Genomic DNA, 122,135 nt, shown 5'->3' with positions numbered 1-122,135 from the left:
CCTCTCCAATGCGTCCACATCCTTTCTATAGTGGGGGCCCAGAACTGGACACAATACTCCAGATGTGGCCTCACCACAGCCAAATAAAGGAATAATCACATCTCTGGATCTTCTGGCAATGCTCCTCTTAATGCACCCTAATATGCCATTTGCCTTCTTGGCTACAAGGGCGCCCTGTTGACTCATATCCAGCTTCTCATCCACTGCAACCCCCAGGGCCTTTTCTGCAGAACTGCTACTTAGCCATTTGATCCCCAGCCTGTAACAATGCTTGGGGTTCTTCTGTCCCAAGTGCAGGACTCTACACTTGTCCTTGTTGAACCTCATCAGATTTCTTTTGGCCCAATCCTCTAATCTGTCCAGGTCACTCTGGACCCTATCCTTGACCTCCAGCGTATCTATCTCTCCCCCTAGCTTAGTGTCATCCACAAACTTGCTGATGGTGCAACCCATCCCCTCATCCAGGTCATTAATAAAGATGTTGAACAAAATCGGCCCTAGAACAGATCCTTGGGGCACTTCACTAGAAATCGACCGCCAACCTGACATCGAGCTGTTGATCGCTACCTGTTGGGCCCGACAGTCTAGCCAGCTTTCTATCCATCTCACAGTCCATTTATCCAATCCATATTTCCTTAACTTGCTGGCAAGAATGTTGTGGAAGACTGTATCAAAAGCTTTGCTAAAGTCAAGGTATATCACATCCACGGACTTCCCCATGTCCACTGAGCCAGTTACCTCAGCATAGAAGCTAATCAGATTGCTCAGGCACGACTTGCCCTTTGTGAATCCATGTTGACTGTTCCTGATCACTTTCCCCTCTTCCAAGTGCTTCAAAATGGATTCCTTGAGGATCTCTTCCATGATTTTTCTGGGGACTGAGGTAAAGCTGAGTGGTTTGTAGTTCCCTGGATTGTCCTTCTTCCCTTTTTTTTTTTTTTTTTTTTTTAAAAGGTGGGCACTACATTTGCCTTTTTCCAGTCATCCGGGATCTCTCCCGATCTCCACGTGTTTTCAAAGATAGTGGCCGAACATTCTGCAATGACATTTGCTAACTCCCTCAGAACACTCGGATGCATTAAAGCCAGACCCATGGATTTGTGTATGTTTAGCTTTTCTAAATAGTTTTTAACCTGTTCTTTCTCCACCGAGGGCTGTCCACCTCCTTCCCATATTGCTTTGCCTAGCGCATTAGTCTGGAGCTGACCTTGTCCGTGAAGACCGGGGCATTGAGTACAGTAATTCCTCATTTAACGCTATAGATGTTTCAGAAAATGATCGTGTTAAGTGAAAACGTGTTATGCGGTGTCAATTTTAGGGTGGCACCTGCTGGCTGCAGAGCACAGACAAGGGTAGTGCTTACTGGTTTTCTATTCACCGCCTCTGAAAGGGAGCACAAAAGACACTCGTTTCCTGGTTTGTATATAACCGTTCTACTGAAGGGAGGAGCACTTTATACCACTGAGTACATTTTCTACTTGGAATGTGAATGCTTAACTGGTTATGGATAATCAGTGGGCTGGAGCAGCCCTCCACCTACCCCCATTTAATTGGTTAACCGATTACACATAATGTTTAACTGATTAACTGGGATTTTACATCCTAATTCCGAGAGAATCTTCATTGCAAGTACCTTTTCCCTCTTAATTGGCGAAGCATCACCATTTATGCAGCCTTTCTTTCCACATCTCACTAGCTCGGGCAGTGACACAGGGCTCTTTGTGTTCACCTGGTTCTTGTGCAACACACTCTTGTGCAATCCCCTATCCCCTCTGCCCCACTCATTCTTAAGGGTGTGCCAGAGCAAGAGTTTGTAGAAGCTGTAAGAAGAGGAGTTTTGTGCACTCACTTGATAAGTTTGAACAACAATCCCTATTGAAATCTCAATATTCTCCTGCCTTTTGCTTGTGGCATCACCAGAAAGTGTAAAAAATAAAACAAAAAATAAATATCTTTGAGACTATATTAAATTGAAATAGCCGATCTAGACTTTACTAACAACGATAAAGTTAGCATTTCAGATAGCTATTAAAAAGTGTGAAGTGATTTCTATAAATCTCAGAGCTGGTTTTTTTTAAGACAGCATGTCAAAGCTGTTCCCAAAATGCATGTGTCATCATTTGATTGCTTTATTTCCAAATGAGGGCTCTGTCAGAATGTAAGTCTCATAGTAATAAATGTTCTGATCCTACAGCTAAGGAGGAAATTGATTTGTACCTTAACTTACGAAGTCATTTCAACACATTCGCCTTTGGAACTGAAAGGCAAACCTCACTGTAGAGTAACACCCCAATAAATTGTAGGTAATAACGAGGACAGCGTGAAAAGAATTAGAAAATATGAATAACTCTGTCCTGCCAGTATTTTAACATTAGCTTTGTTATAAAACGGTTGTTTCTGTAGTATGGCAAAAATCACACCCTTGTACAGCCACAAGATGGCATATGTGCTACCATCCCATAAAAATGTATCAGCCTGAGATTGGGCTGTTGGCATTATTCATAGAGTGGAGGAGCTATGACGTTTACACATCATCCCTAATAAGTGCAAATAAACACAACTATCATAGCTACTTTTCTGTGGCCCTTTCTAACTCTCCAGCAATCGAAACGGAGCCCTGACGTGGAGCTGGTAAGTGCCCTGGAGCTAATGCACCGGCTGCATAGCACTGCTTGCCCTGGTACAACACACTAAGGAAGCCATAGGCAGATTTTGCTTAGCTCTGGTTGGTAACTGCCCTTGAGTTTCATAGAACTGGAAGAGACCTCAGGAGTCATCAAGTCCAGCCCCCTGCCCAAACCAGGACCAATCCCAACTAAATCAACCCAGCCAGGGCTTTGTCAAGCCAGGACTTCAAAACCTCTAGGGATGGAGATTCCTCCCCCTCCCTAGGGAACCCATCCCAGCGCTTCCCCACCCGCCGAGGCTGCATGTAGACTGGCAAGTTGTCTACGCTGGCTGTTTGAATTTCCACAAGAACACTGACTTCCTACTGTCTGAAATCAGTGCTTCTTGCGGAAATGCTGTGCTGCTCCCGTTCGGGCAAAAGCCCTTTTCCGGAAATGCTTTTGCGCAAAAGGGCCAGTGTAGACAGCTGAAAACTGTTTTGCGCAAAAAAGCCCCGATGGCAAAAATGGCGATTGGGGCTTTCTTGCACAAAACCGCGTCTAGATTGGCACGGACGCTTTTCCACAAAAAGTGCTTTTGTGGAAAAGTGTCCGTGCTAATCTAGATGCTTTTTTCAGCAAATGCTTTTAACAGAAAATCATGCCAGTCTAGATGTAGCCCTAGGGAAATAGTTTTTCCTAATATCTAACCTAGACCTCTCCCACTGTAACCTGACCCCATTGCTCCTCGTTCTGTCATCTGCCACCACTGAGAACAGCCTCTCTCCATCCTCTTTGGAACCTCCCTTCAGGCAGTTGAAGGCTGCTCTCAAATCCCCCCTCACTCTTCTCTTCTGCAGACTAAACAAACCCAAATCCCTCAGTCTCTCCTCGTAGGTCATGTGCTCCAGCCCCCTCATCATTTTGGTCACCTTCACTGGACCCTCTCCAATGCGTCCACATCCTTTCTGCCGGGGGGGGGGGGGGGAAGGGCAGAACTGGACACAATACTCCAGATGTGGCCTCACCAGAGCCGAATAAAGGGGACTAATCACTTCTCTAGATCTGCTGGCAATGCTCCTCCTAATGCCCCCTAATATGCCATTAGCCTTCTTGGCTACAAGGGCCCCCTGTTGACTCCTATCCAGCTTCTCATCCACTGCAATCCCCAGGGCCTTTTCTGCAGAACTGCTGCTCAGCCAGTTGGTCCCCAGCCTGTGACAATGCTTGAGATTTCCTGGGTATTCTAAGTTTGTCATGAAAAGTGCCAGAGCCTCCCAGGGGAGCTAGACTTCCAAGCGAACGAGCCAAGCAGCCGTGCAATTCACAAGACGTGCTCCTAGGCTGTGCTACTCTAGGAACATGACACTCTGGGCTCCCTGGGGTTTCTCCACCACTTTCTATCACCTGGGGGTGGCTGAATGCCCAGGCTCTACCTGAGAACTAGCCGCAAGTGCCGAGGTGACGCCCGCATCTGCGGCTCCAGCAGCTAAGGCCTCGGTGCCACCTTGCCATGCCACCTCCGTGCTATCCCCCCGGCATTGGAGCAGGGCGCTGGGGAGCCAGGGCTGTGGTCAGCAGCCCACCTTGGCAACCCTTGGAGGAGTTTCTTGGGGCTGTGTTGTGACTGAGCAGAATGGGCTTGCCAGACCCCTCCCCTCCCGTCTGCCCAAACAACAGTGGGATGGGGCGGTTGGTCACTCCAGCCTGGCCTCTGCGTCCACCCCCATTCTGCACTCCCTGATGCCCCAACGTGAAACGACGTCAGGGCCTTGCCCGCACGTCCCCTCCAAATCACCTGTGCACACGTATCCGTAGCTTTTGGACCTTACGTTGGCTTTTAGTTTAAAGCCCTTTGGATTTCCTGGTTTCCAGCCCCCAGAATTCAGTGGGTCTTGTTTTCTTATTTTCATATTGAAGTTGAGCTGGTCAAATGAATCATTTAGAAGTGCTGGGGGAGGGGGGCCGTTAACCCTGTTTCCGTCCATGTGCATCGTTTTGAAGCAGATTCCGATGTTTGTGAAGGGGCATGTTCTCGGTAAGAATTCCCGAATAGTGACTGGACTCCTGTTGGCTGACCGGCTGGTGACGAATTGTTCTCTTCCACCATGTGCTCTAGGTGGTACGTGTGCTTTGTCCTAATCAGAGAATGACAAGTAAAGGCAAAGCAAATAACACACCGTCTGGTACTAACTTTTGGATAAACTTTGATTTGTGAATGTTTTTTTAAAGAACATTTAGCAAAATAACCCTAGCGATTCTAGCCAGGAAAACCTTTAGAAGGTTTTGTAATGTTTACCCAGTTCTAATTAGTAACAAGAAGATGGAAATTGCATTTTAAAGTGGCCGGGCCCAGCATAAAATAAAATTAAATGGCTGCTGCACGTTGCTGGCATTTGCTGTTGTGTACCTATAAGGGTTTAAGGAACATTTGCCGCCCCTTGCGGGAGCCCCTGACGTATAGGCACACCCCGAAGAGAGAGTAGCAAGTTCAGCCTTGCAGGAGAGGCCACCCCACTACCAGCTTCTAGCAGAACCAACAAGAATGGATCCTCCAGCAGCTAGAAGGGCTGGACAGCGCTAGAAGCCATTTCTGGGTGAGGCTCTGGTGAGGGAGGAAGGATTTTTTTTTTTTTTTTTTTTTTTTGACAGGAAAGGCCTGGCCAGAGGCCCAACGGTGCCTGCAGCATCTCAGTCGGACCACCCAAGGCCTGTCCTGTGCTAAGGCACGGAAAGCCCAGAGGGTCTCTAGAGATGAATGCTAGTAGAAAACGAAGGCAGCTCATGCCATGCGCCACTCCCCTGTCTCAGTAACAGGCCTTGGGAGTGAGTTGTCCAAAATCCCTTCTTCAGAAAGGCTCAGATGGAAACGCACGTGATATTTCTGACACACGCGCAGGCCCCGGCCGGGCCAGGGGCTGGCCCCAGGCATTCCTGGCAGGGTGTGAGAGGGCGGCTGTTTGGCACAGTGGGCAAAGGAAACCCAGAGTGTCCAGCTTGTACCTTTCCTGTCCAAAAACATCCAGGCCACTCAGCAGGTCTCAGGCAATGAGCAGCCAAGGTCTAGGGCAGGCTAAAGAGCCGCCCTGGAGAGGCTAGAGGATGCTCAAGGGGCCCATCACCCCCACTTCTGGGTGGTGCTTGTTCCTCTCTGGTCACGGCAGGGGCTGCCGCTCAGCGTCTGAGTCCCGCAACGTGGCGGAAATCATGGATCAGAGCAAGGGTTGGAACCCTGTAGCTGGTGTTCAGAGTGGGTTCGACAATAACCCCAGCTCCCTGGCGCCTGCCATCCAAGCAGCCAAGGACAATCTGGCAATAGGCTGGCCCAGGAAGATCTACTGACCCAGCCCAGAGAGCCCACACATCACACAAGCCACCAGGGCCAACAGTAGGAGCCACAACGCTGTCTGAGATCCCACGGGCAAGGGACAGCCACCCCCTGGGCTCTACAAGCTGGTCTGAGAAAGAAAAACAGGAGAGAGGTTCCCAGGTCCGAAGGGAGGGCTACCCAGAGGTCTGACCAAAACCTCATTTCAGGGGAGTGACTCTAGTCTCTGCTCCAGCCGACAGTGGTTACCAGGCACACCCTGCTCAGTGAAACTCAGGGGAAATCAACGTAGGAGTTTGTGGATTCGGGTAGTTTCCACACTCGAGTCATGGAATTCCTACTGGAGCCATCATCCTCGTCAGGGCTGTTCCCCACTCTGGCACTTTGAATGCAGAAGATGGGGGCCCACAGGAGACCTTAAAATGACCTTGTCTCTCCAGGCTCTGCTGACAGAAACTCCTCTGAGTCACAGATTCCTGGCTCTGGGGAGAGGCTGCCACCGAGCGAATTAAATAAAACCCTGAAAACCAGGAAGAAACACTCGAGTGTCTTCCACTGGGTACCCCAAGCTCTTCTGCCACAAGAGAGTTTGAAAAAGAGAAACAAAAACACAAAAAAGAAAGTGTCTTTCTCATAGCTGCCCTCCCAGGCTAGGCAGGCGCCCACACAGGCCTCCTGTTGCCTTCAGGACACTAGAATCAAATCAGCACCTTACAACAGGCCATTAAAAGGTACACTGGCTAAAGCAGACTTGGTTGCCAGGTGTTACAGAGCAGCTGAGGAATGAGTAGATTAAACCAGAGAAACATTCTCTCTCTGGACACAGCCAGCTTTGTGCAAAACCCTGTAGTGTAGCTGTAGCCACAGAGAAGTTTAACCAAACAGCCAATAAAGCAAAATACCCTGATCGCGACTAAATCTACATTTCCCCTCTACTCATGATCCGGACTGATCCGTGTCTCAAGCCCCAATCCATTCCCGTGCCAGTATTTCTTGTAGGCATGGTAATTCCGGTTATTTCATCTTGTTCCTCCAGCCACTAACTTAGAACTCACACAGAGGCTCTGTCTACGCTGGCGGGTTCTTGTGCCAGAAATATGCAAATGAGGCTAAGCGTGGAATAAGCCGAGCCTCATTTGCATACCTAATGAGCCGCCACTTTGCGGAAGAGGCTCTTGCGCCAGAAGGAGCTGTCTACACTGCCCCTTCTTGCACAAGAAACCCCCCCTTGCGCGATGCCGTTCTTCCTAAAAGTAATCAGCGTAGCGGCATTGCGCAAGGGGGGTTTTCTTGCGCAAGAAGGGGGCAGTGTAGACAGCTCCTTCTGGCACAAGAGCCTCTTCCGCAAAAATGGCGGCTCATTAGGTATGCAAATGAGGCTCGGCGATATTCCACACTTAGCCTCGTTTGCATATTTCTGGCACAAGAACCCGCCAGTGTAGACATAGCCAAAGAGAGCTGGCAACGTCTAATTTGCAATTTAAATTTCAGCCCTGTATCCCATTGGTTCTTCTGGGTCCCTGCCAACGCCCTTAGCTACCTGAGTGGACCCCTTTAGTCACCGAGTGCTGGCCAGCCTCCTCCTGTGCATCACAGTCCTCCACTGTGATGACCCTGAGCGTGTTTCCTGCATCCACGGGGATGTCCAGTCCGGTCCCACAGCTCAGGTGCTGCTGAGTAGGCGAGGGCCCAGATCGGTTGTGTGAAAAAGTGCTTATTCTAGAATATAACAACTGGCAGCATTTTCCATGTCTCCTGCCTCTTGGCTCGGGCACTCTGTCTGGCCCTGAGTGCAGATCTGACCACCTGAGCGCCACCTTTCCAATTGCAAATTGTGGCCTTTTGGGTAGGGCCCTTGACCAGGAAAAGCCAGAAGAAACACCGGGAGGCCAGGAAGGTTGGTTACGTTGCAGAACACCCGCCATCCCAGTCCCCACACCCGCTGGCCTGGGAGACCCTCCACTCAGCCTGGACTGACCCTGCTGGCTGTCTCCTATGATCTGGTGCATGGGCAGAAGGGAAGGAGGCACCCCGGGAAAGCTGTATGCCCAGGCGGTGGCAATCAAAGATGCAGGCCTGGCGGACAGCGGAGGTGCTCCCCCAGCTCTCGGTCCCGGGAGGAGCGGAGAGGGAAGTCCTACGAGAGGTGGCCCATGCTGGGACACACTCCCCACCGCCTGGGATTGCCGTGTAGCCGTCAGCCCACCCGCCCATCCTTGCTCTCTCGGAGGTCTGGGAAGGGCCAGAAGTCCTGCTCCTGCAGTGGACTGATGTGCGCCCCGCACAGACGGGAACCGGAGGGACAGGCTGGCTGAGAAAATGCTCTGTGAGCCCAGCAAAGGGGTCGGAAGAGCCCAAGCCAGCCTGGGATTGTGGGCTGCCACTGCTCCTCGGCACGCACAGCGCGCTTGGGTCAAAGGCCATGGAGTCCTCTGGGGCGTGGGGCTGGTGGATTCTGAGATTCTATCTGGGAATGAGCCCAGGGCAGGTATCGCAAGGAAATTCAGACTGGTGGCCGCACACGGTCCATGTGGCCTCCCCCTACAGTTGCTGGGGGCAGGCTGGGCTCACAGTAGCCCCCTAGAAATGTAAGCTTGGCATGCAAGAAATGAGACCTGTTGTGAGGCTTTGGGGGAACAGCTCCGGGCCAGCTAGAGGCCTTTATAAAGTCCTGATCCCCAGGCGTGGGCGTTGCTTGGGTTAGCAAATGATACTGTTGCTTCAGATCTTCCTTTGTAACCCTGAGTGCACCTTTGAAAGCCCTGGCGTCAGCCCTAGCAGAGTCCGGGAGCCAGAGAAAGCCTTTGATAAGATAAGGAACAGTTTGTGTCATTGGCCAGTGCTCTGTGGCCTGATTTTTGCTACTTTTTGTTGTGCAAATTGATGCATTAGAATTCGGCTGGAGACATTTTGTGCTTTCCCCCTTCACAGGCAAAATATTTGTGGTGATGCAATAGAAGGGTTCTTGCCAAAAATCACTAGACCTTTGGCTTTGGCTCCTGCAATCTAAACATTCAATTTCCAAGGAATATCCCTCGAATAAGAGTTATGGACTAACACTAACCTGACTGCATTCTTGTCCATGATAGCCATGTGCCGGTCCCACCCCACGCCGTGAGTCATCATCTGCTGACCAGTATTCTCACTTCCATATGATTTAGATGGAAATACAAGAGTCCTGCTGACCATGCAGGCCAGTGGTCGGTCTAACTGAGAATCGTTTTTCTTCCAGATAGCGGAGAGTGTTTGCCTGAACACCTGAGGAATGAGGGTTTATACCGTGTCTTTAAAAAATAATCTTCCTGAATGAACCATCCGTGTTGCTATTATTCATAGCAGTTTCTTTTGTTTTGTATTCGTCTAAGCTTTGGGCTCAGTCCTAGTGTGTGACGATGAGTCCGCACATTCATCAGACACTGTGCAAAATAAAAATGCAGAGATGGAACCTCTCTAGCCCGGCATCCTTGGGACCTGACCAGGGCCAGAACCAGAGAACATGCCGGCCCACGAGAGGTCAACGTTGCCTGGCAGCCTGCCCGACGTTGCCACTGCTTCCGGGGCTCAGACAAGAGGGTTAGGGGTCAATCGGAGCTAAATCACAGCACTGAGAGCCAGGACTGGGGGCTGGAAACAAACTTCATGGGACGGTGGGAAACGTGGCCACCCCCAGAGGCCATCTGGCTAATTAAAATCCTGCCAGACCACGGGCCAGAGAGGTTCAACATGTACTGCATTCGCTTTGTGTTGTGGTGTCTGCTGATCCTTGATTGCGGAATTCCAACCCCAAAGGAGGGGTGTGTCCGTTTGTAACACTGGTGCTTGTACCTCCTGTACAACACGCCCTGTGGGGCTGGCTCCGGCAAGCAGCTGCTTGTCCCTTTGGTGGCTTCCGTTTGCCCCCAGGTGCAGTGAAAGCTGTTTAAAGTTCTGGCTCATTAGATTTGTTACAGTTTGTACCGGCATTGAGGGCCACGTGGGGCCGGGGCGTGCTGGCAGAGGAGAGGTGGGATTTGCCCCACAGAGTGCGGCATCCGAAGTTCCTGGCAGAGCTGGCGGGTAGCAGTACGGGGCAGCGAGCACAGAATCGTCTCGCTTGTTCGGGGGTTGACGGACGGGCCCTGGGCCCCGTGTGCCGTTTTGGCCACCGAAGAAAAGCCGTAAAAATAAATGCCTGGAATTCAGGTGTTTGACGTCATTTGGAGCTAAAATTCTTCCATTTCAGAGTGGTGAGGGTTTGTTTTCAGCTGGGCCCATCTCCGAGCTGGCGGAGGGGGGGGGGGGTTGAAAAGAACTTGGGGTCGGTTGGGCACTCTGCCCTTTTTATACCCTCGAGGGGCAGGTGGAACCAGGGGAAGAGCCCATCCCAAAGAGCCCCCTTGCCAATGGGGAGAAACCTTCCTCTGCCTGTCCACAGGCTCACGCAAGTTTCCGGAACAAAAAAACAGGATTATGTAGCACTTTAAAGACTAACAAGATGGTTTATTAGATGATGAGCTTTCGTGGGCCAGACCCACTTCCTCAGATCAAATAATGGAAGAAAATAGTCACAACCATATATACCAAAGGATACAATTAAAAAAATGAACACATATGAAAAGGACAAATCAAATTTCAGAACAGAAGGGCGATGGGGGGGGGGAGAGAGATAAATGTCTGTGAGCTAATGATATTAGAGGTGATAATTGGGGAAGCTATCTTTGTAATGCATAAGATAATTAATGTCTTTGTTTAAACCTAAGTGTAAAGTGTCGAATTTAAGCATGAATGACAGGTCAGAGGATTCTCTTTCAAGTCTGGTGTGAAAAGGTCTTTGAAGCAGGATGCAGGTAATCAAGTCATTGAGACAATGTCCTTTCTGGTTGAAATGGCAAGCAACTGTTTTTTCTTTGTGATCCTGTCTAATGTCTGTTTTGTGGGCATTGATCCTTTGGCGAAGTGTCTGAGACGTTTGTCCAATGTACATAGCAGACGGACACTTTCGGAACATGATAGCATAGATTATATTTCCGGAGAGTTCCTGGGCCATCCTTTGTATCACCCCGTGTCTCGGCACCACTGCAGAGGGGGAGGGGGACTTTCCACTGTAAAATACCTTGAACCCTGTGTGTGAGCTTCTGTCACGTACATCTAAGGAAAACGCGTTTATCTTGATTGCTGCCTTGGCCCTAGGACTGACTTGTGTTTTCTGACAGGATTCCTGGAAGCGAGCACCGAGCAGCCAAGTTTCAGGAGCCTTGAAAAACCCTTCCCGGGGTTTACTCCTCTTCCGCTGCTTCATGTGTGAGTTGTGTGGGAGTAGAGACGGCAGCTGCTGGATAGCTGTGGCTATCTCCTCACAGCCGCATCTTAAATCCCCGGGGTCAGGCCTAGCCCAATGCGGCAGGTTGTGACACAGACACCGCCGGCGGCTGGGCATTGTAGGGTTCCATCCTGAGGAATGCCCTGGGTGTGGGTCGGTGTGTGCCCTCCACCCCCCACCCCCGCGAGCTTGGGGGGAAACCAGACAGACGGATTTTGGAAGGGAAGGCGCCGGCGTGTTATGGTTCTGTAACGACCCCTTCCCACCAGAGTATAAACAACAACCAGACACACATCCCTTGCACTCCTAGGCCACGACTGCACTGGCCCCCGTCAGCGCTGTCACTTCCAGGCTCAGGGGTGTGAAAAAACACTCCCCCGAAAGCAACACGTTCAAGTGCCAGTGGGAACCGGGCTACCATGCGAGGAGCCGCGCCCCCGCCCGGTTAGCGACTCCCCTTATTCATACTGAAATATGTTGAGGTAGGGCGCACCCCAAACCGCCTTTCCGGGACCAGAGTGGAGGAGCCAGACACACTGATGGCCCATTCAAGGGAATCCCCTCTCCCCAGGCCATCCCAAAACACTTCTCAGAGAGGGCGTCTACAGTGGAGAATGTTTGACCGCTGGGAGGCTGCTGAACTTGTGAAGAGGGGAAGTGACATCATCACTCCCCCTGTAGGGTAAACTGAGGCAGTCCATGGTATCTTGCTGAGAACTGACAACTCAAACCTGAAAGTATTAGGCCAGCTTGGGAAGTAAAACAGTTCAACAGTTACTGTGACCCTGGTTCCCCTGGCAACCACATTCAAAACTGGCCTCACTTCGATAAGGCCGGTACCAAACAACCGCGCGGGATTGTTTTTCGTTATCTGCTTTGTTCCTAGAAAATAAGCTTAGATCCCAAAGATCACGCCAAGGCAATACCACCCCCGCAGTAGACGCATTAGATTTCCAGCCAACAAAATGACCATCAACATGTCTTTGTTTATGTTGGCTTATTTAGCTTGTTAGGAATAATTATTTGTATTAGTGATAACATGTTTAATCGGCAATGGGCGGAGATGCTGTGTAACTGTTGTAGACCATTGGCTTATGTTCATATCTCACTTCCACTGCTAGACCTATCAGATTACTTCTTCTCCGTCCTTCTGCTACCTATATAATCTAATGTATGTGTTGGTTCAGTCAGTGCTCACCGGGTTAACCCCTGATGGGTACTCCACCAGCTGTGTGAACCAATAAATCCTCTGCTTGTTTTCACCTGCACCCAGTGTGTCCAAGAATTATTCCCAACACCCCCTACAGCTCAACCCCTGGAAACGAGTCAGGAGCACAACCACCTCCTCATTTCAAAGCGGGTCCCAGGCTGAAGGGTGTGCTCCCCCCTGCCTGTTGAAGATCCATGACCTGTTGCTGCCACCGACATGGGTCAGGCACATCTTGATTCCCGCCCGGCGTGGTTTGCCAATTTCCCTCTGTTTCTGAAGTCCCCAGCTTTGGTCTCTACACCTGCTACTCAGAACCCCTGAGAACCTGGCTTCCTGCTGGGAAGCAGTTTAATATTTTACCTCCAGCCGCGTGTTTTGATTGAGGTGCTTGCGAAATCTCCGCTCCGGTTACAAAGTGCAGCGTGTGGCCCCCCCCCCACATTGAGGGAGGGGCAGAGTGGGCAATGAATTTACACCGGTCAGGGCTCTGACCGGCTGGGGATTAGAACATAAGATTGGGGGAGCCCCCCATCAATGGTTCATGAGTCTCTGGGAGCTATTCCGTGGCTCACGTGGGCGTGTCACCCTCCCTGTGGGTGTTTGTGTGAGTTCAGTAACTGCCAGAGGTTCGTGGCGTGACTCGATGTCAGTGAGAGGTCGCCCAGGTGGGGGCACAAGCGGGTGCCGCGGTTGCACAGACCAAATCAACCTCGCAGGACCCCATCCCAGTCACCCAAACCAGCTGGGGGCTCTAAAAATCCCGCCAGCCATGGGCAGCTCGTTACCGCGCTGGCCAATGACAAGTTGTGTGTTCTGTGGTCAGACGCCTGTGGACGGGTGTCCCCGGCGTGAGGCCCTGGCCGGGTGCTCAGAGCTGCTCAGAGCTGTCGCTGCGAGATCTCCCACCCACCACACACCAACAGTCACGCAAAGGTGCTGCTGTCCACGCCCACGGCTCCGATAGTCCCTGGGGTCACTGTTGGCCTGTCAGGGATGTCGGCAGAGAGGGCTGTGGGTGGGTACCCCCAGAGCTGGGTAATTGGGCCTGTGGCGCTCTCCGCCGGGGAGGGGGCGATGGGTTCCCTGTTCCCGCTGCCGTTCATGGGAGCGGCAGTTCAGGGAACTCGCGGGCTGAGGCCAGCGGCCTGACCCTCATCCTGAGGTAGGCACGGGAGAGGAGAGGCGCATTCGAAAGGGGGGAGGCAGAGGGCATCCGGAACGAAGCTGCCAAAGGCCTCGGCCAGCCCAGGTCTCTTTGTTTGCGAGGGGCAGAGGGCAGGTCTGCTGCCTGGCTTAGGGGCAAGGGGATCGGGGAGCAGGGTGTGGGCAAACAGCGGCCAGCGCCAGGCACGGGCTTGGCCAAGCTATCACCTTGTACTCCGGCTCCGGGGGTTTTTGTGTGTGGGGAGGGCCGGTGCGGGGAATGTTGGATTTTTATTCTGGCTTGACGTGTAAAGAAGGGCTCGAAGTGACCACGCAGAAAGTGGGAGGTGCCGGCCCCGTTGCTCAGAACGACAAGTGCTTCCTCTTCCCCGGGATCAAATTACGTACAAATAACGAATTGTCTCGGCCAATAAACCAACGCAGGAGAGCAGCCTCTCCCCCCTCCCCCCGCTGCCCTGCTGGGTCAACCTTGGGCCAGTGGCTCAGCACGTCCTGCCCCAGTGGTGCAACGCCTCGCACGGGACTGGTGCAGACTTTGTCCCCCCGGGCACGGCGGAGCCCTCCCCAAAGCAAACAAGCCGGGTTCGGAGAGCAGGGGCCCACAGCCAACACCTGGCTGCCTACCCCGCACCCGTGGGGGCTTCAGAAACGAGTCAGGCCACGTGCAGTGGCTCGTTCCGTCCGGGACACGCCCGTTAGCTGGGTCGGGAGATTTCACAAGGCCCCTTCCCCCAGCTCAGGTGCAGGAGGCCGGGGGAGAGTGAAGGCTGCTTCACTGCCCGGAGGGGGCAGCCCCCGGAGCTCAGAGAAGGCTGATCCTGCTCCCCGCTTGCTCAAGCCAAAGGAGAGAGTCTCGAGCAGGCTCAGGGCTCTTTGAGGGGGAGCAGGGTCTGTGCCCAGCAGCCCTTCCTGGCCGTGCAGCAGAAGAGGACCTGAGCGCCTGGCTCCCCGATGGAGTCAAAGCCCACCCTTCCCTTCCGCTGCTCGCTGCGCCTTCCCCCTCGCGCTCCTTCTCACGGCACCAACGGCTCCGGGCCTGCTCTAGGCCAGGGGATTGTTGCCTTGATTTTACCCTTCTGCGCCAAGGGAGGCGCCCCCAGGGGCTGGCTGCGGGACCCAGGGTTGCCGTTCTGGGGAGGGACAGTTTGTGCTGCTGTCGCGGGCGGTTTGGGAGCCTCTGTGGGAGCCGCAGGCAGCCCCAGGCCGAACGCGGTCGCAGGCCTCTCTGTCTATCACCCCACCATCCCCACTGGAACCTGCTGCTTCGCCGGCTGAACACTCCGGAGCCCTGGGGGGAGCTGGGCAGAACCCCCCTGGGCGAGGGCGGGGCAGGCACGTGGCTAGAGCGCTCAGCCCACCCGTGGCCATACGCCTGGCCCAGCTTTGTCGCCCAGCAGCCACGGCACAGCCCGAGTCGGCCATGTTCACGCTGCGTGTCGGGAGCCCCTGAGGTGGGGGGAGGGCGATTTTCTGGTGCTGTCCTGGCGAGCGAGTAGAACGGCCACTGTCCCGTGCACGAGGGCTTTGCCTAGAACAGGACAGCGGTACAGAGCCCCGGGATTTACCCACAAGCTAACTAAGCAACAGCTCAGGACTTCTCATCATGAGGGGCTTCTAAATACAACCCCTCCCCCCAATCTGTAATTGCGTCCTCGTCTAGGCACCGGTGGATGCGCCAATCTAAAACGTCTTCGTTTCTACTTGCGGTGTCCTTCCTGTTAGACTCACGCACAGCTGGGGGGACGCGGTGGGGCCTCTTCACTTGACATCGCTCAGGGCCTCAGCACGTCTTACTCCAGCCCTGCTCTCCAGCTCCAGCGGCCTCCCGTTAACTCCCACAGGAAAGGCTGAATAGCCACGGGGCGCCAGCTGGTCCTGCAGAGCGAAGGGGACCGGCCTGTTCCCCTTGTCCCTCAGAGACCGCTCTGTCCTGGCACTGACACGTGCAACAGCGTCCCCGCACCGATAGTCTGGTGGCAGAGTCACCCCCCCGCTTGGCGCAAACATTTACAAACCCTTCGTTCCTCCAGGCTGTGCCTGGCCTGCACTGAAACGCCCCAGCTGTGTCACTCAAAGGTGTGACAGCCCCACACCCGTCCGTGTGGGGTAGTTACGCTGACCTCCGTCCATGGGCAGTCAGTGACGCTGGGCTCAGGGAGGCAAGCCCCTGGCCCCGCCCCCGGCCCCGCCCCTTCCGCTAATGTGCTAATTTAGGAAGGCAAAGAAGGGGCTTTTGTTACGATTCCTCCCCCTTCCCACTTCCTCTTAGTTCAGTGTCCCTTCCTGGCTCGAGCAATTGCCATGCCCTGAAGGATGCAACGTGTGACTCATCGCTGGAGAGGACGTTCCCACCAAGAATTGCTGATCCTCGTATTCCAGCCCTGTCCAAAGAGCTCCAGTCGGGCGACTCGTGGCAGGGGACTGGACTCGATGACTCTTGAGGTCCCTTCCAGTCCTAGTGCTCTAGGATTCTATGTCAAATGCCACCATCCCACTGGGCTTCATTTCTCAGCTCCCATCAAGGGTGCCCAGCTGGACTCTTTCCCGGCGGCTGGGAGGGGTTTCAGACATACCCTTCCCCTGCAGGGACGAGGCAGAATTGAGGCTTTAGCCCTGGCTGTGGCCTGGAGGCGTACACATCAGGTGCAGATCTAGTGTCCGAAACCCCTTTTGGCAGTGAGGACTGTGCCAGAGTCAGGCCAGTGGGCTACAGGGGGAAAATACATTAGCTCCAGATTAAACAGGTCCCTGTTCCCAAGGTAAACTAGGAGGCTGCCTCGACACTGGCATGATTTTGCACAAATACTTTTAACGGAAGAGTTTTTCCGTTAAAAGTATTTGTGCAAGAGAGAGTCTACACTGGCATGTGCCTTTGCGCAAAAGCATCCGTGCCAGTGTAGACGCTCTCTTGCGCAAGAAAGCGCCGATGGCCATTTTAGCCATTGGGCTTTCTTGCGCAAGAAATTGATGTTACCTGTCTACACTGGCTTCTTGCGCAGGAGAGCTTATCCCTGAGCGGGAGCGTCAGAGTATTTGCGCAAGAACCACTGATTTTGTACATTACAACGTCAGTGTTCTTGCGCAAATACTCGCGGCCAGTGTGGACAGGCAGCAAGATTTTGCGCAAAATCTTGCCAATGTAGACACAGCCGGAAGGTCAGCAGGACCCTGCTCGAATCAATCAGGGGCATTAGGCCGCTGGAAGCAGCTGGAGCCAATGAGGGAAGGTTTCCAGAAGCAAGTGAGTCATCTTAGTCAGAACATCAGGGGCCAATTAAGAAGCAGTTGAGAGTGGTTAAAAAGGCTCCTCTTCTGCTAGCTCAATGTTCATGAGGCACTGAAGCGAAAAGGGCTGAAGGGGCCTGGAGGAACAAGCGCAAGCAGGTACCCGGAGGAAGACCCTGTGGAAAGGTTGGTGCTGGGGAAGGGGCTCAGGGGGGTGTAGCTGTCCCATGGCTGTTACCAGCATCATTACAGGCAGCTGCTAGCACAGGGTCCCTGGGCTGGAACCTGGAGTAGAAGGCGGACCCGGGTTTCCACCAATTCCCCATTTCAGGACAAGGAAGAGACTGACTTTGGTCCAAGGGTTTGCCCTCCCCTGTATCCCAGGGAGGGGCCCGGGGCCCCAGGCTGGCGGGTGCTGAGACGAGCTCACCAGCCGGCGAGCAGCGTGCAGCCTGCTCGGGGGTGAGGAGGTGCCGGTGACACGCCCTGCCCTGCTGCCAACCATGCCCTGCCAGTGGCCTGTGTGCTCGGAGCTCAGACCCCCTGTGGCTCCAGGCACCTGCCCTGCCCCCCAGGGCCCTTGAACAGGCTCTCGGTGAGGCAGCTGCCCCCTTGGCCAAAGGCAGAGAATGATGCAATCCCCCGTAGGCAGCAGGAGTCCTGTCGTGGCGGCCAAGGACAGTCCCTCTGCCCACATAGGCAGGCTGAGGACTCTCCGGCCTTCATCCGGCGCAGCGGATGGCCCAGGGGCTGAATGGGCAGCCGGTAAAGCCAAGGGCCCTGGGGGTGGGGAGTTCTTCCCTTCAGGGCAGGGTGGCTGGGCTGGGTGGTGCTGGAGAGGTGAGCGCCGGGGCTCGGCGGCTCGGGGCCAGGGTGCGGGGCTCGGCGGCTCGGGGCCAGGGTGCGGGGCTCGGCGGCTCGGGGCCAGGGTGCGGGGCTCGGCGGCTCGGGGCCAGGGTCCAGGGCTCGGCGGCTCGGGGCCAGGATCCGGGGCTCGGGGCCAGGGTCCGGGGCTCGGCGGCTCGGGGCCAGGGTCCGGGGCTCAGCAGCTCGGGGCCAGGGTGCGGGGCTCGGCGGCTCGGGGCCAGGGTGCGGGGCTCGGCGGCTCGGGGCCAGGGTCCGGGGCTCGGCGGCTCGGGGCCAGGGTCCGGGGCTCGGCGGCTCGGGGCCAGGGTCCGGGGCTCGGCGGCTCGGGGCCAGGGTCAGGGGCTCGGCGGCTCGGGGCCAGGGTCCGGGGCTCAGGGCCAGGGTCCGGGGCTCAGCAGCTCGGGGCCAGGGTCCGGGGCCAGGGTCCGGGGCTCGGCGGCTCGGGGCCAGGGTCCGGGGCTCAGCAGCTCGGGGCCAGGGTCCGGGGCCAGGGTCCGGGGCTCGGCGGCTCGGGGCCAGGGTCCGGGGCTCGGCGGCTCGGGGCCAGGGTGCGGGGCTCGGCGGCTCGGGGCCAGGGTCCGGGGCTCGGCGGCTCGGGGCCAGGGTCCGGGGCTCAGGGCCAGGGTCCGGGGCTCAGCAGCTCGGGGCCAGGGTCCGGGGCCAGGGTCCGGGGCTCGGCGGCTCGGGGCCAGGGTCCGGGGCTCGGCGGCTCGGGGCCAGGGTCCGGGGCCAGGGTCCGGGGCTCGGCGGCTCGGGGCCAGGGTCCGGGGCCAGGGTCCGGGGCTCGGCGGCTCGGGGCCAGGGTCCGGGGCCAGGGTCCGGGGCCAGGGTCCGGGGCTCGGCGGCTCGGGGCCAGGGTCCGGGGCCAGGGTCCGGGGCTCGGTGGCTCGGGGCCAGGGTCCGGGGCTCGGCGGCTCGGGGCTCGGGGTCCGGGGCTCAGCGATCCTGCTTGCACAGAGGCTGCTCGATTCCTGCCTGGTCTGTAACAAGGATGCTGGTTCCTGTGGGCCGCTGGCAGGGCACCGGGGCCAATTAGCCGGAGTGTGGCGAGCGATGTCTCCCTACACGTTCGGGACGTACCGGTTCTGCTGCAAGCCCAGCCACCCCAGCCTGGCGGCTGCCCCGGGCGCTGGCTCCAGCTCTGTGCTGCAGCGGAGGGAAATGCGGGAGCTGAGCACTGGGGATGGGACAGGAAGGCCGGATGCGGTTCCTCACTCGGCAAAACTTCCCCGGACTCTGGCAGAGGCGCCGGGGGGGGGCGTTTGAAGCATTAGTCCGGGAAAGCCCGAGGGGGTTTGAGGTCAAGTCTCCCGCAAATCCGGGGAACTTTCCAGGCTGCTCTGCGCTTCCCTCCCGGCTCCTAGCGCGGGACCTGCCGGGAGCGGGGGGCTGCGGAGCACGCGCCGTCCCAGTCGAAGTGTGGCTGTTTGGCAGGCGGGGGGACGCTGCGGCTTGGCCGCCCCCTCTGGTCCCGGAGCGGGGAGACCGGCGGATGCTGACCCAGAGCGGGGCAGTTTGGTTTGGCCGCCTGGGGCGCTCCAGGGTGGGCGGGCGGCGGCGGCTGCTGCCCACGGGGCACACGAGACGGCCCGGGCCTGGGTCTTGCTGGGACCCCAGGCCGAGGCCGGAGGCGCTCTAGGGAGCAGCGCCCGGGTGGCTGCAGGACGCGATGCAGCGGGCGGGGGGGACGCTGCTCAGACGTGCCCGGCGGGGGCAGCTTCCCGTGGCCTGGCCCCAGCGAGCCGGGGGGCGGGCCGGGGCTTGGCGGGTCTCGGGAGGGCGGCCCGGCCCGGCCCTGCCGAGAGGAGGAAGCAGGAGGCGCTGGGCAGCGAGGGGGGAGCAGCCGCGGGGCAGGCCCGAGCGGAGGGGTTGGGACGGGAAGGTGAACGAGGAGGAGCGCGGCTGTCGGGGGCTGGCTGCGGCCGGAGCGAGGTGCCGCTCTCGCCCCGCCCGGCGCACAGCGAAGCGCTCTGCGGGTCGCCCCGCGCCAGGTGAGCGGCTCGGCGCCTGGACAGCGCGGCCGGGGCTGCCCGGGGGCCGCCGCTCGGGGATGGGGGCGCGTGTCCGTCTCCCCGGCCCCGCCCTGACTCGCCCTGGCCCCCGCGCACCCGGGGCTGCCGGTTCCCCGCGCGACACGAGCGGTGCCGGCGTCTCCAGAGCCCCGTGTGCGCGGCGACTGCGCCCCGCCACGGGGCCTTTCCGCGCCAGCGCCCCCGCAGCCGGGCCGCCCCACTCGGCAGGTGCTGGGAGCCAAAGGAGCTTTCAGAAAGAGACTTCTTCCTCCTAGAAAGAGGGTTGTGAATGTCGGGAAACCCCCCTGCTCTTTGATTTCCTTTCTAAAGAAGTGATCGCAGTGTGGACGGAACTCGGGTTTTGTCAGAATGGCCATTTTTCTGACACAACTCTGTAGTGTAGACATAGGTGTGGGTAGAGAGAGGGGGGGGGGGGGAGAGCTCTTATTGACCTACCTTCTGCTGGGGAGGGAGACCAGCTTTCGAGCTGCACAGTGCTGGGTAAGCTTGAAGCCTGGTCTCTCGCCAACAGAAGTTGGTCCCACAAAAGATATTCCCAGGCCCACCTTGTGTCCCCACTACGCTGAGACGCACCTGGCTACAGGCAGCTAGGACCCAAACTGACCAAATGCTCACCAGGCTGTCCTGGTGCTCGCAAGGCAGGTGAAATCTGCTTCGCTGGGGTAGCTGGCTCTGCGCCTTAACTATTATTCCGCCTGGTTTATTTTGCAGGTTTCTCCGGTGCAAATATTTTCCCAGCGCGCTCCAACTTCCCCGTGGGAAGCGTTGAGGTTTTCCCCACAAATGGACGCCCGGGGGATTTGGGCTGTCCTCCTAGCCCTAGCATGGCTCGGCAAACGTTCCTCCGCACACCAGACATCAGGTAAAACAAGGAGCATTTGTGATTACACGGGGCAGAGGTGGGCGTTCGAGAGAGGCTGGTCTCAGTGGTGACAGAACGAGGAGCAATGGGCTCAAGTTGCATTGGGGGAGGTCTAGGTTGGAGATGAGGGAAAGTTTTCCCTCAGGAGGGTGGGGAAGCGCTGGGCTGGGTTCCCTAGGGAGGGGTGGAATCTCCATCCCTAGAGGTGTTTAAGTCCCGGCTTGACCAAGCCCTGGCTGGGTTGGCTGAGTTGGGATTGGTTCTGCTTTGGGCAGGGGGCTGGACTTGATGACTCCTGAGGTCTCTGCCAACCCTGGGATTCTATTGTCTAACGCTCGCTTCAGATTAAACAATGGGCAGAACTTACCACAGTATCTACAGAGCACAGCAAGGGTCCGCGAGGGCCAGTCCGTCTCCCCACTGTCAAGAGACCGGATTTGCTGTGTCTACATTATGATGACAATTATCAGAGAGGTGGCCTGTTGCTCCGAGCCACACCGTAATCGCAGCCGTCTGGCTCCCTGCTGAGCCTGGGCCATCCACACCGGGCTGCTCACAGACCTTGCGCTGAGCTGGGAAAAAATGGGGCCCGACAGCATTTATGGGGTTTTGGGGCCTTGGCTACAATAAGCCAGTCCTCTGCGAGCCGTTCTCCGGCAGACTCCCCCAGGGAGCACTTGGACTCTGATTTAGGAAGTCGTCTTCCATTAAAAGAGGCAGCTGCAGGCAGCTTTCCTAAGGCCGCGTGGAAATGGGAAGCATATGTGAATTTTGGCTGAGAGCAGGGAAGGCACAGAAGCCTGGGACCCGCAGGAAAGCGATCTTTAAACACTGCACTGAACCCCGTCTGTCGGCCCAGGCAACGGTGAATAATCGCTGTCATGTGACCGCATCGGCACAAACCCCAATTCTCCAAATTGTAATCCCGGGTCTCCAAACAGTGCGTAGAGGGAAAAAGAAAACCCCTTAGATGATGCGAAATCGACTCGGGACTGATCGAGGAAAGATAAGTGGCAATGAAACATACAAAGCCAAAGAACTGGGAACGGCCTTTTTAAAAAATACGCAATGTGTCTGCAAGGCACTCTGCCGTGTTCCGGTACGGCAGCGACTGTCATGTAGCACGTGCTGGACATTTGTAAGTTGGCGTGAAAACAAGCCTAGAAGTGCTTCTGTGTGATGGACAGTGCCCAAAATAAGAGATGATTTTGGTTTGCATCCTAGGCTGCCCCGGGGGGTACGGTCCTACATCCCCGTGCTCCACAGAAATCTAACAGGCTGAATTGAATATTTAAGGAGAGATGGGCTTCTTGTCTGTGACTTTGGGTAGCTACTGCATGTTCTCTTAAAAGGGGAAAAACCACTGTAAGAACGGCCAGACTGGGTCAGACCAACGGTCCATCTAGTCGGCCGACAGTGGCCAGTGCCAAGTGCCCCAGAGGGAGGGAACACAACAGGGAATCATCACGTGATCCTGCTCTTGTCGCCCATTTCCAGCCTCTGACAAACGGAGGCTAGGGACACCTTCCCTACACAGCTTAGCCATTGATGGACCTAACCTCCATGAATTTATCTAGCTCTCTTTGAAGCCTGTTAAAGTCCTGCTCTTCACCACATCCTCTGGCAAGGAGTTCCACAGGTTGACTCTGTGCTGGTGACCCCTAGTTCTTATATTGTGGGAATAAATAAATATTTTTCCTTATTCACTTTCTCCGCACCTGTCATGGTTTTATAGACCTCTGTCACATCTCCTCTTAGTCTCCTCTTTTCTAAGGTGAAAAGTCCCAGACTTTTCCATCTCTCTTCATATGGTCCCTGTTCCAAACCCCTTCTCACTCGTGTTGCCTTTCTCTGAACCGTTTGCAATGCCAATAGATCTCTTTTGAGATGAGGCGCCCACACCTACACACAGTATTCAAGCTGTGGGTGCACCATGGATTCAGAGGCAGCTGACTTGTGATGGTTCTGCTAGCTCTGTCCTTTGAAATTGCAAGCGCTGACTGCAACGGAAAAGCGGAGCTGTGATGTTGCACAACAAAGTTCGGAAGCCAAAGCAGGCAGGGGAGTGGGGTTCCTGCACGTCCAAAGTGGCTTTCCCGGCTGTGTTGGCGTGTGCAGGGAGGGAGTCGGGGGCGGGCGCGTGAGACGTCGCCTTTTCCCCGGGAGCAGCGTTAGGAACCTAGAGCCTGGCCAAGGTCCAGCTGTCCCGGGCAGCCTCACCATTCCAGTGGCTCCGACATTCCTGCTCACCTGTTCTGCACTGACCGTCCTTAGACACTTGGACCCGCGCCTGGGAAATTCCTGCTTCTCCGGCCGGCAGCTGCGGTTTTATAGTGGGGTCGTGACCTCGGAGCAAAGCATTTTGAGACTCTGTGGCTACAAGGCGACGTCTCCAAGCACGATGCCGGTTTGCGCTTTTTCTGTCTCTAAAGCCGCTTGCTTTACCCAACGGCTTTTTCTCTTTCAGTCGAGCGTCCCCGCAATCTTCAGATAATCGACCCTGGGCTCCTAGGCTATCTCCATCTCGAATGGCTGCCGCCGCCTTCCCTGCCCACGCTGGACCAGTGCACAGTCAAGTACAAGTTAAAGTACCGCAGCACGGGGGACGCAGACTGGCAGGTAAGGCAAAGTGCCGGGCGCGACGGAGCGCGTTGCTCCTGCTTCGATCCCTCTGCTGCTGCCGCTTCTGGGAGTGTTCATGACACCGAGCTGGGGAAACAGTTAAAGCCGCTTCCTTTGACACGGTCAAACGTTAGACCGACAAGATGAATGGTGCAGCCAAGCGGGTCTGGGAACAGGCTGGGAAATATGCGAACCGCTCAATAACGGCAGCCATGGCGCGGATTCAGGGCCTGCAGCCACCGTCACTTTCACTTCGCATTCAGTCCCACGACACTCGAGCGTTTCTTTCGCCCAGGGTGGTGGGTTTTGGTTGCCACTGACACCGGGCTGGGGAACCTTTTTTGGGTCGGGGGCCGCTGCCCCCCAGCACAGTCAGTCGGGGGCTGCACAACACGCCACCCCTCCCTGACGTGGCCCCTGACTGAGGAGGAGAAAGAGCCCCCCCCCCCCACGTTTTCCTTGCACAGGACGCAGGCGAGTCGATTTTGTGCGCTCCAGTCCCATGGGGAGGCAGCAGAGGCTGGAGTGCCAGGCTGGGCACTCAGCGCCGTAGGGCCATTTCCAACACCCCCCGAGGACAAGGGGCATCTCCCCAGTGCCCTCGGGGCTCACAGAACAGCCACGAGGGGAGAGCCAGAACGCGGACTCGCAGAGGGCAGCCAAATGCATGGGGACCAGCCTGGCTCACCCTGGGCGTGGACAGTGGCGTCTACACTGGGCACACTGTCATGCTGCCTTGAGCTGGTAGGCCACAGACTTGGCTGGCTGACGCGTCACAGGAGAAGAGGGAAGGGCGCTTTTAACCACTCCCCCAGGAGAGCAGGAATTAAATGGGTCGGGAAAGGGAAAATATGCGGTTCCTCGTGTCTGGGTTTCTCTGCTTTGGTTGGAGGAAGTCAAAACTTCCGTGCTGTAGGGACATCGGAGGGTGCTCGTTTTTCTACCGTTATTTTAGCAGCTGCTCAAAAAAAAAGTATCAAAATAGGAATCGTTGTTGATAAAGGCCAGCATTCCTTCCATTAGCATGGGCGATGGGGAAGAAATAACGAGACAGCCTAGGCAATCAGAAGCCGGCTCAGATGAGGCAGCAAAAATATTTTGTAAAACGCAGCCCAGGAAGACAAACAGCAGCAACACATGAAATACTCAGCGTCCTGCCAAAAGTTTTGATCTGGGCAAGGCTTGTTAACTAAATTACTGTCCCGGGAGCCCAGCGCGCACATGAGCTGAAAGACGGAATCCCAGAACCAGAGGGCTTCTAAAAAGGCCATAAGTGTCCGAGCACCTCGCAGAAGCGAAATTAGCTGGAGATGCTTGTTGGAAACACATGGTTCTTTTGTTATTCACAAGCCGTGAGTGTGCATGTCCATTACAGGGGGGAAGGTGAGTCAGGAATCTGGCGATGTTCTCTCTTCCCTTTTTTCTGTGAATAAATCCCCCTCCTTTCATTTGAATCCTTCTCTATTTCACCTCCCTGTTTAAGCCCTGGCTTGCTTTTTTTTTTTTTTTTTTTTTAACCAAGTTGAGAGCTGGTTTGATGGATTTTCATGTTCAGCAAATATTGTAAAAGCATCAAAACCTGTAAAAGTGCAAGATCGGATGGGAACTAAATCCTAGCTTCCTCGCATGGTCAAGCATTAACTAGCTCTATCTTCCTGACCTAGGCTCTGTCTACACTTCTAAGTCAGCAGCGTGTTAACACGGCAGGGTGGTCCCAGACCCAGCCCTGGGGGAGAGATCTCCCAGCGCTCTAAGTAAACCACTTCCATGAGGGGAGTAGCTCATAGTGCTGGGATCCTGTTTACACTAGCGCTTTGCAGCTTAGAAAAGAGGAGGCTAATGGGGGGATATGCTAGAGGTCTATAAAACCATGACTGGTGTGGAGAAAGCAAATAAGGAAAAGGTATTGACTGGTTTCCATAACATAAGAACTAGGGGTCACCAAATTAAACTAATAGGTAGCAGGTTTTTTTAAAAAAAAGGAAGTACTACTTCACCCAGTGCACGATCAACCTGTGGAACTCCTTGCCACAGGATGTTGTGAAGACTAGCACTTAAACTGAGTTCAAAAATGAATTAGCTAGGTTCATGGAGGTTAGGCCCATCAACGGTTATTAGCGAGGTTGGTAGGAATGGTGTCCCGGGACTCTGTTTGTCTGGAAATGGGTGACGGGATTACCTGATGTGTTCCCTCCCTCTGGGGCATCTGTCAGTGGCCGCTGTCGGCGACAGGACACTGGGCTGGATGCGTCTCTGGTCTGACCCAGTGTGGCCGTTCTTGTGCTGTAACTCGCTGTGCCGTGTGTGTTTCGGAGCCGCACAGGCAGGACAGGGCAATGCAGACGAGCGCAGAGGGAGGTTGGTTGCACTCTGCCACATGAAGATTGAGAGAGAAGGGAAGGGGGGTGGGTGATTCATCTCCTTTCTGCTGGGTGGTGCGAGGTCCATCAGGCCGCACAAGCGCTAGCCATAGCATCTCCGTTCCACTCTGCGCCCCGCCCTGGCAAACGGCCCCCGTGGCCGTGAGACCCTTACAAAGGGGGCAACGGGCCCTGGGGGCTTGAGGGCAGACGCCTTCCTTCTGGGCAGGTGGGTCCGCCCTTGTCGACTCCCCTGCAGTAGCTGGTGCTGGCTACTGTGAGACAGGACACGTGGGCTAGGCCGTGGGGTGACTGGCGGGGTTTCGTTAGGGTGCCTTGGAGGAAAGCCACAGCCTCAGAGCAGGGGTGGGCAATCCTTTCTGAACGGGGGGGGCACTTCATGAATTTCAGGAGTGATTGTGGGCCACCCCAGAAGGGGCGGGGCCTTAGGGGCGGGGCCAGGAGACTGCTCCCCTGCCCACAGACCCTGATTGGCCGGGGGAGCGGGAGAAGCGGGTGAAATCTTTACCCTCCCGCTCCCACCCTGCCGCCCACCCCTGGCAAGGGGGAGGAGACTTCACGTACTTGCCCCGCCCCCAGATCTTGATTGGCCTGGGGGGGAGAGGGGCTGCGGGTTGGATCAAAGGGCTTGGCGGGCCTGATCCGGCCCACAGAGGCTGACTTGCCCCCCTCTGGCTACCTCTGCCTTGGAGGGAGGTGCAGAAATCTGAACTGGTGGGTGCTGGGTAAGTGCTGGGTTGTGCAAATTCGGTAGAAATGGGAAAGATCTGGTGTGTGTGTGTGTGTGTGTGTGTGTGTGTGTGTGTGTGTGTGTGTGTGTGTGTGTGTGTGTGTGTGTGTGTGTGTGTGTGTGTGTGTGTGTGTGTGTGTGTGTGTGTGTGTGTGTGTGTGTGTGACTTTGTACAGTGCAGAGAACAAGCAAACTGCTGCCGGTCTGAGGCCCAGCAGCTTTGTGCGATGTCGTGTCTCCTCCCAGGTTGTTTTTACGAAGCGATTGAAATTCGGGGGCAGCTTCGACCTCGGCAGGGGCGCGGAAGCCCGGGTGCAGACGCTGCTGTCGGGCCGCTGTGTGAATGGCTCCGAGGTGCAGAGCGACTGGACTCACGCCACCTTCCCGGCGGCAGCCCACGGTGAGGAGCCGGCTGCTGTTCCACGCGCCCCCTTCCCCGCCGCCGACTTCCCTGGCAAACTGGGGAGCCCGGCCGGCGCCGCGCCCATGACACTGCTGTCCCCATGCGGCTCCATCGCCAGAGGCGCAGCCGAGCCTGGCGGGGGCTAGATGCAGAACCCGTTCCATGGTTTAGCTGAGCAAACTGTGACTGGCTATGGAAGGGTTGTGGACTTAGGGCGGGGGGGGGAGAACCGAAGGTCTGGGGGCGGCTCCCAGCTGGCCTGGAGCCGGCCCCTGAGGCTAAGGGCTCCCCCTCCGCCGTCACACCATGGGGCTGGAGCACACAGCGTCTACTAGCTTGGCCCCCCCCCCGCCCCGGCTCTGGTGTGGGAGGGGCATGTGGGGGAGGGTCTTGGCCCCCCAGGATCTCGTGTGTTACGGCCCCGATCCTGCTCCCCGCGGGCCTGGGTCAGTTGGCACCGGCCACCCGCCGGTGTTGTCGCAGTGTAGACACGTCCCTGACCGTCCGGCCCCCCGTGCCTGTGCCCTGCTAGCAACCCCTGGCTCCACCTCCCTGCCCACACGCGGGCCTGTCCACACCCTGCCGCCGGAGAGCCCTGCCTGGCAGCGTGTCCGGCAGGGTGACCAGCGGCGCTACCTTCCCCTCCGCCTCTCGAGCCCCTTTGCAACCGGCTGCAGGCGGGAGAGGTCTGGGACGCGCACCCAGCCGGGCCCTGCTGCCTCCTGCACCGAAATCCGCCCAAAGGCAGCAAGGGGCCGCGGTCTCTGCTGAGCAGTGCGCCAGGGCGGCTGCCCACCCTCACGCTGCCGCGAGCTCCGGGGAGATGGGGCTGGGCTGCCCAGGCTCGCCGCAAGGGAGCGTTTGGGGAGCCAGGCCGCCCCGCGGGCACTCGCCCTGGTGTTCCCGTGGTTGCATGTTTCCCTCGGTCGGGACGGCCCGGGGAAGGGCGGGGCTGTCCCTCGGCTCCGCCCACTAACCCGCTCGCCTTTCCTTTTCCGTGACCAGGGGACCCGGAGTCACAGATCCGCGACTTCCACTGTGTCTATCACAACTGGGAGCAGCTCACGTGCACGTGGCGGCCGGGCCGGCTGGCTCCCCCCGGGGCTCGCTACCAGCTGTACTATTGGTACGTAGCAGCGCGCCGGGCGGCAGGCCCTCGGGACACACAGTGCGCTAGAATCCCAGCCACCCGCGAGACGGGGAGCAAAGCTGGGCGGGAGGGGTCTGCAAACAGCCTCCGTCTCACAAATCCAGCAGAGACGCGCCCGAGCCGAAGGCGAGATTGAAGCGCCCCAAACGCCGGAGCTGGAGCCGCAGTTTGCAGCTTGGTGCCTGCTCTCTAAACTTGCCTGCCCCAGGGTCTGACTATCCCCGAGCGGTCAGTGTCTGGGGCTGGATTCTGCAGCTCGAGCCCGTCTCTACAGCCGCATTGCTGCCCTGCCGCGAGCGCAGGATAGCCCCATGGGGACACGTTCCTCCTGCCGCTGCCCCGCACCCGCCTGGCGAGAGCCTGGAGAGGCCCAGCTGCCATGCTCGTGGTGCCTGAGGCTGAGTTCTGGGGAGGAGGGGGAAGGGTCTGGCCATGTCTCCACACCCTGCAGAGCCCGGTCCTCAACGTCAGGGAGGGCGTCCTCCGCGGAGAGCACAGCACGCACGGCCCGAGGCTCCCCGTGTGGGTTTCGAACTACCGCGGCCCGGAGAGCACTTCCTGGTTTGAATCAGCTGGCGATCAGAATAGCATGCGGGCGAGATTATGCTAATGAAGCGTGGGATATTTAAATCCCCGCTTCATTAGCAATTTTGGTCGCCTACATTTGCATCCCTAGTTCGAACTAGGGTGCAAGTGTAGACGTACCCTAACAGAGTTTAAAAAAGAGCTAGATAATTTCCTGGAGGTTAGGTCCATAAAAGGCTATTAGCCAGGGGATAAAATGGTGTCCCTGGCCTCTGTCTGTCAGAGGCTGGAGAGGGATGGCAGGAGACAAATCGCTTGATCATTGTCTTCGGTCCACCCCCTCTGGGGCACCTGGTGCTGGCCACTGTCGGCAGACAGGATACTGGGCTAGATGGACCTTTGGTCTGACCCCGTCTGGCCGTTCTTATGCCCCACTTCCCCGGGCTCTGAGCATGTGAGAGCGAAGGGGATTCCTCCATTAGCCCTGCTGGTGGAGGGGGACTTTGTAACCCTGGGATGAATCCCCGCGGGTGATGCCGGTTCACTAGTGTCTCTCCTGCGTGGCGTGGCCGGAAGGAAAGGGCATCCGGTCCTCTGCAGCTTAGGGTTAGTGGAGAGACAGGATTGTCCAGGTTTTCCAGGAGCCTGGCCTCCGGGCACGGGCGCTTGGCCATCTTCCTGCTCCACGCGGCCTTGTCGCGAGAGAACGTTCCGGCTGTGCGGCTCCACCGCAGCCTCCGTGTTCTCGCACGACGCCAAATGGCGCCACAGCCGCACCCCAAAGGACGCCCGTCCGCTGCCTGGTCGGGTAACCTGGACATGCCTCTTTCCTAGAATGCCGCAGGCTTAGTCACACGGCACTGCCTGAGTCAGGTCGCCTTTGTCAACATGTTTTGCATCCGGCTTGTCCTGCGACGTCATACAGGAGCAGATCAAAATACGAGATTTTTCTTCTGCCTCCTTGCCTGACTCATGAGCTAGCTGCAATTGTTCATCGGACCCCTTCTCCAACAGGAAATGAAACAATTTCTTTCTCTGTTCCAAATGACTGTTCACTCTCCCCAGCCAGGGAACACAGAGGGCTGTGTCTAGTTCGGGGGGCGGGGGGGCGGGGGGGGGATTGTATGATCATTACTATTGATTCACTCTGAGTAACGATGGAAGAGGGCTTCTTAGTGTACGGTGGGATCGACCTCTCACGTACTTCACTGACTCATTGGCTTGTGACTCTGCCTCAGTGACCTGCCAGACCTTTCTGCAGAATGGGCAGCTGAGCAAATGTGTCCCAAGCCCCCGATTGCAGTGCGGCGTGTCACAGCATGTCCCTCCCTGCTCATTGTCAGGGTGTCTAAACTCCCTGGTGCAGGTAGCTTGTTGGCACTGACTCCTCTTAGCTTGGCTATAGACATCCAGTCTCCTGTCTAGGTTTCTAGGTCCTGTGGTCAGGGTCTGAAACGGGTCTTGGGCTGGAGCCTCCACCAAGCATCCTTGCTCCCTGGCAGTCAGCCTCAAGTGAGTTGGGCTGCTCCCTTTTATAGTGAGGCAGCTGTTGACACATGCCCAACACGGACTAAGGGACACGGACTAATGCCCATAATGTGAGGTTAACCCAATCTCGCCTAGCCTGGAGTATGCACAAACCATCATGGTCCCTCTGAATAGCTAGCCCTTGCACAGTGTTCTGTCAACCCATCTGAGCTTTCTAAAACAATTGTGGCTTCTTTGGCCATTTTCCGATAAAAATCCAAGATCGGTTTTTATAACCAGGAACAATTAATTTGACAGTTGTTTTTGTCTAATTTCTTGTTTTTAATATAAATTGAAGTACAGTGTATATTTCTTTGCATCAGCTGTTTATTGGAAGCTGTTGACTGACTTTTTAGATATATATTTATGAGCAATATTTGAAAACTATAAGGGACTTTGGCGCTTTTGTCCTATTTTTTCAATAACTTTTGTAGCTGTATAAATCTGTATAAACGACTACAGTTTGAGTAACAGAAATACTGAAATTGAATGCAGTAAAATTAAAAACTGGGACTAAGGGAAGATTTAAATATAGTCTAAAAATATACTTGCAAATTCATCTGGAGTATACTTAGATTGTAGGAAATTGTGAAGTGTGGTAATATTCCAGGATTATGTCAAGAAAGATCAAAATTTATTAGAAGTAAAGTGGCCACACAATCTTAATGGACAAACCCAAAGCTCTTTTAATTAAGTGGGGTTGTACTGGGTGATTGTATAGAGAAATGTTGCTGTGTTTCTGGAACTGTTGATTTGGTAGGTGACACACTTTGCTCAGTTAAGAGACCGGTGGTCCTGGAGTTGTGCTGCAGAGCACTTGTACATGACAAGTGCTGTTTTTCAGATGAAACAAAAAATGTCTAGACCGAACTTTGCATTCATATAAGTTTTTCACCTGTATCTCCCCTCATAGTAGCCTCCTTAATGTCACCCAGATTCTGTATTGTTATTTGTGGCTTTTCAATAGACTGCATAATTATTATACCAGTCAGGTTTTAATTCTGATTATTTGCAGCCATCTGATGATGACACAATCAGCCTTCACTCTCAGGTATCAGAATCGACAAGGGAACAGACAATAAGGAACGACAATCATTTAATAGGAAGTAAATTTGACTCCCCTAAAGGTAATTTTTAAATACACAGGAATGCGCTATTGTTTGGGGTGCAGATAATTTCTATTAAGCCCTGTACAAGATTAAATAATGGTGTATTAGAATTGTACATTTACACTTTAAGCAACATTGTAATAAAATTATAAATAGAACACTAATATGCAACAAGAAAAAAACCCATCTCTTGAAAATCTTTTCCAGATATAGCAAGAGCTCCCTGCATTAGTTATATTTGACTGTGTTACAAATACCTTTTATTTATTTTTCAAATTTAATCATCCGTAGACCAGGAGGTGTATGATTACATTGACCCTAATGCAGAAGATGCAGCCATTCCTGAGCAAGATGTACAAATGGGACCATTTGTCTACTACCTTAAGGTAAGGTAACTTAAATGGAAAAAATTAGATGGCCGGTCTTGGTTATTAATGTCTAAACTCTTATTTTTTTCCATTCTATATAAGGAACGAGGAAAACACCCTGAGAAATCACAGAAAATAGAAAGGAATGATGAGTGGGGAGAGGAAAAAAGGTAGGCCTTCTAGACATCTCTTTAGAATTCAATATTTCCAAGACATAGCTCTGCAATAGTGGGTACAAGCATCTCTGGTTGGGCAGAAGATCAGTGTGTAAGAAGGGTTTTTTTAAACTGCTGTCAACTAACATGATCATTTGCTTAAAAAAAACAAGGCCCCAAGAATGCATTCATTTCCAGAACCGACTGAAAACAAAAAAATTAGCCGAATTAATCTTTCAGGCTTCAAAAAGAGAAGCTGTTGGCAGAGGAAGATGATGAACTGAAAGAGGTGACTGACTTGAGAAAAATAGCAGCTCAGCTACTGCAGCAAGAACAGAAAAACAGGTAATACAAAATCCAAATAAGTTAAACAAGTTGTGTGCCATATTTAATTTATATTTACACTGAAGGTGTCTAGTTAAAACTCATTGCTATGTTAGAGCTTTGAGGCTAGACTTGTGCAATTAGACATGAAACAGTCAAGCACATTCATGCAGACTTTTTAGGTGTATGTCTTGCATGGTTTTCATACAGCTGCTAGATGACAGAGAAGCAACAGTGTCCAAGTATACCATCTATATTGTGATAGCAATTAATTTTTTCATTGTTCATTGGGAGAAAAGAGGAAAACCATTTGATGTTAACATTTTGTTTCATAATGTTGAGTTAGTCATTGGGTACTAAACACCTGATCACATAGTCAATGGAAATTAGTAATGTCATTATTGTTATTGTGCTAAAATGCTCTATGCTTAGATTATACATGAGTATTCAGCACTATGTGCTGCTTCTGTGTGGTTGGTTATTTTTGTAGAATATGAAGTTTTCCGTGAATGCAGAATACCAGATTTTAGAGCCATGGTGTCCAACCAGTTCTGAAGCAGTAGCCACTTTAGAAAACTAGCCACACTCAACTGGCCAAAAAGCCACATATGGAGCATAAACGCCTCCATTTGGACCACAACACATAACATTTTGTTAAAGTATAAGGAAAGAGGACTCTTGTTCAAGCACGAAACTTTTACATGATAAAACACATAAACAAGTTGAATATCTGTAGTCTGTCCTGGCCATTTACTTAGCTGTTAACGGTTTCCATTGGGCATTGCAGAGGAAGGGGCTCTTGAGAGAGGATTCGGAGTGGGACAGGAGAGTGGCTTTATGGACCGCTTTGTGCAAGGTATTCTACTTATAGGTGTAGCAAGGCAGAAAATGAAATGGTGCCCATGGAAATGGAAAAACAGGTGACAGAGGCTAGCTACCGTATAGTGATAAGGGGGAAGAGAGTAATATGAGAAGATACAAGGGAGGATAAGTGGGGAAGGGCTGAGTTAACAATAAGGATCAGAAGCTGGGATTTGATGTTAGGGAGAATGGAATGTAATCAGCGCAATCCTGAATGGAAGGGCTCTCAGAGGATTACATGGGAGAGTCATGGCATGTTGGCAGATGGGTTTCTGGGGGTAGTATTCAGTGATGGTGAAGAAGTCACGTATTATAAAGAGCATGGCACAACTAAGAGGAGTGAAAGTCTATGTTGTCGGGGAGTCTTTAAGGTCGTGGGATTTCCCACAAATTTGCTCAGCTGTGTAGGAACAAACCCGAACGAAGCAAGAGTGTGTACAGTGATGTAGCAAGATTATACATTGCATAATTGGATGAATACCGTTTAATTAGTGTCTTAAATTTCAGCATAGCTGGGGATGCTACACATCTGTTTTTCATAAAGCATTGTGAAGGATATCAGTGCTGATATTGCAGCTGCGTATTGTCAAGCTTTAGAAACTCACCAGTTTTTTTTAATCCCCATTGAGTAATTATTACATCACAACTAATGAATTACTGTTAGCTGAGTTTAATATTAATTGTGTGAAAAGATATGACTGTTTCTAGAGCTTAAATTACTTGTAATTCTAATTTAATGTATTTAGGAATGTGGATGTCCACAGGGAAGGGAAATACAATTAAGGGGGATAAGTAGGAAAGTAACGTTTAGTCCTGGTTAGCTGGCATCAGGCAAAAAAATACTCATAGAAGAAAATATTTTGAAGCCTTTCTGAACGATAAAATATTATCAGTATTTAAAAATTATAGTAAATGTTTAAAAAACATTGTCATATTAGGTTTTTAATGGTGATCATTATATTGGAAAAACTTTTCCTGTGAAGATCGGACTTCTAACCTAGTGCTGTTTAAATTACTTTTGCTGTTACTATTCTGTATTTAATAATTTAGTTCAGAACTCTAAATTCTGCTTTGGTTGGCATTGCAATGGTTATACTTGCATGAACCTGTTGATTTGCTAAGCTTTCCTTCTGTATCTGTGGCACTTGCTTTTAGTATTTCTGTCTATTTTTAAAAATGTGGAGACGAACTCAGCATTGATTTAAACTCTATGCAATCAGCACAATACAGCAAGATGCAAGTCAGCCCTGATTTTTGGCTCATAATTTTTTGTGAATCTATAATTCCTTGTAGTGACAGCAGTAAGAATTGGAATTTGAGATTAACAGTTGAAATATTTCTGGTTTTGAATCTGCAAATTTGTAAATGTTTGTATTAAGCCATTCTGACCTGAACACATGGACTGCTCTAAAATTTGTGCATCCTAATAATTTCTTATTAACTGTAACTCTGATCACTTAGCATGTTTTCTTTTTAATCCTGTGAAATCTATCCTCTCTTTCCTTTCCGCTTGCTATACTAATTACTTCCCTGTCCTCTCCCATCAACTTCTCCTGCTTCCTTCTTCCATCTCTGGGTTTGGTGTACATGAAATGTGAATGCAGACGGAGACCATTAAGCTATAGAACTTCATTCAGTGAAAAACTCTTCCAGAGGACGAGGGCTGCAGGACGTGCATCCAGGTATCTAATGTTTGTGGAGCTTAAAAATCTAAAGATCACATGCTATACAGAATCCTAGAACACTAGAACTGGAAGGGTCCTTGAGAGGTCATCGAGTCCAGTCCCCTGCCCTTACATGATCAATTCTTGGCTTATGCAAAATAGAACAAAATAATTGAGTGAATTAGTGTAGAATATTTAATGGCCAAAAATTGATCAGACTAAATTATTATGAAAATGTAGAAGTGTGTTTCAGAACACTAGGTAGCTTAACATTAGCTATTCAGAGGTAACTTCCAATTATAAGCTTTTTTTCAGTTTCTACCACTAACTTCACCAAACTTAAGCAGCCAAGCTGAAATTTTAAATATTATGTCTTGCCTTAAATTAAATTTTAGGCAAAGTTCAAGATGGAGGGAGTGGTAAACAGTAAAAGCCGTGCTGGGTACAAGAACTTCAGTATTGGAATATGAAAGGCAGAGACATATATGAATTTGGGATACTGCCTTGAAAAGAAAGGAATCTTTCTGGCTATTGATTGTAGAGTCCATATGAATCCAATACACCACTTACTGCACACACCAAAGTCTTGTACACCTGGCATATTCTTCAGAGACTCCTTTCCCTGAACAGTTCTTGAGTATTTTAATTTAAGGGGACTTTGAGGCAAAAAAATCTTTTAACATCCAGTTAAGGTGTCATGACACAATTTTTCATTTGGCTCAGAAAACACTTGAGAATAAAATAGTGTATTGAGGAAACACAACCATTAGAGAACCTACAGAGGCCAAGTGAAAGTTCCATGTTTAAAAACAAAGCTCGCCATTAAACTTTGGAAAGTAAGCCGAGGTAAGGTCAGCTTTCTGTCATTCCTTCTAATCTGAAGTTGGGAGATGATGCTGTAATTGTCATGTCTGTCAATGGGAGACTAAAAATCTGAGTGATTTCCATCTGCCATGCAAAAACCAGAGCTTCATGATGGTGGTCAGATGGAGATTGCATACACTAGTTTGTACAGCAATATTCATGTAATTGTCAAGACAATGGGATCTTACTAAACAGAAAAAAATAGTGGTACTCATGCCATCTGTTTTACAAAGAAATTCTGATGTATTCTTCTAGTGATAAATAAGGCCAGATTCCCTTCAGCTACTGATTGTTGTGTGTTACAAAGAGTCAGGCTTCAGTATGAAGAGATGTGATCTGTATAGAAATAGTGGAATGTGCCCTGCTAGCATCATTCTGAGAATAACTTGAGTTAAGAATTTGTGAGTGAGTTGAAACCTTCATTTTGCATTCCCTGCAATTTGTTGGCTTTAAAAAAAAATAAAATGGAACCTTAGTGTTGGAGTTATAAGGCTTCCTACTATTTGGTGATTTGTTTGGTTTTTGAGGAAAGTATAAAGTTCTCGGGGGAGGGGGGATGGAGATACTGAGAAATGTTGTGAATGAATTGATGACTTTTTCCAGTTCAGAGCATTTTACCTTGAACTAGGGATAAAAGCGACTAATTGACTACCCGATAAGCATATGCTTATCAAGTAGTTGAGTAGTGACTCAACTAGACACTTCCCTTCCACCCTCCTGTTGCCTCTCTCAGGGAGGCAGCAAGCGGGGAGAGCAGAAGCCAGTTCTGGGGCGGAGCCAGCTTAAAAGCTGGTTTCCCCCAGCACCGTCTCCGCCAGGGTGGGGGGGAAGAGGCGTGCATAGCAGGGGGACCGGGCGCGAGTGGCTCTTAATACATTTAAAAGGCAGAACCGCAGCGGGGTTGGCTCTCAGGGCCAGGCACTAACCCTGCCGTGGCTCTGCAGTTTGCCCCCTTTTAGACTAATTGAGTAGTTGATGGAAATTCCATCGACTTCTCGATTAGCTGGTTAAACGCAATTTAACATCTCTATCATGAACTGTTGGGTTTGAAAACTTAGTAAATCTAGATTAAGTAACTTCCATGCAGTTTTATATACAGGTTGTACACCATATTTTCCCAGTGAACCTGCAAAAATCTGTTTGGCTCTATCATTCAGTCTCTCAGAAAATTCAAAAGGCCCTGACTAGTCAAACAACTGACCACAAGACTGATAAATAATTAATTTGATATTATGTACCACTGAATTTAAGAGTTTGTTTCTGAGTAAACTATTCCAAACTATTTTCAGTATTGGGGGTGGGAAGAGATCTGAATTTATTTTTGCCAAGTATATTATTTAAAATATATTTAAACATCCATATAAAAGTCGTGATTTTTAATGATTGAATGTATCAATGACTGGTATAATTAATAGCAATAAATGGCAATATGGCATATAATTAATGACAATATGCACACATCTTTAGAATGGTCTCAAATGGCTTATTTCTAAAACTGCATGTAATAGGGTATGTCTACACTGTGGTAGTATTTTTGGATACTTGCAGTATCCCAAAATAGCTATTCTGCGTCTTTGAAATTTAACAGGCTCACTATTCCGACATCCCTGTAAACCTTGTTTCATGAGGATTAAGGGACATTTTGGAATAGTGTTTTATTTGGAAATTAACTTGAAATAAACTATGCAATTTGCGTAGCTGAAATTGTGTAGTTTATTTTGGGCTAAGAGTGCAGTATAATTGCACCCATAGTTTAAAATGTTTGACTGGCTTGTTTACATAAAATCATTTTATTTACAGTGATAATTTCAGTTGTGGCATCAAAGGTTTTTTTTTTAATATTTAATTTTATTCCAAGGGTCTTATTTTGCTATCAGTATCCTCTAAATTGCCCTCTGACTTCAATGGGAATATTTCCTGAAAACTCATGATCCTAAAATGGTTTAATTACTTAGCACAAAATTTTCAATCTTCTGTAAGTATTTGTTCTGGAGAATTGAAGTTGTTTTTTCCTATCTCAGAATGCCCCAAAATATCCAGTCTTTGCTGACTGAATCTTGAGAATGTGAACTGGAGAAAGTGTATTTTCCAATTAGAGGTCAGTCTGCATGACTTTGAGGTAAATGAGATTGGTAAAGTAACAACACTATACAAAACTTACCCTGCCATTAAAAGGTAGTTATAATACCAGGAAGCTGAGCCTCTGTGATAAGGTTGAATGGAAACCTGTGATACAAGTCAGCAGTTAAAATAAATTCACGGCTACTAAAGCCGTTTGTAAGAGAGCGGTTCATCTGTGACTTAAAATGTGGGTGGCCATTTTGCTTTTCTAACTTTACTTTTTCTCTTCTAGTACATAGCTGTTTTAAGATTATTATAACTGCTGTTGTCACTATTATTATTGAGCTCCATGTTTGTGTCATTTCAGGCTACACTTTTTCTCAGTCCTGCTCACCATGAAGTCAATAGACTATTACAGTGCAATATTTTCTGTTCTAAGAATTCAAAAATCCTAAATCAAATCCCAAAATACACTGGGGCTTGCTTGAAAATCGTTCAGTTATTGGTTTGCCTCCCTTGTTTTTAATCCTCTAATGGCAGGGGTGGGAGGAAGGGAAGTTGTGCCATCTCCTTCCACTCTGTGACTCTGGTGCTGTTTAATAATCCACCCCCCAATACGCACACAGCATAGGCCACCGGCTGCTTTGTGGGGGGCTCCACTTGCCCTTTCCAGGGCTCATGAGAGTAATTGCCATTTTATTCATCACCATTTTGCTCCCTATCATTTTTCTGATACCCTTCCAATTCTCTGCAGTCTCCTGCTCAAAACCCCAGTACCAGACTCCTGTTTATTTTACATTTCTCCTGATCTCTCTGCCGGGCCTCACTAGCCTTGCACATTCTTCCTGAGTGCTCCCAGTCTTCATTCCCATTCATTTTCTCTTCCCCACATCCCACTGGCTCCTGTCTTTGCTCTTTTGGTGAATGACTGCTCCTCTAAGCCAAAGGCAGTGGCTCTAAACCCAGTTAGAACAGTTGGGTAGTAGCCTCTCTCATAAAAAATGAGGAAAGACACCTTGCTTTTCCTGAGATCACGCAGCATTGTGCTTAGGGTTGGTTTTGTTCGGAAAAGAAATACCTGCTATTGTGGGATTTGAGAGCATAGAAGTTGCTGTTGACTTCAGTGGATATGGGACTGGGCTCTGGTTTCTTTGTATGAGCACATTCAGATTCTATGTAAAATACCACTTAAATGTTCAGAGTATTGCTTTGTAGGAAGAGTTTAAGGGAAAAGGTGTTTAAGGGAAAAGAGGTTGCTAATAAGAGAGCTGTGAGATAAATGTGTGTTTTCTTTGTAGGCTTCTTAATCATTCAACCTCAGTAAGCACAAGAAACAGGCCAAAACAGACTGTGGAATCTGAAAAAAGGTATTAAGAAATGTACTGGGTTTTTTTAATAATACTGAAATCATGTCTTTGGTGATGAACATGTTATACAGGAGAGTAGGGATGTTAACATATAGTCCTTTAAACTATATGCCCTGAGCTTATCAGTTAACCCAAATGACTGCATGCACGTGCACCCACACACACCCTTGCTGCCTCTGGACCTAACCCTCTTCCCCCACTGCCTCCCACAGAGTACAGGCAGTCCCTGGGTTACGTACAAGATAGGGACTATAGGTTTGTTCTTAAGTTGAATTTGTATGTAAGTCGGAACTGGCTCCAGATTCAGCTGCTGCCACTGAAACTGACCAGGGGCTGACAACAGGAAGCTGGAGGCAGAGTTGCTCTGCCTCCAGCTTTCTGGAATCAGCCTGATCAGTTTCAACAGCTGCTGAATCTGGAGCCTGGGACAGAACAGCTGGGGCGCTGCCCGGTAGGTTTCCACAGGACCAACCAGGCAGCACCCCAGCTGCTCCACCCGAGGCGTCCCGCAACAAAAGCCTGGTCTGCTGGGGGGGGGGGGGGGATGCCGCCTGGGCGGCTTTGCTCCTGTCCCCCTGGTCTGCTGGGGGGGGCAATCAAAGCCGCTGGACCCCCCCAGCAGACCAGGGGGACAGGAGCAAAGCCGCCCAGGCTGCGGGGGTCCCGCTGCCTGGGCGGCTTTGCTCGGGTGTCCCTGGTCTGCTGTGGGGGTCCAGCGGCTTTGCTGGACCCCCCCAGCAGACCAGGGAGACCGGGAGAAGCTTTTCTTGCCCCAGAGGACATGGGCGGCGACCCGCCGCCCATGAGCTCCGGGGCGAGAAAAGCCTCGTTCGTAAGTGCGGATCCGACATAAGTCGGATCCGCGTAAGTCGGGGACTGCCTGTAGCAGGGGGACAGGGCGGGGCAGTGGGAGCTGGCTTAAAAGTTGACTGCCCCACGAGCACTGTCTTTGCAGAATTGGGGAGGGTTGGCAGGATGCCAGAACAGTCTTTGTCTGCTAGGAGCTTGGGCCCCCCGTAGACTGGAGCTGCCACTGCCCCACGCTGCTGCCTCTGTATTGGAGCAGCAGGCAGGAGCCGGTCTGTATGGGGAGCCGATTTTTAAACTGGCAACCCTCGCAGGCAGGCTCCCGCCTTCCACCCCGTGCTGCTGTGTCTGATACAGAAACTGCCTGTGCGCCTGGTCCTACTACATTTAAATTGCAGAGGCACAGCAGGGACAAAAATGTTCCTCTGCCCTATTGTGCTGAGCCACATGTGAAGACTAACCATATGGGCAAAAAGCAAAACTGACTATATAACAGGGCTGTTGCAGAAGGTAAAAGCTCTGGAAACCATAGATAATTTTCAGTTGTAGTAATCTTAATTCTTAATATTCAGTTTTTAAAAAGTATACACGCTTAAACTGAAAGTGCCCGTTCTAAATGGCATTAGAACAGACTTTATTTTTACTGTTACATTTGAATAACATATGTTTCTCATTCTTACAAGAAGTAATTCAGTTCCACAATTCACAAGTAATATTTTATAGATTAATGTTATCAGTTATAGTATGTACTGGAAACAAACTTGGAAACTAATAAGCTTAGTATGGTAAAACTATGAAGGAGTTGAAATGGATTTGAAATCTCAAATTTAATTACATTTTAATCAAATGCTCACAAAGTTACTTTTGATAGCATTGGTTATAAAATTGTTATGCAGCACACATCAAAACAGTGTTGATAGCCATGTGTATTTTAACACTGCATTCCAACTGCTAAAAATCGCCTTAAAACAACAACAAAAATTTGATACTTGTATAATATATTTGGCAGTCTTGTTGTTAAAGTGTGTAATAAGTAGTAATTTAGCTAATTAAAATCCAAAAAACTATTTGAATGTGGGTTTGTTTGTTTTTGTTTTTAAGCGTCTCAACAGATGAAACAAATTCTCCAGTATCTCCTTACAGCTGGCAGGTAAATATGTGCATGTAAAATTGTATAGTCTTTATTAGCCCTTGATAGTCATTTCATCCACAAATGAGCTACTGGTACAGCATAATTTGCACAGTGCTTGTGTGCCCAAATGTATTTGTTTACATGTACCAATAAACAAGTATTCATAATTGTGGTTGCAAATGTAAAGGTAATCTAAAAACATCCCTCTTAATGCAGACTTCATTTTGCATCACATTTTTAATACAGGTGGGTTTTTTTTCCAAACATTGCTTATTAATTTCAAGATCTTTGTACTGGTTTTAAGGCATTGTAGGTCTTCATTTCATCCTGCTTTATTCTTATATCGTTTCTTTGTCTTGTGTGTATCAGATTTTTCTGTTTTCTTAAGTTTTAAATATCTTGCTTTTTATGCTGAGGTAGGAAACACCAAAAGTCATGTGAAATATTTGTGATCAAACTCTGAATCTTTGGTTGTAGATTTCTATTAATTTTTTCTTCATTTTATGGTGCATCTAGGTGCAATACAAAGATTGATTTATATGCATTGTCCTTGTAGGTAAATATTTCCGTTTGCAGCAGCATCTTTCATCTGTAGTGGATATGAGAATATTTGATTTATTTAAATTCATTGATTTTACAACTAAGCCTCTTCTTGTCTCCTTCAAATCATCTTAATTTACATGTTATAAAGATGGATATTTCTATAGTGTCATCTATTTTCATACATTCCATTCTATGTAGGAGTCATAAGAAAATACTTAAAAAAAAAAATATCAATGGATAACTGAGTTGATGTGTGAAATTATTCACACCTCAATTTGTATACACAGTAGCTCACTGTGTGCTCAAATAGGGTAATCATACATGAATGGCTGGTCACAAATCTACCTTTCCATTTGCATGCCTGTTAGTGGTAAGTATATACTGTATAGTTTTGGCACATGCCTAATCTGTGAAAATGAGGCTCAATGTGGATAATCAAGAAAGCTGTGATTATTTTTTTTAATTAACAATTTTAGGTCATCATTAAATTTACTCTCCCCATATACAGTATAACTTACTTAGAATCTTAACTGCTAAAGACAGCACTTAATTCCACCAGTCTCTGGTACAGGTAAATGTAAGTGTTGTAAAACTAAAGTGTAACAGAGGCAAATAGGGCCCAAGATAAATAGTATTTCTATTTAAATCAATTTTGCTGTTCAGATTTGCCCCATAATGTAATTTCAGTATCCTCATAATCCGATGTTCTTTCTTAATGTTTAAATACGTGCTGTCTAAAACATTGTTGAACTTTGCAGCCCCTAGAAAATCAAAAGGAACTGACAGATGAGCAGCACTGGCCAGAAACGCAGCCTGTTATCTGGCAGAATGAAGAGAGGAGGAGGAGCAAACAAGTTAGAAAGGAATATTTCAAGGTATTGTTACACATTTTCTCATTTGTTGCCACTTTTCCATCTTTGAAGAACTAATGTTTCTAGTTACGACTTGAGCTCTTTTACTGTATCCTAAAGGAAGACAACATATTTAGCTTAATTATCAGCAGATGATAATTTGATAAAAAGTGATAATGTATCTTCTGGTTTACACTCTGCTGTAATTTGCAGATGTATGTATATCGTCTAACCAAATACATATTAACAAACAGTATTTTAAAGTACAGGCGACCCCCGCACTTATGGCCTATTTGGTTGCTGGAGAGCCATTGTAAAGTCGAACCCATTTTTCCCATAGACGCAATGATAAAAATGGGGGTTCCATTCCCGAAACTCTATTTCATGCTCTAAAAATGCCAACATTGACTATGGAAATGGAGGAAAAGTAAATAAAACTTTTCTAAAAGTGCACCAAAAGACTGAAAATAAAGTTTCAGAAAGATTGGATGGCTAACAGTTTGCAACTATCTTGAATTATACTTAGCCATCCAATCTTTCTCCTAAATTGGTAGCTGAAAACTTTATTTTCAGTCTTTTGGTGCGCTTTTAGAAACGTTTTAAAAACGTTTTTTTAATTATATTTTTGGTCTTTGGGAGGGGTTGCTGGGGGGGGGAGGGAGACAGGAGACTGAGCTGGCGGGGTGGGGCAGGACCCATGGGGAGTTGTAATTAGGCCTTGTGAGGGGGAGGGAGAGCCGCGGGGGTGGGGTGTTGGGATGCGGGTTGGTGAGGGCCACGAGCTGCATGGGTGCCAGGAGCCATGGGGTGGTGTCAGGACACGGCCTGGCAACTTGCTGGGGGGGGAAACTAGGGGGAGCCACAAGCTGCAGGGGCTCCAGGAGCTACTCGGTAACCTGCGGGGGAGCCGGGGGAGAGGGGGATGAAGCCTGCTGAGGGGGGGTGGCCTGGCGAAGGGGGCTGGGAAGCTGACCTGGCAGGGTGTGGCCTGCCAGGAGGACTGTGAGCCGCACGGTACAGAGGCAGGCAGGCCCACATGTAGGAGGTGGCGGGAGCGGCCTGCCTCATCACCAGCCTGCCAGTGTGGGGCGGGGGAGGGGCAGATGTCCTGTCACAGAGTCAGGTGGGGCTGCCTGCAGAAGCTGGGCAGCTTGCTGAGAGCCAGAGCGTGCGGGGGCCGCCTGCCTTGTCAAAGTAGCCAGGCGGCAGAGCACACCTGCTGCAGGAGCCAGAGCTGGCAGGACAGCCGGTGTATGCGCAGCAGGGGCAAGTCTAAGTTCCTATTACAGACGGACAAGAAGACTGTCTTAAAAATAGGTCGTAAATGCGGGGGGGCGTAAGTCAGGGGTCACCTGTATTGTGGTGTAGGCACGATCATTTCAAGTATTATGAGCTATATTTCCCTCTTGCAAAATACACAGGTTTTCTTGGGTAACTAAATAAAGGGGCTTGATGGCCTAGCTTCTCTTTTAACTTGCACCTGAGCTGTGTTCTCCATTTCAGTATGTTTAGGTTAATACATATGCTTCCAGGGCAATTTGACAGTACAGGAAATCTAGGAACACTACGCTGAGTGATGAAATGCTGCTTACTCTTACAGCAAATGTAAACTTAAAACTGTGTTCCGAAGGCAAAGAATAAAACCTAACACAGAATCCTCCCAAACATCCATCATTTCTTTTCATCTTACCCTCCGTCTCAGGCTTAAAACCACAAAAAATATGCAAAACTGTTTTAAAACAAATGTTTGTGCAATTTGTTGCTTTTTGCACAGTCTAAGAAAGGTATACAGGACATCTCAAATTGCCGTGTCCTGGAACTGTATGCTAATAACACGCTTAGGCTACATCTGCACTGCTCTGTTTTGCGCAATAAATATGCAAATGAGGCAAAGTGTGGAATATTTCCGTGTCTCATTTGCATAATTAATGAGTGGCTACTTTTTGCGCAAGAGGCTTTTGCACAAAAAGGAGCTGTCTACGCTGCTCCTTTTTGCGCAAAACCCCCCTCTTGCGCAAGAGCCGTTCTTCCACATTTATTTTCAGGAAGAACATGGTTGACTTAGTAACTGTCCTTTACTGCATTAACTGAGGGTGAGAGAGAGAGAGGAAATACTCTGAAATTAATTCAGTTTGTTTGCAATGTGTAGTAATGGTCACAAGATGTCAGTGTCTGCATGATGCAAAATAGGCATGAGATTGCAAGAAACAGAGCAGCTGTCATTTTTTTTTTACTTCTATAGATAATTGTGGTTTGTGACAAGCTTCAGCTTGTCTTATATTTATAGAATGGCCAGTTTTAACAATGTTACAGAAGACCTAAATAAACTGAGTCCAATAACACATTTCTTTGAATGCAGGTCCCTCTGTTTGTTCAACTGTGAATACATATGTGCTCCATCCTCCTCAGAATGGGGACTTACTGCACGTAGTGTCCATTCGTCCACATCTGCTCCCCTGTTCTTGTGCTGCCGCCGAGAATATGGGGGCGAGGGTGTGACGTAGCGTTGGTTCCTTGCTGGTTGCTATGCTGGGCAGTGGGCTGTGGGTGACCTCCACTGGCTGCTGGCTGTAGCATGGCCCAGCAGGGCAGGGGATGAGTCGTCATTCAAGGGGGCTCCGAACCTGTCGGACCAGTTATCTCCCAGGGAGCGGAACAATGGGAAGAAGGGGAGTGGAGCCCTGGCTGGGGGAAGGGAGGGACAGGGCTGGAAGTTAGTTGTTGGTTTCTGTCTGGTATCATGGAGGAGGCAGCTTAAGCTACAGGCTGAGATTTAGGGGCCCAGTCTCCCCCATCTCAAGGGGGGCTGAGGCATCCTAGGCCTGGCCTGTGACCAGATGACATCTGTGCTGTGCTGTATCCTGGAGAAGCAATAGACTCCCTCTATTCTACTGGCTGGTGGAGTCTGTTCGTGCCACTACGGGAGTGCAGGAGGCGGGGGACCCCAACGCGCCTTCACAGGGGGGCTGACTGACTGCTTCTCCAGTTCTTTCTTACCACTGCATGGCCTGAGTCAGACTCTTCCATTGTTCAGAGCTGATGCTTTTTTTTTTTTCATGTTGTTTATTGTTGTTCAGTGTTTACTAGTTAGTGTTGGATTCCACAGCAGGGAGATCCTTTCCAATTTCCAGACGTGGGTCTTAGATTACCTTTAGGATACCCGGTTTAAAAATCCCTGTCTTCTCTGCTCATTCCCTTTTGGCCTGCAACAATAACCATTACTGCTTCTACTGCCTTGGAGAAATTCGTATCTCCATTAAATGTAGTAGTTGCTGTGCTTTTCTGTGAGAATGTTGGCTTTGGAAGCACTTTATGGCGTGCAGCATCCCCAAACAGGCCCAGACTGGGGAGACCTTCCTTTCCATCATCCACAATTGTCAAGGATTGTGTCTCCTAATACTGTATGTGATTCCAGAGCAGAAGGGGAAGTCAGAGAAGGACTCTTCGGCTGGGCCCGCCGGTGAGAGTTAGGGGCACTCGGTTTTATATGTAAAGGCAGATCCTCTCCTAGATCTTCTAGGAGAAGAGATCCCTCCCTAGCCCTGTCCAAGTCACCCAACCCATAAGAATTTTGGCCCTCCTAAGTTGCGTTGGCATGTTGAGAAGAGCAGGACTCCCTTCATACCAGTTTTCTGAATTCCAACATTGTGTTGCCACCTAAAATGAAACACTGGGACACAAAGGACCGGGAACTGCCAATAATATTGAAAACTACAAAGTTCGAGACTAATTTACCAGTGGTGCCAACACCAACAGCATATGGAACACCACCATAAGGAACAGCAGTCTACACCTATTCTACTTGAAGGGAATGACAAGACACAAATTTTGAAGATGAATATGATTTATAGTGTTCTAGATGATACCTCCATCCAGCAAGTCCCACAATTATGCTTGTTAACAAGATGTATCCTTAGCAGGGGGAGAGACATAACTGCAGTAATCCAGGGGTCTGGGAGAAGTCTATCCCCTATTCAGATCGCTAGCTGCAGTCTCCTCTCAGCAGATCTGATGGCGCTGCTGATGGAGCTAGATCCAACTTTTTCATCTTCAGGATCGTTAGATGTACTACAGTGTAACCAGCTCCTCCCCCACTGAGATGGGTTCTTCTTCTCGGTACCAGTGCTACCCAGTGCCTTAGGGAGCACCACAGACCTCTTTCAACCCTTTACACGGCCTTATTGGAACCCTTAGACAAATACCTGGAAACCATCTCTTTCAAGCATGATTTTTCCGACCCTTCTGTTCTAAGAAGTGTGAATCCCCCTAAGCTCATGGAAGAAGGGGAAGATGAGCAGGATCCATCAGGGCCAGAGTTCTGATAGAGATATTGTCCTTGTGTCTTGATGTGGTAGATACTCTGGCCACTCCATTGCCACTGGCCAACTATTGAAGTTCCAGGAGCTAATAAGGGCAGTAGTAGAACAGCTCCAAATCTCCTTAGAGGAAGTCCAAGATCTTGAGTATAAGTTCCTTAGGTATCCTTCAATCGGCAGGCTCCTGTTGATTGATCTCCCAGTAAATGAAACCCAAACTAGGGAAATATACATAAACTAGGGGAAAACAGCCTTAATGGAGCTATTGTAAGGTGGGTGCAAAACTGTTTGGAAAACTGTTCCAAGAGAGTAGTTACCAGTGGCTCTCAATCAAGCTGAAAGGTCTTGATGGGAGTTCTCCTGGGCTTGCTTCTGCTCAATATCTTTATCAGTAATTTAGATAATGGCATAGAGCTCTTCTGGAACTGAGAGCAGAATGAGAAACTTGCAAAGCATTTCTGTTGTTCATACAATCCCAGCACTTTGATGACTGACAACATAGCTATAGGAAAAACTTAAACAACAACAAAAAGACTAGTAGCACCTTAGAGACTAACAAAACATGTAGATGGTGGTATGAGCTTTCTTGGGCACAGCCCACTTCTTCAGATGACAGGAGTATTAGAAGTCCAGATCCAAGAATAAATAAGGGAGGAGGGGATGGGAGGGAAGAAGGAAAAAAAAGGAGAGAAAGAAAAGGAGGGGGGGGGGAAAGAGGGGAGGAAGAAAAGAGAGACCAATGAGTAGATGAGCTTCAGGGGGTAGCTGAGCTAGTAGGAGGGGGGGGGGGGAAGAGGGGAGGAAGAAAAGAGAGACCAATGAGTAGATGAGCTTCAGGGGGTAGCTGAGCTAGTCTGTAACAGAAAAACTTAAAAAACAAATAGTCTAGTAGCACCTTAAAGACTAAATAGTTACAAGAAGCTGAGGGTAACCATTAGCACCTCCATTGTTTGGTTGATATCTGATTTGTGTTGTGGCCTGGTAATCACGACATATTCATAGACCGCCTTATTTTGGTCTATGAATATGATATTCGTTTTAGTTAAGTAATAGTTTTATGTTCTTCTATCTTTTAGTATTGATTTGAAATATGCTGTTAACACAAGGGGCCTACAGAATCCAGATTCTGTAAGATGGCTGATGGCAATAAGACAGAGCCGGCCCAAGGTATGGGCTGACCAGGCTACCGCCCGGGACACCCCATTGTAAGGGGCACCGTGCGGGGCTGCCGGTCCGCACGCTTGGGGGTGGGGCTGGCCCTACAATAAGATATAAGTGGGGAACAATATGCTTTGTGCTTATAATTTTCCATAAAGGGGTGAAGCAAGAGTCTGCTGTCAGGGCAAGTTTTATTTTTTGAGCCTTACCCGGAATTTATGGTATAAATCTGGTAGCATGGCAGTTATGGGTGTTTCATCTCTTGGCGCAATTCAAACAGATGAAACCTTGTTAACCTTAGTTTCCGTATAGTTGCCCACCTTTTATGTGTGGTATAGGGGCAGCATCCAAGAAAGCCATCTGGCACCCATAATGAATATTCATTAGATACCCAGAGATTTCTTTCAATTAAAGGTGGTACCCTCAGAAATCTTGGGGTGTTAAGCCCTGTTATGGAAAAAGGGTGGTATATCCGGTATGCTTTGGTGCCCAAAAAGGTATTTAGGCCAAGGGGTTTAAAGAGAACGAAGCTGCAATCTGATACTTCGCGGAAAGAAAGCAATCCGTCCTGGGTCATGTAAATACAAGGTTAGAGAAACTTAGAACTTATTTCTATTCCTCTCTTTTGTAACGGCTTCTTTCCCTTTTTCTTGTTTAAGTCTGCTTATAGGAATCCTACCAACGCTTGCTCCCAGGTCTCCAGGGGATGGGAAGCCACCCTTCTCCATTCAATCTTGGGATCCTTGTGTGTGTAGGAATTATTATTATTACTATTATTATCGTTACTTTTGTATACTTAGATAAGTTTGGGATTAATTGTGTTAATGAAATCTTGGGAAGGAATTCAAGTGATTTGTGTTCTTGCTGTAGTGTTTGCTGTGGTGATCATAATCATTATTCCACTAGCAATAAAACTGTTTTCTATTTCATTCCCTGAGTTGAGGTGTGGTTGTTGTCCATTGCCTGTTGACCCTCAAGAGGAGGAGCCTTGTGGTTCCACAGAATTGTAATCTGAGAGAGAGGATGAACTTAGATCTACTCTGATCAGATTGGCGAGCCTTATCCATCCAAAATTTCACAAAACTCTTTCACAGGCTACAGAGTCCATTAATTTTTTCCCATGGAGACTGTCCAATTTGGCCAGTATACATAGCAGTGGGGGCATTGCTGGCATTTGATGGCATAGATCACATTAATGAATGTGCAGTTAAATGAGCCTCTGATTTGGTGGCTGCTATGGTTGGGTCCAGTGATGAAATCGCTGGTGTAGATGTGCGGGCAAAGTTGGCACTGGGGCTGATTGCAGGGATGGGTTCCTGGATGCTTATGATGTAGCTTGTTGTGTGGTTATTGGAAAGAATTTGTTTGAGGTTAGGGGGTTGTCTAAAAGTGAAGATTGGCCTTTCCCCCAAGGCCTCTGAGAGTAAGGGGTCATTTTCCAGCATAGGTTGTAGATCATTGATAATGCTTTGGAGGGGTTTAAGTTGTGGACTGTAGGTGATAAGTGGAATTCTGTTTTCTCCTCTTGGTCTGTCTTGAAGTAGTTCATGTCTGGGTACCTTTTTGGCTCTATAGCTATAGGTTGAACCTCTCTCGTCTGGCACCCTCGGGACCAGACCAGTTCCAAACAAGAGAGTTTTCTGGACCATGGGAGGTCAGTGTTTTCTAGCAGCATGATAACACTTGCACTGCCTACTGTGCTTTTAGGGGTACATTAGAGCTAAATAACAGCATGGAACACTGAGAGCCAGGACTGGTGGCTGTAAAAAGAAACTTTACGGGGCCATGGGAGACTTGGCGACATCCATGGAAAGTGGACATCTTGCTAACTAAAATCATTCTAGACAACAGAGGTTTCTGGATGAGAGAGGTTCAGCCTGTACTGTTTTCTGTATAAAGCTGGGAGAGGCATGGTGCATTCCCCTATGTATAAAAGTGGTCAACTTACACAACTTTTGGTATTTACAGAAACGTGTCACTATCAGCCATGTACCTCCTGGGCACTGAGAATTTGGGGAGGATAGCTTATGCAGGAATTTTGCCGCCAGTGATGAGTGGGAATTACACAATTCAGTAGTAAACAGCATCCCCACTCAGAGGGGAACACCTGCTTGAGACCTCTTTGCCTTTCAAGGAAACAGGCAGTGCAACATATACTGCTCTGGGGACCACAAGGTCAGTGTCCTAGAGATGATGACCTCCTCTTGCCTTGGACAGATGACTTCAGCTGAGCCTTCTACCTTGTCCCGTTACTACCATAGGTTCTACTGATGATTCAACTAGACAAAGCAGAACTCATCCTCATTACTCCCAGAGAACTCAGACAGGTCTGATTTCCTGGCCTCCCACACGACATCCTGTTGACCCAGAAAAATGGACGTCAGGCATCACAGCCCCAGTGCTGTTCATCTCATGGCTTGGAATATGGATGTACATTGAGCCTAGTGTGTTCCTGCACTGAAGCTGAGCAAAGCATTCCTAATAACGATCAAAAAGTCTTCACGCAGAAATGTTACCTAGCCAAGCTGAAACATTTCTGTCTGAACCCAGCAAAACCATACATTTAAAAGAACTCCACTTACAGCAAGGCAAGTAATTTCCCTTGCATAACTTAGATGTGTTTGTCATGCTGCAGCTGTCTGCCTTCATTCTCAAAAATCTAGAGCGAAAATAAGAATATTGCTTGAAATTCTACTGTGGTTTTTCCCTACAATCCCTGAGAAAGTTAACTATGTTCCTAGAAGCGCATCTGACAGTTTACAACAACAAAGCTACATGACCACATCCCTCCTTCCACTATATTTTAAATTTCATCACCCAATTAGTCAATACGACACCTTTTTAGAGATGCTTTTAATTCTTGAAGAAAAGCCGAAGACATTCACTTACCTCATTCAAACAAATTAAATTCATTATCGTATTGGTGAAGGTGAGATTATCACCAGTGATTGCTGTTACCATTGAGAGGCATACTTCTGATTGCCAGCACGATCAGTGGCCAGATAAGACCCCAGTTCTGAGATGTGTGTTGGGAACTGTAGTTTCAGTCATGCGGTGTTGAGTCATGAATGATTTATCTAAAATAAATAGTCATGTATACTGACAGCAAAAATTATGATGTGGTTAATGTGGTTGGCAGAAGCATTGAAGGAATGAGTGCAATATTTTATATTTAAGCTTTCCTGCTTTGTGGTGAGAAAAAGTAGACAAGCATTAAAGCGACGAAGAAAGCTGCAAGAGACTATGGGTTTTAATAGCTGCCCAAATGTCTGTTGGAAATAGTTTGCTGTATAATTCTTCCAAAACTGCCACAGACTAAAGAGACTATCTTAAAGATGCAAATCAGTTTGCAGTAAGGGACATCGCAGAGTAGGAAAAATGTATCTGAAGTAAGGCCTTGCAAATATACTCTCCCATTACCCTCACATCATAAATACATTGAGAACAATAAGGATAGGGAACTGTTTCCTAGTATCAGCATGCCTCTCATTGTGGTGCTTAGACTAAAGCCTTGTCTACAGCTAAACCAGTTATATCTTCTAGAAAGGACTTTTGCTATTAGAGCGTATAGCAGTTTTGTGAGCAAAATAAACATACAGCCAAAAGCACTTCTTTAATGCTGTAGCTGTCTGTAAATATCTTAGTTCCAGTGATATGAAAGCCTGTTAATCCAGCCTGTCTTATTTTGCTATACCAGAGAAAGCTAGGTTAGCCATGCACATTACTTTTGAATTTGTGCTCAACTTACACATCCCCATGCTTTCATACCGTGATCTGTGCCTATTTGTCCTGTTCTCTGCACATGTAGTTGATTCCATTCTGTCTACTTGATTATCCTGATATGTCTTCTCACATGATTTCATTATCATAGAACACTAGAACTGGAAGGGATCTCGAGAGATCGAGTCCAGTCCCCTGCCCTCACAGCAGGACCCAGCATGGTCTAGGCCAGTGGTCCCCAACCTTTTGAGGTTGTCGGGTGCCAGGGGGCGTGGCCGTTCGCCCGCCGGGCGCCAGGGGGCAGGGACACTTGCGCACCCGGGGGCGCCCCCCCAGCCGCATACCTGGGGCCGGGGCCCCCCCCCATAGCCACGCGGCCGGGGCCCCCTCCAAGGGCCGTGCGCCATGTGCCCGGGGGGGACCATGGGTCTAGGCAATCCCTGATAGATGTCTGTCTAACCAGCTCTTAAATATCTCCAGAGATGGAGATTCCACAACCTCCCTAGGCAACTTATACCAGAGTTTAACCACCCTGACGTTTAGGAAACTTTTCCTAATGTCCAACCTAAACCTCCCTTGCTGCAGTTTAAGCCCATTGCTTCTTGTCCTGTCCTCAGAGGCCAAGGAGAACAATTTTTCTCTCTCCTCCTCCTTTTAGCACCCTTTTAGATACCTGAAAATCGCTATCATGTCCCCTCTATCTTTTCCTTTCCAAACTAAACAAGCCCAGATCTTTCAGTCTTCCTTCATAGGCCATGTTCTCTAGACCTTTAATCATTCTTGTTTCTCTTCTCTGGACCTCCTCCAATTTCTGCACATCTTCCTTGAAATGTGGTGCCCAGAACTGGACACAATACTCCAACTGAGGCCTAATCAGCACAGAGCAGAGCGGAAGAATGACTTCTCATGTCTTGCTCACAACACTCCTGTTTGTGCGCTCTTTTTTTGCAACAGCGTCACACTGTTAGCATTGTGTGTGTGCTAAAGAGTGTGGCAGGTAACAGCTGATCAACACACATCAAGCTTTGGAGTTCAGGTCTGGGCTGCCTCAGACAGTGCTGGGTCTAGGTTTGCGTGCCAGAACTAAGAACAGGGATGCTATCTCCTGTTTCCATAGGACCTGGTCCTCATTCAATGCACAGGATGGACCTTGTGGGGATGAACCCGGTTATCTAGTGAAGAGGCTGTTGTCTGTACGTCCCATGCTTCATTTGTTTCAGAAGTTGAGAGGTGTATATTGAATGAGGCAGACACTTGCACAAATAATGTGGCAGTTGAATTCATAATTAAGGCAGTTGAATTCTGCTCTTTAAAATGTAATGGTTACCGGCCTTTGACTAAAGGATGTCTAGTTACATATAATGATACTTTATCGTGGGCTAGGATCATTTTCAATATCAAGTACCTCTCTTCAGCCCCAGGGTGTTCTTAAAGGTAGTAATGAGGATGTTGGCTGCGTGTGTGTTCTTTCAGTGTGCTGTCCAGGCTCTGTGCAGATGGCATGTACAGCAAACCTCAGTAGATCTGCCCAATAAGACCACAGCATTTGGCTCAGTAGCAAAGGCACATGGCCAGGATTATTGCCGATAAAGCACAATTCTAGCTCCCTGAATCAATGTCTACAGTTACACTAGCACATGATTGCCCATAACAATGGACCGGCTCAGTCAGTGGCGAGACTTTCCAGACAAAGGCACTTCCTCTAAGATCCGTCTTTACACACCTCCAGAAGACTTACCCTGCATTGCTCAGGTCCTTAACTCAAATAAGTTGTTTTTCATTTTCTTCATTTAAATCATTATTCTGAGATGAAGGTGGGGAGGAGGGGTTCAGTCTGCAGGCTGCCTTGGGGAGAGAGGACAACCCCAGCCCTTAATCACCACAGTAGCTTGGGGCCAGGTGAGAAGCACCTCTCCATGGTCGCTGCAGCTCCAGCGGGCACAGCCAGGTAAGGGTTCATGTCTTCCAGTTAGGGGACAGACAGGCAAACAGACCAACTCTCTGAAATATATAGAAGTTCCCCATCTCTGGGCTCTCTCCCTCCCTCCCCCTGTGGTCATTGTACAGTATAACTCTCTCCTACCAGACCCCTTCCTTCCCATTTTATGAAAAACAATCTAATTCCATTCCAGGCACATCCCATTGCCTTGGCGCAACCAAACCTTTACCTTGCTTTAAAATATTAGAGGAAACTGCATACCACATTTGGAAGTCCTATCTTCTCCATTTAGGAAGAGTTCTTGAACAAACGTACTCATGGACGGACAGACACTGTCGTGTGGTTTGATTTATTTTAGATCTAAGAAAAACCAGGACACTCCAGGGCTACTTTCTCACTTTCTTATTTATTGCAAGCTTTAAGCAGTTAATACAGTTGTTTAAGTTTTACAAGCCTTAGAAACAATTACCATAGAAGTAAAAGCTTAAATATTATACATTCTAAAGCAACTAATAAAAGCAAATGCAAAGTAATGCAAAAGCAGTTAATAGAAGATCTACTATAATACAGTCATAAAGCCTAGTTCACTCACACTTCAGCCGTATGCTACCTGCAGTACCAGGCAGGAGGTCCTGGTTCCTTTTCTTCCCACACAATGGCAATGTCATGCTCTGGGTTGCTGGTGTGAAGGGTCTGTTACTTCTAGTTGCATCCAGCAGGACCTGTGGGTCAGTCCTGCCCATTCCCTCCCTTCGATTGTTCTTACTAAGCCCAATTTATAGCAAAGCCAGACTTGGTCATTCTAATATATTTACCAATTGATTATGTATTGTTGGATACATAAAATGCCCAATACCCCTCTTTGGGGTACATCCCGCTACTCAGGATGTTACTTAAAACTGTGCGTGGTTGACAGTTTCATGGCTGCATCTGTACTTTTTGCTTATCAGAAACAGAAGTACCAGTACAAGGTGCTTGTTGTGTGTTCTTGACGTGGTCATGCGTTCCATGCTTAATCTGCATTTGTTATTGAAAACATTCCTTCCTCACAGCTTCTCCCTCCCACACCATGCCTGTGTGCTATGTGCACCAGACTTGAGACAGGCCTGAGTGTTGCTTTTAGGGATCCGCGCTCTGGACAAGGCAGACATCACCAGTTATTGCCAGGGCAGGGTAGTCTAGGCCCCCCTGCAGACACACCCACATCTCAGTGGTGGCAGATGGCTGAATGAGGAGCAATGGTCTCAAGCTGCTGTGGGGAAGATCCAGGTTGGATATTAGGAAAACTATTTCCCTTGAAGGGTGGTGAAGCACTGGGATGGGTTCCCTAGGGAGGGGGTGGAATCTCCATCCCTAGAGATTTTGAAGTTCCAGTTTGACAAAGCCCTGGCTGGGATGATTGAGTTGGGGTCCTGCTTTGGGCAGGGGGCTGGACTCGACCTCCGAAGGTCTCTGCCCGCCCTGGGGTTCTATGATTCTGGGGTGGGGGGTTGTACCCTTGCATCATCTTTTGGGGGGGAGTGTTAATACCATACTTGGTATTGGGGTGTTCTGGTGCCGTCCCTCTGGAATGTGCTTATGTAAATGTCCTGTGTTTAGCATTTCGTGGGACTGTGCATGGTTTTGCAATACCAGCCCTGTTTGTGCCAGAGTCTGTGAGGCCACACACAGGCAAAGCTTGACCTTTGCTAACTGTGTTTTATATTTGTAACGCTTGGCCACTGCTTTTGTTCAAGTCTAAGGCCTCATAATGAGTCTCTGATGCAAGACCTCTTGCCTCAGGGTCTATTTCTACTATAAGTGGCAGTGGCTGCTTATCTTCAGCAAGAAGCAATGTAGTCTTCCTGTGTCTGAAAAGCCAAGGTCCAGTCTCACAAACCAGTATTAATTTCAATCCAGACAGCTCTTTCTTCCAGAACCGGCACTCCAGGTAAATGTAAAGGTATCCAAATTAGCCCACTTCAGTTCTGATGCCTTGTCAAGTGTAAATAAGAGTCATTTACAGATCATGTGTCTTGCATGTTTTAGATCAGACCCTTTCCCTGTACTCCAAAGCTATAAAATTATGGAATTGCTGTATAGCTGGCCAGATTCAGATCTCAGCTGCTTTCCTGGAATCCAAACCTATTGCTCAGCAGTGGCTCCTCCCAGGACTACAAATGGGAGTTGGACTCTCAAATCCTTCATGGAATATCCCAGAGGTGGGGGCTGCTTCTTATGGACCTGTACACCACATCCACCAACAAGAAGTTCCCATTGGAAGCAAGACTGAAGGGAAAAACAACTGAGGAGAGTTGCAAGTATTTCAAAGGGATGTTGTTAAGGGCCCAAAAGCAAACAATTCCGCTGTGTAGGAAAGATAGAAAATATGGCAAAAGACCAGCTTGGCTTAACAAGGAGATCTTGCATGATCTCAAAATAAAAAAGGAGTCTCATAAAAAATGGAAACTAGGACAAATAACAAAGGATGAATATAGGCAAGCAACACGGGAATGCAGGGGCAAGATTAGAAAGGCAAAGGCACAAAATGAGATCAAACTAGCTACAGGCATAAAGGGAAACAAGTTGTTGTTAACGGTTCTAAATCCTGCTGGAAAGGGATAACAAGTGGAGTTCCGCAAGGGTCTGTTTTGGGACCCGTACTGTTCAATATCTTCATCAATGATGTAGATATTGGGATAGAGAGTACGCTTATTAAGTTTGCAGATGATACCAAACTGGGTGGGGTTGCAACTTCTTTGGAGGATAGGGACATAATTCAAAATGACCTTAGCAAGTTAGAGAAATGGTCAGAGGTAAACAGGATGAGGTTTAATAAAGAGAAATGCAAAGTGCTCCACTTAGGAAGGAACAATCAGTTCCATACATACAAGATGGGAAGCGACTGTCTAGGAAGGAGCATGGCGGAAAGGGATCTAGGGGTCATAGTGGACCAGAAGTTGAATATGAGTCAACAGTGTGATGCTGCTGCAAAAAAAGCAAATATGATTCTAGGTTGTATCAACAGGTGTGTTGTAAGCAAAACTCGTGAAGTCATTCTGCCGCTCTACTCTGCACTAGTTAGGCCTCAGCTGGAGCACTGTGTCCAGTTCTGGGCGCCACATTTCAAGAAAGATGTGGAGAAATTGGAAAGGGTATAGAGAAGAGCGACAAGAATGATTAAAGGTTTAGAGAACATGACCTATAAAGCCAGGCTTCATGAACTGGGCTTGTTTAGTTTGGAAAAAAGAAGATTAAGGGGGGACATGATAGCGGTTTTCAAATATCTAAAAGGGTGTCACAAGGAGGAAGGAGAAAATTTGTTCCTCTCGGTTACTGAGGACAGGACAAGGAGTAATGGGCTTAAAGTGCAGCAGGGGAGGTTTAGATTGGACATTAGGAAAAAATTCCTAACTGTCAGGGTGGTCAAATATTGGAATAAATTGCCAAGGGAGGTGGTGGAATCTCCCTCTCTGGAGATATTTAAGAACAGGTTAGATAGACATCTGTCAGGGATGGTGTAGACGGAGCTTGGTCCTGCCTTGAGGGCGGGGGGCTGGACTCGATGACCTCTCGAGGTCCCTTCCAGTCCTATGATTCTATGATTATTTTCCTGAAGAGGATGTCTGAGTCACCTTCTTTGGAAGACACCTTTCTGCTTCATTGAGCAGAAGACCCGTTCTACATATTCACTCCAAAACTATTAATTGTAAGGGTGATGAGGCAGAACAAGGCCAGGGTTACCAGCCGAAGCACAGATGTTATCTTTACCTGCTTCCCTTTTGAGTCTGACTGGCACTCAAGCTTACAGCAGTCCCAGGATGCAGCTCTTGTGCTTCACCCCAGCCTAGAAGTCCTCCGTCTCTTAGATGGGGCATGGGATTAGGCTCCAGCAGCTCGACAGTAGACTGCATAATATTAAAGAGGAAGGCGCTAACGCTAATAACTTCAGAAAAGGAAGAAGTTCAACCACTGGTGTCACAGCCACTGCCTTTTGCCTTTATTTAGTCCTCCCTCTGTCATCTGTTATCTGCTGGATTAAAAAAATCAGGCTTATCAATCAGCTCTGTTAAAATTCATCTCACTGCAATACCAGCTGTTCATTCTCCACCATTGTTGTGCATCTGATGTCCTTGAGATTTATTCAGGGTCTGGGGAATCTTTACCCACAGGTTAAGAATCTTGCTCAGTCTTCAAATCTCAACTGGGTACTTGGGTACCTTATGGGACCTCCATTTAATCTGTGGTGACCTGCTCCTTGCTTCACTTACTAGGAAAGTTCATCTTCATAGATATCTATCACATCAGTCCGAAAGCTAGAGAAATCAGAGCCTTCTTGGTAGACTCCTGCATTATTCAAGGGCAAGGTCTCTGTGTGACTGCACCCAAAGATCTTATCGGAAGTGCTGCTGAACTTCCATTTTAAGCAGTCTTAACCAGTGTTTTTTCCCTAAACCACATGCATCTCCGCTGATTTCCCTTTATATGTTAGCAGTATGATGGAGGTTAGCTTTTTATATGGATAAGAATATCTAATTTTGGCAGCCACCTAGACTCTCTAATGCATGATCTCTTAGTGGATGGGTCTCTGGCTAGATTAGTGCTGGCTATGATGCAGCTGGTGCTTTGTCCCCCTACAGGACTATAGCGCACTACAAGATCACAAGCAGCTCCACAGCATAACTCAGAAATATTCCAGTTGAGAGATGCAGAGGTGCCACCTTTCTTCTAAACCCTACGCTGTCAGGTCTGCTGCAGCGCTTGGTGCTCTTGTACTGTCTGTGGCCTGGGACTTGATTCCAGAGGTCGCTCACTCCGTCTCATGGAGCATGCTGCTCCGGAGTCAACGGACACAAAGTACCCATAAGGATAGTACTCAAAGAAGTAAAGCTGTGCAGTAACTGGTGTCCTTCGAGATGTGTGTTCCTACGGGGCTTCACTACTGCCTTCCTTCCCCATTGCTTCAGGTTGTTTTGCTTGAATGTGCAGTTTTCCCCTGCAGCCCTGTGTGCCCTCAGAGTGTGGCATGAGATTGAACCGTCTATGATCAGGCCAAATGGATACTATTGATGGAAAATCTCTGATGAGGACATATGCACCTGCTGTGGCGCACCTTAAGGGAGGGACAGCTCAAGGAACCAGGTATTGCACAGGGTGAGAAAACATTTGCTTCTACTTCAGTAGCATTGCTTGCCTTCAGATGACTTTTCGAGTACTAAGTAGCTTTGCAGCAGCTCTGTGACAGAGGTTAGCATTAGAGATGGACAGAGGTAAGTAACATGAGCTGCTCAGGAGCATGTCAGGAGTCAGTGGCCATCAGGACTAGAAACTACTAGCTCCAGTCCCGAGCTCTTCACCATTTAATAATGCTTACTGAATGCTGCCTGTGCATCTGTCAGTCGGTCTCTCCTAGGGTCCATCTGAGACACATAAAACTCGTGTGTCCTGTTTGAAAAATAAAATTTGTTTCTGTTTTGCAGTATAAGTCTTCCAGAAAGTGTTCGAGTGGAAATGAAAATGATGAGGTGAGACATGCTGGCGGGTGGTAAATACTTCAGAAAACTCAGTATTTATCTGTGTTATTGCATCACCTAGGATCCCAGCCACAGGCGGGATCACGCTGTGGTTGGTGTGCTGCAAACATTCCAGCCTAAGTTCAAAGAGACCGTGATTGCATGCAGACCGATGGGTGCACAAAGGAACAATGAGGCAATGGAGTATGTGCAGGATTTGTACACATTAGTAATAGTCCAGATATTAAATGGAACAACAGTGATCTGTAGCCTGCTATATATATACACACACATACTGTACACAGTTATAGGTGCTTTGGATGAAGTGTCAAAAATTAATCACTATTCATTGCAGTGCTGAACAATAATAGACTATAATTTATTTAAATATTTTGGATGTTTTCTAAATTTTCAAAGATATATATTTACACATATGTGTAACAATACAAAATGCCCAGTGCTCACTTGATATTTATTTTTTATTATGAACACTTGCACTGTAAAAAAACAGAAGAAATACAGTTTATCTGACCGGTCCCGAACCAGGGAATCTTCCAGACCAGGGGAGATCACTGCCGGCCCGGCCCCTCTGTTGCTGCCAGCTGCAGGGCTGGGCCAGCATTGACCAAGCAGGGACTGGGGAGGGGACATTCGGGGAAGAGAGGGGGTGGTTGCAGAGCCTCATAGCTGGGGGCCAGGTGTGCAGACCCGCAGGAGTGCACCAATACCTGTGGCTGGCGGGCTGAGTCCTGGCCCCCTATACTGTGTCATCATCTGAGACTGTTATAACATGAAATATATGGCAGAATGCAGGAACAACAGAGCAGCAGGCTTACTATTCTTCAAGGAGTCCAGTCAAAAATTTAATTAATACTTTTTTTAATGAGCATGAAGTGGAAGCATTTCTCCTGGAATGGTGGCCCAAGCATGTAGGGTCATATGAATGTTTAGCATACCTGGCATGTAAATACTTTGTAATGCCAGCCACAGAAGTGCTATGCAAACACTTGTACTCATTTTCAGGTGCCGTTGTAAATAAGAAGCCAGAAGTATTATTTCCTGTAAATGTGAGAAACTTGTTTGTATTAGCGACTGGTCTAGACGGCGCTTGGTCCTGCCTGAGGGCAGGGGACTGGACTCAATGACCTCTCGAGGTCCTTTCCAGTTCTAGTGTTCTGTGACTGGCTCAACAAGAAGTAAGTCTAAGACAGGCCTGCACAACTCGGAAACTGGCGAGGGCCATAATACTCCAAAGAAAACAGCTGCGGGGCACAAGGGTAGGTTTGGGGAGGGAGGGGTGATACTTTATTAAGAATTTTTCAATTAAATCGGGCCTGCCTAACATACGGCTCCCAATGCCCTTACCCTCTCCTCTCCCAGCATCACCCTGTCCCCCTCCCACTGACACCTCCCCTCCTGCCCTTTTCCTCATTGTCTCCACTTGGCCCCCTGGCATTTGTCTCTCTTGCACCCTGCCCCTTGGTGCCTTCCCCTTTCTCCTGACCTGCCCCCCTCCCCTCAGCACAAGCCCCTTCCCCTCCCCTACCTGGCTTCTGCCTTCCAGTTTAAGGGGCTGCCGGAGCCTTTTTGAATCCAGTGGTCGCCAGCCATGACGTCACGCCGCCACATCTGCCGGCGTCCCACCCTCTGACTCGCGCCCCGCCTCCTCGCACTGGAGCTGCGTGGAGGCAGCCCGGTGGTGAGAATCGCTGCACTTCCTCCTCCCTGGCAGCGCTCGTCTCCTCCGCCTGGCCGGCGGATTGGATGGGGCCGCGATGCCAGTAGTCGTCACAGGCCGCACAGTGAGGCCTGGTCTAAGAGGACTTGTAGGCTCTTGTTTTACATTGTTTTGGTTTTGAGTGCAGTTATTTAACAAAAAAAATTACATTTGAAAGTTACGCTACATTACTTGCATGAGGTGAATTAAAAATACTGTTTGCTTTGTTTATCATTTTACAGTGCAAATATCTGTAATAGATACATTGAGCATTGTACTCTTTGTATTCTGTGTTCTAATGGAAAGCAATATATTTTAAAATATAGAAAAACATCCACAATATTTAATAAATTTCAATTGGTGTTTGTTTAATTTTGCAGTTAATCACATTTAATTTTGAGTTAATCACATGACTTGTCTGTGATTGGCAGCTCAAGATAATACCTAATGCATTCATGTTTAGCATTTGAATGTCTGGAATACAGTAACTAAACAGTTAACATTATTTTTTATATTCCTTTTTTTACCCCCATTTTTTGGTCTTGTTTTTCATTTCATTTTCAATATTTAAAGCAAAACCACTGGCAAACCATTATGTTGTCTGTTACCTTTCCATCTGCAAGGTCGGGGTTGCTGAAATATTCTTCCTTCACCATTGTCTTTTAACAATATGGTAACACACAAAACAGTTCTTTGGATTATTATAGGAGTTACCAGTTCAGCTCAAGTGTGAATGAAAAGATTAATATCTAATTAAAATCTGGAGAAGAATTGTATAGTGTAGAAAAAGCTGGATTTGAAAGAAAGATCCATTGACAACTTGCATTTTATTTTTGTGACCATCTTTAAGGAAATCTACACTAGTTCCAGTCTTTTTAGATAACCAAAATACTATTTCTAGATAAAGGTGTGTACTCTGAGACTTTAAAAAAAAAAAAAAAAAAAAAAAAAAATTTTACAACTAAATGAAAGGGGCTATATTTTAAAATAACATTAGCTTGAAAATGAAATAAATCGCAATGTATTTAATCAAGGATAGATTTAAACAATGTCCTGTGTATTGAGGTGTTAAAAATGTTTTACAATAGAAAAAACTCATTGTCAAATTATTGCTGTTATACATGTATGGAGTTTAGCTGAGTTTCAGTTTTCTTCATTTAGTCACTACCACATTGCCTGACACACACTTGAGGAAAAAATGTTGCGTGGGTCATGTGTCTTTTGTATGCGTTTTCATAATTTCATGTTAATACCCAGTTAGAATCATAATTTTCATTTTATAATTTCATCTCTTTGATTTCTTTTTAGCAAGACAGTGATAATACTAATGTGTCCCCACAGTCTCCTGTTTCATTTGAGGTACAAGTTTGTGTTTTGTTTTTTCTTTCAGTGAATGTTTGCTGTGTGTGCTAATTTGTTTTCATTGTGGTTCATTGTGTAAAAAATGCGTAGCCCTTGGCCAAATCAGAAAATGTTAATCAATGAGCTTTGCTTTGAAAGAGGAATTGAAATGTATGCACTTGTGCAATAACGTAAAAGCAGAATTAAATAGGAACCAATGACAGATTTCTTGTTAATTCCCTTAACTTGTCCTGCCTCCACTACCATCATGTCTGTCTTTCCCTCTCTGGTTTTTTTAAAGGTTGATCTATAAGAAAGAAGCATTTATTTTCTGCCTATCTTACTCTAGCAGACGAAAATAGCTACCGAAAAGAGAAATCAAAGCTGCCGTATTGAACAGAGCGTCAGTCCAGGCTGACCTACAAGTGTAGTTCGTCAGAGTGTTAGAAATAAGTTCTAGGTTTAGGAGCCCATCAAGTCCACAAAGAAGCCAGAGTTGTGAAAGGCCCCCCTCTAGAGAAGGGGTTTTACCCCCACAGTCCTGACTGCCTTATGCATTTTTTGCCCTGGCAGTGTGCTTCTCTGGCTGCTTGAGGCCTAAGACGAAAATGCTTTGTGGCTTGACCAGGATGTTTGACAGTGTCAGTTGCATTACAGTAGAGACTCAGGAAGTTAGTCCTGAAGGTGCTGCAGATCTACTTGTTTTTTTAAAGTTACAGACTAACACAGCTACACTTCTGAGAGCAGGAAGAAGAGACACCCAATGAAGCCAAAGCTTTCCATTCACTGTCAGATAGAGGTCATGATGCTGTGGATGTCTCCTGTAGACAGCGGAGGATTTCAAGCTTAGTAGGGATCTGAAGCACATTAGGGGACGGAGGAGTTGGAGTCTCCTTTCGCCACCTTTAGGGAGGGAAGACACCATTGTTCCAGCTTCTGAAAGAAATTTCTTCTTCAAAACAGAAAGATAGTCCCTCTTGGATTCATTCCACTCATCCCTCTGTGCTCCCATGGGTGTTCACACCAGATCATGATCTGCACTGTCAGAGCAAGGGAGAGACAGACTTGGAGTAGTAGCCCTCTACCTGCAAACAGCTCAGCTCACAATTACCTACCTATCCTGTCCTTTCCCATTGTTCTTTACGTGGTTCTGGCCTTGCTTCTACACACACGAGGCACCAAGTTAATGAACATTGGCTTTTATAAAGATTTAGTTAAATTGATGCTTGCCTTTATGTGGCTACACTTCATGTGTGTGTCCATGCAGAGGCGTACACTGGTTTAAACTGATTTAAAAACAGATTTGAGTTAAACTTGTACCCTTTTTGTGCTTGGAAGAGCTTTTGTCTTTCTCTCCTCTGTGGATAACAAGGCTTCCTTTGCTGCTTTCTTATTACAATGTTTTCCACACCGTTATAGCTTTTCAAACTAGTTAAAGCAGATTCTCCTGTCTTGTAAAGAGGATCAAAATGGATGTTGTGTTGTCATGGAAACAAAAGTTTATGGTGTGAAACCTATTTTTTTTTAATTTCACCTAAAATTGGAGAAAATTGCAGAAAACCCAATTTATTCTCTCTCTAACAGGATTATGAAAGGGCAGACGGTAACTCTCATGCTCCGTTTGGCCTCAAACCTAGGTCAGGTAAGGTGGTTTTCTCTAATATAGTATGCCACAACCAATCTTGCTTCCACATTGGAGCTTGAAGATAAGGATGGCAGAGATGTGATACTGGGACTCTGTGCAACAAATAGAAGGGGAGAGGCACTGCCCAGGACAGTGTCCATAGTTGACCTATGGCAAATACCCAGTTTGGAGGGGCATGCTTAGCTGCTCTGCCGAGCTCATAACTGCATGGTCCCTAAGCTTCATACTGATTTCTAGAGCCCTGTTAGGATACAAAATTTGTATCTGCATCTGATCTGCAAACACGGTCTGAATATTCACATACAGGTATCCATGCATGTAAAGCGGCTGTCTGTGGATGTGTGAGGTTCTATTGATTTGTCTTTTGTTTCTTTGGCTACCCTCTGCAGCAATGCTGAGGGAGTAGAGGGAGACAATGCAGAACCGCCACTTGTAATCAAGGGCTGGGAGTTTCACTGAGAGGCAGGTTATTGTCAAATGCCTATAATCGTTTGGCTCAGCACATTAGGTTGGTTTGTCCTTCGTACTTCCAGACAGCTGCTAACTCCCCTTAGAAAGATTGTGCCATATTTGAAACAGACCTTAATTTTCTGAACTCTAGGAAGCAAGTTTGCAAATATTTTTAGTTAGTGTTTTTTTTCTGAGGATTGCATCAGTCTTATGCATGTTCTAGATTAAGCATTTAAAGTATAGCTGTGAAATGCCACCTTGGCCATACAATGAGGAATTTCACGTGAACATCTGGGAGTTTCTGAGCTCATTGGGAAAAGCTTGCCTTACCTCTTTACAATATCGATTCAGGTCGACATTTTGCTGTCTTATCTTATTGTTCTTTGTTAATATTAGTTTGTAAATACTCAGTACCAACCTGCACCCTTCAGTTGGACATTTAGTGTCTTTGTGGCCAGTTCATTCTCTAATGTGTAGTGCATTATAAAGAGAGGAAGTTTTAAAGAAGTTTAGGCTTTGGGTATTTCTATAGATTTGGTGGCTAAGATACGAATATACATTTTTTAGGTGTAACATGCATGTCATAAAATGTCCAGAAGCAGTCTTGGCATTAGGAATAAGTTACATAAAATACCTATTATTGGAGATGTCTAGATTATTTCCTGCTAAACCAAAAAAAAAAAAAAATTTACAATATTCAAAATATTATGGACATTTTCCACGTTAAATACTGTAAAGGTGTTGGTATTTGCAAGCATGAGGAAAATTAAATAGTCACCTATACTTTTTTCCCCACCGTGTAAAGTGATAAACCAAATGCAGGCTAGAATATTTAATGATATTCTTTCCCTTTCAGCAGTGCAGCATTAAGAAGTTTGGTCAGTCAGAAAATTCATATTCCAATTCAGGTGGGCAAGAGGCGGCCAGTGGGCTGATTCTGGCCCACCAAGTCACCGGATCCAGCCCATGGCCACCTCACCAAGACCCTTAAGCATAGAGCAACTCAGAGTTTTAACAGCTGGCTGCTCTGTCCTGATGCTGGAGAAGGAGGGGGATAGCTCTGTGTTCTGGCCCTCTCTCCCAGCAAAATCTCTCTGTTCTCATTGGCTAGTTTCTGGCCAATAGGAGCTGAGAAATGTTGCTAGGGTCAGAGGCAGCATGTGAAGCCTGCCTCGGTCCTCCCGCTCCCCCATGCCTAGAGCAGACACATATGGAACAGCCAGCTGACCAGCCTGGAACTTCAGCAGACATGCAGAGAGCCTGCCCCAGGTTCCTGCAGGGCTGCTGGCTGAGAGCTGCCTGTGTAAGCGCTTCCTAGCCAGAGCCTGCCTCTGGCACCCTCTCCCTTATTGCCCCCCCAACTACCTGCCCCGGGCTACCACCCAAATCCTATGTGCCCCCTTTCCTCCTCCCAGGTCTCAACTGCCTCCCAGGCCTTTTACCCCTTCCTAAAGCACCTCCCCTGGTCCTCTCCTGCACTCCATTCTCATACCCCAAATCACAACCTCCTTCTTCACCCAAACTTCCTCTCAGACCCCACAACCCCTCCTGCACCCCACCCTAAGCTCCCTTCTGCATCCAACCTTCATCCCAGACCCCACACCTCCTCCATAGAAGTGAAGCCCTTGACCACTTTCCCAAAGTCTTGGAGTGGCCCCCCATTAAACATTATTGCTACCCCTACTCTTGCTTGTGGCTTCATAAACTTTCCCCTGTGACCTGTTTTTAAATATTTAAAAAAATAATTTAAGGTTATAAATAAATGTAAGGAGTTCCTTCCACAACAGTTCTACCCGGGGCTACAGTTAAAAAGCTGTAAGAAGAGATATTTTCAAAAATGAGTGTGGTATGCCCTTGCAAAAATGAAAGTATAGTACTGTATCAGACAGATTTCCAAGCACAAATGCAGCCATTTGAAGGAAGAGCCAATGTGCTTAGCTTTGAAAATTTAACACCTAAAGACTTCATGTTGCTGCTAGCCATTGAGCCTTGTGTTCTCGTAGTCACTTCATCGGATTGAAACATACTTGTCTTTACTGATGTATTTTTTCCCCGTGGTGGTGGTGGTCCAAATATTGTCTGTTTTATCTCAGCTTTCAGCCGTTCCTCTCGCCAGGACTATGGATCAGCAGACCCTGGATTTACAATGAGGAGGAAAATGGAGCATTTAAGGGAAGAAAGGGAGCAAATAAGACAGCTTCGCAATGTACGTGCCTATGACTTGCTGTCTGGGCTCAGGCTGGGGGGGCACACCCTGTGTTCAGTGAGCTTGCTTTTGCTTTGCACCAGTTTGTTTTCTATTTGTTGTTATAAAACCTTTTCTGCATGGCCCAGGGATTGCAGACAGCGGTGCAAGGGTGATGACTGCAGTGTTGTAACTCTGCCTTAGGAGTTGGCACATAACAGGTCTGTCCTGCCAGGGTGGCAGAAGGATGGCAGTGAGGCTACAGAAAAGGGGATGCAGTTGGGATGCCCTTACACCATGTCAATCTGGGCCACACCTTTGGCCCTTGAGAGATACATGTTGCTGTAACATGGCACAAGGAGAATGGTGAGCTGTGCACTCTGGTGTGTATCGGAAGAGTTGGCCCTGGGTTTCAAATCCTGATCATTGAATAATCAAATATAATTTGCGGGTAGGACTTTTGCAGAAAAGAGTGTGGATAATGTCAGTGTTTTGAAGAAATGTTTTACTATATGGTTCTCTACTGGCAAACATTTTGTAAGTTATGTTCATTATAAAAAAAGTTTTACCTCTTTTTTTATGCTGTTATTAAATAGTGGTTAGACAATACTGAAACTTAGAACAGTCGGTTCTTCTGGATGTCTTAAATTAATCCTCCGATTGCCAGCTGCGGTCATTGGAGACTGTACATGTCTAAAGGACACATGATGTACAGCGAGTTCAATTAAACACCAAATCTGTCATAGATAATACCAGGAGAGCAGCTCCAGCTTCTGCTGTAGTAACATTTTGCTCATGCCCAGTTAAGGTGTTGAGGAGCAGTGCTCCTAAGGTGTGTAATGTAGTGTGCTTCCTGCCCCTTTTTCCATGAAGGCTTGTTGTTTGGATGGTGGAAAGCACTTCCTCCTTCTCCCGATCTCTTGCTACACGAGTGTAGGTACTTCCATCCCTCACAGATCAGCTATCTCTTGTTGAATGGGTGACCCCTCCCCCCTACTCCAAAATACGCCTGTACGCCAACCCTGTGTTGTATGTGACCCCTCCAATAGAAGAAAAAAAAGTTGTTGCCCACGAATAACATGAATCAAACCCATAGCCTCCATATCTGCACGAGGCTAATGCTGCTTTTAGTCTGACATGTCTACCTACAAATCCTTCACCTTCAAAGAATTAATGTGCTAGCTCTCTATTCTATGGGCATTGACAGGAGCAGTAGATCTGCATGGGTGAACAGAGCACCATGGTAGCAGCTGCATGAGCTGCTACCTCAGTATACTTGTGAACATAGTCACATCATCAAAAACTGAGCTGGAGAAAAAACGGTTAATTATACAAAGACTGGATGCAGTAGCATAAGTCTCCACTTAGTATTGCGATTTTTAAACATGGATTATTGGATTATAAATGAAAGTAAAATTTCCTCAACTGTGGGACTGTTTTTACTGTGGACTTCTCTTCTGCTTGACAGAATCTTGAGTCGAGGTTAAAAGTCATTTTGCCAGATGACATTGGAGCAGCATTGATGGATGGGGTTGTTCTTTGCCATTTAGCCAATCACATAAGGCCACGTTCTGTTGCAAGTATTCATGTACCATCACCAGCAGTGGTGAGTCAGCTACATCATTTGTTTTTGATTGGAAGTGAAAGCAAACTGTTGGAAGTCAGCACTAGGAAATTGTGAATTCTCTTCCCCATATTAAATGGTTATATTATCAATTTCATCTTATTTTAGGATGCAATAAACAAGTATTTGTTGCTGTATTAAGGTTCAAGGGTTTAGTAGGCTATTATGTACCAAGTCTTTACAAAATTAGTTTAGTAACTTGTTTTCTAATACAACTGTTACTATATTTGCATCATGATTATAAAGTCTTTTTATAAATGCATAACAGAGATCTAACATCCTATCTTTACAGCCTAAACTCAGTATGGCAAAATGCAGAAGAAACGTTGAAAACTTTCTTGATGCTTGTAAAAAATTGGGCGTTCCACAGGTATTAATAACTTTATTGATTAATACACTTAATAATCCCAGACAGGGTGAGTCAGCATTTATTTTTCTGGGTTATTTAGAGAGCCTAGTGGATAAAATAGCAAAAAGGGAGTTGGGAGTCCTGTGTTACATTCCTAGCTCTGCAGCTGGCTTGCTGGGTGACCATGGCCAGGTCCCTTCCAGTTTCAGGGGTAATGAAATTGATCATCTGTATAAAATGCTTTAAGATCTGCTAGTGAAAAGCACTATAGGGTGTGTGTGTGTGTGTGTGTGTGTGTGTGTGTGTGTGTGTGTGTGTGTGTGTGTGTGTGTGTGTGTGTGTGTGTGCGTGTGTAAGTGTAAGTGTAAGTGTAACCGGGATGAAAGGGATTTTGCAGATCACAAGGTGCATTGACAGATACGTGGAAGAAGCTTGCTTGGCTCTCATGTGCCTCACCTCTACTCCTTGTTGCTAGTCCCTCACTTTCCTTTTACCCATTTTCATTCTTCCATCCCACTCCCTTTCCCCCTCCCCCCCATGACAGGAAATATTATGGGCCAAATTTTCTTCTCTGCATGAGGGGACAGGAAATTCCATGAGTTTGTGTTTGCAGTAGCCGCATGACTGTTCTTCCAGTGGCTGTTTAACTCCACGTCAGTAGGACGGGGAGGTGATTTAACACTGAAACCCATAGTTCCGAAGTATAGCCCTGTACTTCTGCACTGCTTGTGCGCCCATCCTTCATATGAGCACAGCTCCTACAGAAGTCATGTTCCCAATGACTCCCTGAAAGGCTGCTACCCACAACTCCAATTTGGTAGAGCAAAGAGGTTCATGTGGAGTGCAGTGCTTGTAAGAGAATTCCTATGGGTTGCGTGGGAGGTGATTCATTTTTTAATTTCAACCCACCAGCAGACTGTAATCATCTTCACAGACAAATCATAGTGGAGCTTCTTCAGGGACAATGAAGGAAGAAGTCTGACACCGAACCTGCACTACCTTACCCTCGCTCAGTTTTGTTCCCCCATGAGAGCATCTAGGAGTCTCTGGCCCTAAATCTTCAGTAAACTAAAACTGTCAGAAGCTTCTTTATTCTTAAACATTTTCACACACACAGACACACACCCTTAATTTTTGTTTTGCTCTAATTTACCAGGTTTTTTATATTTGTGTGTAATTTTTTCACACTACAGTTATCAGATCTTAGGTGAGATATAATTAACTTCTGAGCACCTTGTCATACTTAATAATATTGCTGTAGAGGTAGATGCATATGCAAACTTATTGACTAGCGAAGATTTCAGAACAATCTCTAATTAGTCACAGTGAGTTCTTTGAGTGCTGAAGTCTTCTAAAAGTACAAGCAATGCAGAATGATTGAAATATGATGCATGTACCATTTTATTTTTCAGGAAAGGCTTTGCCTGCCTCATCACATTTTGGAGGAAAGGGGTCTAGTGAAAGTTGGTCTTACAGTTCAAGCTTTGCTTGAACTACCTTCATCTAAAGCATCCCAGCTTTCCTCTGTCTAACGTGACTTTTGAAAACCAGGCAACTTATCATTGGTCTGTTGCTGCCAAGCAGTTCTGCTTCCTGAATGGGAACAGCCAAGCCATCAGAAGTAGTTTGTGCCCACACACTTTAAACAGAGCCTTACTTTGGAAAGATACATACAAACTTTAATTTCAAACTGACAATTACCTGAATATAAAGTTGTTCTGATGTTTTAAAACTTGGATGCACAAGAGAGTTTAACGGCATCAGATTCTGTGTCCAGGTAATATAAGTTCCCAGTTTTCCATTAATATTTCATGACCGTGTTTTTAAAAGCTGGATTTTTTTTTTTACTATAAATGCTGTTTTGTTTTATAAAGAATAATATGCACAGCAAACAAAGCCCTACTATAAAAAGTTTGTCAATCATTTGGTTCAAGTGTAAAGATAAAACAAAAGCCTCGCTACAGTATGATGGTGAAAATCTGAGTGACACATCACATTGAATCCATTTTTGTTTCATATAACTCTATATTTGAGTTCTTTATTTCTTGCACTTCTGACTGTAATTTATATACTTCTAACATCTCCATTATTTAGTTGGATGTATAATAATTACACAAAACATTATATAGCAAAAAGGGTTTTTCCAACCTAAGTTCGTGCCAAACTATTTTTTTAGTTGTACTGTAGATTGTTTACATGTGAAGTGCCTGTGTAATTGATGACTCTTGATAGTCTTAAACATTTTTGCAATTTCTTTTTCTGAACTAGATGCAATGGGAATTTTAAAATATTTTAATAGTTTTTTGTAAGGTCAGTAAATGATGCTTCACATTTTTGGTGTTATATGTTTTAAGTTGCACAAATTAATTATGTTGTCTAATGATTGGAAAATAATGTAAATACATGTTATTTATGCTATTTAATTTAGTAATACCCAATCACTTTTGTTTTAATGTATTGTTAACAAAAATTGTCACTTTGAGTTATTTTTTCCTTGTTTGGGACAAACCATGATGTCCAGAGATAAATCAGAAGGGTGTGGGCTAGGGACCAGTACGTAATAATCATTAAGGATGTTTTGATAAAGCTGCCAAAATCTCAGGTTTATGCTGTGACTTTCAGAATTTTACATTATGTTGGTCCATTAGATTTGTACATTATCAGAAATCACCACAAGTTAGATTAAAAGAGGGGGCTAGGAATCTTTATATTTTTCCAGCGTTTACAGGTTTGTTTGAAAGGGACTTAATTTGGGAAAAACTGCCTGCATGTCACGTCGCACATTCACTTTGCACCAATGCTTCTCATTTGCACCATTGTCGCCAGTTATCAGCGGTTAACTCTGTGCTGAAAATGTCACACACTTTGGGATAAATGTAAAAACAAAAAATCCCACAACAGAAACTTTTTCATACTTGGCTAGATATAAGTACTTGCTTCTACATCTTTTCTGACTGATATATCCCCACAGTGTTCTGAGAACTTTCAAAATGATAGACAGTTGACTCCCTTTCTTTCTGATGTGGTTCTGTTTTTTTCCTTCCTCCCAAACAAATTTACCTTCTTAGTAAATATATGACTCAATGAAAAATGGTTGGTTCTGGGTCAGTGTGTTTTCAGACAGTTACTTTAGACCAAGGGGTAAAATTTTGTGTGCCAGATGATGTCAAGATAATTAATTGATGCTCTTTTGCCAATTGACCTAAAACTGTTTTGTTACATTTGGCTAAGGAATAAGGAAGAAAATATTGATTTGGTTTTTCCTTGCTGTCTTTAATTGAAGCAATAAAGCCAGGTGAGAAGACTGCCTAGAGCAGGGGGCTGGACTTGATGACCTTCTGAGGTCTCTTCCAGTTCTATGATTCTATGATAAGACAAACAAACATCTTGATAGCTAAAATATCTAGAAGATACAATTATTTTAATGCTCTTTAACTAAAATCCATTGAAATTAAAATAATTCATGGAGTCTTGGTAGCATATGCTGTTTATAAAGTGTATTCTGAGATACAGCTCATTAAAAAAACCCAATGCTCTCTTTATAAAATCATTCCTATATAACAACATCTGGTACTCATGCACAAATTGAAAACGGCTCATTAATGTTTGGCCATTAAAATAAGTTTAATTTACCTTTCCTCTAAATTATCCTTTTTATTTATCTTAATTCACATTCATAGGAGAGATTCATTTAAAAAATGAAGGGGTAAATGTATTCTCATTTTACATGCATGCAATATCAGGGAAAAATTAAATTTAGTTGAGATTAAAATGAACAAGCAAATTTAGTTTAGTAAGCAGATTTTGGGTTGTTACGTTGTGCAGGTACCGGGTTGGGGAGCACTCACCACCCAGTTCCTGCACAGCCGGATGAGCGCTCCCCCTGCCCCGTCCTACGGCTGCGGAGGAATCGGGTGGTGAGCTGGTGTGTTTAAAAAAAAAATTGTATACCCCGTGGAGGGGTGGGGGAGGGTGGGGGTTTGTAAAAACGAATATAACCCATGGGTTATATTCGCTAAATTACAGTAAGTTTCAGACTTATGTAATCGCTAAACTGGATAATGCAAACGCTTGTTGGACTGTTTAAATACGTTCACCAATCCTCAGTGACATTTCAGTTTTCCAGATGGAATTAAGTTTCCTCTGCAAAGTCTGCTGAATACAACGCAAGCCTCACTTAATACCACTTCTAGTCAGTTTGTTTTGTGTATCTTTTGTGGAGTATTGTAATGTGTGAAGAGAGGAAAATGTTTTATGTCTGAATGTAAACACTAAGTCTAGCTGTCAGAGTAGTGTACGCTAGCTTCACTTAAAAAAAAAAAAAAAGCAGTTTTCCCTAAAGAGCTTTAAATAGTTTGACAGTTAAAAAAATACTGTTGATATCATTACTGTATTTCATTTACATTTGACTGTTCATACGTACAGTGAAATAATTAAGAAATTTTTAATATTTAAAATGTTCATAATCGTAAGTATTGCTGAAATAGCTTTGCTTTGTTATAGAAACTATCCAAGCCCCCGTTTACCCCCTCTGAAAGGAATCAAACCTGAGAGAAGAGGCGAAGCATGGAGGATACTCCAAGATTCTTCTTGGGGAATTTCCTGCTTATCGGGTCACATTAGAAAAGTTTGGTGTCCTTTAGAGTGAGCCCATAAATCTACAAGGAAAGGACACCAAGATCTGCATGGTTCTCTTCAGTTCCCCCCCCAGACGTAGTATGGCTTTGGAGCACCGTGCTGAAATTAGCTATGCTGCCCCATAGCCATTTGGTAGCGTACACCTGGGAGAATTCTGTGCCCCAAATTAAAAATTCTGCACAGTGTTAAAATTCTGCTTTTGTCAAAATAACATTACGTAATCACATCACTTTCAATTATTTGGGTAATTTGTTTCAAAACACCTTTCAGCAACTACGTCTGCAACAATGCAGACTGCCCAAAAGATTCCCGCCCGGAGGCAGAACGTTAAAGCCCTACAACAACCTAGTCCCTGTTACGCTGGCTTCTCCCTCTGAGCCAGGCTGTGGAGCACCCCATGGCCCATACGTCTGCACCACCTCTCCCCTCAGAGCCCAGCCATGGGGCACCCCCAGCCCAGACACCCTCACCCCAAAAAAATCCTCTGCAGGGTTCCCTGGTACAGACCCCCCCTACCCTGAGCCCAGTCACAGGGTCAGACACCTGCTCCCCAGCCCAGACACTTGCACCTCCTCCTGCCCAGGGATTTAGAGTCTCATGCTGGCTCACAGGCTTGTATGGAGTTTCCTGCATGCTGGGAACCGCAGCTGCCCAGAACATGCCCTCTCCGCTCTAGCAAGATCCTGTATTGGAGAGCTGGGCTTTGTTGGACCCAGTGGTCCCAAATGTCAGCCAGCAGTTCTGTAGCACCAGTTCTGCAGGGAAAAAGGGAATTCTGCACAGATTGTGCATTGCAGATGATGCAGGATTGCCCCAGGAGTGGTGGCAGCTTCAGAAGCGACTGACAAGGGATCCATGCTTTTAAGAGATGAAGGAACAATACCCCCAATCTGGAAATGGGAGAGGCATTACTGCCTACAGCCCATCTTTTCCCCCCACCTCGGACTGCCATCCCCACGACTGCAATTCAGAGGGCGAGGGAGTGGCAAGGTTCCTTAGGGCTCTCATGGATGATGGCTAGATTTCTGTGCACAAATCAGAGTTCTGACCGGGATGCAGTGTGGCAGGGCCTGGCCTTTCCCTCGGGTTAGTCCAGCCCGCTCAGTGGAAGTCACAGTCCCTGTCATCCTCTCATAACAGGCAAGGAGAAAGCAGCCCAAGGATGCCCCCAGCTTTCATCATGGACTGTGATATTGCATGTTTGGAATTTTTCTTAAATGTCACTAATCACAAGTAGCCGCCATATAATACTTTTATTTATTATCTATCTCCATTTCTAGCTGCATCTGCTTACAGACTCACTAACTTTCCCCTCTCATGCCCCCAGTAACCTTCCCCCCATTAGTTTTCCACATGGGAAACTGTCACATAGTTCAGCAGTGAGGCGTCTAAGAGATCCCCACATCCTGCCCATTAGAAACACTGTTTCCATTCTGTGTAGGACCGTGTGTGGTGACACGGATTGCACCGTTTGGTGAGGGCTTCAGAGCACTCAGCATTGGCTTGACTTGAGTAGGACTAGTTATGCCAACAGTAAGAGCTTTAGGGAATCTCACTCATTAAGGCTTGACAGTTACAGTGCTGTAGGAGTTATTTACGAACTAATTATTCAAAGCCAAGTTACTGCAATAAAACCACAGTAAGGCATGTTTAGTGATTTATTACATGTCTGAACATACCAAAATGTTTTCTTTGGCCCCAGCATGTTGTCTTTTTCCCCATAGATGGACAGGGTATTGGCATGGCTCCAGTGCAACCCACAGGAATGTTGTGTCCTTCAAGGGGTAAGATTATTAGTGAGGTCGTTTCTAGTTGATTGTACCCTGTTTTAAGTAATGGCATTAAAGTGTTTAGTTCAAGGTGACAAAATGACTTCAACCTGTCAGAAATACACGTACTGACATGTCTCAGTGGTTTGCATATAGATAATTAAAGGTTGGAGTGGCTAGATCTGTGACTTTGATTTGCACTGTACATAGGACTGCAGGTCATTGACCGACAAATAGGCTCAGATATGTCCAGATTTTTAAAGCTCTTCCATAATATAACCAGGAAGGACCTACCTCAGAGGTGGCCAACCTGTGGCTCCAGATCCATACGCGGCTCCTTGCTTAGGTACCAAATCCAGGGCTGCAGCTACAGGTGCCAACTTCCCACTGGGCTGGAGGGTGCTCACTGTTCAACCCCCAGCTCTGCCCTAGGCTCTTTCCCCCTAGGATCCTGCCACTTCCTACCCTCTCCACAGAGCCTGTCACACCCTTGCTTCCCCCCTCCAGTGTCTGCCACTGAGACACAGCTGATCCCAGTGGCAGGAGGAAAAGAAGGAGGCACTGACTGGTGGGGCTGCCAGGGGCTGGGATGTGCTGAGAGCGGTGGTGGGGAGATGAGCAAGGCTGGTGACATAGAACGGTGGCTCTTTGTCAATGTGCGTTGGTACATTCTGGTTCCTCCTCAGGTTTAGGTTGGCCAGCCAGACCTACATAATGTACTGCATAAAGGAGTAGGTTAAGAAAGGAATAGTAGTAATCGTTTAGCTGTATCATGAATTGTAAGGAAGTGCCAGGAAGACGGGAAGAGCTGCAGGGTCTCAGTGTGGACAAGACGAGGGTGCAGGAAGGAGCATTATTTTAGGATTACTAGGAACTAGGGAACCTTTCGAGAAAAGAAGGCCTAAAATGGAATCATCATTTCTTGCATGTGAAATTCAAACTGGTAGAGCGGAGCACATGGTCCATTAGGGATGAATTTAAGTGGGATATTCTATATCCTAGTGAAAAGGAGAGGAAAGAAGTTTGGAAAGTACATATTGGAGCAAGGGAGGAGCAGTAAAACATAAGAATCCCTTCAAATATAACACATGAATGAAAGCAAGAACTGAATAACAAAATGTAAGTGCTTATATAAAATATGAGACGTTTAAATACTAACATGGGTGAACTAAATTGCCGGGCATTAAATGAGGATATTGATATAATAAACATCCTGAAAACTTGGATGAAGATAATCAACGGAGGACACAAATACCAGAATCCAAAGACATATGAAATGATGAAGTCTAAATGGATTTTTTATTACTCAAGAAATAGATCTTGGATTCATTGTGGATAGTTCTCTGAAAACATCTGCTCAATGTGCAGCAGCCAAAATAGCAAAAAGAAATGAGAAACCATAAGGAAAGGGATAGATAAGAAGATAGTGTCATCGTGATATTACACACATTTGTACTACTGCATGCCTTTCTGGTCACTCCATCTCAAAAAAATATTAGAATTAAAAAAGATTCAGAGGACAGTAAAACTTATTAGGAGTATGGAACAGCTTCCATATGAGAAGAGATTTAAAAAGACTGGGAGTGTTCAGCCAAAGAAGAAAACGACTAAATGTGAGTGAGAGCGGTCTGTAGAATCATGACTGGTGTGGAGAAGTGTTATTTCCCCCTTTCCGTAAAGCAAGAGCCAGGGGCCCCAGGATGACATTAATCGGCAGCAGGCTGGAAACAGATGTTTCGCACCGAGCACAGCCAGCCTGTGGGACTTGCTGCCTGGGAACGCTGTAAAGGCTAAAAGTCTCTAGTCCTTTTCTGACCCTAGCTGTAAGTTCAAGAACCATTAGTGGCCATTAGCCAAGATGATCAGGGATGCAGCCCTGTGCTCTGGGTGTCCCTAAAGCTCTAGCTGCCAGAAGCTTGGACTGAAGGGACCAGGGGATGGCTCCTTCGAAATTGCCTTGTTCTAATCATTCTCTCTGAAGCATCTGGCTGTGGGCACTGTCAGAAGACAGCACATGTCCATTCTGCTCTTCCAGGCAAGTCCTCCGTAGGCCACTCTTCATAAAGTGCCACTCTTCTTTGCCTCTACCTGGAGTTTATCCCTAAAATAATTTGAGGTTCACATAAAACAAGCTCCTTATTGGGATTTTTCCCAAAACAGCAATGCTGCTGAGGAAGAGAGTGGACGTCACTCTCTTGATGTCCAACAGGCACTGGCACGCTGTGTGCAGAGAATGAAAGCAAATAGGAACCCACCAAGACTGTTTAGCACCTTATCAGAGCAATCAAGGACTCCAGGATTATCCATGCACAGACTCTGCAAAAGGAACTCAAGCTGCACCATCCTTTCCTCCCAAGTAACATGTTTCTCTCACACATCTCGGAAGGGGGGAGAGCCCGATTCCCTGGAGTACAGACAAACCTCTACAACCATGGCGTCCAACCAGCTCTGAAGCAGTAGCCACTATAGTGGCCCACACTCCACTGGCCAAATAGCCACATTGTTTGAGCCAACTTGCCACATGTGGCTAATGGTTAGTATGTTGGACACCACGGCTCTACAGCATCTCTGAGATGAACTCTACTAGCTGTATCCACAAGGCAGCTACTTTGGAACTCGCCATATATTCAGATGCTACACGTTGGCCCATACCTGTGCTGCAGATATAGCTGTGGGAACAGACATGCATGCCCTCTTCATCCTTGTGAAGCAGGAGGTGGAGACTACTGCTTACTAATTTCCCATGTGTGGGGTGCACATAGGAGCCGTCACTCAAAGAAGAAATGGAAGCAGGTTACCTGGAAGTGGAGGTTTTTTGATATGGGTGGTCCCTAATTGTATTTCACTGCCCACTCCATCCCCTTTGCGGTGGCTGATGGCTGGATTTGCTGTAAGAACAGACTAAAAAAGCATCTGTCTGCACGGTGCCTTATACTCTTGGTTCAGAGCATGAGGAGAGCAACTGCACACATGTAAACCAACAGACGTTGCTTACTAAAAATCTTCAGAATCATGGGTGGGGCATATCCTTACACACGTGTGGAACACGGATAAAGACCACACATCCTGAAGAACCTCTAGTTAGAGGTAAGCAACCTCTCGACCATTTTCTGCACTGAGTTAGTCCGAGGTGTGCATCCTTTTTGGAAATCCTGATCTGTTACTTCCAACAACTTCAGCTGAAAATGGCATGCTGGTTGTTTTAAAAAGTCTCACGTAAATAAAGGAATACCACTGAGCTCTGAGATTGTAAAGGGTATGGACCATTAGAACTTGTCAAGAGGATATGTACAGTTTTGTGGGGCATAGAATTTCCAGCAGGGTGTCTGTGGGCTGCACTGCAGACCAGATTTATTCAGAGGATAAGTTAGCCTGGTGCAGCAATGGGAGTGGGGAGAAGAGCGGGCAGATGGCTTGGAATTAGTGTAGTTCTCGGGGGAAGGCAACAGCTCCCAGTTCTGGACCCACGTCTCTCTGTAAAGGCCATAGCAAGTATAGAATTTGCTTCCTGAGTCTCCCAAAGGCTAGGGAATCTAGTCCTGCAAGGCGTTCATGGCTCGCTGCCTTAGCTCTGCCAAGCGTCCTTTCCAGCCATTCCTCCCACCCCTTGTGACCATGCTTGTGGGATGACAGTAACATCTGCTCGCTCCCTCTTCATCTCACTGATTGAGCTCCATGTTAGAGATCAGAAACAAGGGAGGGGACATTGAGGTCACAAAGTCCTTTTCGTGTATTTCCTTTTTGCCAGCCACCAAGGAAAGAGAGATCCCTTCCCATGCCTTTCTGGGCACATCTACCCTTCCTAGAGCATTGGGCAGCACCCAACCAGGGCCTGCCCCGAGATCAGTTCTGCAAACGAAATTCCTGTGTACACGTAAGGGGGCTAGGATTCGGTGGCTGAAAAAACCCAACGCCTCTTTTGTGGAGCAGTATCCTTTGTAGGGACAGCAGATAGTTATTGGGGGAAGTGAAAGCTGAGTGCGCATTTTCCAGTAATTTTCACACGCACACACAAAAATACTGTTATCCTGGACTCCTGAAAGGAATGTTCATCGAGAGAATGCAGTGCTGCGAACAAGAAGACATTTCCCTGGTGTTAGTTGCTTCTCTACTCCAGTTTGTCCTCATATGAAAAGAAACCGTGTTACCACTCCTGGCCATTACATGCCTAGCACATAGTTTAACATAATATGCACGCAATACATTTATAGTGGCATCTTCACACTGGTGGGGAAAACATGTATATCGAATGCACAGCATTTTTTAAAAAATACACTGTTTTATGTAGCTATTTTGGTGATATGCATGTGAAAAGAAAACATTACGCTTTTATTTCTAATGTGGAAATTGTTCTTTCCACATTGGCCCCGTGTCTAAAATCAAGATGCTTCCTTCTTAGTTTAATTCAAGTCAATGGCTTTAATTTTTACTTTGTAGACTAGTGCTTTGTATGGGTTTAAGAAGATACTTTCTATAGAGCATTTCTGTTAACACACACTGAAATTGTAGTTTTGTTACACTGTGTTTCACTTTTTTTGTTATTTTCTAAAACACACTTGAGTTCATAAAAGCCACTTGATCATTTTTAGGTGGAGGAGAAAGCAATAATGACCAAGATGGCATCAGTCACTATGTCTACACTGTAATGCTATTTCAGGATACTGGGGTGTCCCAAAATAGCAGTCCATATCTTAACAGCAAGCCTGTTGTTTTGGGCTCATTATTCCGACGTCCCAGTAAACCTCATTCCACAAGGAGTAAGGGATGTTTCTGAATAGCAACTTATTTCAAAATGTGGCTATTTCAAGCGACAATGCAGTGTTGATGCACCCTGAATGATTTTCTAATTGCTTTTAAAGTATATTGAAATTAACAGTTTTCGACAAGCTTTCTTTAAATCTAGCCTTCTGAGCCACACATCTGCCTTGAGGGCGGGGGGCTGGACTCGATGACCTCTCAAAGTCCCTTCCAGTCCTATTATTCTATGATTCTATGATCTGAATGCCAGTCCTCGAAAAGCTTTAGAAAACATCCTTATTTTTCTGAGAAGTCATAAAAAAGCAGAATTGTTGAAACCTCACACAAATTAAATCCTGATGGGTGATGTTCTAACCCATTGAAATCAGTTTCAAAACTCTGCGTGACTTCAGGGGAACTTCCCCAGAGCATGTATTACAGAGCAACCTATCTGACACAATCTGTTGGCACTTAAGATACAGTTAAGGCTTCCCTAGGGGAAGTGTAGTAATATCAAACAGCCAGACAGATCAAGTACATGGTGGTAACCACGCAAGTGTGTGTTTCTGTTGAGGGGGGGGGGTTCGTTTAAATCAGTCATTTGCGTAGAATGGCAGTTTTTGTTTTGGGCCTGACCATGTAGCTGAGACATGGAATTGATGCTGGACCATGGAAGTTCTGTTGGTAAAGCGCAGGAAGGATCAGGCCTTTCTTTGTAAGTATTAGTACAGGTTTGTTTAGTAAACCCGTATACTGTAGTAAGCATTGATAGGGCATTGCCACAAGAGGGGAGGTTTCCACGTGGCCCCTGTTTTGTGTTGCATCTACAGTATATGTGTGTACTGTCTGTGTAGTACGTACACAGACATTGTAAAGGGATTGTTTGGTGACTAGTGTGGGATTCATGTGAATTTTAACTATTATGTAATCTGTAGAGCCAAGAACATGTGATTGCTTAAAAACCATGTTACAAGATCAGTTGGTCAGTATTCACATATTTTGTTTTGTACATTTTTTATTTCTTATGAAACTCAGAAAACACAATATAACCAAATCAGCAACATGTAAATGTATGCAAAATTTACAGTGATTCTGAGTCAGATATCTGGAAAGTGATCATATAAGTAGCAGCAAATGCTTAAATTGTGTTAAATATTTGTAACACAACTATTTGATATTGCATTTTAATCCATTCTGCATTTCATATTCCATAACCCTTATCCCTCCGTTTTGAAGTTCGCCTACATGTACAATTCTGTATCTTGAGTCTTTTAATTTTCAGGACTTCCATTATTGCTGGTGCTTCCAACGTGCATCTGTTTCTTTGGAAAACAACTCTACTGTTATTTTTTGTAAATAGTTTTGTATTGAATTTGCATGGATAAACCCCTCCCCCCGCCCAAAACCAGTGTATATATTCTATGTATAAAATACAAACTGTTTCATAACTTCCACGTAGCCGAGTTATTCATTTTAATCGTTTGTCTAATGATGTGTGACTTATCAAATTCTGATTTACCTGCTGTTCAGCCAAATCCCCTTTTAAAGCAGGGGTGGGGAACCTTTTTCCATCAGAGGCCACTAACCCACAACAAAAGGGAGTCGCAGCCACACACGGCGCGGATGCAAGCTCTAGGAGGGTTAGGGTGAGGAAGGGGGTTCTGACCTTGGGCAGGGGTTTTGGGGGAGGGTTCAGGCTGAGGCTAGAGGTTCAGGTGTGGGGGGAGTTAGGGTACTGGTTCTAGCCAGAGCCTGTTCCCTCAAGTACTCCCAATTGGACGCACAATGGTGCTCAGGGAGGGTACCCCCGCCCTGATGCTGCTCCCAGAAGCTGCCACAGCGGCACTGCATGTTTCCTGCAGTGAGGCAAGCTGGCACTTGCAGTTCCAGCCTGGGACGGGGGGGAAGGGGACGTGCTGACACTCGGGGCTTCCGGTCCACAGCCAATTTCTGCACCACAGACCGCCCCAAAGAAAGCAGGGACCTGATCCGGCCACAAGTCTCCCACCCCTGTTTTAAAGGCCAGTGCTCATGTCTGAGGCAACAATGAAGAGTTTTTACAACACAACTTTTGTTCTCAGAGAACCATAGAGCTGGAAGAGATCGCAGGAGGTCAAGTCCAGCCCCCTTCCCAAGGCAGGACCAATCCCAACTGAATCAACCCGGCCAGGGCTTTGTCAAGCCGAGACTTAAAAACCTCCAGGGATAGAGATTCCACCCCCTCCCTAGGGAACCCATTCCAGCGCTTCACCGCCCGCCTAGTGAAATAGTTTTTCCTAATATCCAACCTAGACCTCCCCCACTGCAACTTGAGCCCATTGCTCCTCTTCTGCCATCTGCCCCCACTGAGAACAGCCTCTCTCCATCCTCTTTGGAACCCCCCTTCAGGAAGTTGAAGGCTGCTCTCAAATCCCCCCTCACTCTTCGCTTCTGCAGACTGAATAAGTTCAAATCCCTCAGCCTCTCCTCGTAGGTCATGTGCTCCAGCCCCCAAATCATTTTGGTGCCCTCAACTGGCCCCTCTCCAATGCGTCCACATCCTTTCTATAGTGGGGGCCCCAGAACTGGACACAGTACTCCAGACGTGGCTTCACCACAGCCAAATAAAGGGGAATAATCACTTCTCTGGATCTTCTGGCAATGCTCCTCTTAATGCACCCTAATATGCCATTTGCCTTCTTGGCTACAAGGGCGCCCTGTTGACTCATATCCAACTTCTCATCCACTGCAATCCCCAGGTCCTTTTCTGCAGAACTGCTACTTAGCCATTTGATCCCCAGCCTGTACCAATGCTTGGGGTTCTTCTGTCCCAAGTGCAGGACTCTACACTTGTCCTTGTTGAACCTCATCAGATTTCTTTTGGCCCAATCCTCTAATCTGTCCAGGTCACTCTGGACCCTATCCTTGACCTCCAGCGTATCTACCTATCCCCTAGCTTAGTGTCATCCACAAACTTGCTGAGGGTGCAATCCATCCCCTCATCCAGGTCATTAATAAAGATGTTGAACAAAATCGGCCCTAGAACAGATCCTTGGGGCACTTCACTAGAAATCGACCGCCAACCTGACATCGAGCTGTTGATCGCTACCTGTTGGGCCCGACAGTCTAGCCAGCTTTCTGTCCACCTTACAGTCCATTTATCCAATCCATATTTCCTTAACTTGCTGGCAAGAATGTTGTGGAAGACTGTATCAAAAGCTTTGCTAAAGTCAAGGTATATCACATCCACGGACTTCCCCATGTCCACTGAGCCAGTTACCTCAGCATAGAAGCTAATCAGATTGCTCAGGCACGACTTGCCCTTTGTGAATCCTTGTTGACTAATCCTGATCACTTTCCCCTCTTCAAAGTGCTTCAAAATGGATTCCTTGAGGATCTCTTCCATGATTTTTCTGGGGATTGAGGTAAAGCTGAGTGGTTTGTAGTTCCCTGGATTGTCCTTCTTCCCTTTTTTTTTTTTTAAAAGGTGGGCACTACATTTGCCTTTTTCCAGTCATCCGGGATCTCTCCCGATCTCCACGTGTTTTCAAAGATAGTGGCCGAACATTCTGCAATGACATTTGCTAACTCCCTCAGAATACTCGGATGCATTAAAGCCAGACCCATGGATTTGTGTATGTTTAGCTTTTCTAAATAGTTTTTAACCTGTTCTTTCTCCACCGAGGGCTGTCCACCTCCTTCCCATATTGCTTTGCCTAGCGCATTAGTCTGGAGCTGACCTTGTCCGTGAAGACCGAGGCATTGAGTACAGTAATTCCTCATTTAACACTATAGATATGTTTCAGAAAATGATCGTGTTAAGTGAAAACGTGTTATGCGGTGTCAATTTTAGGGTGGCACCTGCTCGCTGCAGAGCACAGACAAGGGTAGTGCTTACTGGTTTTCTATTCACCGCCTCTGAAAGGGAGCACAAAAGACACTCGTTTCCTGGTTTGTATATAACCGTTCTACTGAAGGGAGGAGCACTTTATACCACTGAGTACGTTTTCTACTTGGAATGTGAATGCTTAACTGGTTATGGATAATCAGTGGGCTGGAGCAGCCCCCCACCTACCCCCATTTAATTGGTTAACCGATTACACGTAATGTTTAACTGATTAACTGAGAATCTTCATTGCAAGTACCTTTTCCCTCTTAATTGGCGAAGCATCACCATTTATGCAGCCTTTCTTTCCACATCTCACTAGCTCGGGCAGTGACACAGGGCTCTTTGTGTTCACCTGGTTCTTGTGCAACACACTCTTGCGCAATCCCCTATTCCCTCTGCCCCACTCATTCTTAAGGGTGTGCCAGAGCAAGAGTTTGTAGAAGCTGTAGGAAGAGGAGTTTTGTGCACTCGCTTGATAAGTTTGAACAACAATCCCTATTGAAATCTCAATATTCTCCTGCCTTTTGCTTGTGGCATCACCAGAAAGTGTAAAAAATAAAACAAAAAATAAATATCTTTGAGACTATATTAAATTGAAATAGCCGATCTAGACTTTACTAACAACGATAAAGTTAGCATTTCGGATAGCTATTAAAAAGTGTGAAGTGATTTCTATAAATCTCAGAGCTGGTTTTTTTTAAGACAGCATGTCAAAGCTGTTCCCAAAATGCATGTGTCATCATTTGATTGCTTTATTTCCAAATGAGGGCTCTGTCAGAATGTAAGTCTCATAGTAATAAATGTTCTGATCCTACAGCTAAGGAGGAAATTGATTTGTACCTTAACTTACGAAGTCATTTCAACACATTCGCCTTTGGAACTGAAAGGCAAACCTCACTGTAGAGTAACACCCCAATAAATTGTAGGTAATAACGAGGACAGCGTGAAAAGAATTAGAAAATATGAATAACTCTGTCCTGCCAGTATTTTAACATTAGCTTTGTTATAAAACGGTTGTTTCTGTAGTATGGCAAAAATCACACCCTTGTACAGCCACAAGATGGCATATGTGCTACCATCCCATAAAAATGTATCAGCCTGAGATTGGGCTGTTGGCATTATTCATAGAGTGGAGGAGCTATGACGTTTACACATCATCCCTAATAAGTGCAAATAAACACAACTATCATAGCTACTTTTCTGTGGCCCTTTCTAACTCTCCAGCAATCGAAACGGAGCCCTGACGTGGAGCTGGTAAGTGCCCTGGAGCTAATGCACCGGCTGCATAGCACTGCTTGCCCTGGTACAACACACTAAGGAAGCCATAGGCAGATTTTGCTTAGCTCTGGTTGGTAAATGCCCTTGAGTTTCATAGAGCTGGAAGAGACCTCAGGAGTCATCAAGTCCAGCCCCCTGCCCAAACCAGGACCAATCCCAACTAAATCAACCCAGCCAGGACTTCAAAACCTCTAGAGATGGAGATTCCTCCCCCTCCCTAGGGAACCCATCCCAGCGTTTCCCCACCCACCTAGGCTGCATGTAGACTGGCAAGTTGTCTACGCTGGCTGTTTGAATTTCCACAAGAACACTGACTTCCTACTGTCTGAAATCAGTGCTTCTTGCGGAAATGCTGTGCTGCTCCCGTTCGGGCAAAAGCCCTTTTCCGGAAATGCTTTTGCGCAAAAGGGCCAGTGTAGACAGCTGAAAACTGTTTTGCGCAAAAAAGCCCCGATGGCAAAAATGGCGATTGGGGCTTTCTTGCACAAAACCGCGTCTAGATTGGCACGGACGCTTTTCCACAAAAAGTGCTTTTGTGGAAAAGTGTCCGTGCTAATCTAGATGCTTTTTTCAGCAAATGCTTTTAACAGAAAATCATGCCAGTCTAGATGTAGCCCTAGGGAAATAGTTTTTCCTAATATCTAACCTAGACCTCCCCCACTGTAACCTGACCCCATTGCTCCTCGTTCTGTCATCTGCCACCACTGAGAACAGCCCCTCTCCATCCTCTTTGGAACCCCCCTTCAGGCAGTTGAAGGCTGCTCTCAAATCCCCCCTCACTCTTCTCTGCGGCAGACTAAACAGACCCAACTCCCTCAGCCTCTCCTCATAGGTCATGTGCTCCAGCCCCCTCATCATTTTGGTCGCCTCCACTGGCCCCTCTCCAATGCGTCCACATCCTTTCTGCCGGGGGTGAGGGGGGCAGAACTGGACACAATACTCCAGATGTGGCCTCACCAGTGCTGAATAAAGGGGAATGATCACTTCTCTGGATCTGCTGGCAATGCTCCTCCTAATGCACCCCAATATGCCAGTAGCCTTCTTGGCTACAAGGGCCCCCTGTTGACTCCTATCCAGCTTCTCATCCACTGCAATCCCTAGGGCCTTTTCTGCAGAACTGCTGCTCAGCCAGTTGGTCCCCAGCCTGTGACAATGCTTGAGATTTCCTGGGTATTCTAAGTTTGTCATGAAAAGTGCCAGAGCCTCCCAGGGGAGCTAGACTTCCAAGCGAACGAGCCAAGCAGCCGTGCAATTCACAAGACGTGCTCCTAGGCTGTGCTACTCTAGGAACATGACACTCTGGGCTCCCTGGGGTTTCTCCACCACTTTCTATAACCTGGGTGTGGCTGAATGCCCAGGCTCTACCTGAGAACTAGCCGCAAGTGCCGAGGTGACGCCCGCATCTGCGGCTCCAGCAGCTAAGGCCTCAGTGCCACCTTGCCATGCCACCTCCGTGCTATCCCCCCGGCATTGGAGCAGGGCGCTGGGGAGCCAGGGCTGTGGTCAGCAGCCCACCTTGGCAACCCTTGGAGGAGTTTCTTGGGGCTGTGTTGTGACTGAGCAGAATGGGCTTGCCAGACCCCTCCCCTCCCGTCTGCCCAAACAACAGTGGGATGGGGCGGTTGGTCACTCCAGCCTGGCCTCTGCGTCCACCCCCATTCTGCACTCCCTGATGCCCCAACGTGAAACGACGTCAGGGCCTTGCCCGCACGTCCCCTCCAAATCACCTGTGCACACGTATCCGTAGCTTTTGGACCTTACGTTGGCTTTTAGTTTAAAGCCCTTTGGATTTCCTGGTTTCCAGCCCCCAGAATTCAGTGGGTCTTGTTTTCTTATTTTCCTACTGAAGTTGAGCTGGTCAAATGAATCATTTAGAAGTGCTGGGGGAGGGGGGCCGTTAACCCTGTTTCCGTCCATGTGCATCGTTTTGAAGCAGATTCCGATGTTTGTGAAGGGGCATGTTCTCGGTAAGAATTCCCGAATAGGGACTGGACTCCTGTTGGCTGACCGGCTGGTGACGAATTGTTCTCTTCCACCATGTGCTCTAGGTGGTACGTGTGCTTTGTCCTAATCAGAGAATGACAAGTAAAGGCAAAGCAAATAACACACCGTCTGGTACTAACTTTTGGATAAACTTTGATTTGTGAATGTTTTTTTAAAGAACATTTAGCAAAATAACCCTAGCGATTCTAGCCAGGAAAACCTTTAGAAGGTTTTGTAATGTTTACCCAGTTCTAATTAGTAACAAGAAGATGGAAATTGCATTTTAAAGTGGCCGGGCCCAGCATAAAATAAAATTAAATGGCTGCTGCACGTTGCTGGCATTTGCTGTTGTGTACCTATAAGGGTTTAAGGAACATTTGCCGCCCCTTGCGGGAGCCCCTGACATATAGGCACGCCCCGAAGAGAGAGTAGCAAGTTCAGCCCTGCAGGAGAGGCCACCCCACTGCCAGCTTCTAGCAGAACCAACAAGAATGGATCCTCCAGCAGTTAGAAGGGCTGGACAGCGCTAGAAGCCATTTCTGGGTGAGGCTCTGGTGAGGGAGGAAGGATTTTTTTTTTTTTTTTTTTTGACAGGAAAGGCCTGGCCAGAGGCCCAACGGTGCCTGCAGCATCTCAGTCGGACCACCCAAGGCCTGTCCTGTGCTAAGGCACGGAAAGCCCAGAGGGTCTCTAGAGATGAATGCTAGTAGAAAACGAAGGCAGCTCATGCCATGCGCCACTCCCCTGTCTCAGTAACAGGCCTTGGGAGTGAGTTGTCCAAAATCCCTTCTTCAGAAAGGCTCAGATGGAAACGCGCATGATATTTCTGACACACGCGCAGGCCCCGGCCGGGCCAGGGGCTGGCCCCAGGCATTCCTGGCAGGGTGTGAGAGGGCGGCTGTTTGGCACAGTGGGCAAAGGAAACCCAGAGCGTCCAGCTTGTACCTTTCCTGTCCAAAAACATCCAGGCCACTCAGCAGGTCTCAGGCAATGAGCAGCCAAGGTCTAGGGCAGGCTAAAGAGCCGCCCTGGAGAGGCTAGAGGATGCTCAAGGGGCCCATCACCCCCACTTCTGGGTGGGGCTTGTTCCTCTCTGGTCATGGCAGGGGCTGCCGCCCAGCGTCTGAGTCCCGCAACGTGGCGGAAGTCATGGGATCAGAGCAAGGGTTGGAACCCTGTAGCTGGTGTTCAGAGTGGGTTCGACGATAACCCCAGCTCCCTGGCGCCTGCCATCCAAGCAGCCAAGGACAATCTGGCAATAGGCTGGCCCAGGAAGATCTACTGACCCAGCCCAGAGAGCCCACACATCACACAAGCCACCAGGGCCAACAGTAGGAGCCACAACGCTGTCTGAGATCCCACGGGCAAGGGACAGCCGCCCCCTGGGCTCTACAAGCTGGTCTGAGAAAGAAAAACAGGAGAGAGGTTCCCAGGTCCGAAGGGAGGGCTACCCAGAAGTCTGACCAAAACCTCATTTCAGGGGAGTGACTCTAGTCTCTGCTCCAGCCGACAGTGGTTACCAGGCACACCCTGCTCAGTGAAACTCAGGGGAAATCAACGTAGGAGTTTGTGGATTCGGGTAGTTTCCACACTCGAGTCATGGAATTCCTACTGGAGCCATCATCCTCATCAGGGCTGTTCCCCACTCCGGCACTTTGAATGCAGAAGATGGGGGCCCACAGGAGACCTTGAAATGACCTTGTCTCTCCAGGCTCTGCTGACAGAAACTCCTCTGAGTCACAGATTCCTGGCTCTGGGGAGAGGCTGCCACCGAGCGAATTAAATAAAACCCTGAAAACCAGGAAGAAACACTCGAGTGTCTTCCACTGGGTACCCCAAGCGCTTCTGCCACAAGAGAGTTTGAAAAAGAGAAACAAAAACACAGAAAAGAAAGTGTCTCTCTCATAGCTGCCCTCCCAGGCTAAGCAGGCGCCCACACAGGCCTCCTGTTGCCTTCAGGACACTAGAATCAAATCAGCACCTTACAACAGGCCATTAAAAGGTACACTGGCTAAAGCAGACTTGGTTGCCAGGTGTTACAGAGCAGCTGAGGAATGAGTAGATTAAACCAGAGAAACATTCTCTCTCTGGACACAGCCAGCTTTGTGCAAAACCCTGTAGTGTAGCTGTAGCCACAGAGAAGTTTAACCAAACAGCAAATAAAGCAAAATACCCTGATCGCGACTAAATCTACATTTCCCCTCTACTCATGATCCGGACTGATCCGTGTCTCAAGCCCCAATCCATTCCCGTGCCAGTATTTCTTGTAGGCATGGTAATTCCGGTTATTTCATCTTGTTCCTCCAGCCACTAACTTAGAACTCACACAGAGGCTCTGTCTACACTGGCGGGTTCTTGTGCCAGAAATATGCAAATGAGGCTAAGCGTGGAATAAGCCGAGCCTCATTTGCATACCTAATGAGCCGCCACTTTGCGGAAGAGGCTCTTGCGCCAGAAGGAGCTGTCTACACTGCCCCTTCTTGCACAAGAAACCCCCCCTTGCGCGATGCCGTTCTTCCTGAAAGTAATCAGCGTAGCGGCATTGCGCAAGGGGGGTTTTCTTGCGCAAGAAGGGGGCAGTGTAGACAGCTCCTTCTGGCACAAGAGCCTCTTCCGCAAAAATGGCAGCTCATTAGGTATGCAAATGAGGCTCGGCGATATTCCACACTTAGCCTCGTTTGCATATTTCTGGCACAAGAACCTGCCAGTGTAGACATAGCCAAAGAGAGCTGGCAACGTCTATATTTGCGATTTAAATTTCAGCCCTGTATCCCATTGGTTCTTCTGGGTCCCTGCCAACGCCCTTAGCTACCTGAGTGGACCCCTTTAGTCACCGAGTGCTGGCCAGCCTCCTCCTGTGCATCACAGTCCTCCACTGTGATGACCCTGAGCGTGTTTCCTGCATCCACGGGGATGTCCAGTCCGGTCCCACAGCTCAGGTGCTGCTGAGTAGGCGAGGGCCCAGATCGGTTGTGTGAAAAAGTGCTTATTCTAGAATATAACAACTGGCAGCATTTTCCATGTCTCCTGCCTCTTGGCTCGGGCACTCTGTCTGGCCCTGAGTGCAGATCTGACCACCTGAGCGCCACCTTTCCAATTGCAAATTGTGGCCTTTTGGGCAGGGCCCTTGACCAGGAAAAGCCAGAAGAAACACCGGGAGGCCAGGAAGGTTGGTTACGTTGCAGAACACCCGCCATCCCAGTCCCCATACCCGCTGGCCTGGGTGACCCTCCACTCAGCCTGGACTGACCCTGCTGGCTGTCTCCTATGATCTGGTGCATGGGCAGAAGGGAAGGAGGCACCCCGGGAAAGCTGTATGCCCAGGCGGTGGCAATCAAAGATGCAGGCCTGGCGGACAGCGGAGGTGCTCCCCCAGCTCTCGGTCCCGGGAGGAGCGGAGAGGGAAGTCCTACGAGAGGTGGCCCATGCTGGGACACGCTCCCCACCGCCTGGGATTGCCGTGTAGCCATCAGCCCACCCGCCCATCCTTGCTCTCTCGGAGGTCTGGGAAGGGCCAGAAGTCCTGCTCCTGCAGTGGACTGCTGTGCGCCCTGCACAGACGGGAACCGGAGGGACAGGCTGGCTGAGAAAATGCTCTGTGAGCCCAGCAAAGGGGTCGGAAGAGCCCAAGCCAGCCTGGGATTGTGGGCTGCCACTGCTCCTCGGCACGCACAGCGCGCTTGGGTCAAAGGCCATGGAGTCCTCTGGGGCGTGGGGCTGGTGGATTCTGAGATTCTATCTGGGAATGAGCCCAGGGCAGGTATCGCAAGGAAATTCAGACTGGTGGCCGCACACGGTCCATGTGGCCTCCCCCTACAGTTGCTGGGGGCAGGCTGGGCTCACAGTAGCCCCCTAGAAATGTAAGCTTGGCATGCAAGAAATGAGACCTGTTGTGAGGCTTTGGGGGAACAGCTCCGGGCGAGCTAGAGGCCTTTATAAAGTCCTGATCCCCAGGCATGGGTGTTGCTTGGGTTAGCAAATGATACTGTTGCTTCAGATCTTCCTTTGTAACCCTGAGTGCACTTTGAAAGCCCTGGCGTCAGCCCTAGCAGAGTCCGGGAGCCAGAGAAAGCCTTTGATAAGATAAGGAACAGTTTGTGTCATTGGCCAGTGCTCTGTGGCCTGATTTTTGCTACTTTTTGTTGTGCAAATTGATGCATTAGAATTCGGCTGGAGACATTTTGTGCTTTCCCCCTTCACAGGCAAAATATTTGTGGTGATGCAATAGAAGGGTTCTTGCCAAAAATCACTAGACCTTTGGCTTTGGCTCCTGCAATCTAAACATTCAATTTCCAAGGAATATCCCTCGAATAAGAGTTATGGACTAACACTAACCTGACTGCATTCTTGTCCATGATAGCCATGTGCCGGTCCCACCCCACGCCGTGAGTCATCATCTGCTGACCAGTATTCTCACTTCCATATGATTTAGATGGAAATACAAGAGTCCTGCTGACCATGCAGGCCAGTGGTCGGTCTAACTGAGAATCGTTTTTCTTCCAGACAGCGGAGAGCGTTTGCCTGAACACCTGAGGAATGAGGGTTTATACCGTGTCTTTAAAAAATAATAATCTTCCTGAATGAACCATCCGTGTTGCTATTATTCATAGCAGTTTCTTTTGTTTTGTATTCGTCTAAGCTTTGGGCTCAGTCCTAGTGTGTGACGATGAGTCCACACATTCATCAGACACTGTGCAAAATAAAAATGCAGAGATGGAACCTCTCTAGCCCGGCATCCTTGGGACCTGACCAGGGCCAGAACCAGAGAACATGCCGGCCCACGAGAGGTCAACGTTGCCTGGCAGCCTGCCCGACGTTGCCACTGCTTCCGGGGCTCAGACAAGAGGGTTAGGGGTCAATCGGAGCTAAATCACAGCACTGAGAGCCAGGACTGGGGGCTGGAAACAAACTTCATGGGACGGTGGGAAACGTGGCCACCCCCAGAGGCCATCTGGCTAATTAAAATCCTGCCAGACCACGGGCCAGAGAGGTTCAACATGTACTGCATTCGCTTTGTGTTGTGGTGTCTGCTGATCCTTGATTGCGGAATTCCAACCCCAAAGGAGGGGTATGTCCGTTTGTAACACTGGTGCTTGTACCTCCTGTACAACACGCCCTGCGGGGCTGGCTCCGGCAAGCAGCTGCTTGTCCCTTTGGTGGCTTCCGTTTGCCCCCAGGTGCAGTGAAAGCTGTTTAAAGTTCTGGCTCATTAGATTTGTTACAGTTTGTACCGGCATTGAGGGCCACGTGGGGCCGGGGCGTGCTGGCAGAGGAGAGGCGGGATTTGCCCCACAGAGTGCGGCATCCGAAGTTCCTGGCAGAGCTGGCGGGTAGCAGTACGGGGCAGCGAGCACAGAATCGTCTCGCTTGTTCGGGGGTTGACGGACGGGCCCTGGGCCCCGTGTGCCGTTTTGGCCACCGAAGAAAAGCCGTAAAAATAAATGCCTGGAATTCAGGTGTTTGACGTCATTTGGAGCTAAAATTCTTCCATTTCAGAGTGGTGAGGGTTTGTTTTCAGCTGGGCCCATCTCCGAGCTGGCGGAGGGGGGGGGGTTGAAAAGAACTTGGGGTCGGTTGGGCACTCTGCCCTTTTTATACCCTCGAGGGGCAGGTGGAACCAGGGGAAGAGCCCATCCCAAAGAGCCCCCTTGCCAATGGGGAGAAACCTTCCTGCCTGTCCACAGGCTCACGCAAGTTTCCGGAACAAAAAAACAGGATTATGTAGCACTTTAAAGACTAACAAGATGGTTTATTAGATGATGAGCTTTCGTGGGCCGGACCCACTTCCTCAGATCAAATAATGGAAGAAAATAGTCACAACCATATATACCAAAGGATACAATTAAAAAAATGAACACATATGAAAAGGACAAATCAAATTTCAGAACAGAAGGGCGATGGGGGGGGGGGGGGGAGAGAGATAAATGTCTGTGAGCTAATGATATTAGAGGTGATAATTGGGGAAGCTATCTTTGTAATGCATAAGATAATTAATGTCTTTGTTTAAACCTAAGTGTAAAGTGTCGAATTTAAGCATGAATGACAGGTCAGAGGATTCTCTTTCAAGTCTGGTGTGAAAAGGTCTTTGAAGCAGGATGCAGGTAATCAAGTCATTGAGACAATGTCCTTTCTGGTTGAAATGGCAAGCAACTGTTTTTTCTTTGTGATCCTGTCTAATGTCTGTTTTGTGGGCATTGATCCTTTGGCGAAGTGTCTGAGACGTTTGTCCAATGTACATAGCAGACGGACACTTTCGGAACATGATAGCATAGATTATATTTCCGGAGAGTTCCTGGGCCATCCTTTGTATCACCCCGTGTCTCGGCACCACTGCAGAGGGGGAGGGGGACTTTCCACTGTAAAATACCTTGAACCCTGTGTGTGAGCTTCTGTCACGTACATCTAAGGAAAACGCGTTTATCTTGATTGCTGCCTTGGCCCTAGGACTGACTTGTGTTTTCTGACAGGATTCCTGGAAGCGAGCACCGAGCAGCCAAGTTTCAGGAGCCTTGAAAAACCCTTCCCGGGGTTTACTCCTCTTCCGCTGCTTCATGTGTGAGTTGTGTGGGAGTAGAGACGGCAGCTGCTGGATAGCTGTGGCTATCTCCTCACAGCCGCATCTTAAATCCCCGGGGTCAGGCACTGCCGGCGGCTGGGCATTGTAGGGTTCCATCCTGAGGAATGCCCTGGGTGTGGGTCGGTGTGTGCCCTCCACCCCCCACCCCCGCGAGCTTGGGGGGAAACCAGACAGACGGATTTTGGAAGGGAAGGCGCCGGCGTGTTATGGTTCTGTAACGACCCCTTCCCACCAGAGTATAAACAACAACCAGACACGCATCCCTTGCACTCCTAGGCCACGACTGCACTGGCCCCCGTCAGCGCTGTCACTTCCAGGCTCAGGGGTGTGAAAAAACACTCCCCCGAAAGCAGCACGTTCAAGTGCCAGTGGGAACCGGGCTACCATGCGAGGAGCCGCGCCCCCGCCCGGTTAGCGACTCCCCTTATTCATACTGAAATATGTTGAGGTAGGGCGCACCCCAAACCGCCTTTCCGGGACCAGAGTGGAGGAGCCAGACACACTGATGGCCCATTCAAGGGAATCCCCTCTCCCCAGGCCATCCCAAAACACTTCTCAGAGAGGGCGTCTACAGCGGAGAATGTTTGACCGCTGGGAGGCTGCTGAACTTGTGAAGAGGGGAAGTGACATCATCACTCCCCCTGTAGGGTAAACTGAGGCAGTCCATGGTATCTTGCTGAGAAGTGACAACTCAAACCTGAAAGTATTAGGCCAGCTTGGGAAGTAAAACAGTTCAACAGTTACTGTGACCCTGGTTCCCCTGGCAACCACATTCAAAACTGGCCTCACTTTGATAAGGCCGGTACCAAACAACTGTGCGGGATTGTTTTTCGTTATCTGCTTTGTTCCTAGAAAATAAGCTTAGATCCCAAAGATCACGCCAAGGCAATACCACCCCCGCAGTAGACGCATTAGATTTCCAGCCAACAAAATGACCATCAACATGTCTTTGTTTATGTTGGCTTATTTAGCTTGTTAGGAATAATTATTTGTATTAGTGATAACATGTTTAATCGGCAATGGGCGGAGATGCTGTGTAACTGTTGTAGACCATTGGCTTATGTTCATATCTCACTTCCACTGCTAGACCTATCAGATTACTTCTTCTCCGTCCTTCTGCTACCTATATAATCTAATGTATGTGTTGGTTCAGTCAGTGCTCACCGGGTTAACCCCTGATGGGTACTCCACCAGCTGTGTGAACCAATAAATCCTCTGCTTGTTTTCACCTGCACCCAGTGTGTCCAAGAATTATTCCCAACACCCCCTACAGCTCAACCCCTGGAAACGAGTCAGGAGCACAACCACCTCCTCATTTCAAAGCGGGTCCCAGGCTGAAGGGTGTGCTCCCCCCTGCCTGTTGAAGATCCGTGACCTGTTGCTGCCACCGACATGGGTCAGGCACATCTTGATTCCTGCCCTGCGTGGTTTGCCAATTTCCCTGTTTCTGAAGTCCCCAGCTTTGGTCTCTACACCTGCTACTCAGAACCCCTGAGAACCTGGCTTCCTGCTGGGAAGCAGTTTAATATTTTACCTCCAGCCGCGTGTTTTGATTGAGGTGCTTGCGAAATCTCCGCTCCGGTTACAAAGTGCAGCGTGTGGCCCCCCCCCACATTGAGGGAGGGGCAGAGTGGGCAATGAATTTACACCGGTCAGGGCTCTGACCGGCTGGGGATTAGAACATAAGATTGGGGGAGCCCCCCATCAATGGTTCATGAGTCTCTGGGAGCTATTCCGTGGCTCACGTGGGCGTGTCACCCTCCCTGTGGGTGTTTGTGTGAGTTCAGTAACTGCCAGAGGTTCGTGGCGTGACTCGATGTCAGTGAGAGGTCGCCCAGGTGGGGGCACAAGCGGGTGCCGCGGTTGCACAGACCAAATCAACCTCGCAGGACCCCATCCCAGTCACCCAAACCAGCTGGGGGCTCTAAAAATCCCGCCGGCCATGGGCAGCTCGTTACCGCGCTGGCCAACGACAAGTTGTGTGTTCTGTGGTCAGACGCCTGTGGACGGGTGTCCCCGGCGTGAGGCCCTGGCCGGGTGCTCAGAGCTGCCGCTGCGAGATCTCCCACCCACCACACACCAACAGTCACACAAAGGTGCTGGGGCAGGTGCTGCTGTCCACGCCCACGGCTCCGATAGTCCCTGGGGTCACTGTCGGCCTGTCAGGGATGTCAGCAGAGAGGGCTGCGGGTGGGTACCCCCAGAGCTGGGTAATTGGGCCTGTGGCGCTCTCCGCCGGGGAGGGGGCGATGGGTTCCCAGTTCCCGCTGCCGTTCATGGGAGCGGCAGATCAGGGAACTCGCGGGCTGAGGCCAGCGGCCTGACCCTCGCCCTGAGGTAGGCACGGGAGAGGAGAGGCGCATTTGAGAGGGGGGAGGCAGAGGGCATCCGGAACGAAGCTGCCAAAGCCCTCGGCCAGCCCAGGTCTCTTTGTTTGCGAGGGGCAGAGGGCAGGTCTGCTGCCTGGCTTAGGGGCAAGGGGATCGGGGAGCAGGGTGTGGGCAAACAGCGGCCAGCGCCAGGCACGGGCTTGGCCAAGCTATCACCTTGTACTCCGGCTCCGGGGGTTTTTGTGTGTGGGGAGGGCGGGTGTGAGGAATGTTGGATTTTTATTCTGGCTTGACGTGTAAAGAAGGGCTCGAAGTGACCACGCAGAAAGTGGGAGGTGCCGGCCCCGTTGCTCAGAACGACAAGTGCTTCCTCTTCCCGGGATGGACGATCAAATTACGTACAAATAACGAATTGTCTTGGCCAATAAACCAACGCAGGAGAGCAGCCTCTCCCCCCTCCCCCCCGCTGCCCTGCCGGGTCAACCTTGGGCCAGTGGCTCAGCACGTCCTGCCCCAGTGGTGCAACGCCTCGCACGGGACTGGTGCAGACTTTGTCCCCCCGGGCACGGCGGAGCCCTCCCCAAAGCAAATGAGCCGGGTTCGGAGAGCAGGGGCCCACAGCCAACGCCTGGCTGCCTACCCCGCACCCGTGGGGGCTTCAGAAACGAGTCAGGCCACGTGCAGTGGCTCGTTCCGTCCGGGACACGCCCATTAGCTGGGTCGGGAGATTTCACAAGGCCCCTTCCCCCAGCTCAGGTGCAGGAGGCCGGGGGAGAGTGAAGGCTGCTTCACTGCCCGGAGGGGGCAGCCCCCGGAGCTCAGAGAAGGCTGATCCTGCCCCCCGCTTGCTCAAGCCAAAGGAGAGGGTCTCGAGCGGGCTCAGGGCTCTTTGAGGGGGAGCAGGGTCTGTGCCCAGCAGCCCTTCCTGGCCGTGCAGCAGAAGAGGATCAGAGCGCCTGGCTCCCCGATGGAGTCAAAGCCCACCCTTCCCTTCCGCTGCTCGCTGCGCCTTCCCCCTCGCGCTCCTTCTCACGGCACCAACGGCTCCGGGCCTGCTCTAGGCCAGGGGATTGTTGCCTTGATTTTACCCTTCTGCGCCAAGGGAGGCGCCCCCAGGGGCTGGCTGCGGGACCCAGGGTTGCCGTCCTGGGGAGGGACAGTTTGTGCTGCTGTCGCGGGCGGTTTGGGAGCCTCTGTGGGAGCCGCAGGCAGCCCCAGGCCGAACGCGGTCGCAGGCCTCTCTGTCTATCACCCCACCATCCCCACTGGAACCTGCTGCTTCGCCGGCTGAACACTCCGGAGCCCTGGGGGGAGCCGTGCCGAACCCCCCTGGGCGAGGGCGGGGCAGGCACGTGGCTAGAGCGCTCAGCCCACCCGTGGCCATACGCCTGGCCCAGCTTTGTCGCCCAGCAGCCACGGCACAGCCCGAGTCGGCCATGTTCATGCTGCGTGTCGGGAGCCCCTGAGGCGGGGGGAGGGCGATTTTCTGGTGCTGTCCTGGCGAGCGAGTAGAACGGCCACTGTCCCATGCACGAGGGCTTTGCCTAGAACAGGACAGGGTACAGAGCCCCGGGATTTACCCACAAGCTAACTAAGCAACAGCTCAGGACTTCTCATCATGAGGGGCTTCTAAATACAACCCCTCCCCCCAATCTGTAATTGCGTCCTCGTCTAGGCACCGGTGGATGCATCAATCTAAAACGTCTTCGTTTCTACTTGCGGCGTCCTTCCTGTTAGACTCACGCACAGCTGGGGGGCGGTGGGGCCTCTTCACTTGACATCGCTCAGGGCCTCAGCACGTCTTACTCCAGCCCTGCTCTCCAGCTCCAGCGGCCTCCCGTTAACTCCCACAGGAAAGGCTGAATAGCCGCGGGGCGCCAGCTGGTCCTGCAGAGCGAAGGGGACCGGCCTGTTCCCCTTGTCCCTCAGAGACCGCTCTGTCCTGGCACTGACATGTGCAACAGCGTCCCCGCACCGATAGTCTGGTGGCAGAGTCACCCCCCCGCTTGGCGCAAACATTTACAAACCCTTTGTTCCTCCAGGCTGTGCCTGGCCTGCACTGAAACGCCCCAGCTGTGTCACTCAAAGGTGTGACAGCCCCACACCCGTCCGTGTGGGGTAGTTACGCTGACCTCCGTCCATGGGCAGTCGGTGACGCTGGGCTCAGGGAGGCAAGCCCCTGGCCCCGCCCCCGGCCCCGCCCCTTCCGCTAACGTGCTAATTTAGGAAGGCAAAGAAGGGGCTTTTGTTACGATTCCTCCCCCTTCCCACTTCCTCTTAGTTCAGTGTCCCTTCCTGGCTCGAGCAATTGCCATGCCCTGAAGGATGCAACGTGTGACTCATCGCTGGAGAGGACGTTCCCACCAGGAATTGCTGATCCTCGTATTCCAGCCCTGTCCGAAGAGCTCCGGTCGGGCGACTCGTGGCAGGGGACTGGACTCGATGACTCTTGAGGTCCCTTCCAGTCCTAGTGCTCTAGGATTCTATGTCAAATGCCACCGTCCCACTGGGCTTCATTTCTCAGCTCCCATCAAGGGTGCCCAGCTGGACTCTTTCCCGGCGGCTGGGAGGGGTTTCAGACATACCCTTCCCCTGCAGGGACGAGGCAGAATTGAGGCTTTAGCCCTGGCTGTGGCCTGGAGGCGTACACATCAGGTGCAGATCTAGTGTCCGAAACCCCTTTTGGCAGTGAGGACTGTGCCAGAGTCGGGCCAGTGGGCTACAGGGGGAAAATACATTAGCTCCAGATTAAACAGGTCCCTGTTCCCAAGGTAAACTAGGAGGCTGCCTCGACACTGGCATGATTTTGCACAAATACTTTTAACGGAAGAGTTTTTCCGTTAAAAGTATTTGTGCAAGAGAGAGTCTACACTGGCATGTGCCTTTGCGCAAAAGCATCCGTGCCAGTGTAGACGCTCTCTTGCGCAAGAAAGCGCCGATGGCCATTTTAGCCATTGGGCTTTCTTGCGCAAGAAATTGATGTTACCTGTCTACACTGGCTTCTTGCGCAGGAGAGCTTATCCCTGAGCGGGAGCGTCAGAGTATTTGCGCAAGGACCACTGATTTTGTACATTGCAACGTCAGTGTTCTTGCGCAAATACTCGCGGCCAGTGTGGACAGGCAGCAAGATTTTGCGCAAAATCTTGCCAATGTAGACACAGCCGGAAGGTCAGCAGGACCCTGCTCGAATCAATCAGGGGCATTAGGCCACTGGAAGCAGCTGGAGCCAATGAGGGAAGGTTTCCAGAAGCAAGTGAGTCATCTTAGTCAGAACATCAGGGGCCAATTAAGAAGCAGTTGAGAGTGGTTAAAAAGGCTCCTCTTCTGCTAGCTCAATGTTCATGAGGCACTGAAGCGAAAAGGGCTGAAGGGGCCTGGAGGAACAAGCGCAAGCAGGTACCCGGAGGAAGACCCTGTGGAAAGGTTGGTGCTGGGGAAGGGGTTCAGGGGGGTGTAGCTGTCCCATGGCTGTTACCAGCATCATTACAGGCAGCTGCTAGCACAGGGTCCCTGGGCTGGAACCTGGAGTAGAAGGCGGACCCGGGTTTCCACCAATTCCCCATTTCAGGACAAGGAAGAGACTGACTTTGGTCCAAGGGTTTGCCCTCCCCTGTATCCCAGGGAGGGGCCCGGGGCCCCAGGCTGGCAGGTGCTGAGATGAGCTCACCAGCCGGCGAGCAGCGTGCAGCCTGCTCGGGGGTGAGGAGGTGCCGGTGACACGCCCTGCCCTGCTGCCAACCATGCCCTGCCAGTGGCCTGTGTGCTCGGAGCTCAGACCCCCTGTGGCTCCAGGCACCTGCCCTGCCCCCCAGGGCCCTCGAACAGGCTCTCCGTGAGGCAGCTGCCCCCTTGGCCAAAGGCAGAGAATGATGCAATCCCCCGTAGGCAGCAGGAGTCCTGTCGTGGCGGCCAAGGACAGTCCCTCTGCCCGCATAGGCAGGCTGAGGACTCTCCGGCCTTCATCCGGCGCAGCGGATGGCCCAGGGGCTGAATGGGCAGCCGGTAAAGCCAAGGGCCCTGGGGGTGGGGAGTTCTTCCCTTCAGGGCAGGGTGGCTGGGCTGGGTGGTGCTGGAGAGGTGAGCGCCGGGGCTCGGCGGCTCGGGGCCAGGGTGCGGGGCTCGGCGGCTCGGGGCCAGGGTGCGGGGCTCGGCGGCTCGGGGCCAGGGTGCGGGGCTCGGCGGCTCGGGGCCAGGGTGTGGGGCCAGGGTGCGGGGCTCGGCGGCTCGGGGCCAGGGTGCGGGGCCAGGGTCCGGGGCTCGGCGGCTCGGGGCCAGGGTGCGGGGCCAGGGTCCGGGGCTCGGCGGCTCGGGGCCAGGGTGTGGGGCTCGGCGGCTCGGGGCCAGGGTCCGGGGCCAGGGTGTGGGGCTCGGCGGCTCGGGGCCAGGGTCCGGGGCCAGGGTGCGGGGCTCGGCGGCTCGGGGCCAGGGTCCGGGGCTCGGCGGCTCGGGGCCAGGGTCCGGGGCTCGGCGGTCCGGGGCTCGGCGGCACGGGGCCAGGGTGCGGGGCTCAGCGGCACGGGGCCAGGGTCCGGGGCTCGGCGGCTCGGGGCCAGGGTCCGGGGCCAGGGTCCGGGGCTCGGCGGCTCGGGGCCAGGGTCCGGGGCTCAGCGATCCTGCTTGCACAGAGGCTGCTCGATTCCTGCCTGGTCTGTAACAAGGATGCTGGTTCCTGTGGGCCGCTGGCAGGGCACCGGGGCCAATTAGCGGGAATGTGGCGAGCGATGTCTCCCTACACGTTCGGGACGTACCGGTTCTGCTGCAAGCCCAGCCACCCCAGCCTGGCGGCTGCCCCGGGCGCTGGCTCCAGCTCTGTGCTGCAGCGGAGGGAAATGCGGGAGCTGAGCACTGGGGATGGGACAGGAAGGCCGGATGCGGTTCCTCACTCGGCAAAACTTCCCCGGACTCTGGCAGAGGCGCCGGGGGGGCGTTTGAAGCAGACGGCCGGGAAAGCCCGAGGGGGTTTGAGGTCAAGTCTCCCGCAAATCCGGGGAACTTTCCAGGCTGCTCTGCGCTTCCCTCCCGGCTCCTAGCGCGGGACCTGCCGGGAGCGGGGGGGCTGCGGAGCACGCGCCGTCCCAGTCGAAGTGTGGCTGTTTGGCAGGCGGGGGGACGCTGCGGCTTGGCCGCCCCCTCTGGTCCCGGAGCGGGGAGACCGGCGGATGCTGACCCAGAGCGGGGCAGTTTGGTTTGGCCGCCTGGGGCGCTCCAGGGTGGGCGGGGGGCGGCGGCTGCTGCCCACGGGGCACACGAGACGGCCCGGGCCTGGGTCTTGCTGGGACCCCAGGCCGAGGCCGGAGGCGCTCTAGGGAGCAGCGCCCGGGTGGCTGCAGGACGCGATGCAGCGGGCGCGGGGGGGGGGACGCTGCTCAGACGTGCCCGGCGGGGGCAGCTTCCCGTGGCCTGGCCCCAGCGAGCCGGGGGCGGGCCGGGGCTCGGCGGGTCTCGGGAGGGCGGCCCGGCCCGGCCGAGAGGAGGCAGCAGGAGGCGCTGGGCAGCGAGGGGGGAGCAGCCGCGGGGCAGGCCCGAGCGGAGGGGTTGGGACGGGAAGGTGAACGAGGAGGAGCGCGGCTGCCGGGGGCTGGCTGCGGCCGGAGCGAGGTGCCGCTCTCGCCCCGCCCGGCGCACAGCGAAGCGCTCTGCGGGTCGCCCCGCGCCAGGTGAGCGGCTCGGCGCCTGGACAGCGCGGCCGGGGCTGCCCGGGGGCCGCCGCTCGGGGATGGGGGCGCGTGTCCTTCTCCCCGGCCCCGCCCTGACTCGCCCTGGCCCCCGCGCACCCGGGGCTGCCGGTTCCCCGCGGGACACGAGCGGTGCCGGCGTCTCCAGAGCCCCGTGTGCGCGGCGACTGCGCCCCGCCACGGGGCCTTTCCGCGCCAGCGCCCCCGCAGCCGGGCCGCCCCACTCGGCAGGTGCTGGGAGCCAAAGGAGCTTTCAGAAAGAGACTTCTTCCTCCTAGAAAGAGGGTTGTGAATGTCGGAAAACCCCCTGCTCTTTCGATCGTGATCGCAGTGTGGACCTAACTCAGGTTTTGTCAGAATGGCCATTTTTCTGACACAACTCTGTAGTGTAGACATAGGTGTGGGTAGAGAGGGGGGGGGGGAGAGCTCTTATTGACCTACCTTCTGTTGGGGAGGGAGACCAGCTTTCGAGCTGCACAGTGCTGGGTAAGCTTCAAGGCTGGTCTCTCGCCAACAGAAGTTGGTCCCACAAAAGATATTCCCAGGCCCACCTTGTGTCGCCACTATGCTGAGACGCACCTGGCTACAGGCAGCTAGGACCCAAACTGACCAAATGCTCACCAGGCTGTCCTGGTGCTCGCAAGGCAGGTGAAATCTGCTTCGCTGGGGTAGCTGGCTCTGCGCCTTAACTATTATTCCGCCTGGTTTATTTTGCAGGTTTCTCCGGTGCAAATATTTTCCCAGCGCGCTCCAACTTCCCCGTGGGAAGCGTTGAGGTTTTCCCCACAAATGGACGCCCGGGGGATTTGGGCTGTCCTCCTAGCCCTAGCATGGCTCGGCAAACGTTCCTCCGCACACCAGACATCAGGTAAAACAAGGATTACACGGGGCAGAGGTGGGCGTTCGAGAGAGGCTGGTCTCAGTGGTGACAGAACGAGGAGCAATGGGCTCAAGTTGCATTGGGGGAGGTCTAGGTTGGAGATGAGGGAAAGTTTTCCCTCAGGAGGGTGGGAAAGCGCTGGGCTGGGTTCCCTAGGGAGGGGTGGAATCTCCATCCCTAGAGGTGTTTAAGTCCTGGCTTGACAAAGCCCTGGCTGGGTTGGTTGAGTTGGGATTGGTCCTGCTTTGGGCAGGGGGCTGGACTTGATGACTCCTGAGGTCTCTGCCCACCCTGGGATTCTATTGTCTAACGCTCGCTTCAGATTAAACAATGGGCAGAACTTACCACACTATCTACAGAGCACAGCAAGGGCCCGCGAGGGCCAGTCAGTCTCCCCACTGTCAAGAGGCCGGATTTGCTGTGTCTACATTATGATGACAATTATCAGAGAGGTGGCCTGTTGCTCCGAGCCACACCGTAATCGCAGCCGTCTGGCTCCCTGCTGAGCCTGGGCCATCCACACCGGGCTGCTCACAGACCTTGCGCTGAGCTGGGAAAAAATGGGGCCCGACGGCATTTATGGGGTTTTGGGGCCTTGGCTACAATAAGCCAGTCCTCTGCGAGCCGTTCTCCGGCAGACTCCCCCAGGGAGCACTTGGACTCTGATTTAGGAAGTCGTCTTCCATTAAAAGAGGCAGCTGCAGGCAGCTTTCCTAAGGCCGCGTGGAAATGGGAAGCATATGTGAATTTTGGCTGAGAGCAGGGAAGGCACAGAAGCCTGGGACCCGCAGGAAAGCGATCTTTAAACACTGCACTGAACCCCATCTGTCGGCCCAGGCAACGGTGAATAATCGCTGTCATGTGACCGCATCGGCACAAACCCCAATTCTCCAAATTGTAATCCCGGGTCTCCAAACAGTGCGTAGAGGGAAAAAGAAAACCCCTTAGATGATGCGAAATCGACTCGGGACTGATCGAGGAAAGATAAGTGGCAATGAAACATACAAAGCCAAAGAACTGGGAATGGCCTTTTTAAAAAATACGCAATGTGTCTGCAAGGCACTCTGCCGTGTTCCGGTACGGCAGCGACTGTCATGTAGCACGTGCTGGACATTTGTAAGTTGGCGTGAAAACAAGCCTAGAAGTGCTTCTGTGTGATGGACAGTGCCCAAAATAAGAGATGATTTTGGTTTGTATCCTAGGCTGCCCCGGGGGGTACGGTTCTCCATCCCCGTGCTCCACAGAAATCTAACAGGCTGAATTGAATATTTAAGGAGAGATGGGCTTCTTGTCTGTGACTTTGGGTAGCTACTGCATGTTCTCCTAAAAGGGGGAAAAACCACTGTAAGAACGGCCAGACTGGGTCAGACCAACGGTCCATCTAGTCGGCCGACAGTGGCCAGTGCCAGGTGCCCCAGAGGGAGGGAACACAACAGGGAATCATCACGTGATCCTGCTCTTGTCGCCCATTTCCAGCCTCTGACAAACAGAGGCTAGGGACACCTTCCCTACATATCTTAGCCATTGATGGACCTAACCTCCATGAATTTATCTAGCTCTCTTTGAAGCCTGTTAAAGTCCTGGTCTTCACCACATCCTCTGGCAAGGAGTTCCACAGGTTGACTCTGTGCTGGTGACCCCTAGTTCTTATATTGTGGGAATAAATAAATATTTTTCCTTATTCACTTTCTCCGCACCTGTCATGATTTTATAGATACTGTCACATCTCCTCTTAGTCTCCTCTTTTCTAAGGTGAAAAGTCCCAGACTTTTCCATCTCTCTTCATATGGTCCCTGTTCCAAACCCCTTCTCACTTGTGTTGCCCTTCTCTGAACCGTTTGCAATGCCAATATATCTTTTTTGAGATGAGGCGCCCACACCTACACACAGTATTCAAGCTGTGGGTGCACCATGGATTCAGAGGCAGCTGACTTGTGATGGTTCTGCTAGCTCTGTCCTTTGAAATTGCAAGCGCTGACTGCAACGGAAAAGCGGAGCTGTGATGTTGCACAACAAAGTTCGGAAGCCAAAGCAGGCAGGGGAGTGGGGTTCCTGCACGTCCAAAGTGGCTTTCCCGGCTGTGTTGGCGTGTGCAGGGAGGGAGTCGGGGGCGGGCGCGTGAGACGTCGCCTTTTCCCCGGGAGCAGCGTTAGGAACCTAGAGCCTGGCCAAGGTCCAGCTGTCCCGGGCAGCCTCACCATTCCAGTGGCTCCGACATTCCTGCTCACCTGTTCTGCACTGACCGTCCTTAGACACTTGGACCCGCGCCTGGGAAATTCCTGCTTCTCCGGCCGGCAGCTGCGGTTTTATAGTGGGGTCGTGACCTCGGAGCAAAGCATTTTGAGACTCTGTGGCTACAAGGCGACGTCTCCAAGCACGATGCCGGTTTGGGCTTTTTCTGTCTCTAAAGCCGCTTGCTTTACCCAACGGCTTTTTCTCTTTCAGTCGAGCGTCCCTGCAATCTTCAGATAATCGACCCTGGGCTCCTAGGCTTTCTCCATCTCGAATGGCTGCCGCCGCCTTCCCTGCCCACGCTGGACCAGTGCACAGTCAAGTACAAGTTAAAGTACCGCAGCACGGGGGACGCAGACTGGCAGGTAAGGCAAAGTGCCGGCGCGACGGAGCACGTTGCTCCTGCTTCGTTCCCTCTGCTGCTGCCGCTTCTGGGAGTGTTCATGACACCGAGCTGGTGAAACCGTTAAAGCCGCTTCCTTTGACACGGTCAAACGTTAGACCGACAAGATGAATGGCGCAGACAAGCGGGTCTGGGAACAGGCTGGGAAATATGCGAACCGCTCAATAACGGCAGCCATGGCGCGGATTCAGGGCCTGCAGCCACCGTCACTTTCACTTCGCATTCAGTCCCACGACACTCAAGCGTTTCTTTCGCCCAGGGTGGTGGGTTTTGGTTGCCACTGACACCGGGCTGAGGAACCTTTTTTGGGTCGGGGGCCGCTGCCCCCCAGCACAGTCAGTCGGGGGCTGCACAACACGCCACCCCTCCCTGACGTGGCCCCTGACTGAGGAGGAGAAAGAGCCCCCTCACCCCCACGTTTTCCTTGCACAGGACGCAGGCGAGCCGATTTTGTGCGCTCCAGTCCCATGGGGAGGCAGCAGAGGCTGGAGTGCCAGGCTGGGCACTCAGCGCCGTAGGGCCATTTCCAACACCCCCCGAGGACAAGGGGCATCTCCCCAGTGCCCTCGGGGCTCACAGAGAACAGCCACGAGGGGAGAGCCAGAACGTGGACTCGCAGAGGGCAGCCAAATGCATGGGGACCAGCCTGGCTCACCCTGGGCGTGGACAGTGGCGTCTACACTGGGCACACTCTGTCATGCTGCCTTGAGCTGGTAGGCCACAGACTTGGCTGGCTGACGCGTCACAGGAGAAGAGGGAAGGGCGCTTTTAACCACTCCCCCAGGAGAGCAGGAATTAAATGGGTCGGGAAAGGGAAAATCTGCGGTCCCTCGTGTCTGGGTTTCTCTGCTTTGGTTGGAGGAAGTCAAAACTTCCGTGCTGTAGGGACATCGGAGGGTGCTCGTTTTTCTACCGTTATTTTAGCAGCTGCTCAAAAAAAAAAGTATCAAAATAGGAATCGTTGTTGATAAAGGCCATCATTCCTTCCATTAGCATGGGCGATGGGGAAGAAATAACGAGACAGCCTAGGCAATCAGAAGCCGGCTCAGATGAGGCAGCAAAAATATTTTGTAAAACGCAGCCCAGGAAGACAAACAGCAGCAACACATGAAATACTCAGCGTCCTGCCAAAAGTTTTGATCTGGGCAAGGCTTGTTAACTAAATTACTGTCCCGGGAGCCCAGCGCGCACATGAGCTGAAAGACGGAATCCCAGAACCAGAGGGCTTCTAAAAAGGCCATAAGTGTCCGAGCATCTCGCAGAAGCGAAATTAGCTGGAGATGCTTGTTGGAAACACATGGTTCTTTTGTTATTCACAAGCGGTGAGTGTGCATGTCCATTACAGGGGGGAAGGGGAGTCAGGAATCTGGCGATGTTCTCTCTTCCCTTTTTTCTGTGAATAAATCCCCCTCCTTTCATTTGAATCCTTCTCTATTTCACCTCCCTGTTTAAGCCCTGGCTTGCTTTTTGTTTTTTTTAACCAAGTTGAGAGCTGGTTTGATGGATTTTCATGTTCAGCAAATATTGTAAAAGCATCAAAAAAGTGCAAGATCGGATGGGAACTAAATCCTAGCTTCCTCGCATGGTCAAGCATTAACTAGGTCTATCTTCCTGACCTAGGCTCTGTCTACACTTCTAAGTCAGCAGCGTGTTAACACGGCAGGGTGGTCCCAGACCCAGCCCTGGGGGAGAGATCTCCCAGCGCTCTAAGTAAACCACTTCCATGAGGGGAGTAGCTCATAGTGCTGGGATCCTGTTTACACTGACGCTTTGCAGCTTAGAAAAGAGGAGGCTAACGGGGGGATATGCTAGAGGTCTATAAAACCATGACTGGTGTGGAGAAAGCAAATAAGGAAAAGGTATTGACTGGTTTCCATAACATAAGAACTAGGGGTCACCAAATTAAACTAATAGGTAGCAGGTTTTTTTTTAAAAAAAAAAAGGAAGTACTACTTCACCCAGTGCACGATCAACCTGTGGAACTCCTTGCCACAGGATGTTGTGAAGACTAGCACTTAAACTGAGTTCAAAAATGAATTAGCTAGGTTCATGGAGGTTAGGCCCATCAACGGTTATTAGCGAGGTTGGTAGGAATGGTGTCCCGGGACTCTGTTTGTCTGGAAATGGGTGACGGGATTACCGGATGTGTTCCCTCCCTCTGGGGCATCTGTCAGTGGCCGCTGTCGGCGACAGGACACTGGGCTGGATGCGTCTCTGGTCTGACCCAGTGTGGCCGTTCTTGTGCTGTAACTCGCTGTGCCGTGTGTGTTTCGGAGCCGCACAGGCAGGACAGGGCAATGCAGACGAGCGCAGAGGGAGGTTGGTTGCACTCTGCCACGTGAAGATTGAGAGAGAAGGGAAGGGGGGTGGGTGATTCATCTCCTTTCTGCTGGGTGGTGCGAGGTCCATCAGGCCGCACAAGCGCTAGCCATAGCATCTCCGTTCCACTCTGCGCCCCGCCCTGGCAAACGGCCCCCGTGGCCGTGAGACCCTTACAAAGGGGGCAACGGGCCCTGGGGGCTTGAGGGCAGACGCCTTCCTTCTGGGCAGGTGGGTCCGCCCTTGTCGACTCCCCTGCAGTAGCTGGTGCTGGCTACTGTGAGACAGGACACGTGGGCTAGGCCGTGGGGTGACTGGCGGGGTTTCGTTAGGGTGCCTTGGAGGAAAGCCACAGCCTCAGAGCAGGGGTGGGCAATCCTTTCTGAACGGGGGGGCACTTCATGAATTTCAGGAGTGATTGTGGGCCACCCCAGAAGGGGCGGGGCCTTAGGGGCGGGGCCAGGAGACTGCTCCCCTGCCCACAGACCCTGATTGGCCGGGGGAGCGGGAGAAGCGGGTGAAATCTTTACCCTCCCGCTCCCACCCTGCCGCCCACCCCTGGCAAGGGGGAGGAGACTTCACGTACTTGCCCCGCCCCCAGATCTTGATTGGCCTGGGGGGGGAGAGGGGCTGCGGGTTGGATCAAAGGGCTTGGCGGGCCTGATCCGGCCCACAGAGGCTGACTTGCCCCCCTCTGGCTACCTCTGCCTTGGAGGGAGGTGCAGAAATCTGAACTGGTGGGTGCTGGGTAAGTGCTGGGTTGTGCAAATTCGGTAGAAATGGGAAAGATCTGTAGTGTGTGTGTGTGTGTGTGTGTGTGTGTGTGTGTGTGTGTGTGTGTGTGTGACTTTGTACAGTGCAGAGAACAAGCAAACTGCTGTCGGTCTGAGGCCCAGCAGCTTTGTGCGATGTCGTGTCTCCTCCCAGGTTGTTTTTACGAAGCGATTGAAATTCGGGGGCAGCTTCGACCTCGGCAGGGGCGCGGAAGCCCGGGTGCAGACGCTGCTGTCGGGCCGCTGTGTGAATGGCTCCGAGGTGCAGAGCGACTGGACTCACGCCACCTTCCCGGCGGCAGCCCACGGTGAGGAGCCGGCTGCTGTTCCACGCGCCCCCTTCCCCGCCGCCGACTTCCCTGGCAAACTGGGGAGCCCGGCCGGCCGGCGCCGCGCCCACGACACTGCTGTCCCCGTGCGGCTCCATCGCCAGAGGCGCAGCCGAGCCTGGCGGGGGCTAGATGCAGAACCCGTTCCATGGTTTAGCTGAGCAAACTGTGACTGGCTATGGAAGGGTTGTGGACTTAGGGCGGGGGGGGAGAACCGAAGGTCTGGGGGCGGCTCCCAGCTGGCCTGGAGCCGGCCCCTGAGGCTAAGGGCTCCCCCTCCGCCGTCACACCATGGGGCTGGAGCACACAGCGTCTACTAGCTTGCCCCCCCCCCCCCCCCGCCCCGGCTCTGGTGTGGGAGGGGCATGTGGGGGAGGGTCTTGGCCCCCCAGGATCTCGTGTGTTACGGCCCCGAGCCTGCTCCCCGCGGGCCTGGGTCAGTTGGCACCGGTCACCCGCCGGTGTTGTCGCAGTGTAGACACGTCCCTGACCGCCCGGCTCCCCGTGCCTGTGCCCTGCTAGCAACCCCTGGCTCCACCTCCCTGCCCACACGCGGGCCTGTCCACACCCTGCCGCCGGAGAGCCCTGCCTGGCAGCGTGTCCGGCGGGGTGACCAGCGGCGCTACCTTCCCCTCCGCCTCTCGAGCCCCTTTGCAACCGGCTGCAGGCGGGAGAGGTCTGGGACACGCACCCAGCCGGGCCCTGCTGCCTCCTGCACCGAAATCCGCCCAAAGGCAGCAAGGGCCCGCGGTCTCTGCTGAGCAGTGCGCCAGGGCGGCTGCCCACCCTCACGCTGCCGCGAGCTCCGGGGAGATGGGGCTGGGCTGCCCAGGCTCGCCGCAAGGGAGCGTTTGGGGAGCCAGGCCGCCCCGCGGGCACTCGCCCTGGTGTTCCCGTGGTTGCATGTTTCCCTCGGTCGGGACGGCCCGGGGAAGGGCGGGGCTGTCCCTCGGCTCCGCCCACTAACCCGCTCGCCTTTCCTTTTCCGTGACCAGGGGACCCGGAGTCACAGATCCGCGACTTCCACTGTGTGTATCACAACTGGGAGCAGCTCACGTGCACGTGGCGGCCGGGCCCGCTGGCTCCCCCCGGGGCTCGCTACCAGCTGTACTATTGGTACGTAGCAGCGCACCGGGCGGCAGGCCCTCGGGACACAGTGCGCTAGAATCCCAGCCGCTGCAGGCCTGGCTTTGGGGCTGGCGTCTCCATTCCGCCACCCGCGAGACGGGGAGCAAAGCTGGGGGGGAAGGGGTCTGCAAACAGCCTCCGTCTCACAAATCCAGCAGAGACACGCCCGAGCCGAAGGCGAGATTGGAGCGCCCCAAACGCCGGAGCTGGAGCCGCAGTTTGCAGCTTGGTGCCTGCTCTCTAAACTTGCCTGCCCCAGGGTCTGACTATCCCCGAGCACTCAGTGTCTGGGGCTGGATTCTGCGGCTCGAGCCCGTCTCTACAGCCGCATTGCTGCCCTGCCGCGAGCGCAGGATAGCCCCATGGGGACACGTTCCTCCTGCCGCTGCCCCGCACCCGCCTGGCGAGAGCCTGGAGAGGCCCAGCTGCCATGCTCGTGGTGCCTGAGGCTGAGTTCTGGGGAGGAGGGGGAAGGGTCTGGCCATGTCTCCACACCCTGCAGAGCCCCGTCCTCAACGTCAGGGAGGGCGTCCTCCGCGGAGAGCAGTGCACGCATGGCCCGAGGCTCCCCGTGTGGGTTTCGAACTACCGCGGCCCAGAGAGCACTTCCTGGTTTGAATCAGCTGGCGATCAGAATAGCATGCGGGCGAGATTATGCTAATGAAGCGTGGGATATTTAAATCCCCGCTTCATTAGCAATTTTGGTCGCCTACATTTGCATCCCTAGTTCGAACTAGGGTGCAAGTGTAGACGTACCCTAACAGAGTTTAAAAAAGAGCTAGATCATTTCCTGGAGGTTAGGTCCATAAAAGGCTATTAGCCAGGGGATAAAATGGTGTCCCTGGTCTCTGTTTGTCAGAGGCTGGAGAGGGATGGCAGGAGACAAATCACTTTATCATTGTCTTCGGTCCACCCTCTCTGGGGCACCTGGTGCTGGCCACTGTGGGCAGACAGGACACTGGGCTAGATGGACCTTTGGTCTGACCCAGTACGGCCGTTCTTATGCCCCACTTCCCCGGGCTCTGAGCATGTGAGAGCGAAGGGGATTCCTCCATTAGCCCTGCTGGTGGAGGGGGACTTTGTAACCCTGGGATGAATCCCCGCGGGTGATGCCGGTTCACTAGTGTGTCTCCTGCGTGGCGTGGCCGGAAGGAAAGGGCATCCGGTCCTCTGCAGCTTAGGGCTACTGGAGTGACGGGATTGTCCAGGTTTTCCAGGAGCCTGGCCTCCGGGCACGGGCGCTTGGCCATCTTCCTGCTCCACGCGGCCTCGTCGCGAGAGAACGTTCCGGCTGTGTGGCTCCACCGCAGCCTCCGTGTTCTCGCACGACGCCGAATGGCGCCACAGCCGCACCCCAAAGGACGCCCGTCCGCTGCCTGGTCGGGTAACCTGGACATGCCTCTTTCCTAGAATGCCGCAGGCTTAGTCACACGGCACTGCCTGAGTCAGGTCGCCTTTGTCAACATGTTTTGCATCCGGCTTGTCCTGCGACGTCATACAGGAGCAGATCAAAATACGAGATTTTTCTTCTGCCTCCTTGCCTGACTCATGAGCTAGCTGCAATTGTTCATCGGACCCCTTCTCCAACAGGAAATGAAACAATTTCTTTCTCTGTTCCAAATGACTGTTCACTCTCCCCAGCCAGGGAACACAGAGGGCTGTGTTTAGTTCGGGGGGCGGGGGGGGATTGTATGATCATTACTATTGATTCACTCTGAGTAACGATGGAAGAGGGCTTCTTAGTGTACGGTGGGATCGACCTCTCACGTACTTCACTGACTCATTGGCTCGTGACTCTGCCTCAGTGACCTGCCAGACCTTTCTGCAGAATGGGCAGCTGAGCAAATGTGTCCCAAGCCCCCGATTGCAGTGCGGCGTGTCACAGCATGTCCCTCCCTTGGGCCCAGGTACGAAGGTCTGGCGCAGGCAGCGCCATGCAGCGACTACATTCAGCAGCATGGAGGAAACGTTGGGTGCAATTTGCAATGCCTGCGGCAGGCGGAATACACCGATTTCAGCATCTGCGTCAACGGCTCTTCGGAGGCCGCTCGGCTGAGACCTGCCTACTTCACGTTCCATCTTCAGAATCTAGGTACCACTGCGTGCCGGCCCATCCCCGTGGCAGGCGGCGGGAGGGGACGTGGGTTCGGACACGGCGGAGGGGAACCGGGGATGGTTTCGTGGCGGTCTGGGGGCAGGTTCCAATGGCTGGTAAGTGTGATGGTAATTAACGAGAGGGCCTACTTACCACAGTCTTCAGCACTTGCCATCTTTAAGCCAGGCCTGGGTGTCCCTGTAAAACATCTGCTCAGCGAGAGGCGGGATTCTCGGGGCGAGGGTCCCTCCCCTGCCCTTCGCAGGAGGCTGCAGGGGCTGCGCGTCATGGTCCCTTCTGGCTGTCTCAGCGCTGCGCAGGAAGCAGAGCAGGAAGGCGTGTGCAGTGTGGGAAACGTGCCGGGCTAATTTACAAAAGAACCAACCCCAGGCCCTCCCACAAGAAGCCAGCTGGTCCTAAGGACCAAGTTCAGTGTCTCGGGAAACACCGGAGGGTGTCTAAACTGGCGTAACGGTCACCCCCAGGTCGCTGGTAGCAGGCGTAAGTCACCTGGACTCTGCCCCAGCCCTCTGGATTTGGTCCGAAATGTGCTACAGGGTGTCTCAGGTGTTTCCGAGGCGTCCGAATGGCCGGATTAAGGGAGAATTTTGTAATCCTAGAAAGAAACAGATGGGAGAAAGCGGGACCTGCAGCTACGGGGGCAGGTCATAGGACATGGCTTTGTCCCTCTTTTGTCCAGCGACCGAGTCGCTAGCTGGTCCTTCACGCTGAGTATCACGGGGCAGCCGGACGTCCGTGCCGGCGGGAGCAAGGACTCCGCTCTGCAGCAGCAGCTAGTACTTGATGTGGCTCGTTACTGATGATGTGATTTAATGAGCCGCCGCTGGAATTGAGACGCTACTCTGGGCCGTACTACGAGCTCATTCAGAAAGTGCAGGGACCTTTCCGCTTTTTGTTAAAAGCAGGAGAAAGACCGTAGGACGCAGTGTAGTGGTTGCTGTAGATCTTTGGGCTGAATCGTCAGCAAGGGTAAAGGGAGTCGCACCCCGGGGACCGCAAACAGGAGTGTGCATGACAGACAGCAACTAGACCGGAGTACAGCATCTTCTCCGCTGCCTCTTTGTACGGAAATCAGAGCAGGCTATGCTCCCTTGCTTTCCCATGAATATGTTGGTCCGGGGGACAGGCTGGCACATGCTTCCCATCACTTTGGGCCAGTCACTGAATATTAGAATGGGACAGATGTTTTGGCCAAAATAGCTTCATGCTAAAAAAAAAATGCAATTTCCGGTTGTCAGAAACATTTTGCAATTGTGTTTGAATTTTCCAAATGACTTTGTTTTGGGGTTGTTGGGTTTTTTTGTTTTTGTTTTTGAAGGGAGGAGGAGGGTTCTAAAACAATCTAACCCTCTCCCCCCCCCCCCCCAGCACTTTCAAAATGAAACGGTTTGTTGTTTTTTCCAAAGGAAGTGACTTTTGGTTTTGAAATTTTCTTTAATGTCTTAACAAATTAAAAACTCGCCAGACTGGCTTGAGAACTAAAAGAAACCTCTCAACCCAAAACAAACTGTATCCTTTGCTTTGTTGAACGTTTTCTGGTTCAAGCTGGGCTGAATTGTTTTTTAAACCGATGGAAAGCTGAGAGATCCGATACTCTCTCCCCTGCACGCTCCAGCCCTGAAGCCCGGTTTGCCAACCGTGAAGTGGGGTGATGAGTTCTCTCCCCCCCCCCCCCCAAAGGGTGTCATGAGGATGAACTCCTCACAGTGTACGCGAATGCCAGCCAGTATCTTACAGGTGGCGGGGACGTATTGGAATATAGGCCCTAGAATAGCGCAAGGGGCTGGAAAGTTTGATTCACCAGTTTACAGATCACTTTGGTAGTTAGCGCTGTTTCTGTGGGGACATCTGGACTCGGTTTACCTCTTCAGCGCTAACAGCTCTTCTGATGGATATGCTGCGGGGCTTGGACACTCGGGCCTTACCCCATTCATGGCCCATCTCAGTTTCCCTGTCCTGGGACACTTGGAGCTGTACGTTTCATGCTTTCAGCTATTTACATTGCAGATTTCATGGTGTTGCAGACCAGGCAGGGGGTGGGGAGTCGCCAGGCTATTGTGTGGGTGGTATTGTCACCCGGCCGTCTGCACTGCAGGTGTCCTAGGCAGGGGCAGGCTCGGCCTCCCCAACCTGCCTCAGCTGGCCCTGCCCTGCCCAGGCCTGCTGGCCGGCTCTCCGGGGCTCCAGGCTGTGCCGCCCGCTAGCTCTGGGGTTAGGGGAAGTCGGGGAGGTCCCACCCCGGGGCAGGGAGGAGCCCCTCCCCCCCAAGGAGCGATGGTTCCCCGGCAAGGCCTGATCGCGTCTCTGCCCTTTGCAGTCAAGCCGTCTCCGCCCGAGCAGCTCTCGGTGTCCGTGTCTGCCCACAAGGAGGTCCACGTGGAGTGGCGCCCCCCCACCGGGGCCGCCCCCCCGCAGTGCCTGGACTACGAGGTGCAGCTGGCAGGAGAGGCCGGTGGTGCGGAGGCCGCCTGGGCGGTAGGCAACGTGCGCGGGGCGTTGGGAACGCAGCGCTGGCGCCAAGGGCTCTCGTTTCTGAGGCGCGGCGGGCGGCTCGCGAGGAGGCCGGCTGAGGGCGGGGGGCGGCCCTTTGCTGAATGGCGGGACGGCTCCGTGGCTGAGGGAGTGGGGCTGCGTGGGGGCAAAGCCTGACCGGCTGAAGACGGACACGGAGCGAGCCCAGGGGCGGGGCTGGGATCCGACCTCTACAGCTGGATTCCCCCCCCCCTCCCCCCGAGGGAGAGAGTTTTCCCGACATCAGTCGATAGGGCGGGGACCTGATCTACAGCTCGTTGCACGTAACCAACGCCCCGTCTCTCTTCCGCACGGCCGCATGCTCAGCCTGCCGTGGTCCAAGGGGAAACCACCTTTGCCTTCTCCCTGTCCAACGACAGCCACGTGTCGTGTGTCCGCGTCCGGGGGAAGACGAGCATGTTCTGCGCCGACACGGGCTTCTGGAGTGACTGGGCGCACCACTGCATCCACGGTAGGAGCCGGCCCAAGACCCCAGGGCCGTTTCGGCCCCTTCCTGGGCGCGGCGTGGGGCTGCAGGGACTCCAGCGCCGTGCCCGCCGCGCAGTCCCGTTCCACGCGCCAAGGCGCCACGGGGCAGGGGGTGGGGCCTGGGGACACTGCCGGGCTGTGCTGTTGGATCTGCCACTGCGTGGGATGGCTGGCCGTGGGTTAGTGCTGGGTGCAGGGCCAGGCAGCCTCGGGAAGCAGGGAGACTGTGGAGCACCGCGTCCGGGGGGGATTCCTTCTCCACTCACCAGGGAGATCCCTCTGCATGGGCGGCGGGGGAAGGCCCAGCAAGCCCCAGCCCAATCCTTCCTGGCCAGCTGGAGGGCTGGGACTGCCATGCCGCTGCCCCAGCCTTCCCCTGCAGCCATGGCGCGTGGGCATGTCTATGGAGGCAATGCCTTCCCTCGCCACCCGTGTCCCTTTGTACCACCCAGCTACTCGCATGGAAGGAAAAGGGCAACACACATGCGGAGGGGTTTGGAACGGGTCCCACATGAGGGGAGATTAAAGCGACTGGGACTTTTCAGCTTGGAAAAGAGGAGACTGAGGGGGGATAGGAGAGAGGTCTGTAAAATCATGAGTGGTTGGAGAAAGTGAAAAAGGAAAAGTTATTTACTTGTTCCCGTAATATAAGAACTAGGGCTCACCAAATGAAATTAATGGGCAGCAAGTTTAAAACAAACAAAAGGAAGTTTTTCTTCATGCAGCGCACAGGCAACCTGTGGAACTCCCTGCCTGAGGATGTGGTGAAGGCTAGAACTTTAACAGGGTTCAAAAAGGAGCTAGATAGGTTCATGGAGGTTAGGTCCATCAATGGCTGTTAGCCAGGATGAGTAGGGATAGGGCCCCTGGCCTCTGTTTGTCTGGAAATGGACGACAGGGGAGGGATCACGTAAGGATTCCCTATTTCTGTTCTGGGGCACCTGGCATTGGCCCCTGTGGGCAGACAGGATACGGGGCTGGATGGACCTTTGGTCTCACCCAGTCTGGCTGCTCGGATGTTCTTATGCTCGTGTCAGGAGAGAGGTTTGCTGACAGAGGACGATATTCTGGTGGGAACTGGGGAGAAGAGGCCCCCCCGCTCTGCGAAGGAGCAGATCCTCTTCCCGGCTGGGTCAGAGCAATGGCACTTCTGGAGCCCCCACCCCCGAGCACACCCGGCAAGAGATCAGTCAGCGCTGTGACACACCACTTCTGGGAAGCAGCAGCCGGGCCTTGGTTTCATTAGCGCTCACAGCTGCCTTTGGAGCGAGCGCAGGGCGTGTGGCCGTGCCAAGACCAAGCTGTCTAGGGCAGAGTCGGAGCGCGCCCGGCGGGAATAGTTGGCTCTGATCGGGCCCTCCCAGCCGGTTGTGTTCCGCGGAACAGGCGGGTCATCCTGTGTCATGCTGCGCACGGCCGTGGTGGTGAGAAGTCAGCGCCCCTGCCCGTGGGGTGTGGCCTTGGGGGGTCAAGGGGCAGCCTCTGAGCTACACCCACGGGGGGAGGAAGAAGCCAGCGAAACCAGGGGGGTCGCTAGGAGCCCTCCCTTCCTTCTCGTCTGTTTCAGAGCCAGCCCCTGCAGTGCCGCATGGCTGTGAGCTCTGGGGGCCGAGGAGTGCTGGGGGCACTAGGAGCAGCTCCTTGGACCAGCATCCCTCCCCCAAACCCCCGTTGTGTCTTCCCGTGAAGGACCGGGCGAGGCGGAGGAAGGGAAGGGGGGCTGCACAGGTTGCAGGACGCGGTGGCCACTCCTATGCTTGTCTTACCTGGCTAAAAGCGGGGGGGAATGGTGCTAGGGGGCCTTTCAGGACTGAATTTACAGTCGGTCTCCTTACGTTCATTCTTTTAGTTGTTTAGAGCCCTGACTACAAAAAGCAGTTCAGTGCCCGGCACAGCCCATGGTTGGGGGGAAGGGTTGTGTTACAAGGAGGGCCCCAGCTGTGCCACAAGCATCCTGCGTGTTCTCGGGCAAGTCCCTTAACTCCTCTGGGCCTCCTGGAAAGTGGGAGACTGGCATTTCTGCCTGCCAGCGGGTTTTGCGGGAGGCATTTCCTCTCCATGTCAGTCTGGAAAGCTTAACACAACCGTGAAACTTAAATTCCCTTGGTAAATGCACATTGCCAGCCCAACTCACTTGTGCTGACTTCAGTCTAAAATAACCCCCCAGACTCACCAGCATCAGTGAGCTGCGAACTGGGCCCGCAGCCTCGAGGGGTCCCTCTCGCCGTGAAGGGCAGAGGCAAATCTTAGGTCAGCCAAGAGCAGCACCAGGTGCACGGCTGGACATAGTGTGTCTCTCCCGAAGCTATTTGCAAGCATGGGCAGCCAGGGCAGGTTTACCGGTGCACTAGCAATAGGATGGGGAAAAGGGATTTCGTCCATGGCTCCAGCTGTTTCACAGTGCAGTGCAATTATTACTGACAGGAGCAATTGCTTTATTTCTTTGTGGTTTGTTTTCAGTGTCAAGCAAAGATGAAAACCAGCTGATCATCCTCACTGCAGTCGTCTTAAGTTTCCTGGCTCTCTGCATAGGATGCGTATTCGCCGCACAGCTCAAGAATCGGTAAGTGCTAAGACACCTTGTGAGCGACAGGTGTCTGTAGCCTTTCCAGACTGTTCAGTGCGAAATGGTACAAATGCCAGACTCTGCTGCCATTGGCAGGGACCTGGGAGCAGAGTTTGAGCCCCAGACTGACACTAAACAGTATAGCTATGTCTAGACTCGTATGATTTTCCGCAAATGCTTTTAACGGAAAAGTTTTTTCCGTTAAAAGCATTTGCAGAAAGGAGCATCTAGATTGGCAGGACGCTTTTCTGAAAAAGCACTTTTTGCGGAAAAGCGTACGTGCCAATCTAGACGCGGTTTTGCGCAAGAAAGCAAAAATGGCAATCGGGGCTTTTTTGCACAAAACAATACCGTGTTGTCTACACTGGCCCTCTTGTGCAAAAGCATTTGCGCAAGAGGGCTTTTGCCCGAACGGGAGCAGCATCGCATTTCCGCAAGAACACTGATGATCTGACATGAGATTGGCTGCTTGAATTTCCACAAGAACACTGACAGTGTAGACAGCTGGCAAGTTTTTCCGCAAAAGCAACTGCTTGTGTGGAAAAACTTGCGAGTCTAGATGCTGCCTATTGTCTCTCATACTAGCGATGACTAATAAGGTTAATATCATATTCAGCATCACCGCTAAGCAACTGCGGCTGCTATTCTACATAATCAGACAGCTCTTTCTGACACAAATGCCAAAATAAGAGTGACCATTTTGGGGTCAACTTCATAACATAAAACGTATTTGAAGGCCCCTACTCCTAAGCGTCTAGGCCAAATTCAGGTGATGCGCGTTACACTTCTGCTACCCCAGAGTGATTGTCAGTTGTTTCCCTCGATTCCAAAGAAGTCCCTTCCAACGTACACCTGTGTAACTCCAGCGTCTCTCCCCAAAGCCACCGGGTGATCTTGTCCTACTTGTACTGGGACTATGTCTTCACTCCGAGGTGCCCCCCACTCTTTTGATGCCCAAATCTCTGTAACATGCCTTGCTGGGTAGACATTTCCCCGTATGAATGGCTGCTCAGAGGGAAGCAATATGGTAAATGCACTGGCCACAGCCTCGTTACTTAATTAAATGTAGGATCTGCATGAGGCCAACTAACCAGGACAGGAGGCCTATGTTCGGAATCACCTTTTCTCTAGGACCCCAATCTCAAAGCATGTGGCTAGGCTTTTGTTGTGTTACCTACGCAGGTGTCAATGCAGAAGAAGAGTTAGCGATAGAAATGTTGACGCTCTAATACAAGAGGAATTGAAGCCTATGAAATAGATCAATTCTTTGCCTGTTCTGGAGTGTATACATACATGCATGTTGATATTTGGTTTATTTGCCTTTTGTATTTTCAAGAAAAAAAGGAGAGAAAAATACATCACCTCCGTCTCCATATTTGGGATAATCCCTGGGTAGGATGAGTCCAGAGATGCCCTGTGAGATGCCAGGGGAAGTCGGTGCGGCATTATGCACATGCTATTGACGTCCGTCATAAAGACCTAGGCCAACTCCAGGCTCCTGGCATTCTTGGCCAGTTCCACATCCCAGTGGGTTGCTCAGGCTGGAAATGGCATTGCTGGCCAGCTGGTGTCCCTTGGATCGCCCTCCGCGTCTCATCCCAAGCACAGACGAGAAATCTGAACTTCTTAACAAGCCTTTTCTCCTCCCTCCTGCACCACTGGGCTTCTAGAGCCCCAAAGCACACAGGTCAGAGACGTGTATGCACAGATGCCGGAATCATTACTTTTCTAACAGGACAGGAGCAACAGAGGAGGCAGTGGGGACGGGGTGAACAATACCGAGAGGTCTGCTCTGCGTGTGAATGGAAACGCCGTTACCATGATGGGAACGCAGTGGCAGAGCAAGATTGTAGTCACCTGCCCAGGCCGGCTGCTAGAGGCTATGGTCCACATTCAGCTCACCACCCCAGGGTATTTCCCTGAAGGCGCCTTGTCCACCTTCATTCAGCCCACTGTTAATTTCTCAACATTAATTACTGCCTGTATTTAATTATGCCAGCTGCCATGCCGCAGTCCTTTGGGAACGTGGATCGGTGAGACTTTTGCAGGAAATGGCTGAGCTTACAAATGCAGGGAATGGCAGATGGCTCATGGGAGGAAGAAATCCGAAGGATGTGCTGTCTGGGGTTGTCTTGCGGGGCTTGGATATGGCAAACACGGCTTTGCAAAGCACCCAGAGGTTTCTGGATCTGCAAGACCCTGACGCAAAGGAATAGCCAGCAGATGAAACGGCGAGTGGTCCTGCAGCACCGTAGATAGATGGGATCATGAGCTTTCGCGGGCAAAGCCCACTTCCTCGGGTGAGCCGGAGTGGAGAAAACCGTGTGAGCCACTTTCAGCCAAGCTTGTGGACTAGAAAGAGCCCAGCGTGGATAAGGGATAAATAGCCTCACCGGAGCTGATCATGTCCTGCAGGAAAACTGCTCACCAGTCGTTCTTGAGCTGCTGCAGTGAGCGTCCTTTGCAGGTGTGTGCACTTTTCACCACTAACCCAGTGAGCCATGGCTGGGGAGAGGGACCTTTGCGTGAGTCGCTGATGAGTCCAACAGCTGCCTTCTTCCATTTGGAGAATACTGTTGTACCATGGGCAAAGGGGACCCTGCGCCCTCCGTGCCCCGGGGCAAAGCGCAGGTGGGGGATGGGGCAGGCTTGCTTTGTAACTCGGTGGGTTGGGCCTCCCGCACTGTCAGAGGAGGGAACTGTCCTAGGTTTGCAGGTTAACACAGACCCAAGGCAAGGGCATTAAGCTTATCAGAAGCACACGGGATTTTTTCAGGGGAAAAGGCAACGTGCCACATTTATTGACTGCTACACGCACACACACACACACACTGCTCCACATTATGCTCTCTCTCTCTCACACACACACACACACACACACACACACACACACACACACACACACACACTCTGCTCCACGTTGCTCACATTAACACACTGGCCAGGCAATTTAAATGTGAGGGGGAGGAGCAGGGGCTTCTCTCGGTCCAGACCCACACTCTGATGTTGACAAGACAAGACCTGGAGATTCGTGCAAGACGTCCCATCTTTTCTAGGACTCTTCTCCCATTCTGGTCCATGCATTTTGCTTCATCAGCGCTTACTCCATTACCATCCGTTCTGCTTAATATCTGTTTATCTGGGAGTTCTTCTTTACTCTGACATCAGGAAGTTGGTGTCTCCTTCCCAGTGTTGTTTCCAGGCTGTCTTGTTTGTAACAGCGCTTGCTTCTTAACACCCCAAGGCCTTCCACCTGTCCTCCATCAGTCTGCTTTGTATTAGGCCCAATTTATGGTACCTTGATGCCTCTGAGTCTTCCAGCCCCCTCCCCTCTTCCACTGTTGGGCCTCCAAACGCTCACAGTCCCCTCACTCCCCCTGCCCAGGAACCACACAGCCATTGAACACATGGGACAAGGGAGACGACTGTCCACACAAAGGTATCAATCCAGTTCCGAACACAAAGCTTCGATTGTACAAACTTTTAATTGATTCCTTATATTTTCTTTCTAAGACCGTCTATATTCTAATTACGCCTAACAGCAACAGTGTGCTCAGGCTGACTCACATGGGGCCTGCTGATCGCTGTGGCTATATCTACACTCGCGGCTTCTTGCGCAAGTAATATGCAAATGAGGCTAAGCGTGGAATATCACCGAGCCTCATTTGCATACCTAATGAGCCACCATTTTTTTTCAGAAGAGGCTCTTGCGGAAGAAGGAGCATCTACACTGCCCCTTCTTGCGCAAGAAAAATCCCCTTGCGTAACGCCGTTCTTCCTGAAAAGTAATAGGTGTAACGGCGTTACGCAAGGGGGGTTTTCTTGCGCAAGAAGGGGCAGTGTAGACACTCCTTCTTGTGCAAGAGCCTCTTCTGGAAAAAAAAAAAGGTGGCTCATTAGGTATGCACATGAGGCTCGGCGATATTCCACGCTTAGCCTCATTCGCGTATTACGTGCGCAGGAAGCCGTTTCCTGATGCATCGTTAAGGGCCTAGAAGGCTGTTCTACCAGCGAAGGGGGGCTGGCAGCGTTAGGTGTGTAACAATCCTTCTCACACTATCCGTTAAGCACGGCACAGAAACCATTATCAAACGGCGTGGTCTACAAGGGCTGCGAAATCCGAAATAACCGGAGCAGAGACTGACGGCCCCAGTCCACCGCCAGGACTGTTTGGAGCTGGACGTTGCGAAAATGCCCAGGCAGAGGGCGCAGAGCCCAGGAATGCTCTCGGGAACGGTGATCGGAAAGCACCCTGGCTCGTTCCCACTCCCCTCTGATTTTCCGATGGCAGACGTGCCCTGGGGCTTGCTGAACACGTGCCTCACGCCGCCTGAGGGGGTGGGCCCGGGTGCCCAGTTAGTGCACGTCAGCCAGGTGTGCGTGCAGGCGAGGGTCCCGGGGTGCAGATCTAATGCACGTGCAAATGAGCGGCGGACTTGCCCGTGCAGCAGGGAAAGGCGCCGTGTCTAATACGCCATTTTGAGACACACGGCCAACGGCCATGGCGCACGCAGGCCGCGTCAGGCCAGAGTGCCCAGCCTTGCTGCAGGAGCAGCCTGCAGGACCCTCCCCCCGATGGTGCCACCTGCTAGAAGGCTGCTGCAGGTGCTCCCTGGACTCTGCCTCGGGAGTGCCCCAAATGAGAACAAGCGGGGAGCCCCCGGCGAGGCAAAATCTCTGGGTAAAGCGGCAGGCGCGGCAGAGCCTGACACACGGCGCCTGGCTGCGCCGCCAGCTGCGAACGTCAACGAGGGGCCGTTGGCTTGGCCAGTGGGGGGGCGGCTCCCCGGTGCCGTGGGCTGCACGAAGCCGAGGGCGAGGCTGTTGGAACACTGCCGCTTCCTGCCCACAGCTCAGGCGGGGTCACTGGCAAAGGGCGGCCCACAGAGCAGGCGACTACGGGTCCTGTCTGTATCTGAGAGCTGGGGCCGGGGAGGCTGGGGACTTGCCAGAGGAAGTGGCTAGTGTTGGATTATCGGCTGACAAGCCTGGGCTTTGTGGCAGGGGTGGTGTGTACTTGTGATTCCCCCCCCCCCCCCACACACACACCTCCCCCCACACTCACGTGGCCCTGTGTGACGGCTCGTTGGGGTTCCCCCGTCTCCTGCACCCCCGTAATGGCACGGACAGACTCCCCCAGCCAGTAGAACAGAGGGAGTTTATTGCTTCTCCAGGATGCAGCACAGCACAGATGTCATCTGGTTACAGGGCAGGCCTAGGATGCCTCAGCCCCCCCTTGAGATGGGGGAGCCTGGGCCCCTAAATTCCAGCCTCTTGCTTAGGCTGCTTCTTCCATGATCCCGGACAGAAACTACAGACTGTCCCTTCCAGCCCTGCCCCCGTCCTTTGTTCCTCTCCCTGGGAGGTAACCGGTCGGACAGGCACCTCCCTGTCCCGTCAGCTACTCTGCTGGGCCGTGGTACAGGCAGCAGCCAGTGGGGGTCACCCACAGCCCCAGCCTAGCAACCAGCAAGGTACCCCCACTACACCACACCCTGTCATTATAAGCAATGAGAGTGGCTGGTTGGGTGAGCCCCAAATAGCCCCCCAGCTGGTGTGA

At 50.5% G+C, this 122,135-nt stretch overlaps 3 protein-coding genes and 1 long non-coding RNA gene across 8 annotated transcripts; all 4 read left to right on the top strand.

Moving 5' to 3' along the window:
- Window positions 1–17,307: 17,307 nt before the first annotated feature.
- On the top strand, window positions 17,308–29,830 carry LOC142824385 (interleukin-13 receptor subunit alpha-2-like). Its single transcript, XM_075916248.1, has 6 exons — window positions 17,308–17,597; window positions 20,444–20,594; window positions 23,062–23,213; window positions 26,574–26,727; window positions 27,736–27,856; window positions 29,644–29,830. Exons 1-6 carry the CDS (start codon window positions 17,571–17,573, stop codon window positions 29,828–29,830), a joined length of 792 nt encoding a protein of 263 aa, XP_075772363.1. The 5' UTR covers window positions 17,308–17,570.
- Window positions 29,831–30,409: 579 nt separating this feature from the next.
- LOC142824386 (leucine-rich repeat and calponin homology domain-containing protein 2-like) lies at window positions 30,410–80,572 on the top strand. Of its 2 annotated transcripts, XM_075916249.1 has the most exons (15): window positions 30,410–31,059; window positions 31,333–31,427; window positions 31,512–31,579; window positions 31,805–31,909; window positions 34,354–34,431; window positions 38,637–38,705; window positions 40,614–40,662; window positions 41,946–42,062; window positions 58,631–58,675; window positions 61,689–61,739; window positions 63,306–63,363; window positions 65,910–66,022; window positions 67,470–67,607; window positions 67,918–67,995; window positions 69,387–80,572. In XM_075916249.1, exons 2-15 carry the CDS (start codon window positions 31,401–31,403, stop codon window positions 69,504–69,506), a joined length of 1,116 nt encoding a protein of 371 aa, XP_075772364.1. In that variant the 5' UTR covers window positions 30,410–31,059; window positions 31,333–31,400; the 3' UTR covers window positions 69,507–80,572. The 2 variants fall into 2 exon arrangements, with proteins under 2 accessions (XP_075772364.1, XP_075772365.1); XM_075916250.1 differs by lacking the exon at window positions 34,354–34,431 and having other exon boundaries at window positions 30,432–31,059.
- An 8,503-nt stretch (window positions 80,573–89,075) lies between these two features.
- Window positions 89,076–90,832, top strand: LOC142824390 (uncharacterized). The gene is made up of 2 exons (XR_012899288.1): window positions 89,076–89,416; window positions 90,751–90,832. It is a non-coding gene; the product is annotated as an uncharacterized LOC142824390 (long non-coding RNA).
- A 7,587-nt stretch (window positions 90,833–98,419) lies between these two features.
- On the top strand, window positions 98,420–119,831 carry LOC142824383 (interleukin-13 receptor subunit alpha-2-like). 4 transcript variants are annotated; one of them, XM_075916239.1, is made up of 10 exons: window positions 98,420–98,577; window positions 101,547–101,697; window positions 104,155–104,306; window positions 107,591–107,744; window positions 108,761–108,881; window positions 110,801–110,985; window positions 113,327–113,484; window positions 113,848–113,992; window positions 116,470–116,572; window positions 117,912–119,831. In XM_075916239.1, the coding sequence occupies exons 2-10, from the start codon at window positions 101,619–101,621 to the stop codon at window positions 117,958–117,960; spliced, it is 1,146 nt and encodes a 381-aa protein (XP_075772354.1). In that variant the 5' UTR covers window positions 98,420–98,577; window positions 101,547–101,618; the 3' UTR covers window positions 117,961–119,831. The 4 variants fall into 4 exon arrangements, with proteins under 4 accessions (XP_075772354.1, XP_075772353.1, XP_075772356.1 ...); XM_075916238.1 differs by lacking the exon at window positions 98,420–98,577 and adding an exon at window positions 98,856–99,156; XM_075916241.1 differs by lacking the exon at window positions 98,420–98,577 and adding an exon at window positions 99,707–99,800.
- Window positions 119,832–122,135: the final 2,304 nt, after the last annotated feature.

Source organism: Pelodiscus sinensis, unplaced genomic scaffold (assembly GCF_049634645.1).
Source record: "Pelodiscus sinensis isolate JC-2024 unplaced genomic scaffold, ASM4963464v1 ctg53, whole genome shotgun sequence".
In the NCBI taxonomy this organism is placed as follows: domain Eukaryota; kingdom Metazoa; phylum Chordata; order Testudines; family Trionychidae; genus Pelodiscus; species Pelodiscus sinensis.
Note: the sequence above shows the minus strand (reverse complement) of the source record. Positions and strands in the feature narration are given on the sequence as shown.

Excerpts from the sequence above, each read along its gene's own strand:
- LOC142824385 (XM_075916248.1), top strand. The coding sequence starts at position 17,571 with ATGGCCCAGGGGCTGAATGGGCAGCCG. Across the intron at positions 26,728-27,735 it reads CTTCCCGGCGGCAGCCCACG|GGGACCCGGAGTCACAGATC; the intron begins GTGAGGAGCCGG and ends TTCCGTGACCAG. Across the intron at positions 27,857-29,643 it reads CGCTACCAGCTGTACTATTG|TGACCTGCCAGACCTTTCTG; the intron begins GTACGTAGCAGC and ends ACTCTGCCTCAG.
- LOC142824386 (XM_075916249.1), top strand. The coding sequence starts at position 31,401 with ATGGGACCATTTGTCTACTACCTTAAG. Across the intron at positions 31,580-31,804 it reads GAGTGGGGAGAGGAAAAAAG|GCTTCAAAAAGAGAAGCTGT; the intron begins GTAGGCCTTCTA and ends TTAATCTTTCAG. Across the intron at positions 67,608-67,917 it reads ATGTACCATCACCAGCAGTG|CCTAAACTCAGTATGGCAAA; the intron begins GTGAGTCAGCTA and ends CTATCTTTACAG.
- LOC142824383 (XM_075916238.1), top strand. The coding sequence starts at position 99,130 with ATGGCCCAGGGGCTGAATGGGCAGCCG. Across the intron at positions 99,157-101,546 it reads AGGGGCTGAATGGGCAGCCG|GTTTCTCCGGTGCAAATATT; the intron begins GTAAAGCCAAGG and ends TTTATTTTGCAG. Across the intron at positions 101,698-104,154 it reads CTCCGCACACCAGACATCAG|TCGAGCGTCCCTGCAATCTT; the intron begins GTAAAACAAGGA and ends TTTCTCTTTCAG.